Here is a 144179-nt window from a genome sequence, read left to right on the forward strand (position 1 = left end):
CCCAATAATTGTTTATTCAGCAAGTCAAATTAATGCTGAATAGGCCCACAAGATGAAAAAATCTGTCTTGAAGAAAAATGTATTCCCTTTCTGCATCACCAATCGGAAAATACTCTTACAAAGTATTATTTCTTACGAGGAGATGAAGAGAAATTCCCCCCTTTGAGGTTCCTATTTTGATGTCTCCCCGTACCTTTAATGTGCTATTCAACACCAGGCTGCTCTCTTCCTTCCTAGAGTCTCTTGTCATAACGTGTGAAGTAAAGTGAATGTACTGTACATCCCAGGAGCTCAGGTGCGGCACAGAATAACAAATACAAAATAATCACCTGAGGAATATGCCATTGAGAATTGAAAAACGCTGTCCTGTCTGTACGTCTTTTAAATCTCAGTGGGAGCATATCTCACTGAGAGATATCAGACTTGGGGACATACAGTATATTCACTTATAATATATATCATAAAACATGAGAGTTGAATATCAATGTTTGCAGTACAGTGGGCCAGTGTTTAATACGAGCACACCGATATCGCAGCGGGGTATACGACATCGCAGCGGGGTATACAACAATGCAGCTGCTGCAGCAGACACACAGCGTGAAGTGCTGCAGAAAGTCGAAGGATGTTTGAAAAGAGAATGGTTTGCCTTGTCAGCTTGCCTTATAAAATAGATTGGCAAGTTTATTATAGCAGCTCATGAATTAAAGAGATGAAGAGGGGAAATGGTTTAAATATCAGGTTATTTTAACGAGGACCAGGCAATGGGATCAACTCCTATCTGGTTTCATACCGTCATCACGCATTCTCTCACAGCGCAGAGAAACGGGAAATGTTTTAGCGGTCTGACATGAATAAGCGCGAGTCGGCTTTAATAATACAACGTATTGATTACAGAATGAAGTTAGGAACTTTCATGCGAGACAGGAGTAAGGATGTTGGGTTTCAGTCGGATTGAGACTGGATAGAAAAGTAGCAGACAGTTATCATTAAAACTGTCATAATAGGGTGCGAACATCCACATTTTCAGCATGGGCAGGCTTCTCTCGTTCACACAATGTCATCATAATGAACAGTGAAAAATGTTGTAACGAAAATCTACAAAATCTACTATGACAACTGTAACAAACAGACCTGTGTCATTACATCAGAGATCTGAGTGAAACAAATCTCAAAATTGAGTTTATTATTATATATTATTTTTGAGTTTATCCCAAGCAAGGACCATCAACTAATTGTTTGCAAATATCCTTATCTACTCTCTTACCATCATTCTAATTCCTCCCTCGCTCACCTTCCCCCACTACAATGACCTATTCTGATAATGGTGCATAGAAACTCCTATTGTCCCACTTAATCATTGACATATGTAAATTACAGTTAAGTCAGGACACTGAAGTTTAATGAAAATGGTAATACATTAGGTTTGGCATAAATGGATGGCTCCACTCTGATATAGCTCCCCGCTTGAAGTAAAAACAACATTATACTGTATACAAATAATATACATTACATTTATGGTATTTAGCAGACGCCTTTATGTTATCAGTGTCACGGATTCTATTGATTTACAGTATAGAGAGGAGTTAAGGAGACGTTTGAAATAGAGGCAGGGATTTCAACCAGAAATGTATTTCAAATAGGGAATTGAATGCACACTGCTCGTCTGCAAACTGATATCAAAGAAAACATCTTCAACTAACTCCATGTTTTTAAACTCCATGTTTTAAATTGCAACGTGTGCAGGTCGAGTTGTAAACTGGAGGGGGCATTGCAAATGGCTCAGGTGGAGCTACATTATGGGGGGTGGAGACTTGCTGACAACTTCTTATAGCTTTTAACGGCAAGCCACTGTTGGAAACTTCTGGATGAACATTCAATACTGTTAAAGGCAAGTGCCAGTGGATCAGTTCATTATGATCAACATCGCTGCATAGTGGCAATATTCAAACAGAATATATTTAGTGGCAGTTAAGACTGGAGACAGAAAGTTTGGCATGTACTACATTTTCAAACTGTGAGCTCACTCTAGCAAATGTTTACAGAGAACACAAAGCTAAAGCATTGGCTAACAATCAGCATGTCTGGTTTTTACCTAGAAACAAAACTATGTGTTATTACATTATTACTCCCTGGTTGCTTATGGATTCACTTGAACAAATATCAGAAATGACCCAAGTTACCATAAGGTTAATTTTGTTTCATTTCAACTGAATACAAGAGAGTTCCAATTGTTACAGTATTATATTTGGTGAGGGAGTTCTTGCAGGTCACCTTGCTTTGGTAAGGAGGTAGCCAATCTTTGGAGAGAGAACTTAGTCGCTGCATAAGAAGGAGTTGGAACAGGGTGTGTAGTAATATTAAGTGAGATACTGTATAGTATGCTGGAGTACACGTACCGCTTTCAGTGTGTCAATATTAACATTGATCAGGTAGACAAAGACCCTGAACCTTGAAAGCAAAGATTCATGTTTTTTTTGTTTTTTTTCAGAGGATGAACCACGTCCAATAATTGCATCTCTTACAACTTCCACATGCAGCAAGCTCTTCAGCCCTGAAGAAAAGATTGTGTTTCACATCTTGCATGCACTCTCAGTGAGAATTCACTCCTATTTTCAAGTTCCTCTTTCATGCAGCACTGTTATTTTGTCTGCCCAGCTATTTTCAGTGACAAATAGGTCTTTCACGATCCTGAAAGCATTCCCTTTCAGTGGAGTAGCGGGAGGGAGGTATACAGAAGGCACATGGCATGGAGGCTAGTGGTTAATAAAACATACCAGCTTCACTGATAATTACATTAGGCCTCAATACTGAAATATTAAAATTACAGTTCCCCATGTTTCCTCAGTTGCATTGTACTTATCACCACTATACAGAAAGTGCCACAACAAACCTAAAATGACAAACAAAAAGTGCTCTTTGGAATTATGTGTTTTTCTTTGTGCTTGCAGCTCAGAATAACATAATTTTAAATGGCATTGCAGTGGTCTCAATCTCACATTAAATTCCTAGTGGACTAGTGTGTATGCATGTTTTGGCTTCAACCAAGCAGTGACACCTGAATCGGCTATGCTTTGATTGAAGATTATTACAAGTTGATCAGTTTAACAACCCCGGGGACAGTTCTGGCTCCATTCCTCTTCACCCTCTATACCTCAGACTTCAGGCACAAAACAGATACTTGCCATCTGCTATTGTGGGATGTATCAGTGGAGGCCAGGAGACCGAGGACTGGTGGACAGTTTTGTTGAGTGGTGTGAGCAGAACCACCTGCTACTCAACATCAGAAAGACAAAGGAGAAGCAGGTGGACTAGGATCCCCCTGTCTCCTGTTTCCATCCAGGGAGAGGACGTGGAGGAGGTCTAGAGCTATAAGTACCTGGGGGTGCACCTGGACAATAAACTGGACTGGACTGGTAACATAGATGTCCTGTACAAGAGGGGCCAAAGCCAGCTTTGTTTCCTGAGGAGGCTCAGGTCCTTTGGCATGTGCAGGACTCTGCTGAACATGTTCTCACTTCAGTCAGTGGTGGCCAGTGCAGTGCTGTACACGGTGGTATGCTGGGGGGGGGGGGGGGGGGCAGCATCAAGGAAGGTGACACCAAGAGGCTGAACAAGCTCATTAGGAAAGCTGGTTCTGTCTTCGGTGTCACCCAGGATACTGTGGAGGAGGTGGCCAATAGGAGGATGAGAACCAAACTCCTGGCCATCATGGACAATCCCTCCCTACATGACACTGTGGCAGAGCAGAGAACCTCCTTTAGCAACAGACTATAACAACCACGTTGCACTAAGGAGCACTATAGGAGATCTTTTCTGCCTGCCGCAATAAGACTGTACAACTCCTCCTCCGGCTGGCTCGATCGGGGTGATCAGAGTCAGGCTGGGGAATGTTAAATCATACTGGACTGTTCTTACTGTATATAATTTTCAGATGTCTATTTTATGTTATTCTATTATTCTATTGTCACTTTATTTTGTTGTTGTTTGTGATGTGAGCTGCTGTAACATCTTAATTTCCCCTCTGGGATCAATAAAGTACCTATCTATCTATCTATCTATCTATCTATCTATCTAATGAGGTGTGTAACTGTTTGACAGGAATTCAGAAATAGATCTTTCAATAATTGACCATTATGGAGAACCAGTGGATGTTCTGCCAAACGTCTGCTCTTGGTTTTTATTTTATTATCAACTTTGATCTAACCAGGAGGTTCCATTGAGGTGGAGACCTTTTTAAAAATGGACACCTGGCAAACGGGTGTCTCCACAGCTCATGTGAGAACTCCTTTTCTTCACTGTCAGGGGGGTTTAACCACCCTCTCAAGACTCATGGACCATGACAGAATGAGATACTCCAAGACCCGGATCTCATGAGAACACTACTCTTTGGCAAGGCTACTCTTTGATTTACTGTGCACCTTTAATTTATCCTGTATTTAAGTCTTGATAACATTATGAAATGGAAATGACATTCTAATTAGTCTTTTTTTGTTGTCTCTGAGAGATTAATTGAAGAAAGCCCCTTTTATTATACATATTATTTTGTGCCAGCAACTAATTGTGCTGTATTCTTTGAAAAAAGTATCTTTAATTGTCACACAATTTCTTCAAACGTTTTAAAAAGACAGAAAAAATAGTGTTTCCTGGAAAGAGAGCTAGTGCTATTGCTGTCATTACCAGCCAATTTCCCATATCTGCTACAATGGACAGGCACTCACTGAACTCCTGTTCAATCTCTCTCACAACACAGACACACACACACACACACACACACACACACACACACACACACACACACACACACACACACACACACACACACACACACACACACACACACACCAGTGGAGGCTGGTGGAGATAGAAATCAGAGGACAGGCTCATTGTAATGCATGGAATGGAATGAGGAATGGTATCAAACACAAAAGATGACTACTAGCTGATCAGTAAGGAATGGTATCAAACACACGTTTGATACTATTCCTCATTCCATTGCATGCATTACAATGAGCCCGTCCTCTGATTTCTACCTCCACCAGCTTCCCCTGACACACAGACACACAGACACACAGACACACACACACACACACACACACACACACACACACACAAACACACACACACACACACACACACACACACACACACACACACACACACACACACACCATGTACGGAGAGATTAAACTATCCCTTTATTGCCATGGGCTCTTCCAACACGTTCACATCCAACACAGGCTTTTCTGCTGAAAGTGACGTAAAGTGGCCTCAACTTAAGAGTGAATCCATATTTACATCATACAGTTTCCCCTATAGGTCATTAAATCAGAGCAGTGTGATGTACTGTAATTGATCTTCAATACTCTTGTCCACGCTTGACCCAGCAATGACCTTGACCATCAACTGTTTGTCCCCCTTTGAGGAACGAGAGAGAAAGTGATTTCCACTCGGGTCACCTGTAGCAGGAAGCTATAGCAGGGTGGCAAAACAGTGTAGAAGAGATGGTTAGAAATGAGATAGAATACCTGCCGGCTGCCTGTAACATGTTTTTGATTAACCCTGTATGTTTGTCCTTGATTGGAATGCTTACTTGCTTCTATACATACAATTTTAACACGGCTTGATGTGAATGAGAGGAAATTGATGGGAGTGTATGGCAGTTCCCTCTCCATTGAATTATTTGCCCTCTCAGTGCATTAAACTGTGCCTAAAGAGCTGTGGATGAATACTGGATGAAGTACCCAATCTCGACACACTCTCTCGCACACTCTGTCTAAAGATTTTACGATCGCTCATGTGTGCCTCCTTTGAGTATCGTCATGGCAGCTGAAGTAAAGAAAAAAATGAGCTAGGAGCTGTGTAATTAGCTCGAGTGTTTAATTAGGTTCGTGTGCTTAGTGTAGCAAGGGCTATTCACATGGATAATGCCTCTGACCTTCACTATCTGGAAACTTAGCTCTCACCCTCCAATTTCTATTCTGTGAGGAAGCACTGGAGGACACTGAGGGGCAGTATCAAGCAGTCCCTGATTTCTCAAGTTGAAGTGCCCATGTAAAAGCATCGGAAGCTGTAGAAACATGAAGTAAACTTGTGGCACAAGTCATTGAAGTGTCTTAAAAGCTCAGAATGCACAATATGGTTGAAACAGTTATTACTGAGCACTCAAAAAAATCCCCTTTGATTGGCGGTGTAGTGGAGTTACAGGATAGATAGTTACTTGCTACTGCTACTCATATACTGCTATACTGCACTGCTATATTATACTGCTTATATTATACTATATTATACTGCACTACCACTGATCATATATTGCACTACCTGTAATACTGTTCATTGCACTTTCTGCTATTTTGCACTTCTGGTTAGACGCTAACTGCATTTCGTTGTTTCTGTACTTGTACTCTGCACAATGACAATAAAGTTGAATCTAATCTAATCTAATCTAATCTACTTACGTTTATGTTTGTGTACCAATATCAGCAGGCTCATATAAACTGACTACTGCATCAGCAAACACCTCAAGAAGTTTCCTCTGTAACTGTCAGCATATGATTGTGCATGTAGAGCTGATGAAATGCATGCACAGTGACCGTGTAGAGTTCACAAGTCTATACCAGGAGGACAAGATACAAAGGATTACAGATTCAGTGTTAACACTAAAATAGAAGAGTAGCAGCCATGCATCTGGTTGGCAGAGAGGCATTCAGAGATGCTGTTATTTATTTCACAATACACCACTGCCTCTCAGTCACCATTGTTTAATAGTCAATGTACCTGTTTCATATGTCCATTTTAGCCTCTACTTTCACGGCGAGTGCCCCCATCTCTGACCAATCCCAGCTTCCTTAGAGGCCTTGATTCCACCAGCTACAGAATCCAGCCTTGGGTTGCCAAATCATAGGTGGAGGGAGTATTGTTGGTTTCTTGGCAATACATCCGCCAGACCTGCAGGAGCTTCTCCAACTTGCCATAAAGACGGATTATGGAGCCGAAATAGAGCTGTACACCTGCCTGCCCAAATCTTCCAGCTTGCTCACTCTTGGATCCTGCCCATGACGCCAAATGTTGTATGGAAGGGATAAACATGTCCAACCTCAATGTTCCACAGGTTTTTTTTTTTGAAAATCTAGTTTAAAGATATATTACAGAACTTTTGTCACTTATTCTTTGCATCAAATGTTTACTTGAATGTTGACTGTATGGTTTATAATATAATGTTAATCAATTTCTTATATCATTAAACCACACAATCCTTAGTTTAGGCTAACAAACATTTGCAAAATAAGCTTTTTTCTCAGTGGTGTGCTTCTGTCTGTCCAATCAGGTCATTTCTTTTCAGTATGTAGGGGATTCACCTAGCTCAAGAGCTCACCCATAGGTTGAAAGTTCTATATAGTAACTTTAAATTATTTTTGTATACACGGGCAGGATAAGGAGCAGGTTCTAGAGAAGAGGTACTTATGGCATTGGCATCTTGCTTTCAACTCAAATCAAATTGTATTTGTCACTTATATCGCATGCAGTTGTAATTGACAAAGTGAAATGTTTTGGGATCTTGCTCCTCGCTCAACAACAGCAGCAACAACAATACAATAATAAGTCATAAAAAGTGACAATAAAGTGACAATAGCACTAGTGCAATAATATGTGCAATAATGTCAGATGTCTTCTGATCGAAGGGGTTATTACAGAGTTCACAGAGATGTATAGATGTTTTACACCTCCACCTCATGCATTGTTTTACTATCTGCACACCCCATTGTTGAGTATCCATTACGCGTCATAAACATGTCATAAACACGTCATAGCAAGTCATATTGCAGAATGATTTTGGGGTACTGTGAAAATAGCAAATACAATGGCATCAAAATAAACCTGTTTTTCTTTTCTTTGTTTGACGTTGTATGTGTACTGTATAGAGACAATAGTTAGAGAAAGAAGAAAATATTGCCTGTTGAAGGTTACAACATTTTAGATTATGTCCTTCTTCAAGAGATCAGGTGACCAACAGGATATACCCTATAATCTGCCCGCCATGTTTTCAAGTGAGCTAAATAACATAGTTTCATGAAATAGTGATTAATAGCCCCGTCTTCCTTACTGTCATGTTTGCATTACCATAATGACATGGAACGTGTGAAACTGGGGCATGATGAAGCTAATATCATTGGTCATGGATACATGACAAAAGCTAGGATTATGAACTAGAACAACCTGTGACTATAGATGGTGCCAGCGCCAATCATGGAAGATGTACTGACAGTTATTTTTATGAACCAGTACATTTAGTTGTTTGGTCTTGGATTCCTTTGCCAATCGACTGAGCCAAAAATGACTACTTCAAAGATTCCCCCCCCATTTGCTATTATTAAGTTTTATTTTATGATTCATTGTAAGTATTCCACTTTTAATGTGTAATTAATAGATTTCAAACACATTATTTTGCACTTCATGAACAGTAGGCTTTATATCTCTGGTTTGAACTGCTGCATGATAAAACAGCAGCAGCAGGAATAACAAAAGTGATTACTTAATTTAAGAATCTTCCCTCATATTGGTAATACAGTTAGTAATGTGTAGGTACATATTTGTTACAGAGTGCCAACAAATGACACCAGTTTTTAGCAATTTGGCAAATTAACTCCTATTTTCTTTATCTTTGAAATAGTTTAGCAGCTATGTAAGAAGCACTAATAGTGTATAATTAAAGTGTAAGACCATTGTATTAATCATCTTTATTAGTATGGCATAAGGGCTACCATATGCAAAAAAAAAAAAAGACAAGAAAAGATAACCTTTTTTCTTATGGATTGCAAACAGACCAGTCATTTCTTTTTCCACAAATATCCATTTATTCGTCACACATTTACTGAAAATCACAGTTTATTGAAAGAACACAGAAAGGTCAATAACACAGATATATGTAGCTAAGAGTAACTACTCAGTGCATGGCACATTCTCAGGGAGACGACTCATTGTGAGTCTTTGGCTCTTCACCTCTGGCATGTTAAAGGCAGAAAACGCTCTGACATTAAATGTTGAAAAGTTGGCCAGCCAACTTGAGCCTATATACTTCAAAATATGGAGGAGAGTAAATTAACCTTGCTACAATGAGTGACAAACCATATCTTAAGTTTGGTGTTATTGCAGTTATTTTTGTCAATTGGAGTACTTATCACAGAATATCTGACCTCACCAGTGCAAAGGGATTTATTTAGAAAGACCACACATTTAGAAAGTAGTGTTCTCACTCTGAAAATCAAGGAAGTAAACAACAAAATAAACAACCATAAAACAAGTTACCAGTGCCATTGCTACCTTTAAAAGAAGCCTAGAAGTCTAGAATGCATGCCATTTTACTATGCAGATTTCAATTGAGGATAGAAATTTCATGTTGAGAAGTTTGTTCTTGTCCAACAATTCCAGTGTCTCTGTTTAGCTTTTGCAAACAATGAATGTGTGTGTGTGTGTGTGTGTGTGTGTGTGTGTGTGTGTGTGTGTGTGTGTGTGTGTGTGTGTGTGTGTGTGTGCGTGTGTGTGTGTGTGCCTGTGTGCACGCAAGTGTGTGCTCTGAGAAAGACCCTCAAGTCTATGCAGGGGTTCTGCATCTCTGTTGATATCCCATTTATTCAGTTGTGTTTGTGTAGTTTTGTCTTTTTGCTGCCTTCCTCCACCTTGCTGTCATCTGTGGACTTTGCGTTGTATTCCCCAATTTGCGCTTGGCTCTTTTGCTGTTGGATTCAAAAGACAAGAATTGATTATGAACAACAGAGGCAGAATAATTATAGAAAAATGGACTTGTGATTCACTGTGAACAGAAAATATACTGTACTTAAACCTGCCTTGGATTGTCACCAATATTACTTTAACAATTAAGGTTTTCTCAACATAGTCTCTCACATAATTACACTAAACATCCCAGTCAGAAGACAATTGGCCAGATCTGGTCTTGTGGTGGCACATACGGCTCAGTGCTGGAAACGTCAATTTGTCTTAAATGTCCTTCAGTTTTTGATCTGTCCATAAGTTAAATATACCCAGCACAGCCTGGGTTTGACCTGAGTCTCTATTTTGTGTGGTGAGTGTGTTCTGTCTCTGTATTGTGTTGCTACTGCCCTCCTAAGTGCTCAAACTGTTTTCCTTACCTTAAATGATAAGTTTGTGTTATTTAATGTTATAATCAGACGGATCCTTATTTGGAATGTAGTCTTTGGGCCAGGAGAAACTTTCATTCATGACATGTCGGAACTAGGAATCCGATCTCCCACATGGAGTGTGTCAGAACCAACCAATAGGATGCTCTATACAAATAACTTGGATTCATTTTAACTCTGAGGTTCCGACTTGTCATGAATGCAGCATTATCCATGGTTTGGATTTGTTTAAACAAATCAACAAACCAACTACTGACAGCTAATTGTAGCCCTGGCTAACAAAAAATGTGCTAGGGGCATTCAACCAAGTTTTAAATTGCACAACCAAATCTACTCAAATTGCTTAAAATAACATGCTTGGTTACATGTGAATTTGGCCACACATTCAAAACTAGGTCAGTATTTCCATAGCAACTTTGTTGTTAGCAGTGGCTACAATTAGCTGAAGTTGGCATTGGCTATTTCAACAAATCTTAATCGGAATGTTTCTCCTGGCCCATAGATTACTTTCAGGGTAAGGAATCATCTGACTATCATGAAAAAAGTCCTCTTTAATTGGGGTAGCTTGTCAAAAATGAGCACATGGTGAACCCAATTAAAATGTTGATGCATCCCACTTGAAAAAAAGGAATAGAACTATAGTTTCCATACACACGTGAAATCTCTCTGTGCCTCCCAATAATACTGCATTACCGCTTTCTATCACTATCACTTTTCACTCAAATAGAAATGGAATAAGTAGAATAAACATGGTCCCTTAAACAATAGCAATTAGGATGACCGCAAACATAATTACAGAGCTTTCAATCGAGCATGCGGGAAAATGGCAGAATTTAGAAACAAATTGTTATTCATATGAATAAAATATAAATTCTCAATGTTTATCAGCATTCAAAAACTAAGTGAAATGCGGAATTTGTGCTTACTGGAATAAACATTATCTGCTACTGTGAAGAATGAGCCTAGCAAAAAAGAGATGCACTTGTTGCATTTTTCTCATTGATAATTTCTTCATATGGGGGGCTTTAAACCGACTCCAGACAAGAGAACACCAAGAGAATACAGACCAAAGACTGGCATTTCCATGGCAAAGCTCAGGCTCACTTATGGCAGCCAGACCTGGCCTACTTCTGGCCCGGGGAACAAAGTTGGGCCACATCTGGATGCCGGTAGAAAACAGATGTGAGCCAGAACTGGGCCGTCATTTCTCTGCTGACTGGGATATGGTTCCACATTCAATAACATTGAAGTGCCTTGGTACAATAATTGCAGTGCTGCATCTGTTTTTTCGGCAGCTCTTGAGTGCTTCAAAACTCAGCATGTGATCCTGTTTCAGAAAATAATGGTACTCAATGGAAAGTACACTGCATCTCTGTTCTCTTCACTGTTATTTCCCCTAAGTGCTTTCCACATTATTAGGCAGGGCTACAAACAAAAAAAAGGCAAAGCCCCAGTACAATTTTAAAACTGCTTTTTTAGGTGCTTTAAGGTATTTCAGTTACCTTTGGCAATAACACATTTGAACAATGTGCACAGGCACCATGAACCAATTTTCTTTGCCAGAAGCAAAATCAGCTAGCATCTGTTTAGTATTTACCAATGTCACATTGGTGCATGCCTGGAGGCTTGCTGCCCGATTGCAAATAATGGAGTTCACACTTACTGGCAGTGGGCTACAGTTTTATTGTCTGCAGTTAAACAAATACAAAAACACAACGTGTACCTGCATCTATCCTTCTGTCTCACATAAAAAATGTGAATCAATGTAACCAAAACATTCATTAAAAATGAATATACTATATAAAATACTGATCAGGTCTAACCTGATCAAAATCATTATCATAGGATTCAGGGTTTAGAAAGCAACTTTCTACACAGTAGAATTTACAGTATAATGTTGGTGGTTCAGCTCCCTCTGCTCATTTCTTGACAGGCTGTTGATCACTATGTCACACTGAAGCTGGAATTCAACTAAAGTGCATTGCTCCTTGTCTGAAATGTGCTTACACATGGTAGAGGAGAAGGGGGAGTTAGAAATCCAAACCGGTGGCAGATCTGCTCATTATCTCTGCCAAGTTTAACGTCAGTGCACAGTAGGTTGCCCATGAGACACAAAAGGACTGCCAATCTTATATCAAGTGTCAACTTCTTTGATCTAGGCAACTCCTAGTTGCTGCTGTGTGTGCAGGCTTCTGTTCAAACCCAGCACAAGCACACCCGATTCAATAAACTGTGGTCCCCAGATCAAAGATCACAGAGTTGATTCTTTTTTTGAAAGAAAACCAAAAAAGAAATCAGATAGTGCTGGGCAGGGGCAAAAACCTGCACACCCAGTTGCTAACCCAAGACTGGAGTTGAGGACCCTTGCTCTGGATCTTTGCGTGATTAGACTCTAGATCTCCTCAGCTGTTCAGTATGACACATACTTTGAGTGGCTGCCTGCTACATGGGCCGATCAGCCAACGATCAGCTGGCTAACCCTCTGTGATCACCTCTCTCACACAATCAGTCAACCTGACAGTGATCACAGGAGGGGGATAGCACTGGTTTTGAAAAGCTTGCCTTTCAACTTCACCTATTTTCGGCCCATTCTTCCATGCTAATTTTATTGCAACATAATGTCTTTTACAAGACCACTGAATTTATTTGAGGAGAGCGAGCTGGTCACTGAAAGCAGTGGGCAGTCTTCAGTGTTACAAATGAAACAGTCTGTGTTACAAATAAATGCACATAATACTACAGCTATTACAGACATACAGTACCTTGCGTAAGTATTGGGCAATTTTTCTTCTTTTGGCTCTATAATCCAAAAGTTTGGATTTGAAATCAAACAATTACTGAGGTTAAGGTAGACATTCTCGACCAAGTCAAACAATATTAAAGATGAGTGCTTAATTTGGACATTATATCAATCTGTCCTATTACTTTTGGTGTTGTGAATGTGTAAAAAGTGTCATTTCTAAATGGTGAAACCAATATGTATACAAATAAAAGCAGATAATCTGTACTTTAACCTCATTGTAATTGTTTTGATTTAAAATCCAAACTTTTGAAGCATAGAGCCAAAAGAAGAAAAATGCTTCACTGTCCCATTACTTACACAGGCCACTATAGATGGCTATATATATATACCACTGAAAACTGTACAGTATGTTACTGTTATTATATAGTAGCTGGTGGTCCTCCAGAAAACAGAACTGCCACTTAGAATGCATGGCAGCTGCTCAGTTACACAGTGATACTCTGCACAGCGATGGGACGCAGTGCCACCGTACCATCTGCCTCCTCCAAACAGGTGTGACACTGTTTCCTTATGATTCAGGGAGGCAGATATGCATCAGTTTGTCAAGAGGGTAAAACAACAAATATCACAATTCAGTAGATTGTGTCATTTGCTTGAACATTATGCAATGTTCCAATCCCACACACAGCCCACGTTGTAATGTGAGATTTGAAAAAAAAAAATATATATATACATGGAAATGTAAGACGTTTTACCTAACAAAGCCCATGCTAGTCCTTTACTTGGACCTGAATCAATTTGAGAGCAGCAGCAGTACACACTACTTCATTGTCCCCCACTGATGAAATCAGAGAGGGGACTATGATTTGGTCTCTGTCCGTTTGCATGTCACAAGCTTTTTCTCTGACACCACTGGGACAATTTTGATGAAACTTGGGTAAATGATGGGTCTTGCCATACAGATGGGACATGTACAATTACACTGATTGGCCCAGTTTTTACGAAACTATGGTGAAAGATGCGTCTTGCCATAGACATTGTTTAGGAGTTTTAAGGTGACGTCATAACAGGGTGCAAAGTGGAAAGCTATGTCCGGAGTGTCCACCAGGTGCATTTTTCATTCCACCAGCGCCTTTTTCCGAAACGTGGCCTATATCAATATGGAAACCAGAGTTGTGTAACCTAGGATTATAGCCAGTTACATTAGTAACCAAATAATTTGCCTGTGTTAATGTTTTGCCTATTGGTGAAATTTGTGTTTGAAGTAAAGGCATCTTACTGTATATCAATAGAGTTAGTATGATAGTAGCCTAATGGCGCCCAAATAATGTTTCACTTTGGTCAAAGAAGGTGATCGCACCAAGAGAAAAGACCTCCATGTATGTAACGGGGACACAGCACTGTAAGGCAGAGACAACCAGATTATCATAGTAAAACGTTTATGAACAAACGTTTATGCTTCATTAACAGGCTTCTCCATCACTACGCTTTTATAGAGGGGCGCTACATCATTTGTGGGGGTCAACGTTGGGGTACTGTACAACTGTTTATTTAGTTGCTCTTAAAAAAAGGAAGTCCAGTACCTGTGCTGAGATTCAATGTGCCCAAGAACAGTTTTCCTAAAAAACTTTTTGCTCACCTGTTGGTGTTCTAGAAGCTTTTTACTTTCGGGAGATGACTCCCCCGTCTTGGTCTGGTTCTGGTAGCAATCTCCACCAATCTGGTGGAAGACAAACAAACATGCCCCTCAATGTACAGTAAAATCCCATACTCTGTAGGGGGCGATTCTGTGCAATTCTACATAGTTTTCAACATATCTTCAGCAACAGTGTGCTCTTCAGGCCTACTGTACCTCTTTTTAACTTCATGCCTGCACTTCCATCTCTCGCTCTCTTGCTCTCTCTCCTCTTGTGTGTGAATCTGCCTATCCACCTTTCCCATTATGATGAAGCATCATTCTTTTTGTTTTTTATCAACAGTTATTATATCCGAAATAAAGATAAGATATGATGTGGAAATGAAAATAAGACACCACATTGAATTTAGGATTTGCTTCAGTAATGGCAGTATTTGCCTCTGCTACTTATAGTATGTATAGTCATCACACCTTGACTAAATCACGAAAGATATTTGAAGTATGCACTTCTAAACCACTTTACCGGTCCCCTGTGAGCCCCTAACATTTGTGAAATGTCATTATCTAGCTTGTTGGTTAGTGATGATAGGATTTATTTTTGATACAGAATGTGATAGGCCACAGACATAGCTAAAACCGATCTTTACAAATACGTGTACTAACTGACACAGTTTCTGCCACTGTCTCCGTTTTTGGGGTGCTCTATTGTGCCTATTGTTACAGTGAGCAGCAAAACAAACCACAATGTTTTACATCTGTATATTTATCTCCAAGCATGGAATAACACTCCATTTGACCAGTGTGCAGTATAGCCTGTAAAGTAACTGGTTAGTCTTCTGTCTAATGCTGCAAATTCATTTTAATGAAAAAAACATTAGTACCAGAAAGAGGACTTATCTCCAGCTCTGTGTTTGGGCTGCTTCATGAAAAATTAAACATGGTGCAGTGAACGTGATAATAGAGAAGCAGTTTTATACATCTAGGGACATTAGCTACCTGTATGCAGTCTGTTCTTTGTAGACACACTGGAAACACTCAGACTGTACTGCACCGAACCACTGACTATGCTTCGATAATTGTATCTCTTTGCATAGAAATGATAGGCAAATTAATATGGCTCAAGGCAACATGGAATGCTAAACAATGTTTGGATGTACAGGCTTGAGGGGGTCGTCAAATGAGATGAATTAAATCATGGTGTATTAGATAAAACCATTTCCAATCCCCAAGCTCACGAATTGCAAATGAAACAGTACTATTTCCAAGTGTGAAGCATGGTGAGGAGAAGGAGATCACTCTCTGGACTGCACACAAACATTTCCTGAACAACAGATTTGGAAAGAACTCATGAATAATCTCTCTCCATCTCATCTCAAACCCATAGTGAAAGGCATGCTAAATGCGCCAGTGTTCTTGAGCAACGTAACACGTGAGTCTGTATCACTTAGATACTGTGCATCTCGTCCCACCTGTACCCGAAAGCATGTCTCTTCCTGCAGGATCCCCCCTTTATGGCCCTGCCAAAATGATATCATCAATAACATGACAAGAGCGAACATTGTTTTTGGCACGATTTCATTAAGGGACAATCTCTTTGACACGTTTCCCATAGAGAGTAATTTTCTCTCTAGATGCCATCCCTCTGGTCCATGCACTCTCTCTCTCCAGTGACCTACCGCCTCATTTCTGTTGCAGTTATTGATAACCACATGTCAAGAAGACCTATCCCCCCTGGAACTGTGCCCCCCCCCCCCCCCCCCCCCCCATGGTTTGACACGTCATTAAAGCTGGGAAGTCAACCTCGGCTTTCTCGTCAAGGGATCACATATACACACAATGTAAGACTGCCTGTTGCCTGTGTTTTTTAGTTTTTTTATTATCCTTTGTGTGCAAGTGAGCAGCTGTGTATTTCTTGACAAACACATACAATTAAATTTTTGCTAGTGAATTCCGAAGCCCAATTATTTGCAAGCATTGCAAACAAATTAGTCTCATACCTCACAGTTGTGATGTCTTGAAGATGAACTGAAATCTAAATTGAGCTGCAGTAGTGTGAAAATGGCCACTATAACGCTGTCAAATAGAATACATTTGGGGTAAAAGTTGCCCGTGATCTCTGATGACTGAGGGTTTAACCGGGATTCAATGAACAGATGAACCTGCTGGATTTGGGCCCAGGGTCAGAAATAAGCTATTACAGTTTAATTATGCCAATGGCTCACCTTTTCCATTTGGCAGTCTTTGACTCCACTCTCTCTCCTCATCACCCCGATGTTCACAGGTGATTTACTGGCTGTGATGATTCTCTGAACTTTCGGAATATCCTGTGAAAAAAAAGTGGGAGAATTTCCAGTTTTCCAGAAACAATCAAACTTATGAATATAGTGTTGGAGCAAGTTATTCAGAAATCCTGGGTAGAAGAATATCTTACTAATGGCCTATGAAGACAACTAAGATAAGATGGAAGATGATATTTCACCTAAACATGAAAATAGGGTGAACCATCCCTTTAACTGATATGCGAAAAGACTAAACTAGGATGGACAGTGCAGATCTATTAAAGTAAGCTATGACAAGGTGGTGCGAAATAGTCCTGACTTGGATCCTGATATGGTTTGTTTTCAGTAACTGCATGGCTTAGAGTTGCGATTTTGCTTCTACCACAACTGTCAAATGCCTTCCTTAGTTGGGTTCTCTTTCAGTCAACTCGGTTCAACCCCTCTCTATGGGACATTCTTTCGCTGAAGACGCCTATTCAGTAACACCTGGCCAGTGACACTTGTGAGAGAGAGCCCTGCCAAACACCCGTCTCAATAAAGGGACGCAGCAAGTCCGCCATTTCATCCTTTCCACTCTTCGCTCGCTGGCTGCCCTAAGTGCACTATAGCTGTATTATTGTAGCTAGCCACAACTTCACTTAACTATTCTACTGAGAATCATGTAATAGAATGGGAGTGTCTAACGAATACCTGATGCTGCCTTTCGGTCTGTCCCTGGCCCCAACGACATTCACAAAGTGTGTCGAAGCCACCATCGCCCCCCCCTTCTGGGAAGAGGCATTCAGATTCTCATGCATATCGACCGCTGGCTCATATGCATGGACTCTGAGGTGCAGGCAGCAGATCATACAGCAGTACTGCTGTCACATCTGCTCGACCTTGGCTTCCAGATTAATCATGCCAAAGTTTTTGCTCATTCTCTCCCTTTTAGGTCTGACCACGGACTCTGTCTCGTTCAGAACTATCCGCACCACAGACAGACACACGGTTTTGGGGTTCATGGCTTCATCGATTATGGTCGTTCAGCTTGGCCTCCTCCACACCACCAACGACGAGTGCTCGTCTCCACCCAGTGTGTTTCTTGGAGACGCTACAGTGTGGCAACTCTAGATCTGTTCACAGGGAAACGGGCAATGCCCGTTATTGTTCGCGATGACCACCAGTGGCCACAGCTCCTGATGCCTTCCCTCCAGTGGGCCTAATGCCTCCCACATTCAACAGAGTAAGAGCGAACAGTTTGTCTCTGCTACTAATAGCCCCGAACTGGCGTAGAGACCTTGGAGGTTGCAGATAGTTCAGCTTTTTAGGCAACTTCCATTACGCAGGGATTTATTGTTCCAGCTCAGGGCCAGTAGGTCCAGTTGTTATCTACCCTCATCGCAAGGCCAAACTTAGTCTTGTAAGGCCTGCCGCTGAACGTGATTGGCAGAGAGCTAGGGTGCCGTCCACCAGAGGCCTTTATGACCTTAAGTGGAGGCTATTTAGGTGTGGTGTGAGAGCTGCGAGAGTTGCACAACCTTGATGAACCTACGCAGTCCCCTGGTCGCGTTGTTGTCGATGAAGCATGAGTCAGCCTTTAGTCCATCCTACATGCACTCAGTTTGCCCCTGGTGACATTTGGTTATCTTATGTCCTAACGCAGCGTTTTCGCTCCAGGGGTCTTCTTCATCTCCTTCAGAGAACCTACATTTGTAACCTTTAGTTTTCCCCCCTCTAGGCCACAATTTAAGTGATTTTTCACAGCACCTCTCCCATATCTCCTGCAAGCTTCACCGGCATGTACCAGGAGTTATTGAATAGGGGTCTTCAGCGAAAGGTACACAAGAGTGCGTGTCCCATAGTGAGGGCTCTCCCATATCTCCTTCAGAGAACTCGGTGTTTGTGATTTCTGAGCTCACTAGTGCTTTCTTTCCTTTTAATGATGTTCAAAACTATTGATTTTGGTAGGTTTAAGGTTTTGGCTACGTTTCAGATTTTCCCTGACATTCATTGACGTCCCTTTGGTCCTCATGTTGACAGACACCAATAGCATACTCAAAAAGCCTGAATCAAACCTAGAATCAATAATAGACATTGAGAGCTCTCTTATGACTGCACAAATGATGTGACGGAACACACCTGACAAACCAGAAACACCTGTAAAGCCAATTGTCCCATCATTTTTGGGTACCCTGAAATAGGGGGACTATGCATGTCTGTCTGTCTGCCCGCCATCCTATTCTATGTAGCGTCTCAGTCCAGCTGTTCAGAACTGTAAGGTTCATGGCAGCCTTGGCCTTCCCTTTCCCCTAACCCTAGCCCTAACCCTAACCTTAGCCCTAACCTTAGCCTTAGACCTAACCCTAATCCTAGCCCTACTCCTAACCATAACTCTAATCCTAGCCCTAACCCTAACCCTAACCCTAGCCTTTGGCCTTCCCTTTACCATACAGACATCCAATACTCTCCAAACTGTCCTAGCCCTAACCCTAACCTTAGGCCTAACCCTAACCCTAACCTCAGGCCTAACACAAACCTTAGGCCTAACCCTAATCCTAGCCCTAACACTAGCCCTAAACCTAACCCTAAACTTAAGCCTAACCCCAACCCTAACCCTCGCCCTAACCTTAGGCCTAGCCCTAATCCTAACTCTAGCCCTAAACCTAACCATAACCCTAGCCCTAAATCTAACCCTAACCCTAAGTGAAAATAAACTCAGTGTTTACCCCCTTGACTTATTTCAACAGGAAAACTATCAAAAAGTAAATAGGAAGTGGTGAGAAGGAGCCAATTAAATGTCTGATTTCTCCTCAGGCGTAGTGCCCGAAGCATTCAAGACATCATCTCCCATTATTTGGATGGCAATTGCATGCTATTGGACCCCAAGACATGGCTTCCTCCCTCAGCCTGTTAAATATGAAGGAACTTCCACTCCGATCTTGCTAATCCCTGCAACCTTGCACTAATGAATCTTTCACCAGCCGAGGACGGTGCGTGCGTGCGTGCGTGCGTGAGTGTGTGCGTGAGTGCGTGGGTGCGTGTGTGTGTGCAAGGCAAAGACTGGATGTCTTATCTGTGGTGTCTACTGGATCTTAAGGCCCATTATGTTTTCATATTGTGAATATGAGAGTGAGTGGGGTTGCTGCATGTACTTGCACAAACATCCCAGCACTTATCCACTTTGGAATCCAAAGACACAAAACAGATTTCAGCATAGGAGTACTAACCTGAATGTATTTTATCACCAAGAAAAGGACGAGGAGCCTTGTAAGCTATATTTTGTATAGCCATTGAGGACAACTGTAGTAGGCTTTTCTTTTTTCATTTTAATGATGCTTTATTATGATTTATCAGAGTAAACACAGAGGAATGTATCCCTCTGATTAGCCATGCTCACTGACACATCTGAGCATGTCCAACTGGCTTTTAGCAGCTATTCATACCTATTCAATACCTAATTAATACCAAAGAATTCACACCACAGAAACCAGGCAGAGGATAGGCTGATGGCAGACTTTTCGAGAGCCCCAGCTTGCACTAGCATATTGAGTCCGTTCGAGATGTCTGTGACCAAAAGGAGGTGCGCCACATGGCCATCAACAAGCAGTGACTTGCGCTCCTCTCAAGAAGAAATGAGGTCCAACAACACGATTTCAGTTTCCCATACTCAGTCAGTGGTGTTTTGTATATTTTTTTCTGTCCTCCATTCTGACCATCTTTGGCAGTGATTTAGATGAGATGTGGGCCCACTCCGCGAGAACATGCAGCAACGACAGATGGAGCGGCACAGTAATCTGTACAGTGAGGACCCTCTCTGAATCGCCTAGCAGACAGTAGCCGTGGATACAGGAGAGGAAGGATAGCAGCTAGCAAGTGCTCAGGATTGAGTGGAGCTATTTGTATGCTAATCAAGGGAGAAGTAAAAACTTGATTTGCATAAGTAGATCCCTCTCTGCCTTCACCTACTTGCTGTAGGGTTTCCTTTGGTTGTCTTTTCTTTGTCAAACACTTTTTATCCACCTTGTTCGTTTGGCTCACAGTAATGAAAAGGGGGCTGGCAAATTTACATCTGCCATAATAGAGTCATCCTCTGCTGCTATGAACATTGACTCGTTTATATCTTGGATTTAAAGTGGCTATTACATTTCTTTTTGCCATATATTATAATGTCACAATGGGGGAGGGTACTGAAGTGTGATGAAAAATAGCTATAAAGCGTCCTCTGGGTGGCATATATAACGTCAAAGCTCTACTAGACATCCAACACACACAGGCTGAATTAGTTGTGACAGCATGAGAGAGAAAAGCCTCTTAGAAAGAGAGTTGCTCACCAGGATCACGACAGTTAAGATGCCACAGTGTAGTGTGGCTGACTTGATGATTTCAATGTGACTTCAGTGGTTGTTCAGAAAATCTGAACCAAGGCAATCTGTGATTAAGTCCAACTCAACTCTGCAGGGCGTTAGATGAAGCGAGTGAGTGTACAGTATTCTAAAAAGAACACATGCGTTTTCATTTAAAGAAAGGTCCATAGAGTCACCGAGAGAGAGCTGCTGCAAAGCTTATTTAAATCGATGCCCTCAAAGGCTTGATTCTCTACACTTTCAACTAACTTTACCACATATCCTAGAGCGTACTTCACGATAGAGTGAAGAAGACACAGTACCCTCTATCAGTGAGAGGTTTACTGTTTCCTGAGGAAAGTAACAATGACCTCAAGACCTGCTCCACAACAAATAAATCTTTCCTCTTTTTTCTTCCATCCTGCACTATTTAATGGTGCAGCAATGATAGATTATAAGAAAATGTGAGAAAATCATCTGATATTCACATCATTAGTAACGTCGACAGTACATGGTATACTTGATTATGATTATGAAGTGAAGGTCTAATGGAATGTACTACTACTGTACTACACTCAACTTAAAAAAGGGTATTTCAGAATCAGCTTTAAGATACACTGTCCTCAAGTACAGCACAGTATAATTCTGTTTTTATAACCCCTGTACGCTTCCCTGTCATCCATGATTTGCTCCCAAGGGATTAAGTCCTGGGGCTTTTGTTAAGTGCTCTATGACAATGACTTTGAAAGACACTAAACAAAGCATATGCCACATTGAATTTTAAATATAAAGCTGCTGGATTTGGACACGTTATTACTTCAAAGAACTTCTAGAATCCCATTTGTGTGACAATTGGCTTTGGTAGTGATTATGTTCAGGGCTACTCCTCTCTGGGGAGTGACAATAATAGCATCCACTAGATACATCAGCCCTTGGAGGTGAGGTTGTAGCCAACTTCTGGCCAATTTCTAAATCGAACATCTACATCAATGCTGTGTGCACCCATTGATCTGTGGTGAGCTTTCTGGCTTCAATGCTACACATTAGTACAATAGTGATGAGATGAGATACATACTGTACATAATGTAAAGCACTTTGGGCACCAGGAGAAGTGCTATATATTGTACATCCAATTAATCCATTATTAAGTATTGCGACATGGTCTGGTTGATTGTCTCATTGGGGAGACTCGTGTTCTACAGAGGGTCACATAATGTCTTACCTTGGCATGTGGCTGCTGAAAGGTGACCCTGGAGCTGTTGACCAGTGAAGAGTATCTAAACAAGTGGGTGGTGGCGCCGGGGAACCTGTGGCTGCTGGTGGGCTGGTTGTGCAGGACAGCCGAGAAGCAGATATGAACCGTGTCCTTCAGAGCCTTCAGCTGAGACTCCTGTCCCACAGCAACAAACAAACAGATACAGTATGAGCTTTGACAGTGATTTCTGTAGCTTTACTCCATTTATTCACCCATTCATCCCTCCATCCAGCTGTTCGTCCGTCCGTCTGTCTGTCCATCCATCCGTCCATCGGCCCATCCATCCATGCATGCATCTGTTTATCATCCATGAATCCATGAACCATCCATGAATCCAACAGATAATTCAAAAAGATACTGTAGGTAAAAACTGTGACATTATAGTATGGTACCTATATTTAGCTTGATCTACACAATCTATTGTACAATATGTGGAACATGGACTCATCTCCACATTAGACTGCTTTCCTAGGTCTAAGAACAATTTGACAAACTTTTATTCAAAACCACCACTTCAATATGTGCTCCACTTCCTCAATTTATCAGCCCATGCTTGAGTCTAATCCACCCACTGATACTATATTCAACAATCCTATATTATCTTCCATCACACTGGCTCTCCAAATGCATCCAAGCATTCATCACTGCACCTATAATAAGTATAATTGAATGATTCCGTGCCGCACTAAATTAAATAGACGCAAGAAAACTCCAGGGGTTTGATGCATAATCTCACACCACCTACTCTTTCCTTTAATAATTCAGAGTAGAGAGCACCTCTTTTTACGTACTTTGACTTCACAAAGCATTAAAAAAGATCACAGCCAGAGACAAACTATCCCAGAGAAGGAATAAAAGGAAAACTACAAAACAAAACATGAAACAAAATATCAAAGTTGAAAGTTTAAAAACATATGGATTATTTCGTGATGAAAGGTTTCTGCTATTCACCTTGTCTAGTGCAGCCTTCTCCAGCTCTTCTTTGGCAACAGTTAACTTGTGCTCCAAATCCATTAGCTGCTGCCCCTATTGAAAGACACAATTGTTAAAACAATTGAACTGTTGGGACTCTGCAAACACAGCATTTTTCCCCAACCCATGTTGTCTTGCCTTGACTACTAAATAAAGATTTAGTCACTTCTGAACAGAGGCTAAATCTTCAGTGTTAACTTTGCAAAGCTCATCACTTTTGGTTGATTATCTTCCCCTCAAAACTATACCCGAAAATACCACACACTTTGCAATATGTTGACTATAATAAACTGACATTGTAAAAAGCTGTGACAGAGCTAGCGATTCACACATAGAAATACATTTACATTTATTTACATTTACGGTATTTAAATATGACAAACTAATTGCACATGGTTTAATTGCAGATTATACAGTATCTACAAAAGGATGCATCAGTCAAATAAGACAATCAGTAATAATGTGAAATGTGTGTGACAAATACTGTAGGGGTTTTGATTTGATCGAAACATACACTACTTTACACTCAATCTGTTAAGGAAAGGCAGTTCGGCATGTCCATTTTACTCAATAAGGTTCTCATTTAAGCAGTTGTTAGAAAACCCACTATATTAATACATTTTGAGTGTAAAAAACAACAACTACCCTGCTACATTCAATGGAGTGAAAAGACTTGCAAGTAGGATGCCTAATTGGATGGCCGACTGTGCAAATGTTGTGACAAATGTAAGGCTTTTAGGATTTCCTGTATCCATTGGCTTATGAAAGAAGAAATAGGCAAACTGTACAACATCCAATTCATAGCTTCCCTGTAAGACATGGTAACTGTAAGCCAGGCAATAGACTGTTAGTCACGTTATCTTGTAAAGCAGCTCAATGTGTGGACCAGTGCATTTCATGGAGTATGGGGTTATACTATACTTTGAGGATAAGGGGAATAAGAGACATGTATCACGATTTATTCAGGACCAGCTTGAAAATGATATGCCTTTTTACAAAAGCTTTCATTTTGTCAATTCAAAACAATATTCAAATGCCCTGAAGACCAGGGTTGGGGTAAACCTAATCTAAAGTCTGTTAAAATTAATAACGGCTTCTGTTTAACTGGCCTGGGTGATGGACATCACACTGTGAAAGTTTATGGTGCGCCTTTAACAGGGCTCCCCCAATGATATACTGTCACAGTAAGAAATACCAAGGTCGACTTATCTGGCATGAACAATTTCGAGAACCCATGGAACAGCTCAGTTCTAATGCTGAAACGTGATTTCTGTTTGGGAAACTCTATGTGACGGACCAGTGTAAGTTTCAGTTAAGAGCTATGACTTGGGGTTGTAGTGCTGCCGGACTGATGGTGGTCTGTGTCGTGTCTCTCCTCCATCTATGTCCTATTTGCGGAGCTGTCTGGTCTCTGTACGTCTCTTGTCTCCGCATATGTCTAGAGCATACAGTCAAGTGTACCTTCAGATTTCGTATGTAATTGTCATAAGCTTTTTAAATAGTGCTTTTAACTGACTTTGTCATGACTGCTGGTTTACATTTGAAAATTAATGCACTTGTGTTGATTACTGTTGATAACAAGTTGTCATTTCTTTACACCCTTTGTAGTGCATATATACATGTTGTGAGTTCTGTGTTTTGAAAAGTCCAAATACTCTAATTTGCTCCAAACACGGACAGAATAAGTAATCTAGTATCTACATCTACTGTCTACAGCAAAATCATGCATGGATGATTTCATCAGATTGAAATCACTCAAAAGATTATTCAAATTATATCATGTTCAGCAACAATATATCTTTTTTCAATCAAAGAGTAGTCTCTAGTCTCTTAAGAATAGCCTTGGCTCCTCACTTATAGATTCAGAGGGAGGTTGCTCATTCAACTGTGTTTATAGATCCAGGTCTCAGTGAGTGAGCAATGGTATAAATGATGCTATAGATGGGCCTAAGATGTAGCAATGCACTATTTAACCTTTTCAATGAAGCATAGAGTAGGGTTTGCCATGCTGTTACAGAGGTAGACTACAATACAAAAGCCACTGAGCTAGATTCAAGAGTAACAGTATGTAAAGAAACCAAAGAATCAATTTCCCCCTTTGAAACTATCACACAATAGTTGTCCAATTGTGTATGTGAGAAAAATCCAAAGTAATGAACTTTCAAAATACTTCCTTAATCATAAGCATAAAGGGTAGTATATAATCTCTCCGTAGCAAATGGCGATTGAAAGGCAGAGGTAGTCATTGCTCCATTGCTAAATTACTCAGGAGAAGAAAAAGGAAAGTGAGGCCTTGACCAAAGGCTTTCTCAAAGCCAGCTCTTTCAAAAAAAGATCATCATCAGCATACCTTCACTGGAAATGGTTGCAGTTGCTTCAGCCCTGTGAAACACCTTTTCTTAACAGTGTGTGGGTCTTGGTGTTCATGGCCTCAAACTGCATTTGAAATGTAAACTGTCCCCTTCATTTATAGCATGTGGGAGTGAATTCAATTTCATATTTTCATTTATTTTTTATTTTTTATAAATGACAAATCTTTAATATACCTTACTTACTTAATATACTGTAGAATGTGCATTATAAACAACTTAAAATGCCTCTAAAGATGGGCCTCAAAAGCCTTTCAGTTTGTGGGGAATGTTTAGCCAGTGGGCAGGGTGGGGAATGTTTAGCCAGTGGGCAGGGTGGGGAATGTTTAGCCAGTGGGCAGGGTGGGGAATGTTTAGCAAGTGGGCAGGGTATGGTAGAGTGTTGACCCATTAAAGAGGCTGTCATCATTGGAGAGCTCCCTGACGACTAGGGGCAAATGTTCAATGACCCACACATGTTGAATCATGGTTATAAAAGAAGTCACAAAAAGCTAAATCTTCTCTGTTCCATTGTTGAGTCCATTATTATGGAGTATAAGGTCACTAGGGCAGTCACTTCTCCTGTCAGCCGTTGCAAGTCTATTTTGAAACTGTAGACATCACATTCGTTGAGATAAGTGACTCCTGAGGAATAGCAAAAGCAGCATTAGTTAGAGGTGCAGTACACAGGAAAAACCTGGCATCTTCAGGACACACAATGTCCATTTGAAGAGATACTCAATATTGACAGAGCAGCAAGGAGACAGCTTCAAAGCAAACCATGAAAATGAGCATCTTTAGCCATTGTACTCTAGTCTTCTGATCAGTTCAAAATTGAGCTGTGCTTGAAGAATGATTTACATTATTAAGTATATATATTATAAAGTATATACATTATAAAGTATATCAATCGCATCATTTCTAATATTTTTTATATTTTTTTTATATTTATTTAATACAATTCATAAAAAGGAGGGTGTTGCCTGACTGTTTACTAGTTGTTTCCTTTGTTAGTTGCATGACTGCCACATCCAGGACAGCAGTATCTATGTCAGGCTTCTGTAGCTGACCTCTGAATCACCACCGCAAGGCTGATGCAACAATGGCTCAGCGGCTCTGGGCAAAGGTAGTGCTTTAGATAGGGTAATAGGGCGTCATTTGATATACAGCAAATTAATCTGCTGAAGCGTCTTCCTCTCTGACCTTCTGCTGAAGCAAGTATGTTTGTTGGTCACGTCTTACAAATCACTGCCATTTCTGATTGCTCATTGTGCCCCATTTGACAAGACAAGACCTGAGAGGAGAATATATCAAATAATGATATTTTGCACACTGTAACACCTGCATTTAATTTTCCAAAGTCATAACAGTTTTAGAGCCTGCGTTATAAATTATGACAAAAAAGTCTACCAATCATTCATCCTCGGGACTGTAATAGAAAAGGGAGCGGGCCAACTGGACAATATATTCCAGTGGTGGACTGGATGAATACAACTCTGTGCTGAGGGATGAGGCTCTTTCAATCCACTTCCGTCATTATTCCTTCTGGCAGTGCTTAGAAGTGATGGATCTGGGGGATCAAATCTTACATTTATCAAATGATATTACGGGGCACTCTGGTAGAAATGTCAACTGACATTTCTCGACCTAGCACTGCAAACAAGATCCAGAAAGGTCAGTCTAAGTGCCAGTAAATGCCAATGATTATTACATGAATCCTCAGATACAAAAACACTTAAAAAAGATCAATTCGTGCAATTAGAATGGGCTTATATGTGTTGGTGTGTAAGCATATGTGATGGGTAGTACCTCCGTCAATAAGGATTCTACCTCTAGGGCAACCCCGCAGCCACAGGTAACCCCGCAGCCACAGGTAACCCCGCAGCCACAGGCAACCCCGCAGCCATCAGCTACAGGTAAGACGGGACATCTGTTGCCCATAGGTACTCATGCCGATAACGTAAAAATCCTGGAAATCTGAAGCCATGCCCGGCTACTGGGGTACAAAAATCAAGTTTCCTCATTGACCCTCACTACAAATAGCTTACCATTGGCCACTGTTGTTATTTTTATGTTTCAATAAACTTTTTCATGGGTTTGGGGTGTCATTATTAAAATAGCCATCAATCACCATCAATCACCACTACCCCACTGGAAAATGCGTTGGAAACCCCATTGGAAACCGCACTTCCGTACCCCAATAGAGAGGTATGGCCTCTGTGAAAACGTCTCTCCGTGAGCATCTATGATAATGGAACTTCATATTTAAGCAAAGTGTTTCATCGATGCACCATTGTGGTCGCTTTCCGTAGGACTTTAAACCAAGCCGAAAGGTAAGACACGGAGAAAGAGAAACATTATTTGTTATTTGTGTTCTGTGAAGATGAAACCAGACGGACACTGCGATTTTCACAAACGCAGACGATTCCAGCTAACGAGAGGGTCTCATACTAAAAGACAAATTCTCCATGTCATGGTACTTCGATGCAATGTACTGTACACAGTATGTTCCATGCTGAGGTACAAGCTTTCTAAACACTTCCTAATGGTTGTAGTGACTATGTTTAATAGGTAGTGATCAGGGAATGGATCCCTTGAAATAAATATTTCATTTTGTTGTTTTGGTCCTACCCGGTTTGTATATAAACATGTTGTTACTGCCAGCGGTGTCCTTGGGGAGTGGACTCAGCAATTTTCACCTTTCTGCCTCTGGTGGTTGCCTCTTCGAATCATGCACGCAGAAACAACAGCTCATGTACAACACTGCAAGTCCATTTGGGGGGGTTATATTATTATTAGGGAGGGATTTTGTTGGGAATTTCCCCGTGGTGGCAGATTTCCAACAAACGTACGCCCTACTCCTTTAAGGGCTTTTGACTTGTTTGTCATGGACTGAGTGATTATTTTGTATTTTCATATTTTCATACCCTGAGCTTGACAGTACAAATCTTATGTCTTCAATAAATAATGGTACCATAGCGTACTGAACTGTATGTCCCATAAATAATGGTACCATAGCATATTGTACTGTATGTCCCATGCTGTACAAATCATAGAACTAATGTTTATCATCACATATCATTGTTCCTGATTAGAGGAACAGGCCCTATGGGGTGGCACTACATTAAACCAAGGCAAACCTTCAGGGGACGTTTGCAGTATATGAGAAACAGCACTGGGGCAAAAGCTGAGTGCTCTCGGTGTACTGGCCTTCTCTTCAAGGTGGGAGTTACTAATCACAGATTCAATTAAGTCAAGAGCCCCCCGATGAGATCATCCTGGACTGAAGCACTTGTTTACCTCTGGTCTGGAAACTGCAATAAAGCGGCCCCCTCTTCATTTTGCGCTTACCTTGAAAATTAAATCCTTTTTCCCGTACCGCAGCTCTTTCAGTTGTGCCTGGATTTTTTTGGACTGCAAGAAGAAGATAAGGAAATAAGTGTTAGCTTATTCAAATAGCGAAATTGGTTTTAGATCACGTAGCAGGATTTTGCCGGCTGCAGCGGAACACTCCTTTGTGAGCGTTCCCTGGGCAAAGCTCCGACTCAAAGGAGAAACCTACAGAGAGCAGGAAAATATCAAATCTCCCCTTCACTGAACTGCAAAGCCCACACAATGATGCAGTCACGCACTGGCTTCTTGCCCACTGTCTAAAGCCCTATTCTCACTCCCACTCCACAACTCACACAACCACTACCACCACCACACATGCAGTTCCCTGGTTCCAACCCCTCCCCTCTCAACTTATTGACCACACACACAGTCACATACTGTACACTCGCATGCAGGCAGGCAGGCAGACAGGCAGACAGGCTGGCAGGCAGACACACACACACACACACACACACACACACACACACACACACACACACACACACACACGCGAGTGTGCAAAAAAACATTGGTTTCTCTGTCTTCCAACCTTGATTGTAACACATGCATGAACAAACACACATGGTGGATGAGGGGGAAAACGGCACAATTGGAAAAAAACAACACAAAAACAAAATGTGCATAACATCAAAGGTATAATCATGTTTAAAATATTAAATAAAAAAGGTGAGAATGAAATGAGGAAGGTTTCATGTTTTGGCTTTTCGCTTAAAAGTTTATTGTATAGAATAGAATGAGTGTTGCAAGGGTTTTTTCTAGGAGGAGAAACATTTCAGAGGGTACTGCATGCTTTGTTTTCTTGATCTCCTTCATCACAGTGTCGTGATTCAGCAATCTATATCTGACCTATAAGCACTTCATTTTTCACTGTGTTTGAAATTAGATCAATTATATGATCGGTATTTTAACAATGCTGTAACATGTTAAAGGACAAGCCCGCCCCGTGGCAACAAAACACCTTTACCTAGTTTTACAAGAGCAGTTACAATACAGTTATCCTGCCTCCATGTACAGTAAGTGAATTTAATGCTTATACTGTATGCCAAGGCACCCCATAAAATAAGAGGTTAAATAAATATCACAGTAACTTTAAAACTCCAATCTGCGGAGGCAAGCCATATATTTGTTCAGGGGTCATTAAGTCAAGTTTTGGTGGGAGCAGATCATAAAATTAAATGGGCCTGAAATTAATTCATTTGCATCAACAAAGTGGAGGTTTGCGGTATGTGTACAAGCTCACAACAGCAGAACAAATTAACCGAATCATAGCCTATCATGGAATAAAGTAATCCTAACATATGTATAAGATTCACAGGCAACATCAACTTGTGGGTTATCTTCTAGATTATCTAATCAAAATGCTAAAACCTTAATTCTGATCTAGAGTCACCTGCTTGAACGGTACTAGCAAGGCTCCTACGACTGCAGTAGAATAAATATGTGGCAGGAACTGCCTTTCATTGGAAACAGTTTTGGAGAGGAAAGTTGAAAAATGCCCTTTTGAGTGGGTCATGTTAATAGTGAAGTGAGCAAAACACTATCATTATGGGTCAACAATGAGTGCAGTCTGAAGCTGGCTATTGACAAGCTGGATTAAAGTGAGTGGAAGTGCACCGGTCTGGCTCTGAGGGTTTTCTCTCTTGAGCAAACATGTCATTGTGAGAGAGAAGGAGGACCATCCCCCCTCAGATGACTGGGAGACCAGACAGTTATAGAACTGCTGTAGCTCTGAAAAGCATTATCTTACAGAATAAAATACATATTTACTTACACAGAGTATGAAACAACATAAAACCTGCAGGTTGCTCATGCAGAATACTAAAAGGACGTTTATACTGTATGTGATCTCTGGGTGTACTCCAAAAGGGGCTAGTGGAATGCAATTCCGTGCAATGAAAGACTTGGCCATCATCGGTGTAACTGGAAATGACTTGAAATAGCAACTGTGTTAAAGTCTTAAACAAGATGTAATCTTGAAAACTGCTGTTGCCGAGCAAGTTTAGAACCACTAAAAACTAAAAAACTAAAATGGCAATGGCCCACCTTAATAGACATTTAACATAACAGGCATCCAATTGATAGCCTATGCATTAATTAGCCCCAATCCTCTCATTCAAGCAACCACACGGTTTCAATTTATCACAAACAAGGAACATTTTGAACAATTAACATTTAAGTGCACTTCTAGCACCTTTAATCAAGACTGAATAGATTAACATGAGCCTGATTAGTCTCAGTAGCAGTCTAATTTCAAAACCATTCTTACTTTGAAACCCAACATTCAGAGCAATTACTGTCTACTTAAATGTGTAATTTCTGGTAAAGTAATTGAATCTGCAGGATTGAGGAAGAGGGTATGTATAAATGAACTGTACACTCATTACTTTTCATTACCTATGCCCACTGTTGAATGATTCAAAGCGCTTACCTCTTCTGCATGGACATCACAAAGTTTGTTGCCAGAGAGAAGTTTGTTTTTCAAACTCTTGTTCTGTAAATAAAGAAAGGAAATGAAATAGGTGATCAATATCAATGGATATATTGATGAGAGGGAATTGTTGCAATTGTGCTGTTATGAAGCTTGAGTTGCTTTTGTTTTTTTATCTGTTGTGATAATTTCATGATAAAAGCCGATTTTCATTCATTAGGCATGAATAATGACTCGACGACACAATAACAATTGTAAATTAGTTCATCAATGATCTAATTAGCTTTAATCCTGGGCCTATTTTTCAACCACTGGCTGTTTAACCCAACAAGCATGAGAGGCTAGGGAACTGCATAATTAGTCATCAACACAAATCAATGGATTGTCTGATATCATGAGAAAAACAAGAACAACTCATTCAGATGCACTATTATTGTACATCAATCACTTTGTCTTTACAGATGAGCGAAAAAGTATAGGTTCACAAGCTTCTAATTTCAATACAGTAGAGCAGGGGTCGGCAACTGGGGGCGCACAGGCCGTATCTGGGGTATACACTTATTTAATGTGGCCCCCCAAGGTTCTTCCTATAGAAAAACTGATCAGTTAGCATTTTTAGCAATGTATTGCTAAAAATGCTAATGAGGACATTGTTGTTGAGGGTGGTTTATAACTACCACAATGCCTAATGGATTCAAAAACAGTCAGGGTGAACTGGGTAAACCCTAGGTAAGTCAAATAGAGTAAACTATTATTTAAGCAGTTTAACTGCTGTTGTGTGGATATGACAACAGAGGAAGTACAAGTTGGTTCAAATAGTGGATTCAATTCACGCACACACGCATGCACACACGCACACACACATGCATGCGCACGCACGCACACACACACACACACACACACACAAGTTAATGAGCTGGAATGGCAGTGCTATGTGATTCAATGAGGCAGAATTGGCCTGGCATCAAGTCCAGACGCTTGCGCCTCCTCTCCTCTCTAAAGAAGGGCCACCCTCTGTGGCTCAGAGAAATGGCAGCTGTCATAAAATGTGACAAGTGGCTGCCCCAGAACAGACCCAGAGTGAAAATGAGATCCAGTGAAGCCCATATGTCATGGTGTGTTACGCAAAATTAGATCCACTAAGCCACATATGTCATAACATGTTATGTGCGCCAAGCGTAACCTATTGTGGGTCATGCCAGAGCTTCAAAACAGAGATAACATTATTTATGATTGCCATTATTTGTGTGCATTCCTCGTTTGCGCTTAGCAACAACAACATCATGTCGCATGTACATGTGCAGTGGCTTTCTCACCCACCTCTCTTTTCAGTGCCTTCCATTACAGGATCACCATTACAGGATCACCATTACAGGATCACCATTACAAACAATTCTTGTTGGTTGGACTAAACTTCACACAAAAGTACCGAAGTTCCACAGGAAGTGTCTGGCTTACAAGGTTTGTTGCAAAATACACAGGCCAGTCACTTACAGAATATGTGTGCCTACACACGATAGTAGTTACAGACCAAGTTACAGTAGTTACAGTAGTAGTTACAGTAGTTACAGTAGTTACAGTAGTAGTTACAGTAGTTACAGACCAAGGCATGTGTGTATGCACGGATCAGGCGATAGCAACCGGCAGAGGGCTACAGTAGAAATATTGGTTTGTAAGGCAAAAAAAAGGTTTAACGTTTGTGCCCAAATCACGTTAAAGTAACTTCAAACCAAATCAGACAGTTCATTTGAGGTGATTGGCCAAAAATATTAGTTTTGTTCCCCAATCACTGACACCATCTTGATCCACGGATGTTAACTGATGCCTTAAGGTTTGATGCCTTAAGGAATGACACCTGAGGACTGATGCCTTACTCGAGGTGGAATGATGCCGTTTCAACAAAGGTATGAGAATGAGAATATTTGGGATGAGAAGTGAGGCAGTTTTGTGTGAGACTGACGCCGTTTTGTGTGAGAACTGACAACTTCTTAATATGGAATCGTAGTAATGGCTATTTAAATAACTCTGAACCATTGATTACAGTTGATTACATTGATTTCTCCTGGCCCATAGACTTCTTTCAAGGTCAGGAATCATCTGACTATAAGTTTAAAAAGTGAACTATCCTTTTAAAGCCACTCCCAACTGCCAGGAAACGCTTTAAAAATCTTGGTTTCCCTCAGTGGTGTAGTCACACTATGCAAAGCGATGCACAAGTATATGCTGTATACCCAACTAATTTGGGAAGAATTTAGCATATATCCATCTATTATTTATCAATGATATGTCACAAATGATCTTATTGCGTGATATTACAAGCCATGTAATGACGATAGATGTGTGCACAAGTGCTTTTTCTTTTCAGCAAGTGAATCGTATAGCTTACTCAAGTAAATGAGTGCAGATTTCTTGAGTTGTATAACATTACAAACTGAGAGTTTTTCCAACATGGACGAGATTATGCCACTTAAATTTCACTACTGTGTTTTATTGTATATAGTTGATTTATGTGTTGTTGTTTTTTGATGGTCATCCAGAATTGTCTACAGTTGGGTGGATTGATTGGTTTTATTGATTTTAAAATGTTCTTTGCACATTTCTAGGGTTCTAAAAGAAAGTGAAGCATTTGGACACTTTGGAGAGATTTCGGGACACCTGGAGAGGTTTCAAGGGAACCACTCACAAAAAGCCTTTTAACTTCTGTTCTGTAGCAGTAGCAACACAATTCTTTTGCACACATTTTATTGATAAGTCGCTGAGGCACTGTGAAGTGTTTTCAGCTCTTGTGACCTATAGTAGACTTGTCAATGTTCTGTGGAAGATTACTTTGAAAATGAAAAAATACATTTTGGATATTTTATTTGCACTTTGTCTCCTTGTCATGTGTAGTATGTTATTCTGAACTATGATTTGAGCATATCCACACAAACTTCAAGGTGTTGCCCATCAAATAGCATTCAGCTTTTGCATCTATCACATTTCTAATGTTATAAGCAGTTTAGTTTGGGTATGGTTTTTAGGCGGAAATTAGTCAAATAGGGCCTAAGTAAAATTTAATTAATTTAATGAATTTAATAGTTTTACTATTTCTTACACCAAGAAGAAAGTAAAACAGAATTAATTCTACCAATTGTGCCATAACCACTCATGCAAGTGAATTGATCAAGTGACAACCCAGTGGAATGAAATCATCACTATGTACTGTAGGGTATACAGTACGATCAGGTATTTTAATTATCTTGTATTAACACAATGTTTTCACGTAAATAATAAAACACGTGATCACTCTATGCGCCCTTAATGTTGTACTGTAAAATGAATTAATAAATATAGGAGCTGCATCTATGTGCAACCAATTTAGCTGTACAGACTACAAAGTTAATTTGCAGATGCTTTTCTCTTCATTTATTCCATACCTCAGGCTGTCCTTTTGGACTGGATAATATAGGCTACTCCCTCTGCATAAATGTTTGCGGTCAGTGTCCTTATCAGTTCTTTTGGACTTTTTCTTTATAAAAAAGAAGCAATTACTGAACTCAGTTACATATGCCTTCTATTTCATACCTTTAGCTAAATCAATCTGGAAATAAAATGTGTCAAATGTATCAAATTGATGAAATTGTGGTGTAAACCTAAATATATCCATTTATATCTTATTAAGTCCTTCAGAATTCAAAGGTTGGTATCCTAATGATTCTTAAGCCCTGACTTAATACAACCAATGCATTATTTGTGTGATGGTATTTATCAAATTTAATGATTACACTTTTCAAAAGCTTGACGTGCAAAAACTGTTCTCTGGCAGTTATTAATAGTGCTGAGAGCCCAGCGCTTCTAGTGTTAAGTGATGCTAAACCATGTAATTACAATTGGTATTTCATACATACGTCATACATGTAGACAGTTGCAGTGCACAGCAATTACAGCACATTCTGTGGTAGGTACACATTATTACATAGTACTTAAAAACTGTAACACCTGTGTATCCTCCGTGTACCCTTACTTCACTAGAACTGTCTACCAGCTGAAACACATTGTCTAGTCTTTCAACAATTTGTTAATCTTGAAGTTTCTCATGACAGATAGTTAACAGTAGAGGATTATTGTATGAGACATGTGTTACCGTCATCTTATTGGTCACTCATGACATATTTGGCAGAGCATACTAACCTTCCATTGACCTTCAAGACTCTTCATACCTTGCCTCCACCTAGCTCAGAGGCATCCCCTCCGACACAAGCAGTTGAGCTTGTGGCAGGCTTTCTACCACAATACTCCATTATCATAGTTTGACAAATTGCAGCAGGAACTGTGTCATCTGTAAATCATGTTGTAGCTGTGCCTGAAAATGCACATATTCATCCCCAAGAGCCAGTCATAGATGATGAGTTTACAGTGAATTGCAGTCATAAAACTGTAGTGAAATGATTGGCACTATCTTCAGGCAGATGCATCCTACTGTAGAGGACGATTTTCAAGCAGATACGAGGTTGGTGGAAACAACAGTACGGTTGTTTCGAGTTGTCTTATATCTGCACTGCTGTAATAACTGAGGTAACATTGTATTAACAAGTCCTAGTTTGAATTGCTTTGTAATAGCTTTGTAGAAATTGATGGATTATATATTTCAATAGAGGTAAATGGTCTCACAGTCTAAAGGTGAGCGTGTTGATCTATAGCAGGAAGCATAAGACAAAAGCACTGCTTTGACCTTACATGTATTCCAGCTATGATCTGACAGCAATTGGAGGGGAGAGCTTTTAACCTTGAATCGGGAGTTGAGGGGTCAAGATCTCTGATTGCAATAGGATCATCACCAGATCAGGTTGGAACCTAAGAGGCTGTATGTGTTGTCTATACAGTATGACAGACAACGCCATACTAGTCACAGTATTTAAGATTATAATGCATGATTGATTATCGATTAGATAAATAAATAAATCTTAAACAACACATTTGGTTTTACCACATATCATTGGAAAGTGGGTTAGAAATTCAGAAAGGTCCCATGATTATGACACATAAAGCTGCTCTTAATTTGATTTTAAACTTAATATGACCCAAACAAATGTATGACGTAATAAATCCCTGATGGCTGTTGGCACTATAAATTTAGCAGCAGTATTTTGAGATATTCTACTCAACCGGGACCTCCTTCCTCCAAAGTTAAATAAAGAAGTGTCTCTGATATTGGAGAAAAAAAAAAAAACTCAAGATGAATAAGCATCTTTAAGCCCCATATTACTTTTTAATGTAGTCTCTAAGATACTGTCCAGAAGATTTGGTAAAGAGAGCAGGTTCTCCATCCTCATTCAGATGAGTGTCATTTGGAAGAAGTATTCCTTTTTTAGACTGATAACATCTCCTTCGTGTAAGTTAATATTATATCCAGACTATCCTAGAGGGCCTTTATTATATCACCAGATGACACTGAATGGAAGTATTTATTTATTGCTCAGCGCCGCTCTGGGCTTTGTGATAACTTGACTGTCAAATGGACTTTATATCAATCACTTCAGGCCTGGAGGTGTTTATAAATTAGTTGTGCTCCCCCATCCTGTAGTTTGGACAGAGGAGCAAGTCAGGGTGGCCCTCTATCTGGCTCTCATTTGCATACTGATCTTGAACCCCTTGCTGAGTCAATTAGGAAGTGTGCTGATAATAAGGAATTAAAAATAGGAGCCACCACCCTGTTATCTATGCAGATGACATTTCATTAATTATACGATGACTGGAAGGATATATCCCTGCTGTAATTGATTTAATAACTGATTTCACCATGTTTCCCGGTGTTATGGTACATTTTAATAACAGTGAGGTTATTCTGTTGGATCATTTTCGAAATCCAACTATTTTTTAACTCGAGAGCAAGTGCCAATGGTCTCAATGCCAATGTCACTCAGTGCCAATGTCACCATTATGGTTATTTTGTCCAAAATCTTAGCTAATCACATCCATGTAACCTTTGTGGCATTGAAAGAACAGAAAGAAAATGATGAGGTCGGCCTGCACCACAGTCAAAGTCAGGACGGTGAGATAGAATATGACACAGCTATAATTCTTCTCTGACCTCTGTATCTGCAACAGATGAACCCTCTGCATCTAGCTATAAAAAAGGACAACCGCAGAATTGGAGTGGTATTTTTTATGATAAATCTGGTACAGGAAACAGCTATGACTGAAAATGTCAAACCTACACAGAGTGGTTCCCAGATTCCATCACAGATGACCCCTCTGTATTATACTACAAAGACACTCAAATCTGGTGGAGAGAGCCTTTTTCAAGATATATCTGGCACAGAAAAAAGCCAAGACTTAAAATGTCAACGCTACAGCGACCAACTGATAGTGGAGCACTGGCCCTACATAATGTGTTTTCAGTGTGTTCTGAGCCCCTTTCTAGTGCTCCTGCCAGCGGAAATCTCAGAGGCTCTGCCCAAACACAGCTTCAGTGGACTGTGTAAAGCATATTCAATGTTAACTCTCACTAAGACCAATGTTTATTTGTGCTAGAATAAAACACATTTCAGCTAACTCCCACATAGGTCAAATTTCTAGCGGCGCCGCTAAATAAGATTTTTTGTTGGCATAATGATTGCTGTCATACTCTGCTAGTTGTTTTTTTTATGTGATTGTGAATATGTGTACAGTAGCAAGTCTATTTTCTTAATTATCTGCCTATGACCATAGAATACAAAGGATCAGGGGAGGCTGGTGGAGGTAGAAATCGAAGAGATGGTCTCATTGTCCGTTCCATGCATTACAATGATCCCATCTTCTGATTTCTACCTCCACCAACCTCCCCTGCAAAGGATGCATAGGATGCCGAAGACTATAGATACAAGGGTTGCATCCTGTGGTCACTATGGTAATATCAGACACTCCCATCTGTTTTTCCGTGTCATCTCACAGCTTGTGTTCTGACCAGTTGGTGTTTGAGAGTGCCCTCTAATTGACCCTCTAATTTTCCATTAAGAAGTCAAATCACTGCCTCATTATAAGACATTTCGTAAACCAAGCTGCTATAGAACACTGCCATGTGCAACGGGGTTCCCCCCCACTGTGAGAGCAGTGACTTGAGAACACAGTTTCAGTAGTGTTGCCACTGAATTTGTCCTATGAGAGTTTGGTGCGTCAGAACAAGACCCACTGGCGATATTCTCACAGCCAGACAGCGAACCAGATGATGTTGGTGAGCAGAGCTAATAATGTCACGATATGTTCTCTGACCTCCCACGGGCAATGTAAAATGTCTACCTTCTCACCTGGCTTTTTATTGAATATTGCTGTAGTTTTTATCCCTCTGCTTGGAGTCTTTCATGTCTCACTCATGAAGAGGTCCAGAGCAACAGTATGTCTGCATCTACAACCAATGCAGTTCTATTCCTGACTGATTACTTTCTCCCCTGCCCTGGGGCATTTGGACTTAAAGGTGCAACCTGTAATTCAAACAACAACAAAAATGGGCTCCCAGCCACTTTTTTGGTAAACAGCTAAGGGATGGAGCTGGAGAAATGTAACCACTCTCAATTTCATAGACAAAGCTATGGATGCAAGGACTGACCATCCATCCAAATGATAGTTTTAACGATGTTTTGAAGCTATATAGTGTTTGTTTACAATTGCATTGTATTGTATTTACAGACAATACACGTATAGTTTGGGTTCTGATGGGGTATAATGGTTGAACTAAGCTCATAATGCATTTCTAAGTTATATTCTTCAATAATCAATTGCAAAATATCATTAATTTAAAACATGTTCCAATTACAGATTGCCCCTTTACAGATTACGCTCTGATGACAGCCAGTAACTACCTTGCCCCTGGGTTAGCCAATTAGAACATCCCACAACTCCAGACCCTTTCAAAGCCCTGAGGGCCTAAATAATTCTGTGGATCCAACTGGTAGTAATGCTCAACTATTTACCAACCCAATCACTCAACACTGCCAATATAGGACCCTCAGTGGCCCATGACAATGACCTTTACAAACCATAAGATCTGCTTATGTGTTGTTTTGAATAAGATCGAAACCAATTAACTCTTCATATGAATAACATATTGATGATCAAATCATGTCAAATGAAAGGTATTGCTTACCCCCATATTGTAAATGTGGTATAAACAAGGAGTATATGTCAACAGTGAGGCTGGGTTAGCACAACATTTAGACATTTAAGTCAACCCCTGAAATCTTACCTCCTGCTGCAGGTCCTTAATGATTTTTGTCTTCTTTTCCATCTCCATCTTTAGAAACTTGATCTATTGACATAAGAAAACAATGTTATTGCCATTGCACAGGCACACATTTCTTTCAGACTGTGTTTCAATTTGATCGTAAAACTGTGACATTTAGAATTAAGTTATGAATTGCATTCATTTACCACCAGCAAGTGAGCAGATGTCGGCACTTGTTCCTTGGGCTGGATTTTCCACAATCCTAATATAGGCCTAATTAGTTATGAACAATTTGGCTGATGTGGTTCTTGTTCAAACTGCATAGAAGATAATACACAACCTAAGGTCACACAATTTAAACCAATCCAATGCCTTGTGGGGTGACTAAGGCTCCAAGTACCACCATATGGTTCTATTACTCTCTTTATATTGCTATTTTAGTGAGCCCTTAAAGATTTACTATATATAGTAAATAAAACAATGTCAAATATTATGATTCTCTGCTGTGTTACAAAACATTTTTGACTTTGACTTATTGGAACAATGTGTAACTTGAATCAGTGGACTGACACTTAGATTCTGTATCACATATCTGAGGCATTTATGCCCAGCTTGCGCGGCGGGTGACGGACTATTTTCCACCATGTGCTTGATTTAATAGCCCATATGCTCATTGTGTCAGAGTGATATCTTTGTTTATCGCAATACCTTTATCGCAAGCTTGGCATGTCTCAGTAGTGCAGCCCTCCCTCGTGTCCTGTATTTAACAGACAGTCAGGCCTCAAATACCCACTGCAGATGGCAATGTGCTGCGAGGAACTACTTCTAAAAGACTGGATAGTGGGTAGAGAAAAGAGAGCTGTGCCATTTTCGCTTTCTGTTTCACCTCTGTGGAGATGGATCCAAGCGAAGGATTGTCCTTGAGTGAGGTCATCGTGATTGTCCTGGGGACGAAGGGGAAAGAATTCATAGTCCAGGTGACCTCATCTCTGAAGGTACCCGGGGGACTGTAAACCAGGGCTCAGCGGTTGACACACAGCCCCGGAGCAGGGCCCTGATAACATCACAGTTCACGTTTTAGCCTTTGAGTTTGTGCCTCTGCCCATGGGGATGTCGAGAAAACATCCCAGTGTAACATTTATTTTCGGTTGAGGCAAAGGAGAGGAACAAGGATGGAAAATATAAATATCTACATCGTTAATTTTGACATTGCGATGCAAACTTGACAGCTATAGTTATAGTTAGATTTGTGTGACTTGCTAATTAAATCGGCACAATATTATATGCCCAAGCAATATTGTGTCCACATCAATGTCACCATGGCTATTATGCAGTCGTATACACTATATTGCTGTGCAATGAATTAGAGTGTTACACTTAAATATAATGGTGTATTTAATGGAACACATATACTGTTATGAAATATAATTGGGTATTTGGGAGAACAGCTACTTATTATTCTCATTATTCTAATGTGTTGTTATTTGATGTATTGTCATAGCAAGGCCAACCTTTGAATTAAGTTGCATACCTTTTTTGCATACCTTTTTTGCAGAGGAGTGCCTTCTACTGGAACACTAATCTATTCGTTTATTGAGTTATATTGTTCACCTTGTGAAGTTGGCTTCCATTCCTTGTCCTACCTACTGTTTAGTTTATCTTTTGAAGTGTGTTTACAAATAGCATCATTCTGCATCTCTGCTGATTCCAGTTTGTACACTACTCATCCAGCAAAAATACAATTGGATTTGTGTTTTAGTGAAAGTTTAGTGAAAGCACACCAAAAGCTTATTTTGCTGAGACAATTAAGAGTCCTGTGCTTATCCATTCACTCATTCACCCATTCATGATTGGTCAACCAATGTGCTTCCACTATCTCCATTCACTCATGACTGGTTAACCAAAGTGCCTTCCAAATAAGGACCATATCCCATGATATGCACATTTGGAGTTAAACCTTTACAAAACAGTGTGAATAACCTGATCATACAGCATACTATGTTTTGAACACTTACAAAAGTTTAGTTTATTTAAATGTACATGGATGCTGAATGCAACCTGTTTTTTTTGTAACACGGTGCTTCAGTACAGTATTCTTTTCAGTTGAAACCAGATCTATAGCTTGAGGCAAAGAAGTGAAGTGAGAGTTGAGCTTGTTAGACATCTCAGTAGCTCTGTGGATTTGATGTGAGAGGCAATGGTAGAAAACATTGTTTGATTGGAGTTGCAAACCCCCCCCCCCAAGAAAGAGACAAAGTTTGTTTTCTTAAACCCATTGAACACCTAAAGTGGAAGCTACTGTTTAGAACACACCGTGTCAAATTCTTTATGTTCCAAAACGAAAAACAATATTGCAATAAACAAGCGTTATTATTGAAGATGCTAATATTCTTATAAGATGTTCTTATTCTAAACATTTCATTACCTTGGGATAAAGCCATGTCGAATTTTTAATTTATTAATTGTATGTAATTGGTAATCTACTATCAACAAGGTGTAAAAGGGAATACAGTACATTATGGGAATCAGTGCAAGCAGCATCTGAGATAGATAGCAACTAGCTATATTTGGCAATTACATAACACTCATAGCATGCTACAAACTGTTCCAAAAGCTCAGGTGGTTGGTGGAGTCATAGGGGACCGATTTAGTCCTTTTAACTGCAGTAAATTGAACATACTATATACTGTCACAAAGCAAGAAAAAACTTGTTTTAAAATCCCAGAAACCTTTACCATCATTTCCATCATTATACTAACACTGGTAACAATTATTCTAAACAATGCTAGGTCATCCCATGTGAAGGGGCTAAAATGTGACATTTTGAAAATGTTTTCTATGTTATTCCATGTGTGTAGTTACAGGAAAAGTACTTGTGCGCACACACACACACACACACACACACACACACACACACACACACACACACACACACACACACACACACACACACACACACACACACACACACACACACACACACACATTCCCGTGCAAGGTGAGCCTCTTCAAATCAGAAGGTCATGTATTGTATCTATCCAATGTTGCAGTATTCATGTTGTGGAACCCTTAACTTTAAACCTGCTTCTCAAAAATAGGAACTAACATTATATTCCTGTGTCCCCACACCAGGGATTTGTCACTCTCAATAGCATGCAAATGACAATAATATTAATTGTAATTATTTTAGGTTGCTACTGTACTGTCTGTGCAACATGCAATATGAATGCCAATTTTAATATCACTGTCAGTGTTAAGCCTTGAGGCAGTGAATAAGAGGTCAACACTATTGCTGGACATGTTTTTCTTGCTAGCATATATTGAACATCTCAAAAGTATTCCACGGCTGTCTGTTGCGCTAATTAGGCACACTGTTGATTTCCTGATAATTAGTTTTGAGGAAGAGCAGGGGGATATCTCCGAGACATGGAGGCAGTTGTCTCTCTGGGGAGAGAAATATGGTGCAGCATAGCCAGAGTCCATACAGTGCATTTGAAAAACATGACACCACAGGGACACACTGTGGTTCTGTCACATTTCATAAAGATCCCACCAGTCAAAATTGTAAGTAATGTCTGCCATTATAAAGGTAACTATTAAGGTAGTTTATGTTGGGGCGAAGATGCATTTTTCTAAACCGTATCAATTCTGAGTAAACTCAGTGTAAAACGCAACACCAAAGCCAGCAAAGTGTAAGCACATACCCAATTTGTGATTGGTAGCTCTTACAGGGCACTGGGCACTCTACAGTGTCCTGATCATTTTCTAACATGTTGAATAAATTCAGCCTCAGTTGAATAAATTCGGCCTTCGCCAAGTGTGAGTAGTGCTCTGACTTATGTCCTGATTAGCTGCCGCAGCCAATCGGCCAGTGATCACACCCAACTGCCGTGGCATTGTCGCTGCTGTATGTACCATACTGTTTACCAGTTCAGTCGAATTTGACTTGAGTGAATCATTCTCCAATGGTTCTCCGATGCTGACAGCCGTAAACCAGGCAAAACCATGTATTGTATCCGAGGCATAAGTCTGCTTTCATTTGTGGCCTGCCTTTCTTTGTTGTTGGAGTAGCCAGGTACTGCAGTGAATTAAGACGTGAATGCATGGAATTTAATTAGTACTAGACTGACAGGTCGTTGGATGGGGAAGGACACAAAATGCCTGGGGGATGAGTGACAATGAGTTGCATAGAGAGTTGGGTGGTGGGTAGAGGTACTCAGTACTCTTTCCACCTCTAGTAAGTTGTCAGTGAAAGGCATTAGCAGGCATTAGCAAGCATTAGCAACAACAATTTGCAAACAAAGCCACTAAAAGCTCTTTTGTCAAAATTGTCCCAAGGCTGATTTGAGCCAGCAATGTTGGGTCTTGGTTATACGCCGTCTGCCACCCCTAACTTACCTCTTCATGTCATACTGACTGCTCACGCGTAAACATCTTTGCGTCTTCTCTGACATTACTTTATATATGATATCATACAGAATGATTCATGAGATCAGGCTGCCTTTCCTCCTCCCTATTTTTGGGGGTAAACAAAGCTCTCTCTCTCTCTCTCTCTCTCTCTCTCTCTGGGTCTGGTTACTAAATTATGAGGGGGAGGGGAGCCAGGAGAGTTGGTGGCTGGGTAATGAGCGTAGAGGCCCCACAGGCCTGGGTGACAAGTGACAGGGCAGGTTAGAGAAGGAAGGTGTAGATGGGTCAGCTCCCTCACCGTGGCCTGCTGCTTCTCCGCTTTCTCTGTCGCCTCGTCCAGCTGCTTCTGCAGGGCCACCTGGAGGGACTTCATCTCTTCCCTGGCAGGAAGAGAAGGTGGGAAATACTCTGTTAGTACATACTGCTCCTCTTAGACTCCTGCAGTGGCCGGGCGACAGAATATAACGCACCAACTGTGCACCGAATGAGATCATCCAATCAATCCATACCTCCATGATAGGCATTTTTGGAAACAGTGTGAGCTACCTATTCTTTATGCATTATGAATGCCCATGTAGAACTTATAGATCCCATTACCACACCAGAGTGCATTTAAGATTTGTTACACACATTTATAACAGCTGTAAAGAATTGGAATTATTCCCTTTGATTCAGCGAGTTGAACAGAATATGACATGGTCATGGTCTATCAATTGTGCAATCAGGGAGCAACATCATGCAGTCAATATGTGACAAAGCGAAAACAGGTATAGAAATTTCAGTAAATGTATTAAAATTTAAATACAGAAATATCTAATGTACATAAGTATTCAGACCCTTTGCTATGACACTCTTAAAATTAGTTAAAATGCAAAAATGTCATCAACAAATCACTCAATAAGTTGAATTGAGTCCACCTTAATGCAATGATAATAGTTTATGTAATTTTGGAATTAATATCTTTGTTTTTATAGGTTCTCTGATTTGCATAGGAATCAATTACACACTGTGTGGATCAGGTTGTCATTACAAACTGAGAAAATGGAGAGGAACAAAACTTCTCAGGAATGCGACCCTGAGGCCTGGGGAGACTTACAAAAATCTACAAAGTTGAATGGTGGAGAGGACAAGTACAAGCACAGTTGATGGGACAACATCATCTCAGTCACTCTACAAATATGTCTGTAACCAAGTGGCCAAAAAGAATCCCTTAATGGAAAATATTTTAGTTAATTTTAAGAGTGTCATAGCAAAGGGTCTGAATACTTATGTGATTGAGGTATTTCTGTATTTCATTTTTAATAAATTTACTAAAATTTCTTAAAACCTGTTTTTGCTTTGTCATTCTGGGGTATTGTGTGTGGATTGATGGCAAAACCTTTTAATTTAATCAATTTAAATTGAGTCTATAACACAATGTTATGTTATATGTTATATGTTATGTTAATGTTATATAACACAACAAAATGTTGAAAAAGTGAAGGGGTCTGAATACTTTCCGAAGGCACTGTAACTTCCTCAAAGCAATCAAAACTTGGTTGAAAGTTGCCAATAACGAATGATTTGCAATAAATCACCTGTCTGAATGTCCTGTGATGAAGTAATTTGGTAATTATACCTGACAATAGGGACACAAAAGATGGATTAATTTGATTAAAAAGTGGCAGCTGGCTTTTGTGGACTGGCAGCAACTGCTATAATAAAAGGTTGTTTGATGGTTTGTGAGGATTGTCCTTGGTGAGTTTGTCGATTGTCTATCAAGATATGCAGTGAGCTGGAATCTAATCTAACTGAACGAAGCCTAGATACCAACAAATCCCTCTACCAGCAACAGGCATGAATTGTGAATTTAACTGGTGAAACTGAACAAAAGACATTTTGAACAATAGTAACAACACTTTAGTTGAAGCTATCTCATGTGCAGTACTATGTAGCCGTATGAACATATAAGCGGCACCTGATTAAATTGGAAAGCATCATAAAACTGTACGATAAAAGAATGCAAAGGCACAAGAGGCACGTCTATGTAAATGACGGAAAACTTGTGCATTATAATGCATTACAACTGTGTGCTTTAAGTTACCAAGACCCCTTATACTGTAAACATAGTATACCCTGTATCAATAAGTCTATTATTGCATTAATAGACTGTACTATTAATGTTCATTCAAGATGGCACCTCATACGGCTGCCACGGTGTGTTGGTGCACACTTCTTTGTTTGTTTTTAGTCTTTATTTTGTACATTTCTTGTCGATATTTGCTATTTGTTTTTTATGTCCATGCACCAACCTCACCAAGTCAATTTCCTGTATGTGCAAATATACTTGGCCAAATAAAAGAATTCTAATTCTGAATTCTGATACTATAATGCTACTGTATATGACTGCATTATTAAGGTGCTGTGAATGTTTATAAGGACTATTTAACACTTCATAAGACAAGTAACCCAATTTTGCTTTTGAATAAGGAATGCAGATTTACAGAAACTCAGTGCAATTTTTCTGTAGTTTAACTTCTTTGGTTCATTGACTACCCATAGGGTAGCTATGATTCATGTGTAAGTTATTCAGTTGCTGTAGTCATTAAGTATGAAAGAGGAGGGAGAGGAGTTTAAGAAGCTTTGATTTACCTCTGCTTATGGCTGAGCTCCAGGATTCTCTGGACATCCTTCTTGGGCACCGAGTCATCATTTTTCAGTGACTAAAAGAAAGGAGGAAAGCCTTTTATTCTGGGGAAGAGGAATTGGTTTACTACATGTCCACTCACAGCCTTACTCCAATGTGAATGAGTTATTTCAAAGCACTCATGGAGAGAGAGAAAGCCAGACAGTGTACAAATACAGCCCCATGAAGTGCTTTCTCCAAGTTGAGGTAGCAAACATGTACAGCTTGTTTCAGTTTGACTTTTTTTATGTACAGGTACTGTATGCATACTGCGTATTCCTTCAGAAACTGTACAGCAAGTCTCCAATTCAATAATTCACAGAAAAAAGGCAACTTGCACTACAGGTGATACAAAAAAGTTTGTGTTGTTATTCAATGACAATGTCCATTAGAGGAACTTTATCTGCATTTGACTGAACAGAGGTCCTTCAATGATTGTGGATGGTGGATAACTCTTCTCCTTGAACAAAAAGACTGCTTGATGGGATGATCATATAAAATATGAACCCATCTAGTTTACATTCAGGTTGGAATATTGTTCAATCATGAATATGGTGCTTTTGGGGAAGGAAAGTTCAAGCAGACAACATTTTGAGTAAAATGATAACAAAATTCAAGTGATAGTGTCACTTTAATAATACATTAGATTTTTGATTTCCAGAAATATACTAATTGGAGTTCAATAATCCCTTTAAACTTTTCAGTCACACATAAATGTCACCAATTCACACAAGGAGGGGCGCTACATCATTTGTGGGGGACAACATGTTTACTGTACACTTGTTTCATCTGCCTCTCTCTAAATACAGTGCCTTCATTCATTGTGTTACAACCAGACTTTAAAATAGATTTAATTGAGTTTTTTTGTCACTGATCTACACAAAATACCCTGTGTGAAAGTGAAAATATTTTTTTATAAATGCAAATTGAGTCCATCTAAGTGCAACGATAATAGTTCATATCTTTATGAATATCTGTTTTTATAGGGTCTCTGATTTGCATAGGAATCAATTACAGTACACACTGTGTGGATTAGACTGGGTATTATGACCGGCATTATGTTTGCTAACTTAATGGTAGTGGTACTTTCCTGTACCTGGCGGGGCTCTGGTTCCTCTTGAATTGCTAGTCTAGTAGCACTTGCTGCTGTTTTACCACCAATAAAGATCATTTTCGACTGAGTGAGCTACGGCATCTTTTTAACTGGCACCATAATTTCATGCAATCTATAAAAACTTGTTAAAAACATGTCTCAAACAAAGCAATCAGTGGCTAGCTGCCATATCAAAATCCTAAGCATGTGTCAAAATCAACACACAGCCCACAAACAGTATTTTTAGCGGGGGAGGGATAGGCCTATGGGTTGAGCGTTCTTCCATCTCCACTCTTACATACTGTAGGCCTACTGGGACATTCACTTTCCAATGCCCTTAAAATAGGTCTTAATCCCAAAAGCTACATTATTCACAATATGTGTAATGTGTGATGTGACAATACAAATATATCAATTAACAATTATGAGGTGAGGCCCTTCGACAGTAGAATACAAAATGCATGTTCATTATAATCAAAGAGGTATGGCCTGCTAAAATCACATAAAAACATCGGGCAAAGAAATTGTTATTGAACACATAGTTTCAAGGTCCAGCAACTTTTGCTTTGACTTTTACCCACAAGTGTATTGCACCTCGGGTTAATTTTCTGTATGAGCTTACTGTATGTAAAGGAGCTTTTTAGTTATATGATAATGACATAATAATGGCAAGCTATTTAAATTATTTTGGAAGATCGTATCTGTTGCCAATGCGAGTCATGTAAAACGCAGTGGGTTTTACTCATTTTACGTAATGTACATCTGATCTACATTCTAGAAGTGTTGCCAAGTACACTGGTACCAGTCCAAATAAGGTCCTTTGAGTTGTGTACTTTTGGCTTCAGCCCTATTGACGTCATGATCCCTTGGCATAAGGTTTATGAATTGATGTATAAAGTAATAATGGACTGGTCACTGTTCTTTTAAAATGTAAACTACTACATAAAATTCTTGCCACAAAAAATGCTTACTATAAGGGGCATTGAACAATTGCTCCGATGCATGCTGTGCGGAGAAGAAGCAGCATCAATAGATCATCTATTCTGGTACTGCCCCAAGGTGGCACCCTTTTGGTGTCAGGTGTAAAAATACCTCTCAAAGCATTATATCCAAGTTAAATTAACCCTACAAATAGCACTGTTAGGAGACATGGAAAAACACAGCCAATCAATACAAAATATAATTATCCTTTTATTCCCCAAAATATTTTCAGCTTAAAATCTTTGGAGGCTTTACAGATACAAACACCATAGGGTTATGTGCTGTTTCACTGCTTAGACCCCTAATAAAAAGAAAACAATCAACAGTACCTTTTTAAAAGTGATCAATTATGTTCTGTATGTATAACCATACAGCGATCAGGGGTAACCATACCATATATTAACATTTAAAAGGTGCAATCTGTAACTCAAACAACAACACTTTTTTGGTAAACAGCTGAGGGATGGGGCTGGAGAAATGTAACCACTTTCAATTTCATAGCTATGGATGCAAGGACTGACCTTTCATGATATCAAAGTTATAGTTTTAACAATGTTCAAAGCTATACGTTGTTAGTTTACAATTGCATTGTTTACAAACATACAAGGCTATATTTTGTGTTCTGATGGGGTAAGACAGTAGAACTAATTTATTAGTTATCGAACACATTTATAAATTACATTAGAATCAATGGCTATATATCACTGATTTAAAAGTAAAAAAATATACAGTGGGGGAAATAATTATTTGATCCCCTGCTTATTTTGTTAGTTTGCCTGATTACAAAGAAATGAGCGGTCTATAATTTTTATGGTACTTTTATTTTAACAAATAGACAGAATATCAACAGAAAAAGTCCAGAAAAACATATTATATAAAGTTATAAATTAATTTGCATTTGATCGAAGGAAATAAGTATTTGATCCCCAAGCAAAACATGACTTAGTACTTGGTGGAGAAACCCTTGTTGGCAAGCACAGAAGTCAGACGTTTCTTGTAGTTGGTCACCAGGTTTGCACACATCTCAGGAGGGATTTTCGTCCACTCCTCTTTACAGATCCTCTCCAAATCCTGAAGGTTTCAAGGCTTTTGCTTGGCAACTCGAAGCTTCAGCTCCCTCCACAAATTTTCTATAGGATTAAGGTCTGGAGACTAGCTAGGCCACTCCATGACCTTAGTGTGCTTATTCTTGAGCCACTCCTTTGTTGCCTTGGCCGTATGTTTTGGGTCATTGTCATGCTGGAAGACCCATCCACGACCCATCCTCAGTGCTCTGGCTGAGGGAAGGAGGTTCTCGTCCAAGATCTTATGGTACATGGCCCCGTCCATTGGCCCCTCAATGCAGTGAAGTCGTCCTGTACCCTTAGCAACCCCAAAGCATAATGTTTCCACCTCCGTGTTTGACGGTGGGGATGGTGTTCTTGGGATTGTAGCATTCAGCATTTCTCTCCCTCCAAACACGAAGAGTCGAATTTATGCCAAAGAGTTCAATTTTGGTCTCATCTGACCACATCACCTTCTCCTAAGCCTTCTCTGAATCATTTAAATGTTCATTGGCAAACTTCAGATGGGCCTGTACATGTGCCTTCTTGAGCAGGGGGACCTTGCGGGCACTGCAGGATTTCAATCCGTTACGGTGTAGTGTGTTACCAATGGTTTTCTTGGTGACTGTGGTCCCAGCTGCCTTGAGATCATTACCAAGCTCCTCCCATGTAGTTCTGGGCTGATCCCTCACCCTTCTCATGATCATCCTTACCCCACGAGGCGAGATCTTGCATGGAGCTCCAGGCCGAGGGCGATTGATAGTTATTTTGTATTTCTTCCATTTTCTAATAATTGCACCAACAGTTGTCTCCTTCTCACCAAGCTTCTTGCTGATGGTCTTGTAGCCCATTCCAGCCTTGTGCAGGTCTACAACTCTTACCCTGATGTCCTTTGAATGTTCTTTGGTCTTGCCCATGGTGGTGGAGAGGTTGGAATGGAAGAGATTGATTCTATTGCCAGGTGTCTTTTATACCCAAGCAGAGATTAGGAGTACTTTCTTAAAGTGACAGGAGTAATCTGTGTGCCTCATGGGCATATAACCGGTCTGTATGAGCCAGAATTCTTGCTGGTTTGTAGGGGATCAAATACTTATTTCCTTCGATCAAATGCAAATGAATTTATAACTTTATATAATGTGTTTTTTCTGGACTTCTTTGTTGATATTCTGTCTCTATTTGTTCAAATAAAAGTACCATAAAAATTATAGACCGCTCATTTCTTTGTAACAAAATCAGCAGGGGATCAAATAATTATTTCCCCCACTGTATGTACTGTACCAATTACAGATTGCACCTTTAAAAAAATGTTTACTGTCCTAAGTGTTATTTTCTTAATGATTCATCCCCTGGGTATGGGTCAGCCCCCTCATAATTACATTTTACCTGATGGTTCTTGGCACTGCCTCCTGAGTGAGCTTTTATACAGCTTAATAGGATAGAAGCCATTGCTCCGCTTGGCACCTCAACTCCCAGTAGGGTTCAACAACAGATTTAAGCCCATACAGCTTTGATACCATCACTGATATTCAAGATGTTGAAAGAGAGGAAGAACCATTTAGCCACAGTTTAAAGGTCAGGTAACTTGCTTACTGTTATAGACCAACATCTCCTCCAGTCTGACAACAGACACATGCTACCACAGCATACAAACTCAACCTCAGGCAGGGAAACACACCACTTATACAAATTTAGGCCTGTCAGAACAAGAACTGAACATTGCATATCTGCTATCCCCATACATAACATTTGGCACAGATGTTCATGGGTATGGGTTCAACTAACCCCTAGAGTATGGTTGTGTTTGACCACAGGGTGGCACTATTACATATTTTTAGCTTATAGCGTCCATGTTGTTGTAGCTAATCTAATGAAACATTTTACATGTAAATATCTTTGCCAATAGATCATGTATACCAAATTCCCGCAAAGCGACATTGGAGGAGGAGATGTTTAGAATCTGCTACAATATTAAAAACACAAGAGAATGCATCATGAGCATTTCTCAGACTTTTCAAAATGACAGGAAACTATATCGGTCACTTGAAACACATCGTGATCATTGTGGTCAAGTATTATTTTTGTGCCCTGTGAAATATTGTTATAGTGCAATATAGTGCAATATTGTTACATAACTTAGACCCTGGGCATGGCTGTGCCTGAATGCGTTATGCTTGTCTCTGTGACCCCTGCTCTGCCCAGTACATTGGCATGATGCCAAGGGGGTTGACACCCAAGTCTGCCCACAGCGATCAGACTTTAAAGCCTGCCCTGGGGACTGTGGTAGCCAGACTACACAGAGGTACAGTAGCTGTGCCATCCAGACCTGCCCGAGGGACAATGCAACTGGAGTCAGTCAGGACGACACCCCACCCCAACCCAGGTTAGAGACCATAAACCTGATCAGACATACAAGCCATAGGGTGTAATTGAGGAGGTCATTGACTGGCATTAAAACCATATCGAGCCCCCAACTCTGTTTCTGCCTCCTAAATTGGTCACAAGCCACAGCCATCCAGACTAGCCACCAAAATGGGCAGAGAGAGCAATTCCATCCAAGACTGCCTCTGGGACTGTGGCATCCTGGCTAACTCTTGAGAGAGCTTTATACAGTATGTGTCTCATGGTTTACTTTAGGACATGAGGAGGAAGTTGTTTGCGAAGGTAGAAAATGAAATCTTATTAAAAATGCTCACAGAACATAGAATGTTTCATTACATTTTTTTTTTAGCAATCTAGTCACTGAATCTCTGTTAGTTCTCTTGTTTGACAAGTACTGAAATGGAATTTACCTCAACCCTGATCAGTGGGGTCATGGGGTATCAGAAAGAAAGCTATTGCCTTGTAAGACAATTGTCTTTTTGCAAAAATATATTGGAATTAATAGATCTGAGATAAGTGTTATTATATGGTTTCCCAAGGTTAGCATCTTCCTAACATAGATAGTCCCCTGTATAGAAATGCTGATCTTTATCAATCAATGTGTGTCTTCCAGCTCAAATCACCCTATTATGTTAGCTCCTTTCGGCACTGCGTCTGCACACAGGAAATTATAACATACTAAAATAAATTGGAGACATCCATTTGACAAAGGAGATTATATTGATATATCATGACATTTAACTGTCTTAGTTGTCACGATTAACACACAATTAACAATTAAAAAACAATACTCTATCTAGAAAAAACTGTATATCGCTATTGCTATTTACATTAAACCTTCTCTAAACTATGGTGTCACTAGAGCCAGATTTCAGGGTTCCTTCACTGTGGAGTGATTCACGTTTTAATTTATCTGCATCTCTTCTGCAGTAAGTCCACTTCCACTTCCAAAACGGCCCTGCATTTGTATCAAGGGGAGGGATCGTCAAATCACAGAACATTTTGCTCATCCTGGGTTTGATTAATGAAGCCTGGGGTACGTAGTGGATCATTATACGTCTAGACGACAGATGAGAATGGACTGAATCACAGGATGAGCAGAATTTCAGAGACATTTTCAAGACCTGTCGGAGAGCCTGGGAAAGTACCTCAGGGTTCCAATCGCCCAGCACTCAAAGCCAACCACCCCCTTTTAACATCCCCATAATCTGTCAGAAAGTAACAGTGGGACTCTAACCTTAAGGTTGCCTTTTATGCTGTCCAGTTCCTTTGAAGTCTTGGAGAGTTGACGCAGGATGCCAGTCCTTTCAGTGAAGACCTCCTTCAGCTTCTGTTCCAGCCCTTCATAGCTTTGTCTATCATGGAGAGAGAAAGAGAGAGAGAGAGAGAGAAAAAAAGAGAGAAAAAAAGAGAGAAAGAAAGAGAGAGAGAGAGAGAGAGAGAGAGAGACAGGATATCACTATTTTATGTCTGCCACTGCCTGAAAGAATCACACTTTATTGGCACCCTTGGGAAGAAGAGATGCTGTTAAAGCGGATTAAAAGCGTTACCATTAGAGCTAAAGGGTAAAGCAATAGGGGAGAAAACTAACATCTACTCAACACAGTCCTTGGTTTCCAGATAACATTTCCTTCAATCACCCAATCAATTTTGGAAAGCGTCTTTAAGGAGATGTGTCACTTGACCAGAGGTCTGCCTCTGCATTTCTATCAAGTGCACTATTCACACTGTCACCCAATCACTGAAAAACTACTGAGAAATCCACAGGGCCAATTTGTCAAATGTGGTGTCTTTCTTAATAAATCTTTCCTCGATTTAAATGTCAATGCAAAACCATTTTTCTTGTTTCATGGTGACCTTGCCGGGAGGCAAACATTACTTTAATACACATTTGCATGTAGATATGGTCTTTATAGAGTCTTTTTGAAAAATGGTCCGTGAAATCATCCTCAACGCATGTACAGTATGCCATATATACGTAGGTTAATAAGTGTTAAGTTAGTAGACTTGTCAGTCGATAAAAGAAATGAGTTGATTTATCTTTTCCTATTAGTTAATTAATCTACCGATTAATCTTATCTGGAAATTGACCCAAAGTGGTGCTTAAACAATAAGTGGGGAGTAAAAGTTTAACAATGAAATGATGACCGCCAAATCAAAAGTGCGAATTGCCATTCCCATTCCCATAGATAAAGACAAAAGGGTGCTAATTGCTTGAACTGAGCTTCATTGGTACTGTTGTACAGGGATTTGAAGACATGCTGATCATTAAACTGGTTTGAAAATATGATTAGTGTGTGAAACTCAACTGTTGACCAAACTGATGACCACTTCTATGTGTTAACGACCTTTTGCTCGTAAACACAGGTATAATTTTGCTCGTAAACACAGGTAAACACATCTAAATAGAATACAGTTGTCATGAGTTTGGTCAACAGTTGAGTTTCCCACACTAATCATATTTCCAAACCAGTTTAATAATCAGCATGTCTTCAAATCCCTCTACACGGTACAACACTCTGGCTACATGTCACTCACTCTAGCTTTAACATATTGTCCTTGGTCTGATATATAGAAATCTGATCAATTGTTTTTAAAAATTAGTTGTCAACTAAACCATTAGCTGATTCATCTGTTTGATTCATCTGTACTGCTCTAGTGTATAGGAATAATACGAATGAATAATACTAGGCTGTGGCGGAGAGTTCAGGGACCCAGTGGTTGGAGTGGGAAATAGAGAGATTGAAAGCTCAGGAGTAGCAAATTGAGAGCTGAAGGAGAAACTGACAGCAGTGGCCTTTTGGGATTTCAAGATGGCTGACCACATGAGCTCTTCCTCTCTCCCTCCCTTTCAACTGTGGTCAGATATAAATACATAGCAGCTAGCTTACATCCTCCCTATTGTCAACCACCAATGTTTATTGAAAATGTATTTGTATTGAATGCAACACCCTCATTTAGAAAAGGAACAGAGAAGAATTCATATTTTTGAGAGCTACTTCAAATCATCATCTGATGATCAATCATCATCTGATGATTTGAAGAACTGGTTGTCAATATTACCCCCAACATGCATGCTGTGTATTATGAATTGTTTGCAATGGCCCCACACATGCATGGCTGTGCAATGTGAATGATTTGCAGGGAAAGAAAGAATTGCACTTATTCTCATTCTTGACAAAGTCTCCAAATTTGGCATTCAGCTGAGGCCCTCATAAAACAGTAAAAGCTCTGCTTCTACAAGTCACTAGGAGATCAAGGGCCTCTTCAATCAAAACCAGCACCCAGGAAGCAGGAGAAAACAACATCCTTCCCACACTGCAGGGAAGCCTGTTAGAGTGAATACCCGGTTGAATTAGTTTGTTTCACACAGAGAACACTATTGTATTAATTAAAGGAATTCAAATGCACATTCTTGCAGTTGGAGGAATAATAGTTATTGTTTTGTTATGCCAGTTATTATTTTGTCTTATGCCTCTTGAGGATAGGGTAGAGACCCAGGTAGCCACAATCCAAAAAGGTTACATTGACACTTTGCAGAAAGAAGACAGGTTAAATCATTATGATTTATGATGTATTACTATTACGTTATAATCATGTATGAGTCCTTATGATGTTATATTATCAGCTTGTGAAGTGATACCAACGTTGCCTATCATCAAAAACACCTTTCTGTGACGCTTAATATGTATCCGTGTAGATTAACAGTCATCTCTGTAAAGAGGATTTTTGTCACTAGGACTTGCTCAGAGTGTGAAAGAATCATCAATGCATTCATGAATGTAACATGGTCCCGCCATGTTCGGCTGAATTCCAAGCTTCAACCTGGGCTCTTTTCCAAATGCACCACCCCCTGTCACAGATCCCATCAGCAGATCAAGCACAATATCCCATTAATCAGTCATAGAAAAGCAGCACCTGGAAAATAAATAAATGACAACTGTAATGCGTCCCGTGCATGACTTGCCACCGTATGGCATGCCTGAAATATATTGCAGGCTCATGCTACAGAGAGAGTAAAGGAAATCACTCCCAGTCTGCCAGCCTATTCATTACCCAATGGAATTGGCCCATCCGCGTCTGTGAAATGAATACAACTTGTAATATGAGGCCCACTGACACAGAAACAGCTATATCACAAGACTCAAGAGATAACAGTGAAAGCCTAGACTTTTTTGGCACGTGGTCCGAAATAAATTGGTCATTACAGCCAAATATGGCACCAGATGTGCACTAATGTGATGACCTCCTCTGACTCCAGCGTTCTGGCAACCTCTCCCTCACATAGATCCGTTTTGGATGGCAGAAGAGTGTACTAATGAGAAACTGGTTGTCTGACAAACAGGCTTATGATCAGATGCTGCAGCAGGCTGATGGCCATAAACCTCCATTGCCAGTGATCACATAATGAAATCTTTTTATTTGGGGCCTCTGCAATTTCCACACTCCTTTAAATCTACCTCGGGCTGGCCTCATAAGTCAAGCAAGCCAAATACGACTGAGTCGAAATAATGAAAAAGGAAGGGAAAAAAAGAAAAGAAAAGGAAAGCGAAAGATGAGCTTCCTCCCATATGGGAAGGCATCATTTATTGCAGTGCGGATGCATACACGTACACTTCTTGAGGACAAACATCTCTCTAGCCTTGGAGTCACAGCAAGTTTCTGAGTTATATGAGCTTGACCCTGCCATGTAATAGAGAAGTGCTGAACCGCCGGCTCCTAAAGGTAAAAGTGCTGAGGTCCACATGCAGTCAACAGCAAACCAACAGCTCAATAAAAGGAAGCGAGGCTGTGGTACTTCACCTCTCACAGAGAGCAGCGGGAGCGCCTGGACTTTAGTTGACAGCGCTGGTCAGTAAACACTCGATCGAAGCACCAGTTTAACATGTATTGACCCGGGACTTCGTTAATAATGGCTAATAGTTTGAGATCACTCCACCTCTCTATTCAATGGTCAAAGTGTTGAAATGGCCTATATGAGGTGAAAGTCTATTGTGTGTCAATGTACTGTGGACCTATATTTTGCATAACAAGCATTTACTGTACAGTATAAGCATGAAAATATGTGTTTATAGATATGACACACATTGGGCACAGTTTTTAAATGTAATGCACCTCTTTCATCATATATTTGACAATATATGGCAGGGATTAATCAGAAACAGAAAATAAGCATCCTTGGATGTGTGTGTGTCTTTGCCATAAAAATATGGTATCACTGGTAATACGGTAATACAGTCTAATGTCATGTTAGAAATAAAGCCTTTTTTGAGGATCTTACAACTTACCAATCATTTATTTCATCAAGAAGTAACACTTGAGGTTGTTAGGTGTTTATGAATATGAATTTACACATGAACGATGTTGAATACAATGTTATTTTACTGATAATTTCTTAAGCCCCGAGAGATCATGAATTTGCCATGTTCTTATGGTTAATTAGCAATAGTCAGAATTGCCTTCCTTGATGATAAATAAAGCATTGCCCATTGGCTGTATCCCCAAAAGGTCACCGTACTTTACAAATTCTCTTTGAAAACAGCATCATGGGGGAACTAAACTGAGGGGGATATATTTTATAGGACGCAAGCTACAAAATCCAACAGCAGAAGTTATTTGTAAGTGCTGAATCTTACCCACTATGTATAAAAGGAGTTTATTTGCTGTCATGCAGATTATGAGCAGACAGCGGTTTACGTGGTACTTCCAATTTCAGGCTGGATTAATTATGTCATTAAGAGGGTGCAAATAAATAGTTTTAATAAGGAGGACTGCCCAAGGCTTGTCAGGAAATTAATATATTCCTCCACCCGAGCATGACCACCACCCAGCACCTGCAACAAAATCAATCAGTCATGTTTACTGACTCTTGTCTTGTATAAACATCGCAGACAGCAGGGAATATTAATTGCATGGCTGTCAGGATATCTGACACTAAATCTTCTGTAATTGTTTAGTAGAGAGACATGGTAAAACAATAGGTATAGAAGAAGCCAATTTAGTGTTGGCACTATTCAAAATCAAGATATCTAAGAAAGACTTCAAAGTAGGCTATTGTTTTTCTTCTATCTTGATATTTTTTCCATGACCAATGAGAGCACTGAAATGAGAGAACTATCTTGCATTAGATTGATTATGTGACATATTCAGTATTCAAAGCCAGCTAAACAATGACTTTCATCAAAAGTAACACAAAAAAAAAGACAAAGTAAACTTCCAAGGTCTTGGATCAGATTGATGCTCTCTCTTTTCATATCGATCAGTTTATCTTTGTGATTTATTTCCAAAATTAGAGCGTGGGAGATACAAGATTGGATAGGATTCTAAAATGTCATTCTTCTAGCATATGAAAAAACAATCAGTATATTTAATTGATAACCTAGAAAAACACAATTGAATCTTTTCAAAGTGTGTGTGTGTGTGTGTGCGCGTGTGCCATCTAATTTGCAAACAATATTTGATTATGTGTCAGTGACCTACAATAAAATTGCCTGAAAACATTTATCATAAAATAATTGCATATGATGACATTGCTTGATTACAAAGTAATGAATCATTCAAACAGATGAAATTAGAATGTAAATCTATCTTCTATGTGTGCAAAGGAGCGTTATGAACATGACAACATTTTACACTAATGCGTCTCATTTTTAGATGAGACTCACTCACTCACTCACTCACTCACTCACTCACTCACTCACTCACTCACTCACTCACACACACACACACACACACACACACACAGATTCAATAGCTGCAAAACATATTCTCTTGAAAGCTGAAAGAGTCCCTTTCAGATGTGAGCACTCAGAGACTGTAAGCATTTCATTGGAGCTTGTATACCAGCATTTTGTCTCTGACATAAATTCATGTTTATGGTACAAAGAATGCATGTTTTCTTGTTATCATTCGTGCAATTTTAATTAACACTTTGTAGGAATCTTATCCTTATCACACATTTAACGACTTGGTAACACTTTCTATGAGGTACACACATAATGCCTTATACAGTACAGTATGTGCATTTATATTGCCTTATGATGCAATTTTAGTGCATTGTAACACCTGTTATAGGCTCTACTAAGTCTCCATGATGCCTTGTAAGCTGTCCAAGGTGCACAATGCATCATAGTTTAAAAAGGAATTATGTCATGGGTGACAAAGTGCATAATAACACACATCTTATGAGTCTCTGCCACAGCAGGGCATGAAGGCGTTGATAGGGCAGATGATTTTGTGCATCATAGCAGCTGTGCTCTACCTTTGTTGAAATTCAATGCGCACACGTCATCTGACAGGAATACTTATTCCATTAGTTTGGGAAATCTTGCCAGTGATGGCAGTGGGCGTGAGTGCCACTGAGACGACCTGAATGCACTGCTAAATGTCAGCCATGTCCTCTGCCTGGGCTCAGCTCAACTACTTACACTGAGGTGACAGCAGTTATTATAAGAGAGTAGTTGTTAAAGTACAATTATCACTAAGATCAAAAAAGGTGATAATAGGGGATGATACATTCAACATTCTTCTAATTAAATCGTGTACCAATACACAATCACGTGTCCCGGAGATACACACTATGTGACGGTAAGTGAATTCACTTTGAATTGCGTCGCAATCAGGCAGTATTCGGCATTAACGTCAAGTGGTTAAGGTAAGGGGAAGTTGTCAGGGGAAGGCATTAGCCAACATTAACATTAGCAACAGTAATTAGCAAACGTTGTTGTCCATAGCGCGATTCTAACCAGTGACGTGCGGGTTACTAGGCAAGCTGCTAATGGGGTAGATCTGTGAGCACTAGTATGACTGATAGGACCTCTGCATATCCATGTGAAGGTACAGACAGTACTTTAAGATGCAGTATATCAGTTTCATCCAACGCAAGATGTGCTGCACACAGCAACTGATGGGTGGAGTAGAGTGGCAAAAACAGAGACATGAAATAGCTTGCAAGGTCTCTTTTCTTACAGAGCAACTGATACAATGACTTCACTAAGGAGGAGTTTTACAAAACTGAGCATGAAGACTGAAGCACAGAATTATCTGCAGTGCACAGGAATCTCCCTCAATATGCTTAGCAAGCCCAGCTAATTTGTTCATCACTTGAATTGCATAATATTCTACGGTGTTGGAATTTCAAGACTCTGAAATAGAAATACTTTGCATAATAAATGAATAATTCAAAACTTTCTTGCAGGCATTTCCATGCATAAATAGATGCCAATTACTTCCCTCGATGTTTAACACTCTGTCATTCTGTTATATCCAGTGTGTGACTAGGGACGGTTTTCTCTTTCTGTCACCAATTTACATACTGTATGATGCAAGAGCTATAATGTAAAGCATTGTATTAGTTAAACATATGACTATGAAGTATGACCCCTTGTGAAGCCCCTAAGCCTATACTGTACTGTACCTTATATGAGTAAAGGCTGAAATATACAGTACATCCAAACATCACAAAAAGCCAGTTGGAGTAGATAAACAAACGCAACATTGCCCATGCAGGCACATGTGTTCCCACGCATAACCCAAAGAAAGTATGCACAAGTATGAAAGGAAGCACACTGACAGATTATTACTCATTGAAATCAGAAATTTCTCTCACAACGCACATATGTATCAGATTTCAAAGTATGTTCTGCCCTTAAGAATCCTGCCTGTGTGTCTGCTGGAGGTCCGCTTGTCAACGAATTCAGTTTGGTCTCTCCTCTGTCATGTGCTTTTAGCAGCGTTTTGACAGTAAACACAGTAGTCACGTCTTCCCTAGTTGTGGTGGCACCAGGGAGAAGCACACTGTATTTAATAACATCGGGGCCCAGGCCGTCTAGACGAGCCTGCATTAAACATGTCTGGCAGGGAGGACAAAAATAAAGAATCGAGAAAAGAAAATGAAAAAGCAGAATCGCTTTTTCAGGCTAATTTAATATCCTGACTGAGTTTGTCCTCACCATATCACTTGTGCTCCTTAATAAATATGGCCCATACACAAGGAGACAGGGAAATTCTCAGCTCCTTCCTGCCTGATTTACGCTCATGTTGTGACTCACTCTCTTTTCCTGTGGCAGCAGCTGCCGCAGCGGTGGAGGCAGATCTCAACTGGGGCCTCCATCACAAAGAGAGCTTTAAAAAGAGATCCCTGGATTCTCATAGGGTTGCCAACTCCAATTAAAATCTTTGATATGGCGTATCTAATCAAATGCAGTTCCACAATCCGACTTTCAGAGATGTGTTTTGACGCAGTGACCTGAGCGGTTGTTGTGTTGCAATCAAGCAGGATTGCATTTGCTGGTTTCTCTTTGAAAAGCACACATGCCAAACATCAATAGCTGCCTCTCTATTGCGACGATAGATAAAGCAATCCCCACTGTGTGGGAGAACACCTTTTCACTCAGCGAGATTTTATGACGACCACAAATCCATTTTTGTTGCTGCCGCTGCTCTAAACACTGCCAAAACCCTGGCAGAAATGGTGAGGATAAACAAACTCATTTTCTAAGTAACATCCCAGCACTTTCAAAACAACAATTTAGCACTGCATTTGGTGTGAATATGAGATCCCCCATTAGTGGATACTCAGCGGTATTGACTAAGAATGCTGAACTGGCCGTTTGAGACATTACGTGGTGCTCTGAGGTGGAATGCACCGTACAAAATAGGCTGTGATTCGATTCTTATTGTGTATGTCCTTTTATATGGCTGTTTGAGATACATACATCTCTGTAAAATGTGTGCCCATGCAATGAGGAAGCAATCAAACACATATCTAAGTGACTTGTCAAAACCTCTGGTAAATATTTGATTCTCTCCACGTCTTTGAAGTTAGAGATCTCATCCTTCACTCATACAAATAAAGCCTATGGTACCCTTCAGTCTGAATACAGGACCAGGTGTTGTGACACTTATAGGATACATAGTTACTGACTAAGCATGTGTGCATGCATATATTCAAGATTCAAGATTCAAGATTCAAGATTCAAGATATTTATTAGTCATATGCACAGTAAACAGACAGTTACACCACACAATGAAAATCTTACTTTGCTAGTCCCCCCTAACACAACAGTATAGACTAAACTAAAGAAGCAGATTAAAAAACTAGTTCCATATATACATATACAAATTCTATATTGCACCTGGTGGATCACAGTTCACTAATGCGTGCAAGAACTTTGCATTTAGGGTGCAAACTAAGAATATAATAGATAAAAAACAACGTTGGTTTCGGGAGGACGAAATATATCAGGCAATAGCAAGCCGCAGAGGGCTACAAAAGGAAGATTGCTTTGCTAGTTGGTACAGTAGGTTGGGGGAGGGTGTATGTCACGAATATCACGGGTTCAAGTCAGCAAATTTGACAAAAGTACTTTTAGTGTTTTTGTTTGCAATTTTTTGTTTGCTAATACCTTCCCCTGACAATTTACCATAACATCTGGAAGTTAATGCCTACCCCTAACTCTAACCTTTACCTTAACCACTCAAAGTTAATGCCTAATGTGACAGACGTGAAGTTGCTGCAAACAGTCCTCTGCACAAGTCTCAAACCTGCGACCTCTGAATTGCTACCACACATGAATACTAAATCCCCAATGTCAACCAGGGGTATTTGAGCATGAGGAGTGAGTTTTACCATCTCATCTCAGCTACACTCACCCCTCACCAACTCACGACAACACAGCAACCTCAGCCGTGAATCTGAGCACAACTGGGTCATGGCACCACTGTGACGGACGTTAAGTTGCTGCAAACAGCCCTCGCATTTCGAATTGTTCCACACGAGTATCAAACCTGCAACCTCTGAATTGCCAACACACGTGGCCATCGTCTCCTAGATAGCTGATGTAAACCAGCTATGCCACCGAAAAGCCATGTAAGTCACAATACTACATGCTAACATACTATCGATATGTTTTTTTTTTTACCCTTTAGTAGTGCGTTGTGAAAACGGGTTAACGTGCAGATGAGCATGTTATGGTGGCCTTGTACTATCATTTCTGCATGCCTGTTTTGCTCGGAGACTGTGTTGGTTAAAACATACCCTGAAATTGTTATTTGCCATACTTGTAAAAACAAAACGTAGCCTATCTTGTGGAATTTTCCAAAGCGCACCAGGGAGCGGCACCATGGTACCAAAGTCTTGCGTGAAAACACCATATCCCTTTGTCAAACACCGATAACCACTGGGTCCATAGCTCAAGCACACAATGATGACTACATTATGAAATGCAGTACGGTTGAATGAGCCGAGCCATAATGGGATTCACTTGTGGAGCTTGGAGAGAGCAGTATAATGGAGCATCAGTGTAATTCTCTGTGGTAGTAAGAGGGGATAAACAGGGGATGAAGCAAGCACCAAAAGCTCCTTGGTCCCACCACAAGAGAATGTCTGAGTATGTAAATAAGTAAATGCTGAATAATCGTCTTAGACACACACTACGATGAGCCGTTCTGTTTGGGAGCAGCAGTGTTAGGAAAAACCTCCCCATAATTCTGTTCCAGAGTAGCTAGAGAGTGAAATGATGCTACTTCTTCCTCCCTAAAATCACACGTCAATAAAGAACAGTGATTGAACAATAAGGGTGCAGCTGAACAGTAGCTGTCCGTGGGAGCTATGTGACTGTGCTCTGATTTTCTCCCATCCAACTGATAACAAAAGAGTTTGCCTTGGCAATAGGCAAGCAGATGCGCCTGATTCACATCAAGGGCAATCAGCGGAGCCACTGCCCCACTTCCAAGAGTCGGGGGAGAGCAAGGAGAGAGAGTTGGAGAAGGGAGGGGGAGGTGGAGAGCAAGGAGAGAAAGTTAAGGAAGGGAGGGGACAGGGGAAGAGGAGGAGGAGGAGAGGGAGTCAGGGGGAGAGTTTGGAATTGGATGACGGATGTGACTTGATTACCGGTTAACTAGCCTGCTGGTGCACCACTCTGATTTAGATGAAGAATCCTCTGGCGGCGGTATTATCAATTTAGACTAGGCAAGACCCTATTTGATTCTATTGTTTCGGCACAGCCAAGCTGTCAGCAAGGACTCGTCTCATTCTGCCTGTTATTTGCTACGGTGATTTGCCACTTCACCAACTCCTCAATAAAATCCCCAATCAGGCTTTTCATTAAATTTGTTTGTGTTCCACTGGCATATATATCGCAGCACACCCAATGCCAAGGTTAGATGTCTCACAATCTTTGTCAGCGTCGCAGATCGACATGACGAAACGCAATGCGAAGTCAAGCATGCGATATGGGTATTTTTTCCACAAATCGCAGCTTAACTAAGATGAGGGCTTAGAAAAACTGCAATGATTGACAACCCGAAATGGGACTCTGACAGGTTTGAAATTGACAAATTTACACATCAACAAAAGGACGAGACATCAACATGAGGAGGGAGTGGGCTAAGATGAGACCCAAAATATGACCATTATTGAGAAAATATTTGGTCATACTACACATCTTTGATTTAAATTTGATTTAAAAAGCTGTTCTGCGGTGCCCAAACCACAAATATACAATCTCTTGAATAACTTCTCAATTTTATACGATTATGTTCATGCTCAATACAACCCCATATTGTCCAAAACAGATTGCATGCCTGGGTCACTGTACCAGTGCCACAATACCAAGTATTACTATTTATTATCTAAACATGTGTAAGACAATACAAAAAAATTAACTGAACACTAAGATACCACCTTGTTGTGTCAGTAGTATTAAGTTCTTACTCAAAAGTCATTCTATCAAGACCTAAAAAAGAGAAAATAAATTATCATCACATTGTAGGACACACAGAAGAATGATATACTGTTTCAGTTGCCCCCATGCTGAACCCCCCTGCAGCATGCAAAGAAGAAACTGATATCCTATCTTCGACCCCACAGTCATAGCTTCCTGTACACATTTTTTTTTATCTAGAAATAACATGGCAGGAGATACAGATGCTGTCGGTGCATTGCATTTCTACTGTTGTTATGGTGATATTGTTACATTAGCAATGAGACACAGTGAAGACATTTCTCAGATCGTTGACTATTGAAACGGAAAACTACCAAGACTATGGGCTCAGTTCAGTCAATGGGCAGTTGACTTGGTTTCCAGAGTTTACAAAAGCAACATTATTTGTTGTAGGAGCTATCATTTTTTCAATTGTGTCACGCACGCACGCACGCACGCACGCACGCACGCACACGCTCCCAACACCTTGACTATAGAGGCAACTCAAACACTAATAATGCAAGTTTATTGCAAAAAGACATAAAACAATTATGTCTGCGCTGCAAAACCAAATCAATTATCGAGACCCAAGAGCTTTCTGTTTTGCATCATCCTATAAATATTGCTTAATTGATTGCATTGCATTCACAAAATGAGTTAACTAACCTTATTTTCACCTATTGTATAAGTGGAGTTGCAAACTAAATTAAAGGTAGGCCTGTGCAGTAGTGTAACCCAGCATCTGAATTACAGTTCCACATATCCCTTGCATAACCACTGTGTTTATGAACTAGGACACTTCAAGCATAGAATTGCAGTAGCTGTCTACTGTGCTGGATACCCGTTAGATGTCTCTCAGTTGTTGGCCTCTATTATCACAATAAAAAGAAGCCATTCAGCTGGGAAGTTTACATTAGGAGGAGATGTTTGCACTCGAGTGACTCACATTGTGCTTTTTATTTTATTTTCTGTATGGGAACCGTCTTCCCCTGGTGGTGTGCCTCATGGTACGGCGCACACATTTTAATCACGCCGCATAGATTACCAATACCGAACGAGGAGTCTTTGTTTCATTTCAAAGCGCAGAGAAACATTCCAAATCAATCTGATTTCATTACACATGGCCACCTCCATTGGCAGCTTGCATGGATTCCTGACTGAGAGAGCGATGACAACGGACAGCAATCTGACAGAAGCATCCAAGTCAAAAGAACGGCCTTCTCGATTTAGCTGCGCCAAGGCAGTGGACAGGGGGTGGAGGGATGGTGCCATGGGTTGTCTCAAGGCTCTCCAAACCCCCCAAAGCAATTTTCTGAGGACCAGATCAACTTGGGCCCAGTCAAGCGTGCATGAAAATGGCCTAATGCGATGTTACCCCACACCAACCTGGGCAAGTCCGTTGGATTTCTACATGGGGTGAAAGGAAAGGGATTACCTTTGGATTGCATTAGGCATTAATGTTGATTTACTGTGGAGGGTGAATTCCAAGTCTTGCATTAACTAAATTGCCTAAGCTAATGGGTACCTTATCAAATTATGATTATATACTGTACATTATTAACACCTTGAACATTAGATTAAACTATTCACTTAGATTAGGCTCTCTCTTTGCACTGAGTTATGCAATTACTTTACGTTCTGGGATTTTAAAGCAAAAGCACCCATGGCCACAAATGTTTCCATTCTTACATTATAAGTATGAATATATGACTCTCCACTTATTTGGAGCAGTGGTCTCCAACCTCAGTCCTGGTGGGAGACTGGTTTGGCAAGCATTTGTTCCAGCCCAGCACACAGAAGACCATGATCCATTGATGATTTAAAACTAGTGGGTTAATCCTTGGCTGTAACCAAAGCCTGCACATCCAGTAGCTCTCCACGGCCGGAGCTGGAGGACGTATGCAGGGTCGCAACATCACACTTCATTAGTTGTACTTCCTGTCATGTCAGTTTACAGGAAGTATGATTGCTGTAGACCAAATGCTAAGACCACAAGCTATCTGGCAAGTATCCTAAGTATGATGCTGACTCGATTCAGTGTACAAAAAGTGTACAAGAGACCACAATTGCTGAATTTGAGTTAATCTGAGGGTGGACAAGTTTGTGATTTGTACAATTGTATGCACGAAGAATTTTGGAACAATTCCATAGGGTTTCAAAAAGGTTGAAAATATTATGCCTGAAAAACTACGACATGTCATGAGATGAATGGCCCAAAGAGAATGACTAAATGACTGTGGTCGTTAGCCAAACCCCAAAAATAATTTGGCAGAATGTTGTCTCAAGAGACCTTCATTCAGCGAGTAAATAGAAAATTCAATCTCACCTGTGTGTACACTGCATAGTTAACAGTCTGTGGTAATCTGATGGAGTGCTCTGTCTTTTTCCTCAGGGATCACTCATTTGTTTACTCTCCAGAGGATAGATTTTCCACCGGATTCTCTGCTCCTCCAAAAACATTGTGGGCTCACCTAAGTGTGTTTTTCATAAAGCATAATAAAGTGAAGTTTGAAAGACAGACTCGATGCTGGCTTTCACACAGCGGTACCCAAACATTTTCTTTGCAAAGTGCTTATAGCACACTGTGCACCTTTTCCTCTCTAGTTGAGTTGGAACAGTTCTATTCCTATACTGTACAGTTGGAATGGAAAAAAAGGTGATATCTTAAGTCTCTTCTTGTGTTTGCCAGATTGTCTTAGCATCAGCCATTCTCCATCACGGCATTTGGGAGACCAAAGGGGAAGCTGAAAACTCACTCTGACAGTCCTCAAGTCCATGCTTAATAATCCACTGTTTCAAAGGAAATTGCCATAGCTCTAACATTATTCCCTCAGCGACATTATAATGCACAAACAGTGTTTGTTCTGTTTATGCCCTCTGGCATTTGGCTGCTGCTCAAGCTGTGCCATCCGTCAACATGGGTAGTAGTAGCTGGTATCTCTCCAGCAGTCTGACCCTGTTTTTCAAATGGGTCTCTGGTAATGTCACTGTGAGGAGGCGGCTCACATTTCGCACCCTGCTTGCTTCAGCATCTTGTTTGCCTCTGCAGTTGCCATAAAGTTCTCCTTAAATTGCTTGTCTGATGAATAAACCACCACTTGATTATGTTTGTTGGGGGGGAAGGTTGTGCTATTGCTACTCGCTTTGCCCCGAGGCTCAGAAAGGGTTGTGAATGGGTTCATCATTCATTTCACAGTCTCTTGCAAATACTTTGTCAATGAATATTAATGCTATAGGAAAATAAGTCTCGATGCCAAATAAGGGTGAATAGGCTTTGGAAGCTTGCATTTGCATAGGGGTGTGAGGTGAGGTATGTGTTGTCATGAGCAATCCTTAATTGAGTAAAAAGGGGGATCATGTAGACTTATTTCTAAACGGATGTATTGTGGTCATGGTCAATTATGGGATTATAGTGCCAGCATAAATCCATATTTATGACTATTGAAGGTGTACCAAGTGTTTACTTGCTACTTATTCCCTCTAAGGAAAATTATTTCAGCAGTGAGGTCAGGACAAAGATGACATTGAGAAAGCATTGAGGAGGCACTTATCTTGAAAGTGTCTGCTTTCACAATTCAATTTTCAGCTCATGAGAGGAGAGAGGATCATTGACCACTACGAGCATTTTACACGTGTTTGATCAAAGAAACAAGACCACAAGAGAAGATAGGACCACTGCAGCAAAGCAATGGTGCTTGGTTTGCATACACAAATGGAGTGCAGAAAACCAAAAAGGTCAAATGAATTCTATTGGTATCTAAAAAGGTAAAGTATTATTATCATCATTCTTAAGAAATGAGTCATAGCAGGGTTTGTTCGAATGGTACCCATGGGGAGTCTTGCAGTTAATATTGGGCACCAGATGTTTCATCACAATTAAATTATGCTGCAGTATGTAACCAACCGAGTATGAATTTACTATCTACACTATAATAATATCACTCACCTATCTATAATCATTGGAAATAAAAGATAACCTGTGATCAAAGGTTTAACAGTGATTCCTGGGGATAATGGAATGCATTGTTATTAATAATTGCCATTAATTAATGGTGATTAAGTCGGATTCAGGGATAAAACATCACTTGTTAAGAGGGAAAGATTCTCCATCTCATAAAACAAAAGCTTTAATAATTTTCTTAAAAAGATCTTGTGCTACTATAAAATTCCTTCTTAATATACTATTAAAGTCAATCAATGGACACGTCATTTTTGGAGACAGGCGTCATCGTTATGATTGCTAGCAAAAGACAGTCAGTGCGATAGACAATTCAGTGTGGTGAATTCCAGTGTATTACTCAATTTACTTTACCTGCAAGATTAGTAAACCTTGGGCAAAATGGTAACAGTACATGGCACGCTCATTCCACTGTGACACGCTGATTAAGCACAATTTTTATCACTTCAGAACAATTCCAAATCTGAGAACTCCAATATGGTAAGGCTGCTGGCCACTGGTAATTCTGCTGTTGTAGTATTATCAGAGACCATTGAGTATACAAATGGAGCATATCAAAGACCCAAATCCTCTGTGTAAGCATTAGCCTCTTCACATCCCATCCAGGCACATCCAGGTTAGACTTGTGAATCTATCAGCCTGTGGGATTCATTCCAACACTAAAGGAACTGGACCAGGGAGTCTTTTTAAAGGGACATGGATAAGTTTCTTTTATACTGTACCATGTAGAAACTTGACAACTACTTTGGTAACTTAACTGCTATTACACAGTAATAACACAAACTGAATGTGATGGACATGTAACAATACATGTGCATGTCTTATCCAACATAAAGTAGAAATTAGTGGATGTCTAAAGCTGATAGCAATTATTTACCTTTATTCCACCAGGTTGCTAGATTAATTAGACACTTTATTTTTAGTTCAACTAATACAGAGATAAATTGGCAGAGCTATTGTCATGGAGACAGATTACTGCCAGTACAACTCACAAATGTGTACCGTGATTCATAGATCTGTGGATTATTTCTCTGTATATATGTTGGTGCCAACATTCTGTCAACAAATTAAAACATAATTTGATCCGCAAATGCAGATTTGACAGTTGACAGATTTGAAAGGATTGGAAATGACTGGATACCTACACAAAGCAATGCTTTTGTTCTTAACTTTGGAAAGAAGTTTGTTACTGCTTTCATTTTTATTCACACATCATGATATATGTTTGCAAATGTTCAAGCATTTATTCACAAATCTTTAGCCATATTTACAAATAATGTTGCATGTATTAAAATAATGGTTTACAAATACAAATCAAGAGATGTTTGTGTGTGGAAAGTAAATTACATTTGTACTTAGTGTTTTTTGTTTACGGATCATGTTACACATTTGTGTTTACTATTTACCCTAACCCTAACCCTTACAATAATATTGGCAGTAATCTATTTCCATATATTGTATTCAATGATATTTTGTGTAGTTGCTATGATAGCAGCAATTTCATGGAATATAGTTACAGTTGTATTGGTACAGTTGTGATTCCCAAATAAGCATCCTCCATATTGCTTCCACCTATCTTGTGTTGTACATTACGATCAGAGTATGAAGGAGGAAGACTTTCAACTATGGATGTCACTTTAGACTATTGAGATGCAACCTAGGTGTCCTGGCTATGTTTTCAACCTGGCCCCTCCATGGGCAACAGTTTCTACTGGGCTTATTTAACCTCTCCTCTCTGCACTGCAACTCTCTCCCCCAATCATTGTTATGAATGGGAATTGCAGTAACATCTTTATCTTTATCCACCTTCATAATGATACTCAAATATCGATACTGCAAATGAAGTACTGGTATGTGTTCCCAACATACTCAAATATCGATACTGCAAATGAAGTACTGGTATGTGTTCCCAACATACTCAAATATCGATACTGCAAATGAAGTACTGGTATGTGTTTCCAACATACTCAAATATCGATACTGCAAATGAAGTACTGGTATGTGTTCCCAACATACTCAAATATCGATACTGCAAATGAAGTACTGGCATGTGTTTCCAACATACTCAAATATCGATACTGCAAATGAAGTACTGGTATGTGTTTCCAACATACCAGTACTTAATTTCCAGTATCGATATTTGAGTATCATTATAGAGGTGGACAAAGATAAAGATGTTACTGCAGTATGACCTACATGCCTACTATTGATTCCAAATGCATGCAATATGGTAACAGCCAGTCATGTAAATGTGTTTTCTCAAGGTTTGGGGCAATGCCAAGGAATTACCTGATCCAAGTCAGAGCAGTATCAGAATGTATTAGCAGTGCATAGAATCAGCATGTGCATCTGATCCATCTTGATGCAGGCTCACATGTTAATGTGAAAACACATGCATAGAACATGAGGGATGCGTAGTAGAGGAATTGGAGACAAAATCTGAATTTACAAACCGTATCATACTTTCATATCATACTGGAGTTGGATGCAGGACCCACTTTGTGTATCATGTCTATGGTTTAGACTACGTTGAATATAGATGAGCTTTAACAGCCGGTAGTACTGTGCTACCAGGGCATCAGCACCTTAAGGGAAAAAATAGTAATAGCGATAAATAGCACAGGTTTTTGTCAAGTCTCTATTTACTACTGTGAGCAAGAGCAGTGTGCGTACGGTTCAGTGTTTTTTTTTTTGTTTTTTTTTTACTGTACCAATGTACGGCATGTGTACATTTCATGTCTGAGGCCTTGTGGGGGGGGTTCCTCTCGGATCAAAACACTGTCATTTCCTGTTTGTCACATTGCAAAGACACATTTGCATTATCACACTGTCCTCACTTTTCTCCACAGAGAGCTGTTACACCCTGCCTTGCACCTAAATAGATGTGGTGTGTGCTTGACCAGGAACATTCCTTGTCCTAAATTGAACAAATGAAGGAGAGATTGTAAGCTTCCCATGAGAGACAATTTCATCAAAGACCATTCTTTAAATTATGTTCCATCTGCATATTTCAATTTGAGCCATGCCTAAAGTAGATCATTGGCCGTCTCAGAATATGGCTCATGTTAAATGAATAGGAGAGTGATGAGAACTCATTTGGATCTCGCTCCTTTTAATATAAGCTGTCATTTTACCTATCAAGTTTTTGTTGGACAGCAGTATTATAATAATCACAAATTCTTGTCTAACCAAATATGTAACAAGTAGGCTCTGTAACCTGGGGTTTTGATTTCTCTGTGGACTGGAGATAAAAGTGTTTAGTTTAGTAGGGGGGGAGAGACTTTGTTGTGTCTGGAAGGCAAGAGGAGGCAAAGATGTCACTGCTTTTTTGAAGAATCTGTTAACCGTAGGTTTTCTTTTTTTCTATGACAATAATTGGAAGGTTTTGGAAGCACCCTTAAGCAAGGCACACTACAATTCCTTTTTAAATCCTGCTTTTCAGCTGTACACATTTTACTGAAAAGAAGACAGCTGGATTGCTTTATGGAAAAGCAAGCTTTCGCAAAGTATATTGAGTAGGGAAAAGCGTGCTCAATAAGACATCTAAAGAACATATTTTCTCTTGGTTCAACCCTTACCACAAAAAACATGAATTTGGGCTCAGACCATCCTCCAGTGGGCTTTCCCAATCATACTGTTCAAATATCATCAAGGAGATGACCCCATTCTTGGCCCTCATCAAGTCAGGAAAGGAAATTTGTGGCTGAGGATAAAGGAGATATCCAGAATTCTATGTTCTGTTTGCTCACCCGTTTATGCATGACTTTCTTGGCATAGTTGTGTAAGAAAAGTTAGTTCGCACAATGTACTTTCTAAAGAAATTTGAATATTGCATATAAGTAATTCTAATTATTCTACCACTGTCAAAAACTGGCTACTGTGACAAATACTAGTTTTCAAATTAATCCAAACTAAATAACCAGGTTATAGAAAATCAGGCCTCTTCTTGCTGACAACAACTTCACATCATTCGTGCATAATAATGTCCCTTCATAGTTTACAAATGTAGCCTAAAATGAACAACTAATTAGAAAATATGATACACCCCAAATTAGGTAATTGTAATAACACAAACTATCAGATTGCAAAACATCACACAATAAATCATAGTCCGTCAGCTTGATGTGAGCTAATTTAAGCAGACCACAAGGATCGGCCCAGCCAATGACAACACAAGGCGCATCCCTGTCACTGCCCATCCCTGTTGATAAGGCTTGGATAAACTCTGCTTTTAGACTAGAGATTTCAGTGGCATGAAATGAGGCCTCTGATTACATGAGACAGAAACTGGTTTAACATCACGCCAGCTTAGGTGCAAGAGTGTTACATTTGTCTCTCTACATTATGTGCACTTGGTCTCTTCAGCAGCGCCATGCTGAAGGCTCCGGTTCCCAGTAGCCTCGCTGGTTCCTGTGATGACAATGTAGAGAAGCCGGGCCTTTTCCTCACCTCCCTCCCTCCCAGTCCTCCTGTCTCTTTGTATGGATGTCAAAGCTCGAAGGATTTCTCATTCCTGCTGCTTTGGGCCTCAGTTCATTTATGACCTTTTAGATTAAAGATGAGCCACAAACTGTTATATTCAGTTTACTGTTTTTTACTTGTGGTTTTGATTAATTATGTAGTGTGGCATTTGAAGGTACTTCAAAGTGGGACAGTATGCAAATTAACCATTATATGCTGATTAATAAGCACTGAGCATAGGCCATGAAGAAGGGTAGAGCTGCTACAAAATGCTGTGGCAGTTCAGATGTTGGGAAAGGGAATGGCTTATTCACAACATTCACAAGAAAAGGCAAAACATTCTCTCTCGTTAAGCTCAAAGTTGTGTTTCAGGATATGCTGCTTAACTGTAATATCAGAGGAAGAGTGAGTTAAAGTAGTAGTTCCCCCCAATATCAAAGTTTATCAAATATTTTCAGACCCCAATAGTCCTCTAATGTCAAGATAAGTCCACATTCCATTCCAGTTATGTAGATCAGTGGAGGCTGGTGGAGGGAGACGGTGGAAGAGGGGCTCATTGTAATGCATTGTAATGGTTGTACACACGTGTTTGATACCATTCCATGTATTACAATGAGCCCGTCCTCCGATTTCTACCTCCACCGGCCTCCACTGAGGTAGATCCAACTACTGTATATGCCTCAATCCCAGATGATTGGGAAGCTTCATTTCAAATTGTGACGTGATGGTGCCCAACTTTCCAATTCATCTAGGATTGAGTAATATAGCTGGAACTATACCAGAGTGCTTATATTTAGTATATTTAGCCTCTGTTGTACCTTTATTTCCTCCATCTGTCTTAAACGTGTTTTATTATGCACAGTTGTATTGTTGTAAATGTCCAATGTGGTTGTGTTTTGTGGTTCTGCTTCTTGTCTGTCTACAGTATAGCACAGTAGGTGGTGGAAATAAAAGAACAGCACACATTCATTACTGTACTAATGCATTCTTGGAAAAATTAATGGATTCTTGGAGATTTATTTGTTGAGTCTCTTTTGTCTGAGTGAGGTAAGTGCATTTCTTTTGTATAGGCTTATAGTGCAACCAGCCAAGCATGATCATGACAGTGGGCTAAGATCATGAATACTGTATTATTGTGAGTAAGCTAGCAAGTGAGGAAGCTTGCAAGTTCAATTGGTTAATGACCATTACTCAGATGTGTTTAAAACACATTTCTGCACAGTATGTTTCGAATATTTGGCCACATCCAGTCTACTTTTCTTCTTCGCAGAGTATGTGTGAGCAGCATGGGAAGCTGATTGAAACAGCAGCAACTAGTACAGTACATTAGCGGACATTTACTGATCTATTAAGCTGTGGAATACTTTGCATGATGATAATGGTTTATCTATAGGTAGAGTATTCATATGATATTCATGCAACTTTCTACAATGTATCCTAACTTTATCTTTCTCATAATCGATGTATTGGATTGTTCAAACACTTAATCGCTGTACCCCATGTAAGCTATGGGTATAGGCAGAGCTTCCATGCTATTTATGCTACTTACAATGTAACTATTACCTTTCACGATTGACATAGGATCAACCTAATGCACACTTATAGGCCTATAGCTGTTGTTTATCAAATAAATATCAAATCAGTAGGCTACAGGAATCTATTCATAACTAGGTGTTCTGTAGAAAAATATTAGCCTACTTTGCTTGTAAACTTATGTTAATTAACCTTTAGACATCACAGCTTCTGAACAGAAAAATAATAAATCTTATACTGTATCGTATTTATACCAAGGCTTGATAGAACTGAGGGACGCGTGAATGAAGAGATCAGTTGAGATCAACAAGTCAATCATGTCACGTTATGGAAGATATTAAGAAGGCTTATTTGGCTATTAAAAATGTGTCATATTTGGACCATGTTTTCTGTGGGATGCTAATTATTTCGGACAATGATACCAAGTGGATTAACACTGTACAAACCGTTCTCTCGTGATCGATATATGCTTTGGATCAAACAGTAGGCTATTAAATAATTTATAAAATCATTACAATTTGAGTAAATTTCAAACGCAGTAGGTTCCTCACATTAGAATTAAGAAGAATTAAGAGAATTAAATGAGATGTAGGCTAGATGGGATTGACAATAAAGTTGCTGTATGATGATGAAATAACATGAAATATTGTGGCCATATTGAAATATGTGCACTCACAGAGCATATGTGCACTCACATAACACTTTATTAGGAACACCTCTACACCTTCTCAAGGTGGAGGTGGTGTAATGGTGTGGGGAATGTTTTCTTGGCACACTTTGGGCCCGTTAATACCAATTAATCATTGCTTGAATGCCACAGCCTATTTGAGTATTATTACTGACCATGTGCATCTCTTCATGGTTCAGTGTTCTTCAGTGGCCTTCCCAGTCACCGAATTTGAATCCCATAGAACACCATTGGGATGTGGTAGAAGAGGAAGAGATTCACAGCTTGAAAGTGCACCTGAAGAATCTGCAGGAATTGCATGATGCAATCATGTCATCATGGACCAGAATCTCAAAGGAATGTTTCCAACATCTTGTGGAATCAATGCCACTGTTTTGAGAGCAAAGGGAGGCCTACCCAGTATTAGTATAGTGTTCCTAATAAAGTGTTTGGCGAGTGTATACTGCAACAGCTAGGCAGATTAAGAGCTTCTCATAAAATGTTTTGTTTTTTTATTTGCACAGAATCGGAATAAAGTATACGGTGGGTAGCCTAATAGGGCAATGATTGAACTTCACAACAAAATAAATAGGATCAATACGATGTTGGCTTCCCATTAAGGTTACATTAAATCATTGGCTCATAACCATTACCCTAATGCCATACCGACATTACAGTAATTTTGCAGCCAGATCATGGAACATTTCCTCAGCAGTTTGAATGTACAATACCAAATTATGTGCATTGCCTGCTTATTCAAGTCCAAACTCATGCATTTGTTACAAAAATATTTGGTCATCTGCTGTTTAATGCTCAGTTCAGAGACTTTAACCATCAAATCTGTGCACAGTGGTTGGTAAATGTTTTGATTGATATTCCCACACACAACCTCTTTGACCTTGACTGTGACTTCCAGCTGCTTGATCATGTCAATCTCTCTTCAAACCATCTCTTCAATCTGCCTAATAGAGCATTTCATTTTCACTTTCATTAATTTCTAAGAGGCCATTTGCTGAAATATGCACCACCTCTTATCATATGAAAGCAAAAGGATTATGTTTTTTTTTTTTTGCATGAGTAGCAAGTAGCATATGAAATAGATCCTAATGAGAGACAAATGGCATTGGAAAAATTCAGCTGCTAATCTAGAGTTGGGGATTTTGAATGCAATCATGTTAAAATGGGTTAGAATTTCAGAGCCCAAGGAATGCTGAAATGCCTGTAAACTATCTTCATCATATGGCATGAGAGGGGGAGCCATGTAAGGAGAGCCTGCTCAAGGGAATTATTATCTTTTATTAAAAAGAATAAATGTGCCTTTATGAGGATTTCCTCTAGAATTAAAGGACAGAGCCGGAAACTCTGTGGATGTATGTGCTGTAGCTCAACCACAGCTGCTGTGTTCACAGGTATGTGCAGTGCACTACGGTACGATAAACAACATGTAAGGTGCAGAGTGCCTTTGTTACATTAATGGGCAGCAGAAATATCATATTACAGGTCTGCCACATGTGTTCTAGCTCATTTGTAACCTTGATGGGGCTGACATAGAGGTTGATACATAAATATAGCTAGCGTTGCTAGCTGTGTACAGTACAAAAACCTTTGTGTCTTTTCAGTGATGTTTTAAATCACACAAAAAATGAAGAATGGGGGGGGATGTTCATCCAGATCCTAGCTGTGTTGATTACATGTTGTGGATGATAAGGCATTGTTTCCGAGATGATGGGTTTGGGGAGTTTTAGAGAAAATAATGATATGGCAGGAGTAATTATACATGCACTGCCTGCCAATCCAACCCCTGCTGCATTTATTGTCCTGGCATTGCAGCATATCAGACCATACCACAGCGCAAGGGTGAACAGCCTCACGGGAGAGAGACTAGGGGCACACTCATTAACGCCGCTCCTCCGGGCTCTTTCCCTTGACATTGGAGATTTAGTGTGTCGACTGTGGAAGTAAAAATGTATTATAGGGAGCCTTCTCCCTGAGACTCAAAACAATGAGCAGGCCCCTAATGTGAAGTGATGCACAGGGGGGAGGAGGGGAGAGGGGGGGTAGGTGATCGAGAGCAGAGTGACACAAGGATCACTCCCTGATGTGTGAGACCGTCTGCATTGTGCATTCAGACCCCCTCCTTTCATCCTTTATCCACTAGCCCTAAGTGTAAGCATATTATGTAAAACACTACACAGCATGAGAGCCTATACGCGTTGCCCAAAACTCAAATTGAGGGTGCTCTTCATGCTTACGAAAACCCTATTTTGAGCTCCATGTCTGGACTTTCTCCTTTGAGGACAAGCTCCAAGAAAACAATCCTCCTGACATTGAGTCTCTCCCTCAAACTGCCATGTCTCGTAACACAGCACAGGTAGCATCGCATCTCTAACAGGCTCCTCTGGGGGATGAGACACAGAATGAGAGAGAGAGAGAGAGAGAGAGAGAAGGAAGAATAAATTGCACATTGCAAACATTGAATACATTACACTTGTGGCTAAAATTAAAACTGAAATAATGATGACTGCAAAGCCCCAAGCGTAGTTGGCTAAACTGTGGGTTGGAGCATTGGGAGTGAACAGACTTGATTCAACTTTTCTAGAGCAAGTAGAAAGCATACAGTATTTACATTTATTTTGATTGACACTGTCTACTAACTAGTTATATTTCAATGCCTAATTTGTGACTCACTGTTACTCACTCCACAGTAGAGTCATATCTGTACAAATCTCCCATATACTGTAGATGGCATCTCATCTTTTTTTTCATTGCAGTGTTAACTGGATCAGAAGCTCTGATCATACAGGAGATTGTAATACATACAGTACACAGAGAAATGGTACAAACACTGGTGTAATATACTGTACAGTTCTGAAGTACTTAACATTGGTGCCAGTTGCTTTTATCTCGTACATGCCCAAAGCAATACGTTTCTATCTCATTCTTAGCGTACATTGATGATGCAATCGCACTAATGAAAACATGTGGCATACAGACTTAATGTGAATACACCCAAGTGTAGAGGGCTAGGAGAGGTCTAGTGCTGGTTTAAATGTCTCTGTCAATGACGAGGACTGACCAGGACCTTTTGCAAAATGAAGCCTGAGGACAGTGATCTTTCAAAAGCTCTCAGGATTTGACACTGACGCCCCCATGGATCAAGCCCTCATGAGCAGAGTGTTTGCTGAAACCTTAGCCGTTAATGTCTGTTGTCTCTAGACAGTAATCCTCCATCACAGCTGATGTGACACTGCATGAATCCCTTGCCCCTCACGAAAATCCCTCAAAGTGATCTGCCATTAACCTTGCAATGGTGACGGACCTTCCGTAGCTTGCAGTGTAAAGCTGAGGCAGTTTCTCCTGTTCACTGTTTGATAGGAAAGTAATGGTTGGGATTTCTCGTGTCATCTGCCACTGTACAAGAACAATTCCAAGGATCTAGGGTTAAAACTAACACCTCAAGCAGAGAAGGGGTGAATCAGGATGTTGTGATGATACCATCAGGGTTGTACAATATGAAGGTTTGGGCAACAATGACTTATGGTGAACTTGAAGATCACAGTATTTGTACCTTTGAGTATGACGCATTTGGGACACAAAAATTGTGCTGTTGCAAAAAATTAAGAAAAAGAATATTGAATGTAAGGACACCAGGAAATCAAACAAACAAACAAACAATAAAACATTTTTTAAATCAATGCTTGGCTGGCTGTAAGAGAGTTCCTCTGAAGGTCAACCTCACTAACAGAAGTGATATGAATAGGCTGACCTTCGCAGCACCCACAGAATCAATACAAAATCCAATCAGCTGGTGTCTGCCTGGGCGCGAAACCAAATTATGTCAAAATGTAGCTTGAGATTCCTGGTAAACCTGCTGGATGGACAAAGAGTTCTAAGTATGATGTCATTCATTTGACTCAGCTTCACTGTTTCTCCGCTCCTTTTTCTCATCTTTTTATATCTTACATTTGTTGACCCCTCTGAGCATTCCGACTGACTAACTAATCAACACATATCAATGCTCATTAATATTTTTAGTTTCTGAGCATCCAAATCACTTCCAAAACACTCCTACTCAACATTCTCTGAACAGTCAGAGTTAGCTACATATTTGTGTCAACGATGTGTATTCCTTTCATCAATGGCAGTCTCTTGCATAAAGCAAGTTTGCATTGCTTTGTAAAACTGAAAGGTGTAATCCGTAAATTGAGTGAAAAAATGTTATGGTCAACCGATAATAGGTAAAGGTGGCACTCAAAATTTGAGTAAAAAAAGCTTTTTGTTGTCCTTTTATTCTACTAAAGTAGTTTGTAGTACCGCCTATTGATATCCTTGGTTGACCTAATCTAATTTAATCTAATCTAAATCTTATGTAACCTCACTGATTATTTCTATGCCAGACCACCACACAGCCAATGAGCACAATGGAAAAGTGCACCTGTTACCTCCCAGCAATCTACATAGGTCTACATACATACCTTGTGGCAAAGGGATGAAATGCAACAGACACATGTTCAAAATCAAACATCCACTTAAGCCAATAATAGTGCAGTACATCTTCCCCTCCATTGACTGGTCAAAACTTTCTTCCAGGAATGGGAGTGCAGATTGCATCCCAATGGTTGGGTAGCCAGTAGATAATCAAAAAGGTCAAAAGGCACTTGAGGCTATGGTAAGTGATTGTGATTGTTACTGAAACTGTCCAATCATCAGACTGCTTTCAGGGGTTTACTTTGAGTGAAAGTGAGAGGGAGAGAGAGCAATTACGACCGTGAAATTGCTCATTGGATATAAGACGAACACCACTCTCTGTCAATTACTATGCCAATTAAAGTATCACCTGTTGAGGGGGATGCGACGCTGAATCATATGGTCTGGCAGATGTTTAAGATAAAATCATAACTTCCTGTCTAAAAAGACTGAAGTAGAAAATGCAGCCTGCTGAGACTGAGCAGCAACACATTGGTTGTTATATTGCTCCTATACAACTACAATGACTAGAAGAAAAGCCAATGGGCTGAGATACTGAATACTACTGAAATATGCCTTGATTACAGGGGTTGTGAAAAGCAGCAGGGTTTATCAAGCTTTTAAAGATAACAAAAGAGTAGTGTTATGGAAAATACATTCATAGAACTATTTTCAGGTTATACACTTACATGACTCATACAACTTGTGTAACTACTGTGATTACATTTTCTCTTGCCACACCTCTAAAGTTCTATAGCCATTGTTCTGTGAAGCACTGCATGGTTTACCATATGAACAGCGGTGATCTCGGAGGGAGTGGTGAGAGAGAGCAATAATGGGGGGACAGGCGCATCTTGCCGATAGGTGTGAAATGTTGAACAGCGATTAATCAGTAAGAAAGCGCTGACTGATGAGTGAGAGAGTCTCCCCATTGTTCATTCTCTCCCGCCCTTTCTCACATAAGCACAAGCCCATCAGCCGATAGATTTGGCGGCGACTCCCATTATGTTCAAACTGTATAAAAGACAAACCTGATCATTGTCTCTTTAGACTTGCGCTGAACGGACCCCCGGATCTACGCTGGGCTGCTGTTAAGCTCTTGTCTCTTGTTTGCAAGCAATAAATACCGGACTCATATATGCTCTACCAACTGAGCCACAGATGACCACACAATTACATTTTGAGATCCTAATAAGGTCATGAAACTCATAGGTGATCGACATGAGGATTACAGTCATACAAAGTTGATCCAAGAAAGGATTTCGACCAAATTAAATATATATAGGTTAAATGTCAAAACTCTCTCAGCTGAGCTCAACCCACTAAGTATCCCCTTTGGTGTATCTCTCAAGGGTTCTTTATCTTCCCTACTCTTCCTTTCTCAAGGGACTTCCTTCAAGAGATCATCACACCTTGTCCTCTCAGCTGCATCATATCATTTTGGAAGAGAGAGCAGAAAGAGGGGATAGCAGAGACACTTGTGACAATTCAACACCTGGGCTGCATTTCAATAGTCTAAAGTGGCGTCCTCTTTTTGTCTCCCTTTCTTTATCTGGACTGATATGAAAGTACTGGAAGGGTGAAAGCAAATTCCCGAAGGGCATCCACCATATCGGCTTAACCTACCCTAGGTCTTGAAATCAGTGCAGATGAAAGGGAGGGGTGATGAGGAGACAAAAATACTTAGAAAACTAGACATTATCACTGGTACATTTAAAAGCAGGGGTTAGAGCTTCCCAAGAGTACAACCTCAATGACTTAAATGTATATTGCATATGTACATTATACTGATACAGTACGTTCATCATGACAAAGCCCCCTCATTTCGTCACAATGTATCCAACTAGAAAAGATCGACACCTGATTCACAGATCTACAGTACCAAGTTCCTTTCTGCCACATATGTGATCATTTATATGGTAATGAACAGACTATAAATATCTTTGAAACCTAAATTCGAATTTGCATGTTTCCAATTGGTTTCCAGGGAAGAAATCTTTGTCTCTGTTAAGAATGTTCTACAGTATGTATTGCAACTGAGATAAGGTTTGCTACTGATCATGACATGTAGATAATTATGCCGATGATAATCTAACATTAACACACACTGACAAAATGTTATCATAAGTAAATCCCTCATCGCTCGAAAACCATCACACTGCAATGTTGGGGAGTCTGTTATTACAGATTTATGAGCACCTATAACAAAAGACATCAACCAATCATAAATGACGAATAGAACAGAATCTCTCAGCACTCTATTAAATCATGGTAACAGATATCATTAATTTTTCAATAATAAATGTCCATTCATTATTACCGTACAAAGATTCAGGAGAGAAGGAATGGGAGTGTAATATAATCTTTGAGATGTGTTTTATATGGTCTTGTCTGCACACGTAATCCTTGTGGAGGACGTTTCTGTTTTTATCATCTATAATGTCAGATGTAAAATGTCAGTACTTGTTATTTTTTATTGTTAAATTGAACATGAGTCCCCCTGAGAGAAAATGTGCCACTATCAGTCCTATGATTCTTCCCTCTCACTGATCTTTTCCTCTTCCTCAAGATGTGAAGTTATTTTGTCGTATAAATAGGCCGCTCAGTAAAAGCCCAAGAGGTTAGAGAGTGTTGCAGCGCTCTTACAATCATTTTGGTGCTGCTCAGGAAATGAATGGCCAACCAAAATGAAAGTCACCCCAGAGTCCCTGATTCAACATTTATGTGATGAATCATGCTTTTTAACATCATCCACCTCTCCCATTTTGATGTGTTTGGTAACATTGGTGCCTAACATTGCAAAAAAAGTGACTCAGGCTACCAATATTGTAGGCAACATTGGTGCCTAACACTGCAAAAAAGTGACTCAGGCTAACAACATTGTAGGGCAAATTTGCTTTTAATCATGCTAAATCCCAGATTGTCGGGTAACTGATATAACATTGAAGAGGGCTTTCATCATTTGTTTTCATTTGGGCTGGTACTGGTTCACCATTGGAAATGGTAGTTTGCTCTTGCTGAATATAGTCAGTGTATTACCCTGCTTTTTGGTCATTTCTACAATAAAAGGTAGATATCACTTCTTCGGGCTCTGCTGTCCACATGCATGGGTGCACGAAGCAATGTGATAATCAGCACTTCAGTCTTTGAAGTTCTAAGCGGTCAAAGCTATTCATTTTCTGGTGTCCAAAACTGTGTAATATTAATTTGGGATGTTGTAGCTCATTTAGATATAGGCCGACTGCAATATACTGTATTACTGTCTGATAACAAAAAATATAAAATTAGTTAGAAGGCGATGATGGTTATCTGATAAAAAATAGTGGGGGGGGGGCAAAAACATACTTCTGCCCCCCGTGATTTTAGAGTATGGGGCAGTTGCCTCATTTGCACTATGGGCCAGAAAACTGTGGTTGGTAATCATTGCTACGTCAAGTCCAGTACCCGAGTCACTGTTTGTCTCTCAGCTCTCCTGCTCCTGTTGATTGACCTTGTGTTATACAGTATGTGATATATTCTGCCACACCAATGAAGAAATTCTTTCAAAAGCTCTCAAAACACCACAGCCCTTCAAGATTTCCCACTGGAATTCATCGATGTACTTACAGTAGGATTACTATAAGACCTTTTTGCAAGGTTACCCAAACTTGTTCCACTTTCCCAGACACCGCAACATGCCGTGGCTCTGCAAGCTAAATTGAGAACGGCAAGAACAAACAACAAGCTTCTTTTTTTGGGGGGGGAGGCTGAGGGCTGGGGGAGTCAGAGAGACAAAAAATTTAATAACCGAAGATTTGTCGGAAGTCAGAGAGAACAACGAAAGCTGGACGACAACCGCAAAATAAGCAGGCCTGTTTCAATTAAGGCGATGGAGTCCCAACAAATGTTGACAGCCCAAAAGTGGTGATTGAGTCAGCTTGATATTTTGAAAGCAATCCATATCACTTGATTGTGTGCCCTATTCTGTGCAGACCCTTTACATCACATTACTTCACCCCTGGATGAGTTTTTCCGGATTATGAGCCAGACCTAACAGTCTCTCTTGGGAGGCCCAGATGATGTGCCAAGTACAGGCTAGGGGATAATTGACTCTGCTTCCCAATTAGGATGGAGCAATCCACTAGAATTACAGCACAGGACAGGATAAATACGCAGCCATCAGTGAGGGAGAGAAAGAAGGGAAGAAGGGCAGAAGAATTGCTGAATATTAATGGGGGGTAAATGTCAAGGTAGGAGGTTTATGATATTTTGCAAGTGTTGCATCATAATGGTCAACATAAATAAATACAGCAGGTAGGGGTTTAATCCCTGGACACCGCCGCTGCGCGCCGCCACACCATATATGTGGTGTAAAGTGCTGCCGAAAGACACCACAAGGTGGTGAGAAGAGCTGTGAAGTATGTTTGAAAAGAGAATGGTTTGCCTTATCAGCTTGCCTTGTCAGACAGATTGGCAAAGTCAAGTTTATTATAGCAGTTCATGAATTACAGAGATGAAGAGTGGAAATTATATACATATCAGATTATTTTAAGGAGGACCAACTCCTATCTACTCTCATACCGTCATCACACATTCTCTCACAGCACAGAGAAGCGTGGGAAATGTTTTAGCAATTATATTTTGTGAGGGGGTGCTGCCTATAATGCTGTGAGGGGGTTGATAATGTCTTTGGATGAACCATCATTTTGAAATAATGAATGTCTTCATGAACACTTCATAAATTATGTGAGACATGGAATATACACTCATCAAGCACACTAGGAACACTATACTAATTCTGGGTAGGGCCTCCCTTTGCTCTCAAAACAGCCTCAATTCTTCGTGGCATTGATTCCACAAGATGTTGGAAACATTCCTTTGAGATTCTGGTCCATGATGACATGATTGCATCACGCAGTTCCTGCAGATTTTTCAGGTGCACTTTCAAGCTGTGAATCTCCCGTTCAAGCTGTGAATCTCCCATTCTACCACATCCCAAAGGTGTTCTATTGGATTCAGATCCAGTGGGAAGGCCACTGAAGAACACTGAACTCATTGTCATGTTCATGAAACCAGTTTGAGACGACTTTCGCTTTGTGACATGGTGCATTATCATGCTGGAAGTAGCCATTAGAAGATGGGTAAATTGTGGCCATGAAGGGATGCACATGGGCGGCAATAATACTCAAATAGGCTGTGACATTCAAGCAATGATTGAAATGTGCCAAGAAAACATTCCCCACACCATTACACCACCTCCACCATGAGAAGGAGTACAGGTGTTCCTAATAAAGTGTTCAGTGGGTGTATGTGGCAGTGTGTCTGCGAAATTGCATATTAATTAACTCATAGGATATAATGTAATGAATTCTCAGTTGATTCTAAGCATTTCAGCTATATGGACATACATATAACAGGCCATGTCACAAAGCTCAAATCATCTCAAACTGGTTTCTTGAACATGACAATGAGTTCACTGTACTCCAATGGCTTCCACAGTCACCAGATCTCAATCCAATAGAGCACCTTTGGGATGTGGTGGAACGGGAAATTCGCATCATGTATGTGCAGCCGACAAATCTGCAGCAACTGCGTGATGCTATCATGTCAATATGGACCAAAATCTCTGAGGAATGTTTCCAGCACCTTGTTGAATCTATGCCACAAAGAATTACGGCAGTTCTGGAGGCAAAAGGGGGTCCAACCCGGTACTAGCAAGGTGTACCTAATAAAGTGGCCGGTGAGTGTATATGACATCACAAGCCCTTGTGACATGGTCACAGCGGTGGCTCGGCTCTAAACTTTGACCTACTGTAACAACCTAGGTGCCTCATGTCTGCTCTAGAGATGTTCATCAATAGGTGACAGGTTCATAATCATACATTTAAAGTTGCTCTCCGTAGGTGGGAACTGACTGGGCCACTGATTTGTTTAGAACGCAGAAAGTGTGGCATTTGCGGCTTGTAAAGGTAACCAAGACAGTTTTGCTGACTGACTGCCCTTAAGCAATTAGTTCAGAGGTAAAACCATAGTAAGGTTTGAGGTTACAGTATCTCAAAGACAATCTTCAACGTTTGTTGTTTACACACACCTTCTCTCGGACTGCAGAGCAACAAGGAAGATGCATACTGCACTCAGGTAACCTTAAACACTACAAAATCTCCCAACAATTTAGCTATAAAGCGAAACTTTTCAGGGTTGTCATGTTGATAAACTGTCTACCCGGTTACTTGTACTACGCAATGCCATGTTCTACTTTGTTTGCCCGGAATAGTGGGCCAGCCAATTCCCACTTCTATGGAGAGCATCTTTAATGTTAAAAATAAATATTATGAGAAAACTGTTTAATTTGCATTTTCTCTCCATGCTGTAGCTGTTTGAAATGAGCAACCTGTCATTCTCATTCTTTAAGAAAGTACTGACAAATGGCCTCCACTCTCACAAACACAAATACTACTCAAATTTTGTATCCTGTTACTAAAAGCTAATTTTGTATCCTATTACATGGCAGACTTGCAATATAAAGCAAGTGGCGAGCTATCAGTTCATTGACAAATTTTGACTAATATACAGTACTATCACAGGTGTCTAATTCAAAGGAAGGCTCATACTGACCCAAGCAGATGTGCCTGATTAAATGAGTTGGACCCATACTAAAAAAATGTATACTCCCCAACAGACCTCCCAAAGATAGCAAACCTACTGTGTCTAGACCTTCTTCCAGACTTTCTCCTTTCTGTTGTCTTATCTCCCATCAATTGTATTTTGGGAGCCCACTGAACCTGATTAGTCTTAAACCCACTGGGGTTTAGGGGATTCATTGAGGCAGTAAGGTCATTGAGGATTATAGTACTCATACTGTGTGTGTCTATCTCACAGAGGACAGTGTACTGTACAGATCTAACTGAAAAGCATACATACTTTCTTGATACCAATGTGTCTGGGCCAACTAACTGCAATAACTTCATGAATCCCTTCATTTCCCCTCACTGTTTAATTTAAATTAATCATGCACTGTGAACTGTGAATGGGCCGGTGTGAATTCTATTACCTGCTAAACCTACATATTCAACATTGATCAGAGAATCTCTCATAAGCCTGTTACTGAGTAGGCATCAAGCTGCCCTCACAGTAGATCTATTCTGGTAGATTCCACCACGAGGCAGGAAGTCAATACTTGAGTAGTGGCTCTTAGAGGAAGGTGGGGAGGGGAGGTCAGAGATAGCAGGGAATGACATGACAGGGAAACAGAGAGAAAATGGAGGTTCAAACTACAGCCCGAGGGTTTTGTGTCAAATGGCTAGTCTTGAGCCATTGGTACCAGCTAATGCAGTATGTCTGGAGATAATGGATCTAGCTTTTGAGAACTTTGAGAAGTGAGAAAAAAAATGTTGTACAGAGTGTACAGTGTACAGACAGACACCTCTACCAACAAGTAGCGAGTTATGGTTGGTGGGTGGCTCAAAAAGAAGGTGGAAATTGCAAAAAAACTCTCCATAAATCTAAATAAATCTCGATAGCTACTAGCAGACGGTTAACATCGGGGAGATGTTGTGTTGGGGAGATGTTGTGTTGGGGAGACGTTGTGTTGGGGAGACGTTGTGTTGGGGAGACGTCGTGTCGGGGAGACGTCGTGTCGGGGAGACGTCGTGTCAGGGAGACGTCGTGTCGGGGAGATGTTGTGTTGGGGAGATGTTGACGATAGATTTGGAAGATGAATAATGACAGGTGGATTTCCTGCACATGCATGTCCCTCCCCATCTATCTATAGGAGCTGGAAGCAAATAAGCCTACAAACGGTATGCCGGGAGCATATGCAATTTGTGGGAGGAAACACATCTGGCCCTGCGACACTATCAGATGACAGGCTGTCAGCGTCTCGTGTTCCACCTATTAGTTGACAGCGCAAAGCAGCCTTCCCCATTCATGGTGTGTCATCCCTTGCCTTTGGAAATTGAAACTGTCTAATTCTTAAGTGCTAGGAACACGACCGGCATACCACAAAGGTATAACACATTGCATGTCACTGGCTGGTGTGGTGACTGGTGAGGCATTTTAATTTTCAGCATTTTCACACCTATAGATTAAGTGCTATTCAGTCACTTGAAATCCAGTCACTCTTCAAGGTGTTACCCTATTTTGAGAAGCAATAAACAGCATAGAGCAAGGAACCCATAATTGGCTTACACTTATATTTAGGGGTGAAAAAAGAAAACGTTTTTTAATAGGTCTGACTATGTGATGTGACTTCACAAAGAGCAGCATATTTCATCTACTCATCTAGCTTGTTACCTAATTTATGAAAATCATGGTGTGTCTCCTGTTACCTTCTCCAGGATTTCATCATAGCTTTACACCATTTGAAGGCAATGTACTGTTCTGTATCCACTGGCATTACTGTAAACAGAAAGTAGAATGCAATATACTGGCAAAACAGCTTGGCGTGACTGGCCTCTCTGACACAGCACAAAGATAAGCTTACACATGTTGTTCACTTCAAGCAGCCATTCATGAAAAGTGGTATGTTAGTATCTGCACTTCATCAGATGACCATGGCTTTTCATTCTCCCTTTGATGGCTATTTATCATCATGTCCTTTGTGAGCTAGCCACCGTTTACGGCTGCAATTTTTCTTCTACAATACCCAGGTCACGATGTCAATAACAATATTGCATCCACCCCTCAGCCTAAATGGAATCAAGGGCGGGTCAATACAGCAGGCCAGAGGATACACTGTTCACTTCAACCTATCTCCAATTCAAACTCAATCTGAAAACATACAGCGTCTTCGGGTACTGGAAAGCAAGCTCATTAAGTCTAGCACCGTGGTGAATGGGTGTGGCTGTCTATATAGGTCAGTGACAGACTATGGGGAGTTCCCATAGTGATGAAGCTGTGTAAATCTGGTCACTAGCCCTGTAGGTGCCTGTCACACAACCAAACAACACAGAATAGTCCCTATGGACAGAAGCCCTGAGAGAAAACCAGAATCAACATCAATACCAATACCCATGGCTTGGAGATAGATTTCTTAAAATTAGTGAGTAACACTTGGTTATATTGCTCATAGATAAACAGTAGTAAACTTTAAAAGTAGTATATCAATTGAGTATTCCAGCATTTGCACACAGTTGAATGATTAATCATTTATAAAGCATATATAATCACTATAGCATTTACAGGTAATGGCTTATGCTAATATCATTGTCTTGGTGTTGCTGCTCTTGTTTACTATCCACTAGGGTGAAATCCTAATCTACACCGTGTTGCACATCCCCTGCGTGGAGGGCAAGTCTGTGTGAGACTATGTTGTAACTCCAGGATATCTGCATTGACAGGGCGTAGCTACAATAGGTGTTCATTGCTTTCAGCCAAAACAACTCAGCAGGGTGTTGACATATCCCAGCAGTCCTGTTGTGGAACTCAATATTAAAAGTCTGGCCCCCACACACACACACGCAACACAAGTTTGCCTGTGTGTGTGGACATGTCAGTCAAAGGTTAAATGACTTGTGAAATGAAGGCTTACAGTAACATACAGTACATGTAATACAACATGTTCGGTAGCACTTTACATTACAGCTTAGAATAAGTGGGGAATAGCATGGTAATAACCATGGTAATTACCAGTAATTACTGACAGTTACCAGTTACAAGAAAGACAATTACCACTTTATTATCTTCCATGAAAGATGCTTGTTTCCGCATTAGTGTTACACCATTTCCATATTATTCTTGAATCATTGAAACTGATGACCACACATATAACTTGATGTATAACCAAGAAACAAAGAAGGTAGTTACTATTGAAGTAACTAGTACCAGAACTGGAAAATGTATCCCGTCCCGTCTTAACGTCACAACTTTGAGTAGTGGTATATTACCCAAAAAGAGATGAGGTAGTTACTACGTGGTATCAGAGCTGGAAAATGCTATATTAACCGTTTCCATTTTGTTCCACCTTTTGTTCCCATATTAACCTGACAATTAAGACCATGTTAACCATGGTTAGACCATCAGTCATACCAATCAGTATGTATGATTAATACCGCATAAGCTACCCAATGGGTCTGATACATATGCCTACTGTAGATGAAGGGTTTATGGATGACTCAACACAGTTCATGTAAATGTACATTTTCTCTTATCAACACATTGAGACGTTAACATTAGTAATAATAAGCTGTCCAGTAGGTAATGTTGCTCTGTTATGTAATTGTTTGTGGGTGGAGAATGAATGGAGGCAACACTTTCAAAACCTTTGTATCACACATGTTGTTGGAGTTGGATCAGTAATGCAGCAGTATTGTAACTGTTAACTTTGAAAATAGTCTTTGGTGACCATCACACAAAAGCTAAACAATACTTTAGTGGGTGTTGTGTATCATAGTTGTTCACAGCTGAAAGAAACAATTGAAAGAAACAATTGCACATGAGTCACTGACAGGAAGCATCCTCCTAGTGAAGGGCAGAGTACCTTTGTATTAACTGCATGGAAATCATCTATAAAACCGTGATGCATCAGACCAGTGGAGTACAATCAGTGGATTCATGCATACCGATACTACTGTACCCTATGTATTACCACTGACTGAGTAACCATGGTTTTAGTTGTGAGGTTAAGATGAGGTACAAGACGAGAACAAAATGGAAACAGGTAATATAGCATTTTCCAGCTCTGATACCATCTTATTTCAACAACCTTCTCTGTTCAAGCATCTTTCATGCAAAATACATGGAAACTACATTCAAACTTACCTTGTAATAACAATCATTCTTGTTACTGGTAACTACAGTAATTACTGGTTAAGTACAATGGTTATTAACATGTTATTACCCACTTATTCAGAGCTCTAATGTAAAGTGCTACCACATGTTCTATATGAAGTGTGAGGTCTCAGACAGTAGAATGTGATAAAATTATTATTATTATCAATATTCAAGAGGGTAATACTTTGAATATCAGTCACATTAGTTCATACATTGTCTATGTTTTCCAAATAGCACAAATTTTATTTTATGTCAGAGTAACCAATAATGAGATGACTCTCTCTCTCCCTCCCTCTCTCTGTCTCTCTATGTGCTTACTGGACATGTAGCACAGTCAATGTGTGACATTATCCCTAAGGCCCGTAGCATTATGATGAGGTGAAGGAAAGGTGATTTAAATGCCAGACCAATACGGAAAAATTATTCATGTACACGGCAGGGTTTAGGCAGGGTTAATCATGGGACAAAATATCACTGTTATAATTTGTGAGTAATCAATTTGTTATGGATATCAGGACTTGGCATGTTTGTTTTCAAAGCCTTGGTTTTCAGGCCACCATAGATTGGTGGCCATCATAGACTCTTTTGCAGCATAATGCATTTCCCCCTCCCACCACGGTCCTCTGATGAAGATTATTTTGGGAAACCGATGTCTTTGACAAGTGTTTGACATTGTAAATCTCATTATGCAAATACAATTGATTGGGGGGACATTTAAATCACCAGGGGGTCTCAGAGGTCAAGCTTATAAACTAATTCAAAGTGAATGTAAATGTTGAATACATGAAGGTGATGATGCGGGCAGTTTAGTGTGTCCTGAGGGTCCACCATTCACTGTCACTCCGTCTCACTAACCCTTCATGACGATATTCTTAAGGACAGCTGTCCACTGCAGAATAAATATGTACCCCAGCTCCCATAGGGGTCAATGTAATCAATGTCTCCCTGCGAATAGGCTGTCGCATTAAATATAGGGGTGAAATGCTTATTCAAATGAATAGAGTGGAGTGGCTCAGATGGCTCAACAGGATTTCTTTTCCCTGAGGGACTAGAGGAATGTCAGCCAGTCCATGGTTGATTTGGAAATGTCAATCACAGCTTGCATGGCCACGTCACGTTCTCTCAAACACCGCCCTCGGAGATAACATAGAATAACTCACCCTAGCCAGTGTAGCAAACCAGATCTGCTTCATTTAAATATTTTGTCCTTCACCGCCTCTGGTAGATAACTAAATAACAACGCAGCTTGGCATCAATTGCATTAACTCTGTGTACACTCCAGAGATAGAGACACATAGGAGAGAGAGGCTGGGAGCAAGGAGCCATATGTGCGTGCTGAGATGAAACGGAAGGGGCGAACGCACCCCAGTAGGTAGACTACATGAGCATTGGAGCTGAGTATTGGCCGCTGTGTTTCCAGATTCTTCCTTCGCTGGTTGGCGGTGTTGGACACTCTCCTGCAGTGCCTGGTCCCTATGAAGAGTTCGAGCCCCGGTGGGGAGGAAACTGGCTCAAAGTAGACTTTCCGCATCCCTGGAAGGCACACATATGTCTACCTGTTTGGCTTATGGCCACAACACCTGCGGTCTTGGTTCTAGTTTTGGGTCCTGCTAGTTCAAATGGGCAATGTGCCTGTGAGCGAAGCGCTCGAGCGCTGAGAAAGTCTGTTTGCATGATACGTAAACATTGCTCAAAGCTCATGCGACCCACGAAATCCAATTAGATGCAATGACACAGTCACATTCATATCCAATTTCATGCACTCTCACTGTCCAATGAACAAAAATGGGCACGGGCAATGGGCATTTCATACTCCAGTGAAGCCACTGTAACATTAAGCTTGCTTACCATCGTTTGGCGCCAAATAAGCTCAACATAAGGATAATTAGTCATAGAGGGAAGAAGAATCTCTGGTCAGTCATACAAGTTTTACAATCGCTTGCTTGGTCGTTTCATGTCAGTAAGGCAGGGGACTACTGTAGCCCTAATATCAGTATTGTGAAGAGGTAGGGGGCTCCAATAATGACATTGTCCGTAACACATTTTTCACATAGCTAGCAATTGATCAGTGCCTCTGAATCCCATTGATGTATTTTTTCTTTGTCTCAAAGGCAGCATATGGTGGTGGTGTATGAAACATGGTGCCTTTTCCTGTATGATATGTATGCTCTTGTAGCTGCATCTCAAGAAGCGGTGTGGTTGTTAAATCAGTTGGCCTGATAAATTATGTGTCAAAAAATAGAGGCAACTGTCAATCAATACATTGTCAACTTGTTATGTCTTGACTTATACATTCCACTGAGCTCAGTAATACAATTGTAATACAATACTGACATAAGTCAGCATCTATTTTTTAAATGGAGGAGAGTGGAATTCATTTTCTACCAATTCTCAAAGGGGATTCAACTTACATGTTGAGACTAGGAGAGGGGAGAGAGAGAGAGAGAGAGTGAATGGATGAATATTTTGATTGGGAAAACCTTTACAAGAGTTAAAGGTGCTAAGAGATGCTACAAGATATTTTTTTGCTAATTCTTTCAAATGTATGCTGTACGGTTCATGATATATGAATCAATTTCCTCTCGAGAGCTTTGCTCATGGGAGTGGGGAGGTGTGCCCCTCTCTGTCCAATCGGGTCATTTCTTGACAATATTTCAAGTACAATATGTATATTTCAGGGGCCCGTTTTTGGCTTGTGAGCACTCATTTTAGAACTAGTGGCTGAAATTATACAAACATCCTGTAGCATCTCTTTATATGTCCAGACTGCTCTATGATGGCAAGTAGTGCAGCATTACAGCCATGTTACAGCCATGTTTCAGCCATGTTACAGCCATGTTACAGCCATGTTACAGCCATGTTTCCAATGTTAGTTACACTACCTTTACAGCCATGTTACAGCCATGTTACAGCCATGTTACAGACACGTTTCCAATGTTAGTTACACTACCTTTACAGCCATGTTACAGCCATGTTACAGCCATGTTTCCAATGTTAGTTACAGTACCTTTACAGCCATGTTTCCAATGTTAGTTACAGTACCTTTACAGTCATGTTTCCAATGTTAGTTATAGTACCTTTACAGCCATGTTTCCAATGTTAGTTACAGTACTTCTATTCCAAAAGGTCCCTACATTCTAAAAGACAAATTGACATGGCTTACTTTGATTCTTTGTTGAGCTAGTCCACTGCCTTTAAGCACAATTAGGTGGAAATTATCAACGATACAGTATATAAGCTCCTATGCCTCTAAGCACTCTATGATGTATTCATATTGATCTTGTTCAATATGCATGCTAAGATGCATGTTTAATATATACAGGCACTTCAAAGGTAACCAGTAGATGATTTACAAAAAGTAAATGTTACATGTACTGAGTTACAAACAGCAGCATCAGATTATCAGTTTGTAGTCTTCCTTTCTTAGGTTCCTCTCAGTACATTTCACCGCCATTGTCTTTTCATTGATAAATATTACACATGGATCAGGGATACATCATCAAAAGTAATTTGCTCTGTGTCTCAAAGCACCAGATGAGTTCATCTAGAGTGCAATATTTGTTATTCAACTTGACGCATTGGAAGAGTTTGTATCCTAAGGGTACCATCCTCCCAAGAGCACAAGCTATGTTAGTATTTTCTGTGAGAAAAAAAACAGTCATTAAAAGGAGCAAACTCATATCTATTTTCAGTGTCGTGTTGAATTATAGTCTTTAAAAGAAGGACCCAGAGACATGAGTATGTTTTCTTTCTTGTTCTTATACAATAAAGTATGCATCTTGCTGAGTGCTGTTTTGTATCCAAACTATTAGCTTGATGGAAAACTGTGGCTGGGAGGTTGGCCCCCTGTGTTATTGCTATAAGAACCATAGTTATGGGTCAATTACACCTTTGAGGGCCTCGATTTCACACTAAACATGCCCCTTGCTGTCACAAAGTTCTCTGTGGTGTCACAATGCATTAGGTCTCCTTATGTTCCCTATCTAGTAAGGTGCTGCGGTAAGCACTTATACAGCACCGTAAATGGCCTCTTAAAGTAGTCTACCATCTTCTTTCACCTTATATGTCCGGCATGCAAAATCTTCTCTCCTCCCATTCCCCGTAGACGATGCAGCAAAAGTGAAGCAAAGTTGCTCAAAGGCTTTGTACATAAAAGGCAGTTATGTAGAAAGGCAGCTCAACAGATTCCCAAGAGCGTGCAACCATTGTTAATCCAGTTAGGTTGGAGGTAATGTTTTATTAGTCCTATCCATTTAGGTAATGGGATTCACTTCGCTAATGTATGCTACCCAGCTCCATATTCAGAATCTGTTGTCAGCCTAGGTTGGGTTGTTGGATTAATGGAAGTTGTATAACACATTACACAAGCTTCCAGTCACTTAACAGAATGAACTGTCAAGGGAAATGGGACACCCTGTTATGAAGCTCAAGTTTTCATAATAAACAAGCCATAATGAAAACAAATGTTGAAATGTCGTTGAAAGGAGTGCTCAAATGAACTGGTGATATTGAAATAATACATTAAGCAGTTTAGTGCCATGAACATAATGTTTTCTATTGTTAAATTGAATTATGCATTACTGAATGTTTGAAACATTGACCCAAAGAATTTCTCCCATGATGGAAAATGTATATAGCCTATTTATTAAAAACAAAGTGAAATTATCAAAGTTAGTCATTAAACAATATACTGTATCGTCGATTTTCGGTTGCAGACTCTGTCATTAACCATTTCAATAGTGTTTTAATTAATTTGGAAATGTAGCTGCTAATTGTTTACCTCAAGTTTTGGTTTAAATTACATGAGCATAAACAGAATAACATTATCATATTAATTTATTTCGGACCCCATCAAACATGGAATCCTCAGTATTAGGGTTAACTTTGGAAATTAAGCTTATGCTCCTTATTCTGTCCAATGAGATACAATATCGTGGGCCATAATGGACATTAGACTGTGCCTTTAAAGGTCTGCTCAACTTCAAAGACAGGCAGGAGGGAAGGAGTTGTGGTCATAGCCTACGACAGGTGACATAGAGGACTCTGAATGGTGGCTGACAAAGTGTGATTGAAAAGGTCATACTCCCCGGAGACATTCTATAACTCACACAAGTTACCGGACACAAGACAGTCTCTGGGCAACTGCAAGACTACACTAAAGTGGTAGGTAATTATGGTTATGACTGGGGGTTGTCAGAGATAAAGGAGAATTGCCTATTTATTTAGCTGATGCAACTGTTAAAACAGCATTTGGAGACGCACAGCAGGTTGAATTTGGTGGACCACTGTAGGCTTGTTGAGGGCTTAGATTATGATATCATAGACACTTCAACTCGAGGTTACATTCATTTCCTACAACTGATAAAATAATTATCCATTCTAACATTCGCTGAGAATAACACAAACTGAGACTTTGCTCGGCCATGCCCGCTAACACTTTTGCTTTAGTGGAAGCAAATTGGAGACCTCTGTCTTTATGCTGCCAAGTTCCAAGTTACCACAGTCCCACTCTTGAGTAGATTAGTTCACATTGGCTGTTTCATACTGTACAATTTTCAGTTTTTCAGTCTATCAGTGTTCATTTTTGTAATCTCGCATCATTTCATCATTAAGTGCAAAGGAACAAGATCCATGATGTTGGCGAAAACAACACTGTCCCTGTTGTGCATTTGGAGATGGACACAATAAGCATACATAATGCCCTCCAAAATTAAATTCAGTCATGCTCACATTCTGTGATCAAAATAATTATTACGTTTTTGATCATCCTGTCAGTGAGTGCGTGGCTGCCAACAGACTTCTTCAATTCCGCCAGGGCTCTCGCATTGCCATAGAGTTTTGCACTCTCGCTGCAGAGTCTGTGGAACCTGGAGTCCCTCATCACCGTGATTCGCCACAGACTTTCAGAAGAGATCAAAGATCACCTGGCATCCTGAGAGACAGTTAATGACTTAAATTCCTTTGATATTTCCATTCGAGTGGATAATCACATCCGAGAGAGGCGGCGAGAACACCAGTCTGCAACTTCCTCACTACCTGATCTCCGAACGGTCGTCGTGACGTCATCACCTGAGTGCCGACGAGTCTTCCTGTGTCCACCTCGGTCTGCAGCCGAGGAGCCTATGCAGTTTGGGAGAACACGACTCACTCAGGCTGAATGAGAACACAGAATGAGAGAGAGATGTTGGCTCTACCGTGGAGGACCAGGTCACTTTCGCTTTCCTGTCCTGAGCTGTCGGGAAAAGCTGCAGCATTTTCTGGGTTTTGCCAATTTCTATCGAAGATTCATCCAGAACTTCAGCTCCATCGCCACACCCCTCATGGCACTCACCAAAGGTACGTCCACTCAGTTCGGTTGGTCCTCTGAGGCTGAAAAGGCTTCCAACGGCGTCAAGTAGCGGTTCACCCAACCCTGCAGCCTGGAGCAGTCATCTCATCTGGGCTGATTATGCGCACCCTAACCTGCTCCTCCACAGGAATGTCCTCGAGCCTGCTCGGATACCAGCCTCCGCTGTTCCCAGAGCATGAGCCCAAGGTGGGGGTGCCTGCCGTGGAGAGGTTTGTTGAGCGCTGCTGTAGGACCTGGAGGAGAGCCAGGTCAGCCCTGCAGAAGGCTTCTCGGTGGTAGCAGACCCAGGCCAGCAGACTACGCAGGCCCGCACCATCACTCCGTCCAGGGCAGAGGGTCTGGCGATCAACCCAGGACTTTCCTCTGCGGGTGGAATCCCGCAAGCTGTCTCTCCGGTTCGGACCTTTCAAGGTGCAAGGTGTCAGGAATGCTCCTGAGCCTGCTGCTCCCTCCACTGGTCACCAGAGGCCGTCATAGACTCTTTTGTTATTTTTGATTGCTTTCATTAAATTTATTGGCCACACCTGTGTCTCCTTAGTTACCTGCTATTTAAGCCATGCCTATCCACAGCTATGTGCTCTGTCTTGTGTTGTCACTCAATGTATGTGCCTGTATCCCCTGTGAGTATCACCAGTAAAGATTTACGTTCAATTTTTGCTACACTGAGTCCTGCCTGCTTTCTGCGCTTGGGTCTGCCCAATACCACGTTACACGACATAAAGGTGTCTAATAACAAGACACATTAAGCTGGTTTACACTCTGTTTATCAAGTCCATGCACTTAGGCTGGCTCTCAAATCATCTCTGCAACGCTCTTGTCCACTCAACCTCAGTAACTTCACCACCGATTATTCGTTTGTCAGGTACAATTGTTGTCCATGGGGTCATGATGCATTGGTGGTTTTCTTTAAAGGGGCAATCTGGGATTGGTACATCAATTTTGGGACTTTAAAATTCATGCTATTTAGAGAGTGATTCTTGAAGAATATAACTTATAAATTCCTTGTGTAAATTCCTTTGTTCACCTATCTTACCCCAACAGAACCCAAAATGTAAACTTGTTTTACTCCATTGTTTGTAAACAATGTAATTGTAAATAGCTTATGTATAGCTATGGTTGTTGATCTATAATTGTTGATCCTATGGATGCGCAGTCCTTGCATCCATAGCTCAATTTTTGAGAGTGGTTACATTTCTCCAGCCCCATCTGTCAGCTGTTTACCAAACAATGTGGTGGGTTGACCGTTTTGTTGTTTGAATCCCAGATTGTCCCTTAATGACAGCCGATTTAGACCCTGAAACCAAGTGAAGTGATATGTTAGCATACTAATGACAAAACCAGCAGGCTCTGAGGCCCTGTTTGACATGAGTCATGTCCCTATGTTGTATGGTGGGAGATTTGAGAGAGTGAGTGGACAAAAGCATAATTTAGGTGGATTGAAGCTGAGCCCCATTCAAGCCTTCCTGTAATGTCACAGCATGTGCCTACACAGTACACACAATGTTGTACTTATAAAACTCAGTAAACTGCTTCTTTGCCAACCAGTACAACACAGTATGTGCCTGACTGTGTTAGCCCGCTGAGCTTCAGCCTGTGCATTAAGGGAGTTAACACAAGTCTTCAGGTCTTAGGCTAGGCAAAGTTACTTATCCTGTGAGTGTGGTTCATTGAGCCACCTCCTTCGTGAGATGAATATAGCCAAACATTTGGCACAAGCATTGTGAAAGCATCTCTTTCCACTTAATGTAATTGCATACAGGATTATGGTCTGGGTGTTCTGATCCAGTGCTTTGTTGATCTAGTTCCGCTCGTTATCGTCCCGGCTAACCTCAATGGTCTCAGATTCAAATTCCTTTTATGCATAAAAGGCCTCCTATTTGTAATTGTGCCCCTATTACAAAGATTATAAGATTATAAACACATTAGAATTGCATCTCTAATCCTGCAAGTCGAGTCAGGACATTAGACTACCCAATAAGATCCATGGAGGGCTAAGAGGGTACAGAGTGTTAGAGCATTTTCGACGTATTAAATTCTGTGCTGAGACACTGACACAGCGTTGTCACACAGTGGTAAAAAGTTTCATTATGTGTCCATAAACAGTAAGTGTGACATCTGTATGCATACCCTTACTATTGGAATGTAATTTTGCATGTGTGCATCACAGTTTCACACAGACAGCCTGCTGCAGCCTGCATTGCTCTGTACACTGCCTGCTCTCCCTGGGTGTCCGGGGAGCCTCTGCGCTCCCGAGGAAACAGCGCTCGCCTGCCAAATTGACATTCACTGGAGTATGCCCCCTCCTGTCATTTTGTCAACACCGTCACTGTGTGGAGCCCAGCCAAGCAAGCATTCTGACAGACAGGCAAATGGGAGAGGTGGACTTCAACACCATAACACCCTCTCACCACCCTCTCACTGCCCAATGGCGGGGTTCAATGCACACACACACACACACACACACACACACACACACACACACACACACACACACACACACACACACACACACACACACACACACACACACACAATATACATTCCACACAGAGAAGCTCATGTTTTAAATATGTAGGTCTCTTATGCCCTCCAACATTAGCACTGGTCTTGGACACATACCCACAACACATATTATCAATGTGATGCTAACACCAAGGCGGGATTCACATCCATGGCTTTCCATCATAGACCAGCTGTGTAAATGGTGCTGCAAATGCACACTCAGGATTCAAGGATGATGAAAATGGAAATACAATCATCCTTGGTTATTGTCCTCTTATTTGTGAAGCATTCTCTGCAGCTGATTGCATTGGGTCTTATGAACCTAACTAATCAAAGTGCAGTGATTAGTTTATTGGTAGGGTCACCATGGCGATGTTGTCAGGTAGGTCGTAGTACCACTCTTGATGCTGAACCTGGCATAATAACCAAGGCCTACGGCTGCCTCCTCAGCATGGGGATCTCCTCCCTTAATCCAATACTCCAAGTGAATATAATAAGCATGGTCTCGGAAGCATCAGTCCATGCTGAAGTCTCCGGGCATAAAGTGCAATCAAATAGAGAACATGGACTTTTATGAGATAAACTCCCTCTGCGGCATCATTGAATGGCTTATCCATTTCATTTTTTACCGAGGTATTGCTGGCGAAAAAACACCCCCCTCTCCAAACACACAGGAGGATGCACTTATCAGAGTCAGGTGTCATGGCAAAACACTGGAAAAACAGAGAGATAGGGGACTCACATGGAACCAGCACTTGTCAGCCAAGATGGATCCAGACAGCAAAATATGCTTGGGGAGAGATTAGATAAAAAATAACAGTCTGTCCAGGCGTCGTCAGAGGTGTGCAGGTGGCTGATAAAGGATTCAGATTTATGTAGCCTTCCCAGAGAAAGGAGCAGATATTATTTTTATGAAAGGGAAACGAGGGAGCTTGGCAGGGGGTGTATGCTTCATTGGAGGGAGGGAGAGACAGAGTAAATATGGATGGGGTTAATAAAAATAAGGAAATGAAAGACGAGGCGTCTGTTTGGTAAGACGAAATGTGCCTGTTGAAATCAATTTTGTTATTGTGTTTGCAATTCTGCATGGAGAGGCCTTTGTTTGCTTAGTTTTTTCAAGATTCACAGTATATCTCCCACCCACAGTCTCCTAATTAAACGGTGTACCTATACAATTGCATGTTCTGGTTGACGCATTAGAGAGATTTTCTTTAGAAGATTTGCTACAAGAGGGTAAGTGAATTATGTAAGAAATTAATCTTTATTAACTTGGAATTGTAGGCAGTATTGGGCATTCACTTTGAGTGGTTAAGGTAAGGGTAAGTTGTCAGGGTAAGGCATTAGCAATAATAATTAGCAAATATTGTTGTCTATAGCGCTATTCAAACCAGTGACGTGTGGGCTGAAAGGCAAGCTGTTAATGTTTCCACCAACCCACCAGCCTCCGTATATGGTGTTCTGCCTTCGTATTCCAGTATAGCTAAAAGCTTCAACCAGGATATGCAATGGGGAACACATGCTATCGTGTATAGGTACACAATTTGAGCAGGAGACCCACCATAGACCATCCTCTCTACTAAATATAGATCTCATGACACCTCTCACTTAATGGTTCTGGCCTCCACCTGGGTGTGGCCTGGGGAAATGGTTCTTTTGGGGGGAAAAGATTTAGAAATAAATAAATCGATAGGATGAATAAATGATGAAAGGAGAAAAACACACTTGCAGGGTTTGATTGGCTTTGTTTTCTCTTCTTGTGGGGCTGTATTATTTATGATCTTCTCTCTTTTGCTCAAGCCCACACCAATTTCTCCACGCTCTCTGATCTATCTAATCATTCGTGAGTGATGCCTCTGAGCACTTGGTTTGTTCCATAGGGCTCCAATTATGAGCCATTAGTCAGCTAAAAGCAAAAGAGGGGGAAGAAATAGATGCAGAATTCAGGAGTGGGGAGTGGGGAGACAAGATCATAATTGAGATACAGTAGGTCTGTGTTTAAAAGTTTCATACTGCCTTCGCAACAGTGAGCTACCTCAATGTCACTGCTGCGGCAGACATGAGTTATGAAGACATGTAAAGTGCTGCCGAAAACCAGTGGTGACAAGAGCTGGGATGGATGTTTGAAAAGATCCATCCTTCTGATGGTATACATTACTGACAGCACTGCAGTGTTAATTTCGTCAACGAAAATAATGACTAAAATATTCGTCAAACACAATTTTTTTCGTGGCCAAAGATGACGATAACTGACTTAATAGTCAAAGAAAAAATTATAACTTAATGAAAATAATTTTGACAAAAACAAGTAGTAGAATTGTAAGACTTTATCATTGTAACGTTTCAATGCAATGTTATTGGTGGAAAATAAATATCATGCACTGGTCATTTGCAAGTCACGACCACCCCATCTCTGCCTAGCAAACTTTCTCCAATCAGGCCAAAACTAATTTTGAACTATTTGGCACATGCTGCTGATAATGAATTGTATTTGACTGTACATTACTGTCCGTCATTTATAACTATCAATGGAAAATGTTTGTAGAAATATTTCGACAAGTTCTGTTCATCACCCATAAAACCAGGGGCTGCTGCAGCACCTCCAGCATCCCTACTACTGACACTGAAAAGGTCCTGCACATATACGTATTCCATGTCTGACATCATTTTATCAAGTGTCCATGAAGACATGATTAGTTCTAAATGAAGGTTTATCCAAGGACATCATTTCGATGTCTCCGATCAGACAATCATTTGTCCTTTTCCAAATTGAAACAACTCATAGTAATTTATCTAGGCTGCCATGCTAAAAACATGAATTACAATAATACAAATTAAATAAAAAATACAATTAATATAATCTCACAAATGAGACAAGTGGAAACACAGATATGAGCTACTGTATAACAACAAGCCTATCCACTAGAATTGCTCAACGATGCCCCTTGGTGGTTGTTTTGCTGAGGTGAAATAACTCAAATAAAATGTGTGGAAAAGGCCAGTTGACTTGCTACTGCCGCCGTGGTTCCCCCTGCTCTACCATTACCTTTTCAGCTCTGGGTCTGATACCATAAGAAGGGTCTGATACCAGAAAAACTGCCATGACTATGTGCAAGATAACACTGGAGTAGCTCTTACTAGAATAACATATCTCTCTTTGTTTTGCATGTTCTAAGATACAGTATGTTATCCTTGTGTCACTTCCACAATGGAAATTCTCTGTACAATTGCTTAACATCATGATGATACAATATAAAAAGATAAGTGTGCGAAGCTCAGAGTCTATCGCGGCTTTGCCCTTCAAGAGTTAGATTAATTTGAATGGCATTTGGTGTCACCCTGGGTGTCAGGCAGTGCTTTGGCACCCGGGGGGGCCGCAGATTGACACTGATAGGTTGATTGATGTGAGAATAAAAACAACTAACGACCTGCCTATGTAGCGGTGCGCCCCCGTGTTCTTAACACACTGCCGGAAGACCTGAGCAATGTGCTCTGACTGACAGAGCCATGTAATGCACTCCCCCGAGAGTCAAGGTTATTTGCAGTCTTCCACCAAGCACAGAGGTAGTCCGCTCATCATCAGACAACACACCAACATCATGAGGAATCAATGACATTGTAATACTGATAGAAATAGGCCACCATTTTCTTACATCTTGACAGGTAAAATAATTCACTACTAGCTTTGTCTTAAAATTGGCAGGTTTGTTCTTTGAAGCTAATGTCTGGATTTCTTAATCCATTTCTTAGGGTAGGCTATACCATTGTTCATTGTACAACAATTATAATGCAATAACTCTCAAATCAGTTATGTCACCTTTCCAATTTCGGATAACTCTGATGAATTGACATTCAACTGAACTGGGTAGAAATGCATTCATCATACCTGCTGTATAGTGTGTATACTGAATGCCATGGTTTGCTTGTTTAAAATATGCAATCACACACAGTTTACCAGTGTTTTGTCAGAGTGACAGCCCTGCAGTGATGGATACAGTCTTTAGGGCAATTCTGCCACTTTAACATAACTTGTTGGGCCAATCTGGGATTCAAGCAACAACAAAGCGATCACCCCATCATGCCTGGGGGTATACAGCAATGTTACCTGAATGGGGCTAAAGCAATGTTACCACTCTCAAATTCATAGACGGAGCTATAGATGCAAGGACTGACCATCCATGAGATCAAAATGATAGGTCTAACCATGTTTTGAAGCTATATGTTTTGAAGCAGTGTTTATTTACAATTACATTGTTTACTGACAATTGAGTAAAACAATCTTATATTGTGGGTTCTGATGGAGTAAGACAGTTGTAATGGGGTCATAATGGTCATACATTCAGTCATATCAGTGTAAAACAATAAAGGTTGGTTTCTCTGACACTGTCATTGACGTAATATTTACACAGATAATTCAGAATTATACTTCTCTTAATCCAGTTTGATCTCATCAATCATTTAATCCGATATCATACATCAAGTAATGACAGAGAGACGTATATGTGTGGGTTTATGTGTGGGTAGTCAGTATACATAAATATTTTACAGAAATAGAAAGATACAAAAGGAAGAAGATTATACGCCCACTCGCCAACCCCACCTACCAAAGCAAAGACTTGCAAAATGAACATCTTGGGCTTTGGGACAATTTTGACAAAAGTGCTTTTAGTGGTTTTGTTTGCTAATTCTTGTTGCTAATACCTTCCCCTGTCAATTTACTGCTACCTTAAGCACTCTGAAACTATTCCAAACCCTAACCACTCAAAGTTAATGCCTAATGCCTAATGCTGCCTAACCGCCACTCAAGTCATTGCGAACATGTTCCTGGAAACAGTGAAGATTACCATCTGATTTGTAAAATATCTGCCCACATGTAAACACCTTTACGTTTTCTATGATCATGTTCTATGATCAATGATCATTTTGCACAATCACAGCAGTTTTATTATTATTATTATTATTATTATTATTATGATTATGATTATTGTTAATAATAATAATAATAATAGATTTATTTCGTATAGCGCTTTTCTCAGTACTCAAAGACACTACATTTACTTTTTTTACTTGAAATAAGATAAATATAACTTGACAAGTGAGTAGCAATTACCACAAACATGAGGCAAGAGAATGGGTGGTAAACTACACACACATACCCTGAGAAGGAATAAGGAATAAGGAATAAGGAATAAGGAAGCACACACATCAAAAGTAATTGATGTTTTCTATGCAATAACTTAAACTTCCTCAGACAATGGTTTGAGGAAAATGCCAGTATACCAGCGATGGTGTTAATGATGATATCTAATAAAGCAGAATGATAGTGGTATGCTGTAAACAACCTTCTTTTAAAATGTGCCTTCACACACTTAAGCATCTATTACAAGAAATGCAATTCCTCATGTCTGACATTTATTGGCTTCTAGAGGCACAGATATTCATATTCTGAAAAGTGCCGTAATATTTAGACAGGTCAATTTTCTGTAAATTGGGTCATACTAGTTCAGACAAGTAGGCATCGGTAAAAACATGTAATATTAATGACACCAATACCTCACACTGTGGATTCCATGCACCCTCTACATAGCTTAGTTTTTGTAAGGCTTTAATTTTAAGATACGTTTGACATCTGCACTATTCTCTTTGAGAGGAGCCTTTCAACATCCCATTTCATATGCACCATTCACTGACTTCTAGGAAATGCTTTCTGCATTTATTTTTTCTCTCAGTTTTCGCCTGCTTGCTTCCTTCTCTCCCAATAGAAATCCTCTGACTTATTTATTTATTTGACCCTTAAAATCCCATTACTATGTTATTACACTCTGCGGCATGGTGAGAGGACAATTCGGCTCCATAATGTGTATTGATCTAGGTTTATACCTTCAGCCGTTATATCTGCTTGGCACTTCTGCATAGCTCTCATCCATATTTCAATGTCAAGCCTAGCAAGAAAACATCATCAACTGTACCCAAATGTGAAGACAATGCATGTTGAACTGAAAACTTCTCATTTCGAAGGACGTGGATGACGAGCAAATGTGTGATTCAGACTTCCTGTGTTTGAGAAACCACAACATATCAAAAGTCTGGTAACTGATGCAAACACAGGTGTCAAATAACATGGCCTTGAATACAAAATGACCGGGGCTATTATTCCCCCTGTACAGATGATGGTGTTCCTTTAATTACTTTCTCATTTGTGGGAGCTACCCAAGGTTCTGTTTATTGTAACCTACTTCATTACTGTCATACAGCCAATGTGGTTGCCATGGCGCGCCGATTACGGTGTGTCCTTCGAATTTCAATTATCATTCACACTCTGTTTGCACACAAATGTCATTTTCTCGCATCTCAGGTCCCAAGCCCCACCCTTGAAAGTCATATTCATAATCATGTCTCTGCACTTATGAAATGCTAAATGACAGGAAGAAAAATCGGGCTGTCTGGAATGTGGCAATCAGTGAAAGCTTTATTTGGCTTGGCGCTCAAAGGTGATGTGATATGAATTGAACTAAGTAAAAAATTATTGTGGTGGATAAAATATCTTGAACGCTTTAAAAGAAATCGAATTAAAAAGATCACCACCCAACAAAGTAAACATTGCGACAGGTGAATACCAACACAAATAAGTTCCAAAGCAGGTTGTTATTCAACAGCAGTCAATGCTTAATTTGTCACTATGACCAACCATCTGCATTTTTGGGGATTTTCCTGCTAATTGCTACTATGCAAAATACATGAATGTTGGAGCAAAGTTGTCAATCCAACATACTAGACTCGCACAATGCATCACATTGTACATCAACTGGCATTTAATTAAGATGATGATGGACCCTTCACTCCATAATCACAAAGAGCTGACTGAACTACCTGGCAGTGGAGCCAAGCTGCCTCCTCAGAGAATCAGAGCACAAACAAGCACCACACTCAACATATACTTAGGTAAATTATTGTTACGACTTAGGCATTATTGTTAAAATGGCTGCATTTCATCAGCCAGGTGCTAAACAAGGGGTGGGGGATTAAACAAGTTGGTCTGCTCAGTCATTACCCCCACAAGCCATGCGCACTCCATCAATGTATATAGATTAAGGACATTACATCTCCTTTCTGTCAATAGTTTGGTCTAATTCCCCATATGCACTTGACCCACTAGTCAATTTCTGCTGTCCCTCTCTGTCAAAAATAGCTTGAACAACACAAAAGGCTTGACTGTGGAGGCAATTCAATCAACACCTACATTCAAGAGTTTCATGGGTAAAGTAAAACAACACTATTTTCCATGGTGCAAGAGAAAAGGTTTGATACAAAATCCAGTGGAAGTTTTTTTTTGGGTCGTTTTGTGTGCTATAATATAGATTACCTTAATTAATACCTTAATTAATAGGACCCTATGCGAAACAATTAATCTTATGTAAATTATTATCTTTAGCGTGTTTTCAAGCAAGTAAGCACTCTTTGAAACAACAGATTACTGTCTTTAATTTTTTATTGGAGGAAATTGAAGGAGTCAATGATTAGAAAGATAGGGTTAGGGTTAGGGTTAGGGTTAGGGTTAGGGTTAGTTTCCTCGAATGAAACAACTGTCAGTTTTGAAGGGGAAACAAAGCTATTTGCTGTCTTTTTCTAGCTTAGTTTGGGTCATTACAAAACGTTAAGGGTGGTTTCCCAGACAGATCCTGGATTCAAACAGACTGTTTAATGTATTAATAAAGACACTCCCAGAGTCGAGGAGTCCAGGAAACTAGACATAGATGTAATAAGCGTGTTCACAGTATGGAAACACAGTCTCCTAGCATAGGTAAAAATGTGTGTACATCTTCACGCTAGCCTACTATAGTGTGAAATCTACATAAGCCCTACATTAGGAAAACACAACTACGTAGTACTTTGACTTACGTGGAGGTTAGGCAGTATCAGGCATTAACTTTGAGTGGCTACGGTAAGGGGAAGTTGTAAGAGGAAGGCATAAGCAAACTAACATAATTTTTGACAAAGCCATTTTGAACCAGCAATGTTCTGGTTGCGAGTCCTGTTGTTACGTCCTCCTCTGCCCCCAACCTACCTCCTAACAAAGCATTCCTCCTTGTGTAGCTTCCTGCTGGTTGCCAAGGAGTACAGGGCTAATGAGATACAAATTGAGGGCATTCTGGAAACAATTTGAATTTCCACAGATATACAAAGGTCAAATTCAACAGTATATCTCTTAGCAAAACAGATAGTTGGTCATTTTGATGGGAAGGTTTTGATTCTGTTAAATGCCCATTGTCATGCATAGCTACAAGGTCATTATGCTCTAATTACAAAAGCCTATTGAATTCCCCATCACATTTTAGTAAGACGACCTACTGGGTATTGCCATGTATTATCAGGCTATTACAGTTATTGCTCGGCTGAGTTGTTAATCACAGGAGTCATAAACCGTTCCTTTTAATGTATGACCCCATCCAACTTCAAAGGCAGAATTTATTTCATATTCAATATGTTAGTATTTACAACCAGATGTGAAGATATTTAAGCAATGCAGCTCTCTGTCAATGTGATGCATCATCTGAGGATCTCTGCAGTTTTTAATTGCAGTCCAATGCCTAAATATTTTATGTCATGGAACTCCCGCTGGACATAACCATTTACTAGAGATGGCTGCCAAGGTAAGAAAACATCAAAGATTGTGTCATTAAAGAAAATTTGACAAATCTCTTAAAAGAGAATTTGCAAACACATGAATTGGCGTAGAACTGACTAGACTGCAAAGCAGTGAGAATGCACAGTACATGCACAGTATCAGCCACAGTACCCTAACCCAGAGGCAATCTTACCCTGATTGTCGGCAATTGTACCCGTTTGTTCCAGACAAGAACCAACACACAGAGTGATTTTACTAATCAAGATTTTGATTGATAGAATCAGGTGTGTCTGCATTGGGCTAGAAGAACGATCCTCATCATGCCCAACCCCTGCCATTGGAATGGAAGGAGGCAGCGAAAGAGGCTTGAATTTCCCAATTGATTTTATACCGCTACGTCGGCCAGAGGCTCTTCATGGCTAGATATGTGTCAGTTTAGATATCATCTAACCCCTCAGCTCCTTACAGCTTTTCAGATTTTAAAGAGATGCTACAGGATGTGTCCCTAATTCAATCAAATATTGGCTAAAGTGTTCACTGTATGGTTTATAATATAATGTTAATAGATTTCTTATCTCATTAGAAGATGCAGTCCTTAGTTTAAGGCCGTCAAACTTGCTAAGTAAGTTTTTGCTCGTGGTACTGGGGAGGTGTGCCCCTCTCTGTCCGTTCAGGTCATTTTTTGGCAATTTTCTTTTCTTTTTCGGGGACCCATTTTTTTGTCAGTGCTCATTTTAGAGCTAGTGGCTGAAAATATAAAACAAATCCTGTAGCATCACTTTAACACTTCTGATTTCTAACCCTAACCCATTTATGTAGGGGAATTGACATGGGCATTCCTAAACGTAATAAAACATAATCTAAGTAAACTATTTTCCAGTCAGTCGTGGGGTAATTGTAGTGTGTAATGAAGTCAGGTGGGAAATCCAACACACATTGTGGGTCAATAGAAGGTTTGTTAGAATCATAACCTATTAGGCTGAAGATACATATCGTTGACATACATACAAATTCAAATCCTTGCCAGGATACAGACACTGTTATCCTGGGGCCGATACTGAAAGCCTGAAGGATTTAGTATGAAATTTAGTGTAAACTGCATTCTCTCGTCGTTGGTGAGCCATAACCAATCATGGCTCATAAATCTGCATACACAACTTTGGTTCAATGTTTTAGATTGTCAGATAAGACATCTCTTGATTTTGTTTGATTTAGGCCCTTTATGAATACCGTATCAAGAATTTAGGGTTGCTTTTGCTCTAAAGATTCGATTTTTGAGTAGACCACTTTGACTAAATCAAGGGCTTTCAGAGTTATGACAGCTATGTTTTAATAGAGATAAGAGTCGGTACAGACTTGACAAATTGTCACCATGACACTTCTCAGCCCAATTAGAAACCAGAAGGTTGTTTCTCAGTTAGAGTTAACTACAGACTTCAGACTCCTGAGATCACTTCATACCTGCTCAGGGACCACTGAATTAGCCTAGCTAATTGTGGATCTATGTATCAGTTCAGGCCCCTGTAACAAGAATACAGTAGCATTAATGTGTTTTATACATATTTTTTCATTATCAAAATCAATAAATCAATAATCAATCATACTCAAAATCATTGTAGAGGTTATATTGTAACTTTGGAAAAGAGCCACGAAAGTCCTAACAAATCAAAAACGTGCCATCTTTAGCATCACAAACTGAATCACACATTTTGGTTTATCACCAGCATGTTGAAACATGCTTATTCATATCCACCAAGGGTCTACAATAGTTGAATCGAAGAATTGATTCTTTGTGAATGTGCATACATTTTCTGCCACTGAATTCATCACTCAAGAGTTCACACTTGTTGAGGGGTTCACCAGGCCTAACCATCTAGAACTACTGTCTGCATTTAGCAAGTTTCATAATGTTTGTCTGTCTGTGTGTGGCATCGTTCATTTACAGTACAGTCACAGCTCTGTGTGTCACAAAGAATCCTTTAATGGGAGTGGTGTCAGGAACTAGTTGGAGAGAGGCATGATTTTATCAATGGTTTAATTAATCATTAAAAACTCCCTCCCGCTGCACATCCTCTACTCTCCCCATTCCTCCTCCGCTCATTCCCTCCAATGCATTATTCTGCACACACACACTCTCTCTCAAGACACTGCAACACAGACAGTCCAATGCCTTAGTCAGTTCCTCTGACTTCAACTTGCTAGCTTCCAGCGGGAAGGCCAGACCCACAAGCAATGCCTCCACAATTCAGCCGTTTCGGACAGTGAATTTCAGCACAAATGACAAGTCTCTTTTAGTCCACACACTGCAAGGGAGGAGAGTAGTTCAACAGATAAGCATGTCTTCCCCCTCAGTCTCCAGTCTTTTAACAGCATGGTTAGCGCACAGATGTCACCAGCCAGAAAGGAGACTCAACCTATTTGGCATGACTGACCAGAGCTAAAGATTAGTATCATCTAAGATTAGCCATTGTATGCATTCATTTCCCCCTTTCTCTTTCAGAACCACTGAAGGTTAAATGGAGTGAAAAAAGCCCCTCTCTTTATTTAAGACTTACCTAGTGTTGAGGCTCAAAGCTGGACAGAGAAGCAGGAGGCAAATAGCTCGGATGAATTTCATAGCTTTGTCTTGCACTCGCACTCCGTCTCGCTCTCCCCTCTCGATAGCTTTCTTTCCCCCTTTCTCTTTCTCTTTCTCGTCCTCCCTCTCTCTCTCTCTCTCTCTCTCTCTCTCTCTCTCTCTCTCTCTCTCTCTCTCTCTCTTGTGCGCGCGCACACTCGCTGGCTGGCTCAATCGCTAGCACACTGGCACGCACGCACACACACACACACAGACACGCAGACAGATGCAACACAGTGGCTCTGTGAGAGGGAGGATCTCTGGCTTTAAATAACACGCAGGGACACAGACAGACTTATTAATGGGAAGAAGCAGGAGGGGCAGAATCAGAAGGAGTTGGGAGAAGGCAGTGTGATGTCAGAGCCCAATTCAGCCACTGGTGAGAGGCTCCCTTCACCAGTGTGCTGTGACCAATCCCCCGACGATGCTACTCCCCCATTATATCAATCAGTACCTATTATTATCTGCACTCTGTGGGACGAGGACGGCAGCTATCAGACCATGTGGACATGTGGGGTCACAAGCACAAACAAACAGACACAGAGTCCATCACCAGCCTCTGTGTGACCGGTATGTGCATTTTGATAGCTTTAACTTTACTTAGAGCCAACAGGTATAATGCATTATTACATATATGACATTATTACATTAAATGTCTTATATTGTGTTGTTTTTTTATGTGTCAATTGTGCAAAATGTTTGTAAAAATCATACATTCAGAGTTATACATTCTTATGACAATGTCTTATGACTACATCATAATGCATTATACTTATTGGCTGTAAGTAATACGAAAAATGTCTTTTGAATGCTGAATACAGTGCCGGCTTTCCCAATACACAGACTACGCGCTGCATGTAGGGCCCCGGACCACTAGGGGCCCCCGAGGTTTTACTTGGGAAGTATAGCAAGTATGTTGATTCTTACTCAGACATTTCCAATTGCCCTTTTGAATATAATATAACATATATAGCCCTATCTGGGCTATTAAAAAAAGCAATTGAAGACTGAAAATTATAGATTGATTTCAATTAGCCAGCCCTTTCTAAAAAAAATCTTTATTCTATTTTTTAAATTTTATTTAATACATTTTCTATAATGTAGGCTTAAATAGTTATTTCTATTATTCCTATTTTGTCTTGTTTTTATTATTGCCTTTTGATAAACTATAACAAATACATCACACATAAATACATTTTTCACATTCTCACATTTTCCCTCCATTTCATTTTGGAATTCCTGTTTGACCTCATAAAATATTTACAGAGACTGGTGCTCTTCAACATAAGGTAGAGGATTTTGAGTATGTTCTAAGCGAGGCTCTGAGCTGTGAAATACAGGCAGAATATTAAGCATTCCATACAAAGGTGTAGGTCATACACCATACAGTAGGTATGATTAATGATTTCCATTATGGGTTTAATAGAGTTTGGAGACTATTGTCCCCAGGTAGTAGCCTACTGCCTACTCTGAATGACTTCCACTCATGTATCTGGTCTAATTAGAAGTGCATGCATGGAAACCCACGGTGACCAGCTGTAATGAATGCATTGGTTATCGGGGAGAGTGTCCTCAATGGGCCGCCGTAATTTGTCTTAATCATGTAGCACATCAGCTAGAAACTGCTACTGTAGTCCCACTTGTGAAAGCAAACCTGTTGCATGTCAAACAACAATTAACAACTCGTATGCAAAATTGCATTGTTGATGCAATGCGAAATAGGATTTCATTGCATAGTAGTTTATGATTCTAGATCTCTAATATTGCAAACTTCATGATTTCATTTTATGTGGGAAGCTGATTTTATATTGGGTTTGAGATATCATTTCTGATATCCAAACACGCCAACTGGGCATTACCCCTGTCATGTAGGTAAAATCAATACATGACAATTATGTCAAGAGCAATAATACACCCCTGGCTCCAAACACAGTTGTCACATTTTCCTCACACTGAACGTCACATTCCCATCAACTTCTAGCCGAGTTGCAATATTCCATTTTTTAGATATATCTTGAAGTGAAGAAGGGTGTTGAAAGGTGACGCTGAACAAAGGCCCAAGACGGGAGTGATGTATGTGCAGTATTCTATGCACCTTTTCATCTCTTGGATGCAGTATCTCCTCACATCCTCTCACATTACTGTGTCAGCAAGTCAATGTCATAAACTCAGAGGGCCTGCCTGATGAAACAGCTGTCCTACCCAGCATTTTTTATTAAAGTCAAAAAAACATCAAGACCTTTCCCATTTGTCCTCATGTCTTCATTCCTGCTTAGTATGTGCAAAATGTTGTCTTTCCATAAGGGACTATAGGCTATATATACATGGCTCAGAAGGATCTGGTTGAACTTTGTGCTTATTGTTTTTATTGAGGGATTGAGGAAAAAAGAGTGGCAGACAGTTTAATCAATTCAATACAGTATGTCTGCAGCCATGTCTCTTTTGACAGAAAGGTTAGTAAACACTACTGTAATCAATGCACTGGATTCAGATTGGTCCCGTTGGATACACTACCCATCGGACATAATCATTGGTGATAATCAACAGAATAATAATCAACAGAAAACTACATTGAGAGAATTTCAAACAGATTTCTCGTCTTCCATGGGGTTCTTCAGTGACTAAAAGTTTGCCATGATGTTTTTGTCATCACTTGTGCCTGCGCACAATAGTACTATAGTTGACAGCTAAAAGTGTGTGCATGCCGCCACGGAAGTCGAAGTACTACACAACGCTAATGTAGTGCTTATTTTTATTGGTTTATGTAGTGCTTTATAGCGTGAAGATGTCACGCTATAGTAACATGACAATGTGCACGGTACGGTTCCCTCGTACTATAGTTCTCTGCCTACATGTTTTGCTAGGAGACTGTGTTGGCTTGTTCCCTGGAAGACAAGCATGTATCTGCATCACAGCTTGAGCCCTGTTTTGCTTCATTGTTGCTTACAGTCTCTGTAGGAACAAGTCATTCAAAGAGGCTCTTCACAGTGCTCAGCTACTTTCTCTATTGTGTGGTTCAAGATTAATTAAAGTACTTGGGAGCAGCAGTTGCAATGTGAGGGCTTTTCTTGCTGTATCAGATTCACACTAACATTAACCTTTACCACTCACCATAATTGTTGATGTTTCCCTGTCTGAAAAGGATGCTGCTACATAAAAAGATCCCAAACCGACCCAACCATTTAAAAAAAAAAAAAAAAAATGTTTTACATATTTTATTGCCATTTTCAACATAATATAAACAACAAACACCCCCAGTTGTTTGAATATTCCATCTCTTCCTCAGGTCCATTAGCATTTTTATAGCATCTGACCTTTTTGTGAAGAGTTGACATAATTACCAGACTGCACTGTGAAAGCCTACAACAAACTGGGACAAGAAGCCCAAGGCAGTTTTCCATTCTGGCTATATGAAACCATATAGTAGAGCAAGACACTGAAAATATTGCTAGTCCTCCCACCAGACCCCTCTCATTATGTGGCTGATAGGATATAGTATGAGAAGATGATGAGGGAACATGAACGTCCCTCGCGATGGAGTAGGTTACAGACAGAGGGCTTGATTTTGCTTGAGCAAAACAGTGAATGATGTTGCCAAAAATAACTGTAATATTTTTTAAATAGACTGTAAAACATAATCCAACAGAGAATACCGCAGCTAGCCATTTTATGGTGCGGCAAGACAATGCACCATACGAAACATTCGGTAGTGTATTATGAGTTTTAAAGGGGCACTTCACCGATTTCAAACCTCATATTCATAATCCCCAGCACCATACCAGTGTCTACATATGTGAAAACAGCATTCTCTACATTTGGGAGCGTGAAAAAACTGATTTTCTATGTTCTGTAATCAAAAAGATACAAACGATAAGAAGACACCTCCATAGCAAATAACACCCTGTGATGTAATCCACTACAGAACATAGAAAACCACAGTGTGTCAAGCTCCCAAGTGCCTCTTCATTGAAGTCAGCCCAGTTAGCGACATTTTGACTCCTGATTGGTCCTTGTGCACATCTATCACTTTCATTGTTCAGATCCAAATGTACCTTCTTCAATCAAAATAACATTGTTTATATATATGTATTATAAAAACATGTAAAATGAAATGTAAAAAATGTAATTGGACCCAGCTGATGTCTTACAAAATCAAAGCAAGATACTATTATACACATGCATTGACAGTAAAGAGGCTTCTGTATGCGGGTGTCATGAAATAGGCTATGAATATTAGAATCATATTAAAGTCGTGTTAATTCTTCAGATATGGATGTTCATCAAAAAGTGCCGGTTCAAAGATCTGGCTTGTTTGCGAACGACCCATCACCAGTAGACACTGGTATGGTGCTGGAGATAATGAATATGTGGTTAGAAATAGGTGAAGTGCCTCTTTAGCTGAGCTCAGCTCAGTGCTGTTTTTTTCAAGCAAAATGAGGCTCAGAGCCACGGAGAATAGCACAAACCCTAACACTGCCAATAAAAACTCAAGGGAAGACACCAATGCCATCTAAATGGATGAGGGTATTGACTATACACTTTGTTTGTAGAGTGAATAGATGGCAAGCATCAATCAACAACAATCAACCAGTAAAGTACAAAGTGGCTTTCATCAGTCTCTCAATCAAGCTAGAAGGTTCCTGTCCTCCAGTGAATAGACAAAGAAGGAAATAAAAAACCGCAAAATTGCAGGGCCAACGAACCCATGTAAAAGATATACAGGTCTAATTTGAGGGTTATTCCACTAAAAACCAACATCAGAATAAATCTTTCAATCAGTACACATTGAACAGATAAATGCAATCAAGAATATCTGCTCATACCCATACCCTTGAATAACTCATATCCTTATCATAGATATACATATAGATTTGTGTAAGTCTCCCCAAGCCTCAGGGTTGCATTCTTGAGCAGTTTTGTTCCTCTCCATTTGCTCAGTTTGTAACGACAACCTGATCCACACAGTGTGTAATTGATTCCTATGCAAATTACAACACTTTTTAGACATAGTCCCTATTTTTTAGACCACCAAAAGTGATGGGACAGATTTATCAAATGTCTAAATTAAGCATTCAGGTTTAGTATTTGGTCGTCAATCTTTTACATGCAATAACCGCCTGAAGTCTGCGAGCCATTGGCCCCACCAGATGCTTGGTATCTTCTCTGGTGATGCTCTGCCAGGCCTGTACTGTAACCATCTTCAAGTCATGTTCAATTTGGATTTAAATCTGGAGATTGACTTGGCCAGTAAATAACTTTCCACTTTTTGGGCCTGAAAAACTCCGTAGTTGCTATGGCAGTATGTTTTGGGTCATTGTCCTGCTGTATGATGAAGCGCCGTCCAATGAGTTGTATGCTTCATAATTCATCTTGCTGCTTCCATCAGCAGCTACATCATCAATGAAGACAAGTGAGCCAGTTCCAGTGAAAGCCATACATGCCAAAGCTATAACACCCCCTCCACCATATTTCACAGATGAGGTGGTATGTTGTGGATATTGGGCAGTTCCTTTTTTTCTCCACACTTTACTTGCCTATTTACTTGCCTATGAAGTCTATTTGGTCCTCATGTTGACAGACACCAATAGCAGACTCCAAAGGCAAACAAAAGCCTAGAATCCTAGACATTGAGAGCTCACTTATGTCTGCACAAATTATGTGATAGAACACAACTGACAAACTAGAAACACCTGTCAAGCCGATTGTCCCATCACTTTTGGGTACCCTAAAGTAGGGGGACTATGCATAACAAGTGTTTTAATTTCTGAATAGTGAAACCAATATTTATACAATGTGTAGCGCCAAAAGAAAAAAAATGCTTCACTGTCCCATTACTTATGCAGGGGACTGCAGATACAATGAATAAACAGCATAATGCACACAAAAACCCATGAAAAGAGGTAATGTCAAATCAAATGTAACCTAAGATAGGGAAATACAACTCCTGCAAAAAGGGCTCTGTAGAGACCATACATGAAATATGGACCCTAAGGACTCCTTTTGTTCCTCAGTAGCTGAGAATTCTGCTGAGAAGGGAGAATCAATTCCCTCTACCAGACTAGCAATGATGGCTAGCTCTTTGAAGCGTTGTTGGTGACCATTAACATGATCCAAGGGTATCATGCTTGTATTCCTGTATTGTAACTCCTGTGCTCATGTTTTGTTTTATTGTATTGATGTGTTTTGGCATGCATTTACATTACATTTACATTTATGGCATTTAGCAGATGCATTTATCCAAAGCAACAACAAATACATTTCACTAGAAGTGAATAATCTATCCATCAGTCATCATAAGAAAAACATATTTATGGTAGGACCAGGGGCTATTGGTAGTCACAATGCTAGAAGAAAGGAAGATTTTTTCTTTTTTATTATTTATTTACAGGAGAGAAACTGCACAGGGGAGTAGTGGGGATGAAGAGGTCTTCAGGAGGGACAGTTAAGATGTAGCCTGAAGAGATGGATCTTCAATCTACGGCGGAAGATAGGTAGTGAGAGGGTGTGGCGTGAAATTGTATATTTCATATTTGATGAAGAGGAACTCTTGATGAAGAGGAGCTTACACATGACATACTGTAATGCTAATGATGGCTAGAGATTAGTGTCATACTCTTAGTACACTTGATAACAAAACAAGGTGTGCTTTGATGCACCATCCAAAGGCCAACCTTCAAATTTATCAGGGAAAGGAGAGGCATGAACATGAAAATACTGGGTTTATGTCCAAAGTATGTCCAATGCCTACTGCTGATGCCACATAGACTGTTTTCAACAGGAACATTTGGTTTTCTGCTTCAGTTCCTCTGTAAAGTCAGACTGAGTAGTGAGATAATGTGGATATCCATCAGCAGCACCCCTGTTGGTACCAACAGCCCAGTTTGTGAATGCAACTTGTGGTGCAACCAGTAGGAAAATCTTTAATCAGAATCCCTAGTACCAGTTAGACACAAATAATCTGAGTGTGTGACGTACGGCAAATTCCACCATATATGAATAATAGATTATGTAAATTTGACTCCTAGCTGTCTATACATACAATATCATGGATTCGGACGCAGTGGTATAGATCACCCCCCGGTACAACTGGATCTAGATTGTTTGAATTATTTGAAGTAAGTGGAGGTACTGTAGAGGTGTCCCTGAGCTATTTCATTCACCCTCTCCCCTTGTAATTACATTGCTCTTCAAAATTGTGGTGCTTATGTTGCTCACCACAGCCCTCTCCTAATGGATGGCAGCGTCTTTAACATGACAACTAGAGTTGGTGAGCTTGGGACCACAGCACAGGTTTTGATACAGCCCCAATGCTTTGTCCAAGCTTTCCAACACGACTGTTGTCAAATAACGTCTCATGAGCGGATCATTGCTGCCATCTTCAGGTACTTTATTATTGTTGCACACAGGGTCCTCAGCTACTGTATGTGACTAACAGAAATCAAAGTCATAGTCAAAAGTATAAGGTTACAGATATTGTGACATATGGCTACTGTATCTCTGTAGGCTCAGGCTCAGGCTCAGGCTCAGGTGATATAATAAGTGTGCAGGTAGTGAATCAGAAAATACCCTCAGAAAGCTTAGTTACTACCATTGATATGTATATATCCACTGGTATAGCCAGAAAATACCATCCCACAGACTGTATTTCCTTGGTCTGCAGAAACTATCCCCCAGAACGCATTCTGTTGGAGACTATGTTGGACTTCTGGCAATTTCTGTCTCTGACAGTGAGACATTGGAACCAGAAGACTAAGGAAAATGCCCTACACTCCTCAGCTGTTGGTTTGAAAAGGTGTGCCCTCCTCTGGCCAATGAGATTAAGTTTTAGGGACCTCTTTTTGCTCACAAGCAGCCCTAGTGGTGCATCTTTACATGTGAATGCTGTTACTGGACCCATATATTTTCTAGTCATCTAGAGACATCTAGTGGATATCTTCTCCCGGTGCTTCATCAATGTCAAATGCATGTCCTGGGGATACATTGTTTTGTGTGGGCACAGTAATACACCATGTCAAGAAATGTACTCTTATCATATATATATACTGTTAACAGCACATGGCTTATATGAGGTGCAAAGCAAGTTGTGTGAGTTTGGAAATTGTATGATGTACTACTTCATTAAGATTAAGAGGAGATTATCCGGCAAGTACATTCTAGACCCTGCCAAGACATGCACCTTTTCTAATGAATCTACACTGCTAACATTAACTCCAAGTAACGATGCCAAGTATAGCTTATAGTTAAGGTGTAAATGAACAACCTAATATGGAGAGGACATAATGTTTTTGGTAAGTACATTATAGTTCCTGCCAAGGAATGCTATATCATCTACACTGTTATTTGGGCATAAGGTTTTCAACAGGGGAACAAATAAAAGTATATATATTTGAATTTTAACAGTGATGGGTATGTTCACACAAGTGTTGTCTATAAACGAATGGGTTTTTTTGTTGTTGATTGAAATTCTGTTTTTATCCATGTTTTAAACAGGATTCCTCTGTTAAGTCCCATGAAAATGATCATACAGGGTAACCACTATATTTTCCAATTAATAATTTTCAGGAAAAGTCTCCCAAAATATATTTGTATTTGGTAATTCTTAAACTTTTTCAGATGCATATGCTGATAAGTCTAAATTAATTAAATAATGTACAGATCCATGCTGTGTTCTTTACTTGATAACTCGGTCAATTGCAACCAACATTCTGAACCATAAGCTGGTCTCTTGTTAAATCAGATACAGGTGTGAAACAGATTATCCTAATTGCAACCCAAATTCCCCCTGAGACTAGAGCATCAATTAGTATACACCTGGGACTCATCTTCTTATTAGATAATCCAATTGCTAGCAACATGCTCCCTCCAGAGGACGCCTAAACTTAAACCTGCTTTTTGACCAGACTTGCCTTTCATCACAGTTGGAGAAAACCCTCTGTTCATTTTCTAAACAGCTTTTTAATTCAATACAAATTACAATTCAAGATAATTATAATAATGATTTACATTTTCCCTCTTTATTTGTGTGCCGGTCTGGAACCCCTTGCCAAAATTCATTGTATTTTTTTTATAGGGCATGAGAGTAGAGTTGGTCTCATTGCTTGGTCCTTAAAATAACCTGATTTAAACCACTTCCACTCTTCACCTTGGCAAATCTGCCAAGAGCTGCTATAATAAACTTCAAAATCCTTCACTCCTCATCACCATCTTGTGGTGGCTTTTCGGCAGCACTTCACACCGTGTATCCACTGCAGCAGCGGCATTGAGGTATACCCCGCTGCGATGTTGGTGTGCTCGTGTTAAACCCCTGCCAACTGTACGTGTCCCTCTCCATGGTTTCAAGATCCTGTTTTGCAAGGTTGCTTTTTATCAAAATGAATAGTAGTAGGATAATTTGCATTTTTCCAGGATATAACCACCAAGCACATCAACCGCACCATCCACCCATTTGATCCGAAGACCACATGGCAATCTAAAGCTTGTATCTTTCAGAGACTCAACCTGAAATATAGTGCATCATAGTTAGGCATTAATCCAGAGAAACTGGAGACATTTTCCAGGTCCTCAATAAGACTGTTCAGCGATAAAGATTGTGGAAGTCAGGAGAATATTTTAGTCATCAGCATACATTGATCATGATGTTGCTAACCCTTTAATTTCCAACCCCTTTATGTTATCATTTGATCTTATTTTAATTGCTAACATTTCAATGGCAATAATAAATAAATATGGTGATAGAGGGCAACCTTGTTTAACTTTTATTAGGAGAAACATAGACCTCGCGTTTCGATATCTATGATGCAGCTGCACACGAAATGATGATAGGTGGAGACTAGAAATACACATAAAAATGGATTTCGGGTAAACTATCCCTTTAAGAATTTGGTCTGATCATGATGAACGATGTCTGGTAAGCACTTTTGGATTGCAAGAGCAATACATTTTGCCAAGATGTTTGCATCACAACATTGGAGGGTGTAGAATAGAAAGTCTTTGTAGACTTGTTCAAGGTGACATTTCATGTGATGTGTTTTGTTATAGGCATGTTCTGCCTCTTCAGTTATCGTGTGTGGTTAAGCACTGTGAAGCTTGGATGCTGCACAATTTAGTTAATTCAATTGTTAAAGTGATATAACAGGCCATAATTCATGGCATTATTTGCCAGGGAGAATTAAGTAAAGGGATATATATATATATATATATATATATATATATATATATATATATATATATATGAACTGAAAGCAAAAGCAATAGTCCAAGTTATGTTAGCAAAACAAACTGATCAAAGATGTATTATTTTAACAATGAAATGCAGTCTAAGTGAGATGATGTAGATCAGCTTTAAATATCAAGTTATATCCAATAGTGCTGTTTGCATCATATCTAATACTTTTTTTTCTTATGCAATACAAATAATTAGAATACATTGATTTCACTGTGATGTATTTTCAAGAGACATTTTAAATAGTTTGGTTTTCACTGCTCTGTTGAAATATACTTATTTTCAAGAATTGTATTAAATGATTCTTAATTGTATTGTGAGATTATGTGAAGGTCTCCACTCTCCACAACAAGAAAGTGAGTCTGTTGATTGTTACTGGCATAATACAATTTGTTATGAGAGATAAGTAGTATAAATTCATAAATGGGTTAACTGTGTGTGCATGCGCATGCATTGCGGCCCCATTATAGAGAGTACATACTTCATTCTTCCCCAACCAGCATGTAAAAATAAATATGAATGATTCAGCTAACACGTTGTGTACACCTGCACACCGTCAGCTCTAAAACTACCACAGATTCATCGTCTAGGGAACAACATGGACACTGCATAAAGGCAATATTAACATGGACATATACACTCACCGAACACTTTATAAGGAACACCTGTACACCTTCTCATGGTGGAGGTGGTGTAATGGTGTGGGGAATGTTTTCTTGGCCCGTTAATACCAATCAATCATCGCTTGAATGCCACAACCTATTTGAGTATTGTTGCTGACCATGTGCATCCCTTCATGGCCACAATTTACCCATCTTCTAATGGCTACTTCCAGCATGATAATGCACCATTCACAGCTTGAAAGTGCACCTGAAAAATCTGCAGGAATTGCGTGATGCAATCATGTCATAATGGACCAGAATCTCAAAGGAATGTTTCCAACATCTTGTGGAATCAATGCCACGAAGAATTGAGGCTGTTTTGAGAGCAAAGTTTGTTAGAAGTAGTCCTTGTGCATAGAGTTGAATAGTTTGTTAAACTTTGCTATCAAGGATTTTTGTTTGGCATACGTTTGAAAGTGAAAAATCAAGTCCCAGAGTCATTCTGTTACTGTGGAATTGCCCTGTGTATAAAATGCCAGGATGTCATACTAGATTTGGCTTTCCATGTAGTATGAATTAACTGCACACTATTCAGGAAGTCCTTTCCAATTTTAGCCCCACAATTCAATGGAGCAGGTAAGGGAGGCAGGCAGTAGCGAAATTGAACTAATTACCATGAACTACATAGTTGAGTTACAGATGACGACTTCTCAGTATGAATGAGATGTATGTTGAAATGTGTCACTTATGCATACATTTTCACTAAACAGTATGACCTATATAGTATGTAAGTATGGTTAGTATGCAGCACATACCTTAAGTAATCAGTAGGCAGTATGAGCCTTCAGACACGACCCCTTTCTTTTATAACCTTCAGGCCGGATGTTCCTCTAACAGGATGGCACTTCTCAGCAATACTGCTCTCTGGGGCAATGGGGTATATAGTCAGTTATGTGGTGTCTGGTGTCTGTGAGCTAGCTAGCTAATGGAATTCAGGTGCTTTCCGTGTAATAAACTAGTTTGGCAAAAATTATCTCAGTTCAAGGAAACATTAGTGTGGGCAGCAGTGTCTGTTACTTTAGTAATAAGTCGCCACAGTGTTTATGTAATGCTATCTGGCTGAGTCTATACCTTTAGCTTAGAAAAAACATTGCAAGTTCTTAGTACATCTTCAGTAAACCAATCTGGTTGGCCGCCTACTGTAACTGTCATAACTATCTTTATCCAGAAGATGGAGCTCTTTGATAATAATAGTTTTCCATAACAGGTAAATGAGAATGGGATAGAGGAAGAGGGATCATGGAAAGTGCCAATTGGTGGGTTCAAACCTACCAATAATAATAATAATAATAATGCATTTTATTTGGAGGCGCCTTTCAGGTCACCCAAGGTCACCTTACAGAAGAGAAGTAAAAGCAAAAGCATGACATCAATCATTAAAAACAAAACAAACAACACATTTAGATAAAAACAAGTGCAGAGTGTCCAATTTATAGAAAGTATGCCAGTTTGAACAGGTGGGTTTTGAGTTGGGACTTGAATGTTGTGATGGAGTCGGACTGTCTTATGTGTGGGGGGAGAGAATTCCAGAGCTTGGGTGCTGAGCAGCTGAAGGCTCGGGCACCCATGGTGCTGAAGCATGACGTGGGGATGGTTAGCAGTCCAGCAGAGGTTGAGCGAAGGGAGCGGGAGGGAGTGTATTCATGGAGGAGGTCACGGAGGTAAGTGGGGGCTAGATTGTGGAGGGATTTGTAGGTGAGGAGAAGGTTAAAGGGGCAATCTGGGATTCAAACAATAACAAAACGGTCACCACACCACTTCTTGTGGTGAACAGCTGAGGGATGGGGCTGGAGATACGTAACCACTCTCAAATATAGACGGAGCTATGGATGCGACCATCCATGAGATAAAAATGATAGTTTTAACCATGGTTTATAGTTAACTATACAGTGTTTATGTACAATTACATATTTGCAAACAATGAAGTAAAACTTTATATGGGTTCTGATGGGGTTAAACTGAGCTCATGAGGCATACTATAGTGGATTGTATGCTCTATTATTATTATTATTATTATTATTATTATTATTATTATTATTACTATTATGATTAATAAACCTTTATTTATTCAGGGGTGTCCCACTGAGAACAAGGTCTCTTTTTATAATATAAGTTATATTCTTCAAGAATCAATGGTTATATATAATTAATTTAAAAGTCCAAAGATGGATGTACCAATCCAAGATTGCCCCTTTAAAGCTGAGGTTTTGCTTCAAATGTAAAAAAAATAAAAAATAAAAAATAAATAAAAAAAGGTTCCAGCAGAGAGATGATACATATCCATGGGCTGATCTTACATTTTCCCAGCAGCAAAATTCCTATCACATTTTTAATACATTTGGGGGGTTTTCAGTTTACAGCTTTCTTACACGCTTCCAAGTCATTAAGGACACTTTTCGCTGTTAGAAATGAACATGAATATGCATTTGAGTATTAAGGGAATTTAAATATGAATTAATGTATTCTCATCGAAGGTGACATGTTTATGACCAACGCTTTACTTTAGTTTGCTACGTAGAGTAAACCTTCTCCCATGCTTTCACATACAGGTCATATGTGGTGTGTAGAATGGTTATTATAAAGTGTCATTAAGATCCCAATTGATACTGGCACTCAAAAGAAACGGCCACTCAATTCAAAAGAGCGCGGTCTGTCTCTGCCTGGTGCCCTAATTCTCCTCTCTTTTGCGAGTTGCTGCGCTGTCTGACCTGATTGCTAATCAACACGATACAATTAACAGGCCTTAGGTTATGCAGATGAGTCACCATCCCAAAATGTCAAAAAGTAATTGGCCACTTGACACTGCCTTGATAGAGCAACGGTGTAACCCTTTCCAATAGGAAACACAACCTTTGCGTATTGTCGGTGTAATTTACAAAGACAAGCAAGTGGTGGGCCCTGCACAAATCTGTGCTGGCTGTACCTCATTGTCTCATGAATGCTTTCTGTGCATCAACAGTCTCGCCTCGACAGTTACAAAATGGCTGTTCACAAAAAGCGTGGTTGTGCACCTTACAAAAGTAATGGAGACACGTTTGCTAAGCAACTGCCCTTAAACAATTAGTTCAGAGGTAAAATCATAGTAAGATTTACAGCACATGAATACTTTCATTTACACACCTCCTCTCAGACAGCAGCGTTTGTTGTTTACACACATACACTCATACTTTACTTTACTTTATTAAATGTAGTTTTACAGGGACAATGCAAATGATTCAAGACTGCAGAGCTCAGGTAAGCGTATACGCTGCTATCTCCCAACAATTTATACAACTTTTCAGGGTTAGATGAGTCTACTAATGTATGCCCTAGTCGCTGATGCTTACAACAGATATATATGTTGTATAGCTGCCACACTCACTCTTGTTTGACATTTAATGACATTTATAGCCGCTGTGATCACTCAAATTGTAATTTCAAAAAATTGGCGTGCAAGGCAGTTCATTGTTGAATGTCAAATGACAGTCAGTGTGGTTGTGCTCTCTCTATTGATGCAATGGTTTGCCAACCACTAAAATAGGCTGAAATGAGCTATAATATAAACTATGTCCAAACCATCTGTGGGATTTGGGCGATTACATACCCTATAAACAGGGATTGTAATGTGTTGTGGAGTGTAAAATGTTATGGTGAATCGTATTTACCAGTGGACACTGGTAGGGGTTGAAATCTCTGATTTTGACCTCTACCAGCCTCCACTGGCATTTACTTACCTACTTCTGTTCTGACAGAAAAATAAAGACTATCTAATCTAATTTACAATATTACGCTACACTAGTGTTATTAGCTTCACAATGTCTTGACTATACCTTTGTTTACTATACTGTCCCCGATTACAGGGTAAGCTGTGTAAGCCTTAGAACAAAACAGAAACCGCATTCCTTTGGGAAGAAACAATAGTGAACCAGGTTTGTCTACTCTGTCTCTCTGGAAAACATGCGCTTTCTTTAAACAATCAATTCAAATCACATGGCTGGTCATTTGTCAGTGTACCCAGTGTTATTATTGCTCTTCAATCATTACAGTAGGTTTGTCCTGTCCCTCTGCTTCATATTTCCTTGGTCAAAGCCATCTTTCACAGGGGAATGGGTATGTATCTCTGTATCTATCAAATATTCCTTCATAGGGGAATGGTACTGTGTCCATCCTTCACAGCAGAATGGGTCTGTGCAATATTAATCATTCACAGGCGAATCAGTCACAGCTATCCTTCACAGGGGAATGGGTCTGTATCTATCAAAGCCATTGTTCACAGGGCAATGGGTCTCTATCTATCAAAGCCATCATTCACAGGGGAATGGGTCTGTATCTATCAAAGCCACACTTCACAGGGGAATGGGTCTGTATCTATCAAAGCCATCATTCACAGAGGAATGGGTCTGTATCTTTGAGAAATCTAATAGCTAGCAGTGAGTCCCAGTGTTGTTTAATCTTTGCTGTACGTGAGCACTGACAATGGCCGGTGCAGGCTGTTCCGTGTGATCCAATTTGCAGCTTCACCATGGCGATGGTAAAGAGATTGCATCCATCCTATAATGAGGTCATACATTTTCCTTTGATGCAGTGAGAGGCTGACCAGTTTTGGAACTAAAGGTGGCTGCCGGCAAATACTGAGTCACACAACAACGCAACACAACAAGACACAACACAACACAACAAGACAACAAACAGCACAGGCTAATGATCCATTTTCAAACCTCCAATGATTTCTGCACTTCTGTCTCCCTCTGTTTGTCCTTGAGCACATTTTGGTGAAGAGATAATTGAATTGTTGATGGACATCATTTCATTTCATTTTGCTCTGAGAAGTATGAGAAATGGAGCCGATACCTGCAAAAGCAAGAGTTATGTCAATGAACAGAAAAATCAAAATGGTGAACATAAACAGACAAACTACCCAATGACGACACAAAGGACAATCGCCAATCATGAGGGTTTTATGCTCTGTCTCCTGAAGCAACTAGATGATCTCTAAACTGCTATGCAACACTGTGCAGCTTATTATCCGCGATTAGCATACAAAACAAGATCACATTTGTATCTGCAAGCAGATTGGAACCTTTTTTAGGGTTTTAGGGATCATCATTTAAGTCTCTAACAAACTGGTAGACATATGTTACCAGGGAACTCATGTGGGAGCAACTGTCATATTATTCCAATGGGATGAGATGCCTTTGGAGAACACAGCTTTATTATGGTTGAAAGGATGAGGGAAGGATGCTAAATAAAGCAAGAGAACGCCTGAATTCCACAGTCTCCTGGGCAGTTGGACAAAAGATGAGGATTTGCTGCAGGTGGCGTTCAATAATTCATGGCTTTGTAAGAATCACTTATTGTTCTGAGAGCTCTATTGGGCTGCCAAGCGCATCTGTTTCCACATCCATGCTGCTGAAAAGAGGATTGTTGCTACCTGGGGAGGCTGGTGGAAGTAGACATTGATTATTACCTGGTTGCTCCTTATACTCAGCAGGTCCTCTACCGTACTCTGATTGTGACAAAGCAGAACTACTGTACATTAGTTTGTGTGACTATTCTAAGACCTTTCGGAAGTTAAATAGAATCACTCTGTGGGAAACAATGACTATTCCACCAGGCAGTGCAACAACCCCAAAAACCATCTATACTACAGAACGTATTGTATGGTCACATACATAAATGGTTAACCGCAACCATGATTGGAGTGTCCATGGTCATGATTTTGTATGCTCTATCAAATATTCTTATTGTAAACCATCTCTTTTAGAAAGTGATGTCTCAATAAAGCTCCATCAATACCCTAAACTAATGTGAACAGAGGGATCAAACAGCTTACTTTGATTACAGACCTTCTCTGATTTGCTACCTGCTGATGCGTTCAGGTTCAGGACACAATTTCAGGCATCACTTATTTTGATTGTATTCCTCACTGTTTGTACTACCCTTCCATGTTCACACAACCACTTTGGAAAATGTAAACTATAATTGATTTCCAAAAACATTTTGATTGCATGCGTGTACGAACAAAGACTTGACACAGAAAAAGCCTGTTAAATGTTTGATATCTTGCACATCGTCAACAGGACAACAACAGGACACTATTCAGGTGGCAAATCAGAGAAGGTCTGTAATCAAAGTAAGCTGTTTGATCCCTCTGTTCACATTAGTTTAGGGTATTGATGGAGCTTTATATGGAAAGAACACCAAGACTCATCCCCCAGGGTTAAGTTAAGAGGAGTTCTCTGTGTCCCTGGATGTATACTAACTGAAACCCTATTTCTCTTTTCTATTACCCCATTTTCCACATCACACCAAACCCATGCTAGACGATTATCTCAGGTCAAACTCGTCTACCTCATGAAAAGAAGGGCACATTTAAACCATGTCCAAAATTATATTGTCCAAAATAAACCTCAGTGACTCTAAATAGTCTCAACATGCCAACTCCCACCAACTCAACTGACAGTTACAAGCCCCCATCCCCTTATACAGTGCCCTGCGTAAGTAATGGGACAGTGAAGCATTTTTTCTTCTTTTGGCTCTATAGACCAAAAGTTTTGATTTCATTAAACTATTACTATGAGATTAAAGTAGAGGTTTTATTTGATGGTATTTGTGTACATATTGGTTTCACCATTTAGAAATGACAACACTTTGTATACATAGTCGCCAGACTATGTATAAAAAGTGTTGTAATTTCTGTAATTATGTACAAAAATACCTATACATAAAAACAATCTGTACAATCTGTACTTTACCTTATAGTATTTGTTTGATTTCAAATCCAAACTTTTGGAGTATAGAGCCAAAAGAAGAAAAAATGCTTCACTGTCCCATTCCCTCCACTGGGCACTGTAGCATACACACACACAACACCCTTAACCACAAACTCCCCTCATGTAGAAATCATGTCCTGGAACCACCCTCCTTCCCAACCTCCTACAGCAGCACCAGCCTCTGCAACCCTGGGCGTTAATCTCAAACAAACACACACCCAGCTGGAATCTCTCCTGCCAAGCCCTACCAGGCTGTGTAGCCTACCTTTCCAACCCATCCAGAACCCCGTGCCTCTCATTGCCTCCCAGCACCTCTGTCATCTGTTTGTCACACAGCAGAGGTGCGTGGTGCCTGATGATTACCGCACGCTGTATAATAGGCAGCATTAATCATCCAATAGTGACAGGCAATGTTGGGGGAGTCTTGGCAAAAAAATAAATACTGAGAGCACTAATCTCCTCTCCTCCTTTCTCCTGTGCTAATATAATGACATGCTCATATTCTTCCCATTAAGCGACTCTTCTGACCCCCCCCCCCTTCAGTTCTGCAGTAAGCCAGATGAAATAGGGGAATAGAGTTTCATTAGTTTACATTGCCCCCCCCCCCCCCATCCCCCACTCCCCTCGCTTCCGCTCTCTCTCTCACTCTGCCCCTTCCCACCCCCTCTCTCCATCTCTCCCTCTTCTTTTCTTCCATCGTTTACTCTGTTTTTCTATTTCTATGCCTCCCCCTCAACCCCTCTCCTCTCTCTCCAGTTATTTTCTATCAAGCTAGAAATGGGGACATGCAAGTAAACAGCATTCATAAGATGCTGCCAATACAATTAGAGCATATTTCTCTCTCTCTCTCTCTTCTCTCCCCTCTCATCGCTCCCTCCCTCCCTCCCTCCCTCCTTCTCTGTCTACCGATGCACTGCAGCTCCTCCCTCCACCTTGCTCAGCAGCAGCCCCTCCCTCTCCCTCTCCCTCTCTCCCTCCTTCCCTCTCCCACTCTCTGTCTCGCACGGCTAGGTGCAGCATGTATGTGAGGGTGTGCAGGCTACCGGAGCCTGTGTTTACTTGCGAGCCAATCAGTGGGGCCGGATTTAGCGCATCTGGAGGACCAAGGCATCTCCCATGCTCCTCGCCAGAGACCCTCATCTGTTTATCCTTCCTCTGGAATCCCGTTATTTCATTTGAATCTCATCAATGGCCTCTTCAATCCCCCCTTCTCCGCTCTCTGAGGCATTTTGGATTTGCTTGGCAACATGGAGCAGCTTAAATTAGAATTCTCTGCATGACGGTCCTGGTAAGTATTGTGGACGGTCTGTTCCATGGGCTTTGAGCACTGAGGCATTGAATCAGGTTTATTATGGTGCAGTGGTGGGGCAGAATCACCAGGGAGAAATATGCATTTGAAAAAAGGTATGTTCAGAGAGAGGGTGACAGTGGGAAGAGCCGTTTGATAATTCAATTGAACAGGATTCCAAATCAGATTTGTGCTGTGTCATCCAAATGCAGCTATGTGCAAGTGGGTTGCATTTGAGTTGATCTTTGTGTGTGTGTGTGTGTGTGTGTGCGCGCGCGTTTGTGCATGCGTGTGTGTTTGTATGTGTGTGCATAACTGTGTGTGTGTGTGTGTGTGTGTGTGTGTGTGTGTGTGAGTGTGAGTCCGTGGCACACCTGTGTCTCTGCTTTTATATTGACCATAAAAAAGGTGTGTAACTCTACAGTATGTCCAGGTGTGCAATGGAGCGTGCATGTTTGATGTTTCTGATTGAGTGCTTTATTGTTCTTCTAATCTGCCCCTCTTAGTATTCATCTTTTGAAACACCATATATTTGTCTATCCCAACACCTATTTGCTTTGGGACTGTAAACACTCTTATTGAAACCCAATGCATTGGCTGTAATCCTTCTGGGGTTGAATAATGTCATCTAGGTGTTTCAATTACCACAGGTTGCAAGGGGGGATATTGGTTGCATTATGTATGTAGGTCAAACAAGCCAGTCCCATCCTTTCATCTTGCAGCCTGTACTATTTGCATTCCTCATAATGGTGTCTGCAGTGCTCTGGCAGACAGAGGAGCTACATACTCGTTCTCCCATTTTAGCAGAACACCACAGCAGCTGCGAGCCACAAGCTGACACCTCTCCCAGGTGTCTTTTCGGATACATGCTTCACATTGTGTGTTGTATAAGCCTACGTAGCTGCCTAGAATAGATGATCATGTTGACGTAAATGTGAGATGAGGTTTTGTTCCACAGAGCCAACTTGTTTCATTTCCTTTGATTTGATGGAGACAAGGCTGATTACATTTCCTTGTAAATGTACAAATGTGTGTGTGTGTGTGTGTGTGTGTGTGTCTGTGTGTGTCTGTGTGTGTGTCTGTGTGTGTGTGTATGTTGCAGTTTCAAAGTACAGTTCAAATTAATTTTAATATCATGCCACAAGATATTGATCTGGAAATTCTCTGAAAATGTTTTCTTATATGAGGGAGTGATTAAAACCACTATGGTTACCTAGCAACACTTAACCCTAGGTGGTCTTGCAGAGATCATAAAACCTTTATAATCATAACAGATTCTCCTATTGCCTGAGCGCCATAGCCAACCAGAATGTAAGCACAATACCATTTATTCTTACAATATTATAGGTAGAGTATTGATTATTTTTGATTTATAGAAATTGTGGGTTATAGCATTTATAAATGTATTTTCAAGACCGTGTGTGTGTGTGTGTGTGTGTGTGTGTGTGTGTGAGATAACAACCATTCTCCTGGTTATTTCAGTACATGAACTGTTCATATGCTGATGTATGAGTCTGTTGGAGCCTACTGCTGATGTATGAGTCTATTGGAGCCTACTGCTGATGTATGAGTCTATTGGAGCCTACTGCTGATGTATGAGTCTATTGGAGCCTACTGCTTTTGCTCAATCGTGACATATCAGAGGAAGTCATCAATCAAAACTGTTTGGACTTTGTAAGCAGATGTGTCATACATGATTCAGTCATACTCTCAAATGCAAATACAAGCATATAGATGCAGCTGTTGCACAATCATTCTTTTTCATTATGTATTCATTCATGTGGTTGTTACATGCTCTACTAGTCTTCATGTGGTGTTCGACTAAACTTGTCCCCAGGCTATATTACACAAAGTCTGGAATATAAGACTGGACTCAAACCAGGCCTTGAATTTACTGAGTTAATTATTTGTCATTATTTGATTTCACACAACAGCAAGGAATGGCTCCAAATCAGAAACGTGTGCTGTGCAAGCAATGGGGGGAAGTGCTGTGGGTCAATGGCTATGCACCCCACAGTTTCTACTGGTCTTTCTATTGGGTAAACGAAAGCCAAGTTTGACCTGTTATTCCACCAGGCCTTCCGATCTTTTGGGCCGGAAGTGTCTGGGAATGAGAGTAGTGAGTAGTCTGCTGGCGCAAATTCATGTCTGAGGTTTGGGTATCAAGCTTAGATTTCTTCCTTTCACCTTTTAGTTGCTTGTATCAGATGTTGGGTAGCATGAAATAATTTGCAATGCCAACATAATTTAAAGCTTTTGTGATGATGACTAAGAATATTAGGCCTGATAAACCTGACGGCTAATTCCTTTACAGCCCTGTATTTGGCTCCCAAAAGATGCAAGCAATTACTTCTTATGGTTGAGGATAATGACAATGTTGGGTTTACCCTGGAGATACCATCTCTGGTACTCAAATTGGTCATTACATTAATGATGTGGGCTGTGGGCTCCACACTTTGTTTCCCACAATGCCAAGCCATCACACCGGCTTTATTGTTGCATCTTTCGACTTGCTAGCTACATACTCTGCATGAATCCGAAAACAACCTACTGTATCTTTCCCATTATATGGTCCATCTCTTGCACTGCAAGACCTAGTCTTCGAGTTTTTAATGCAATTCAAATACAAGCCTGCAGTATTCTGTCAGCCTGCACTGTACAGTAGCCCTCTGTATGAGAATGAGCCTGCAGAATGCTTTTTTTATTGGCTGCACTGTGAAGAGATGACAGATTGTAATGATTTCCTTTGGAATCAGAACATTGCAGTATACTGTAATGTTCCAAGTCTGTCGCCTCTATAAAGGACGACCTGTTAAGACAGCAGGACTACATGTATATTGTAATTACAGCTGGTCCTATTGAGAGGGAAGCCGCTGGAATCAGGACATTGCAGTATAACATGGTTAATTTCAGTCACCCTAAAGAGGGGGGACCGTTAAGACCGTTGCTCCACATGTGGAGAGGCTGCTGCTGGGGGGTGGGGGAGAGACAGACACAGGCAGATCAGTCATAGGGTACTCAATTTTGCTTTCCACAAATGTATTCAGAAGGTCACAGTGCCGCTCCTCTGCAGCAGCCTCCCCCATTTAAATGTAATCATAACAGCTTCATGTAAAATATGAGACAGGCACAGAGGAAGACGGGGGTTGAGTCTCCCTCTGACTCCCACACTTGACTGGATTTATACTGTTCACATATTCAAAAGCAGGTCTACTGATCAGAGAATCCACTCCTGTTCTAATGAGATTGTGAATATTCAGCGGAAACTGGTCTGGAAATTGAGACGATAACCTAGCTATCTCGCCCAATTAATATGTGAAGCTAGCTGGTAATTATTATATGGGCGATTTGGTATGAAAAATCTCACAAAATCACCCATTGTACTGTCGATTAAGGGCCTTAAGAAGCTTGGCCGGTGTAAAATTGCCTTCGGGATTGCTACTGAGCCACTTCTTTTCAATTCAGCTCCAAACTAGGATCCCTGTGTGTGGAGAAGGGGAAAGGTTTGTGTAATTACCAGCTTAGGCTGCTGTAACGCTGAATTTTCAAGAGGAATGGTTGTTAATGAGGAAAATAGCACCCTTTACGGAATTATTATTAGACATTGTCAAAGAGCTGAGAGACGGATCCGTGTGGAAATATTACCAATTAGACTCAGTGCAGGCTTCACACCGCAAGTCATTTGATACAGAACAAAGCACCCAAATGAAGTGAAACCAACTGAACTGCAACGTACAAAACATGTTGAATTTCCTTTCCACTCATTCTCATAAGGATGTGTTATCAAGCACATAATTATTATTATAAGAAAAAAGGTATATATCTGAGTAATCTTCCATCCAATGTGTGCTGTGATTAAGTTTACGTGTAGGGCATTTTGTAGTATAGCTATATATTATGACCCGGGGTTGGTGCCACGAGAGGCACCTTCTTTAGGGAAGAGTCACAGTTGGTGAGCGTAAAGGAGTCAAAGATTACGGGTAACCCAATCTGATTTTATTATGAATTTAGTAGTTTCAGCACAAAAGGCACAAAACTGAGAGCATGCAGTTTCCCTTGATTCCCTTATGTCATTCTTCTCACACAGGGCACATGTAGGATATCATTCTATCCTTGCCATAGGGCATGCTATTCATGATGTTCACTTCTTCCCATCGTGTGTCAAGAATGTCTGTCCTACAGGGAGTCATAGAAAAAGTGGGCTTCAGAGAGAGTGAAGGTAAAAATCCATATGAATCAAGCAAATATATAATTCAGTTCAATTCAAATCTCTGGCTGGAAGTGTACTGTAGCAATTCCTTGATCCAGCCTTCAAATTTCCACTTCAGTGTGCTGAGGCTTATGCAGTAGGATTCAACATTCCAGATTGTCTTGCAAAGCTGACACAATCCCCTATCCTACGAGACAGAGAACAATGTCTGTTTTTCCAACATTGAAATTGCAATTTGGATGCTCTGTAATATTGTGGCTTCCCCCTGGGTGTATCCCAATACTCTAAAATGGCTTCCTCTCCTATACTCCTTCCCTTCTTCTGCTCTGATGGAATAGAGCTGGACCTCTCATGTGTTGTCACATGATGAGAGGAAAGCAACCCTCAGGTGCAACCACTGGTGTAGCTCCTGGTATAAACCAGTCCGATTGACCGACAATTGCTTCCAGCAGGTCTCGATGAGCTACAACTCCTTCCATGTGTATTGAGGCTAAGATCTAAGATCATATTTGCTCTAATAACTGCTCCCGTGATCCACATTTACATAATGAAGGGAATGGGCAGCCATTTGCTACAATATGCTGCAAAAATGTGACAGTATCATATACCACGTAGGCATTTTCAGGAATCGGCAATGGTCTCACACAATAAAGGGGAAATCATAGTTTTCATTCACCTATAATCAGTTTCTCAATATTTTGAAAGCAGTCCTGAAGTTGCAATCACTGTCAATCAATGACTAGTTACAGTGTGGTTTGAGCACTGTAATTCAAACAGGGTTTTCTTCTGTGCCTTGTCTCTGCTCTGGTCAGAGTGTGGCCCAATTTAATTTCAGTCCCTAGCCTCAACACCTTCAGTGATGACAGATGTGTAAGAACTGGATTAAGAAAGCAATATGAAAGATGCTCCACATATCCTGTTGGAGGTCATCACCATATTTCTTGGATCTATCTTGTCCTTTCAGACTTTTCAACATCAAAGTTGAAGGTGCAAGGAAAAGGGGCTGGAGACAGAAATGGAACAAGGTCTAGGAGCCCCCTCACAGAGAGGAAGCCACAGGCGTGCTGCAAACAAATTGTTAACAACACAAGAGAGAAGACACAGCTTCAATAGTCAATAAGCTGTAACTCGATTTACTTAAATATGTTCATATGAATATGTTGTAACATCATTTAACATAAAAAAATACAATAATAATAATACAGTATGAGTTAAGAGGTTGATATCCCTGATCTATATTCAAGTTGTTATGAAGTTGCTATACTTTTAATTTTGCGAGCAGTTTGAAAATGTTGAATCACTTCTAAATAATTTTCTTCAAATGGATAGTGAGATGAGAAAAATATTATTTGTTCTGTCACATTCTGTCTCAAAGGTGGCTCTGCATGTCAACATCAAGGTGTCCAGCATTTCCACTCTAAGTCAACTTAACAGATTCTCAGCTCTCCAAAACTCAAGCTTTGATCTAAATCTTAGTGTAGTCAGACACAAGATCAAAGGATGGTTGCTTTAGAGTCAAAATGAAGCTCAGAGCAACAGAAAAAAAACCTGTAATCCATTTCCATCTGGGATCTGAACTTATTTACCATTACAGTCTTCCTGGATGTATATATCAAGTCAGACTAGACCAACCTGACTTCTTCACTTTATAGTATGTTATTTACAAGGTATTTACTTATATAATACACATAGTATTAGTAATATTACTATTACCTAATGTTTGCCTTTCATATATTTCAAACAAGTAGTGCTAAACTCCATTTACCCAGTTATAGCAGACCATTGAAAAATGATTATATTCTAATCAAATTCAAGTAGACGATTTGATATTGAATTACTGTTAGTTTAAATTCAAATGCACTGTACCAAAAGTAAAAGGTTATTAGGATAGTTACAGGTAGTACAGTGCATACTGTATAGCACTATAGACTTTCAGAGGGTAAGTGGACCACTCCCTGTGGTTTGCTTCGCTACTCAGCTGCATCTCACAGGAGGGAGAGGAGACCGAGGGAGAGGTTTGGAGAGAAAAGATGGATGTTTTGGAGGAGAGAAAAATCTGTCAGAATGTGATGAGAATGAGAGGTCCAGCGAGGGAAGGCTAGCCGTCATGGAACTGCAGGAGAGAGGAGACATGTCCACTGTGATTCCTCCCAAGGTCATTGCAAAGAGGAAAGAGGATGGAGAGAGGGGGTGGAGAGGAGAGAGAGAAAGAGAGAGAGAAAGAGAGAGAGAGAGAGAGAGAGAGAGAGAGAGAGGAAGGGAGGGAGACAGACAGAGAGACAGACAGACAGTTCAGATCTACAGTTCAAATTTCAGGGTTTTTTTCTCGAAAGTGGAAAGAAATTAGATCATGCAAACATGCAAAACGATTTGAAACAGAGATCAATATAGCCAATATATTCATTCTAACCCTTAAATGCCCGGTGTTGCATACTGTATCGGCAATAATGTATTTTAAGTAAGGCCATATCCGACCAAGAAATTGCTGGTTGAGTCGAAATCGCCAGTCCAAACCCAGTTGAGTAATCGTCACAAATTTATGATAGGCTGTTAATTATTTAAATGTGTTTTTTTATTTAAATATAGTTTTTGTCCGTCAAAAATACACTGGTTTGACTTTCAGCGCTGATCGAGAATAAGTTAACGTTCTACTGAAGGCGACTCCGGAGACGTTGTGGTAAAAGGGTGAGTTTCTAAAACTGGATGCATATTTTTCAGTTGACATTCGCTGCAGCAAACACATGACAGGTATTCTTTGAAATACAAAAAACACCATTCCCCTTTAACTAACATGCAAAAACTGTATCTGAACAATGACATCCTCCATTAGTCCAAAATTACCTTTGCAAGCATTTATCTTGGCATAATCTCGGATTCTGGGGACACAGGATGGAAGTCAGAAGTTGTCACCAAGACAACACCTCTCAAAAGGTTGCCCTCTAGTTTACATCCCAATTTGCATGCATTACACAAAATGAAAACATGGAGTTACCTAAATAAGTTTTCCATAATTCATGGATCCCACCTCCTATCCACATAAACCAGTGGTTGCGCCATCAGACTCTACTTTTATATGAAGAGTCTGACTTAGTGAGACTAACCTTGGCATACTGTAACAAGGTGTGTGTTTTGTTTCAAAGTAGTCAGTATGCAACACCCTGTACAGTATGAACATGTTGCCTATATTCTACATTGACAATTTTTATGAAAGATTTGTAGGTGCTGCTCTCCAGTATATTCTCAGTTTATATACTGTTGTTTTGGGGAGCTGTAACTATGATGCTACTTTTCACTGTTTTACTTCGCTAGCATCTGTATTAGCAAGACACCTGTGTGCAAAAACATATTTTGTTTCATCAACGAATATGTTCTATCCATTCACATAATGGTAGGCCTGATGCATGTCCGAAAGGGGAATGGCTCATGATGAGGCTAGTTTGCTTTCGGCAACAGTAATGATACAATACAACTGAATCATAAATAGCTGAAGGGTGTTTGCACATATACAGCCAAAGAAAGAAACAATTCAGGGCTAGAGGATAAATGGGAGAGAAACACTAAGTGGGCCACTGGATCTGTTTCAATCACAGTTCTAGCTGTTTTAATGCTACGACTTTCATTCCATATGATATGTGTAAGGTGTTATTTGTGATCAAGCACATCAGCAGCAGAATCACTTTCACCCTATTTCAAGTCCAGTGCATATTTTATTCATCACAAAATACGACACAAGTCACAGAACAAGAAGCCCCCATTGAACACCACTGCTGAACATTTGCAGCACTCTTGAATAACTACCTTACTTCAGATTTCCATTTTTGTTCAAGCCGCCTGCTGGCTCAGCTCACACTTCACAGCTGTACCAACATGCTGAATATTTGACCATAGTGTCGTTACCACTTTATACTCCATTGATACTCATATACTTGGAGTGCTCTGTAAAACCATCACACTCTCCTCTTGTGGATAATGCCTACTACTACTACTACTCATAGTAGAAGTCCAGATCTAGTCCTACTAGCATGGAGTGTTCCCAATGCTTTAATTATAACACATTTCCCCACCACAGATGTGTTGGTAACACTTTACATCATATGTATATATTGAACTTGAAGGAGAGTTTGTGTACGTACATTTGTTAAATTGTTTGGTAGAGAATATGTAGAGAATAGTTTATGTATGGTAGTTAAGTATGTCTATCTATTTGCCATGGCCAAATGCCATTGAAACAATTAGATTATCTGAGGCCAGCACTTTTTCTGCCCTCATTTAGGACATCAGGGCACATTTGGCGAAATTGTCATTGACTGATGTCACAGTTTTTGTCACGTAGAACCCTCTCAATAAAGAGAAAGCCAAGAGACCTATTACTCTGACTTAGCATAAGGCTCTTCAGAGAGGCCATAGCCATAGCTGAGACTCAAATTGTATGATCGATGAGGGAAGTAGAGCTTGAAGGCTTTTGCAAGTTAAAGCGCCCCTGAGTCGAAAGCAAATAGGGTTTTAAAGTGCTCCAACAATCTCTCTCTCTCTCCATTTATCGCTGCTCTGCAGCAATCTCAGTTGTATATCATGCCAAGGACGACATCTTGGCAGTTACATTGGATGTGTTGTGTTTAGTCTCCATTCTGTGTATCCATGCTATTTAATTCCTCAAAGCAAAGCATTTCAAGGTATTTTTTTCAAACTTTATTTACCACAGAGAACCTCACACATGTCCCAAGATCCAAACACTCACAACTAACATGTGAAGCAGAAGTGAAAATAAAAGTACAAAAAGTACAAAAGAAAGAGAAACAAAGAACTGAGACTCGAAGGCCAGCCCATCCATCTTAAAATAAAGTTTTACCCATATTTAATGTATATATAGTTTTGAGCAATGTTCTATCCATTCCTGGGTTTATTTTGATTAAGTGTGTCTAGAGTTCTGACCAGTCACGCAGGTAGAAATCCAACCAGTATGGCGCATTGTGATAAAGTCGCTCTCACTACACTTGAAGTTAATATGACTTTTAAATCGCAAAAACGTCCAATGTCCAATTTCAAAACTGCCCAGTGTCCTGACGCACAAGGTTGTCTTCTCTTGAATGAGCCATTGATAACATTTGTGCAATATTCCTCTCTTGAGATATTTGTATTTTAACCCTTTGCCGCATACAATCACACTGGTGTGATTAGAGCACTTGATTGGAACGTCTATTTATTTAGCCGATTGACACAACAATCAGCGTTTGGGCTAATCACACAGTTTTTTCCCAGAAACATTTTTCACATATCATAAGTCTTAACAACTGTATGTCTTCAATGTGAGCAGTTTATTTGTTTTATATCGACGTTCACAGAAGTAGTAACAGCATAACACAGTATTTGTGAACTAGTCATAATTTCAACTGACAAGGTAGCCTCTTTCCTAGTAATCTGCAGTTAGCAATGGGAACTGTTATAATTTTGAATTAAAAAAGCATCTTTGTTAAAATGCCAGCTAGATTAAATACATTTTTATACACTATTTTAATTAGATAAACAGGTCCATTTATGTTGGAAGAGAGCAGGTAAAAAAAGCTCATCAGTTAAATCCATGCCTAGAATATTGAGCAATACACCATGTTGCAGAGCCATCATTTAGTGTTTACACTAAGACAGTCACACAAATGAGTATAAACCAGCCTTTTAGTGTCATACTAGCCTGCATGATTCATATGATTTCTATCAGTGTTTTGCAATGCTACCTAGCCATACAGATAATCGCTAAAAGGAGTCTTTGTTGATGGTATCCTGTAAAAATGAAGGTCCTTATTTTGGCTTTCTCTGTTTTCTGTTATAAGCCATGGCTATGAGGCATGTTTCCTCCGGTCCAGTCCATCCCGTCTCTCCTTTAGGCAATAGGCTGTTGCATGTAGGCTTACAAAAAATAGTAGTGCTTATTTTACAGTGTCGCCTTTTATTCATTTAAAACATTGTTTTATTTAACAGTATTATTTGAAAACAGTCCAAGCATTTGAGGGTTATTTTGGGATTTAAGGGACAGTGAGATTTGTATCAAATATATTTGAATTGAGGCACAATTGTGGACAATGCCTTTGTAAAACACTTATTAAATACATTTGAATTGAAACAGTGGGGACAGCCATTTGCTACAGTCGCTGGGCCTTATATCAGAGGATTTTCTTGGTCAAACTCTTCCAAGGTTTTACAGTGACCCTCATATTGTTTGATAGATTTTCGTCCATGTGCATCGTTAAATTAAATTGTGAATCTCAAATATCATGAATTGTTCTCATAATAAAAAAACATCAATGACTTCTTATAACTAATGCAGACAATGATCCGAAGCATCCGGCTGGCACCGCAAATGAGGGAACAAACTGGGTCAAGACACCAGGAAAGTAAGTTAATGACACAATCATTGATATTGTTGTGTGCTGTATTAAAAAAAACTATGTTTTGAATGCAACTGACATGAAATTTTCTATCATACACAGGTCTCCTGATTTCAACCCCATCAAGCGTGTCTGGCATGCATTGAAAGAGTAGTGAGTAGAGCATCAGATGGGAGGTGAAACCAACAAACAGAGATGAGCTTATTGCGCCCATTAGTACATTTTTGGGAAGAGAAGCTGACAAGAGCGGCCTGCAACAAGTACATCAATCACTTCTGGAAGGTTCTGCCAGAGGTTATCTGGAAGGTGGCGCATTCCGGAATGTGATCGGAAATGCCAGTCTTGAATAAAAACACTTACTGTTCATTTACACTTATTGCCTTAGTGTTATTATTGTATTTTTTTGCTTACTTTGTTGATATTGCAATATTGAGAGGACGCTTGCAAAGTAACCATTTAATTGTACAGTTTACAACCTGTATCCTATGCATATGATCAATAAACTTTGACTTGACTCTTTATACAACTCTTATGTGGGCTGTACCCCTCGTAAGATTGCAATTCTATAGTTGGATTTACATATGCCAATGTTCCATTATTATATGTACCATCAGAACAAGTATTACAAATTAAATAGATCAATATAATTTTTCAAAAGTTTTAAGAATTTACGGAAGACATGATATATCTGTTATGGAACAAATAAAAACATTTAGCAGGCTCAATGTTGTAGGAGGGGATGGGTCAGTAATTTATACAGACAGAACAAACTCTCCTTTTCAAAGGGAGTGATTCATGGGTCTGTAATGGACAGCAAATTACAATATAAGGCCGGAAGTGGGAGAAGGTGAGGGAATTTGTCATCAACTGTGGGCTGATGTCACAGCCACCTTCTGCTGTCCTATATAGGCTACTTTTCTATCCAGTCTTAATCCCAGTGAAACCCAAAATGATGACCATACTCCTGTCTTGCATGAAAATTCCTAATATTATTCTGTAATCCACAGGTTGCATTGTCAATGTGAAATGACGATAAAACATTTTCTCAGCACTGTCACGTGTTGTTTGGTTGCTGCCTGCGCAATGAGAAAATGTGTGATGACGGTATGAGAGTAGATTAGGATAACTGATGAGCTGATCTGATATAATAAACTTGATTTTTCCAAAGCCTAGGACATATTCTGTAATTCGTGGAAGGAGGTAATATATCTAACAAGTGTCGTAGTATCAATCTTGTAAACTCTCACCTACTGTAGCTAGATGGATAAACTGAGACATAGACTGCAATTTGGAGCATGTTGTATCATTTCAGACACAGGCAAGACTGGTGTTTTGATCTCTTGTTGTTGAAGTAAGTTTGTGTGAGAGTCAGCCTCATTGTGGGAGTTGTATTATACAGGGTGATTGGAGCGAGAAGGGGGAAGTGATTGCAAAATCCTGGGTGAGATATGAGAAAGGTGTTTTTTGTAACAACAGGAGCAAAACCGGTAATTTCAATTGTAAATCTCAACTAAACGTGGTATATTAAGCAGCTTATATACACTGTCACGATAACGGTGAATCGTTCCTTTAAGCAAGAAAAGATCCCTCATGGTCAGTTGTCATTCGAAGATGAATTTACATTAGTAAATATTGCAGCAAATATGCTTATGGCCCGAAAGACAGAGCCGGAAACAGAGTACAGAACTGTACCTGGAATCAGAGTAGAGTAGAAAATCCTCCAGGCAATAGCACTTGCATATTCAGTTCCATCCAGAACCGGCGTAAGTCTCTTTCTCTTCTGAATTGGTGCCTCTGCACCATTTGTAAATTAAGCTGACATTTGTTATAAATAGTTTGTCTACTTCATTTATTTGATTGGGGTCAATGAGATGCAAGCTGCAGAGGCATTGCCTAATCGTAACTGAAAAGGACACATTTTAAGCAAAGTTGAGATAATCATTTATCACAAAATGGCTCTGCTGCTATGGCCACATATCCACATCTCTTAGACCATTTGCCTTACAAGCTCTCCTCTCATTGTGTATGAGGGATATAGCATCACAAAATACAAATATCTTTCATGATTTTTATCATGAAATGGACTAATAGTATTTTATTGGAATGTACAAGTAGCATTTTAATCCAAACGCAAACTTAGCTTTATAGGTAAACTCTGGGATATGACGTCATGCCTGTGGAAACAGACCAACTTTCATCAAATATATTGTAGTGAACAAGAGTGTCCTCTTGTTTCACTGCCCTTCATTTTCACTTTCTTTCTTTCCATGTCCCTCTTCTTTTTTTTATTCCATTTCCTGAATAAGAACTAAAGATATTTCAATTCTACTGGAGACGCCGGTGCACAACAAAACTTTTGACACATGGGCTCTGTAGCAACACGCTCTATTCTCTAATCTGTTACATCTCCGTTTTTTTATAGTATCTGGCAGTCTACTTTTAATGTTTGACCAGTATAATCCAGACACCCACACTGTAGATATCACTTATGGGGTACTGTAATGCACTGTTGTAATTGGTGTTGTAACATTGCACATAACATATCACATACACCATTAAACTGGGTTAACTTTCCCTCTTTCTCTGTGTTTTTCCTTAGGTAAGCGGTAGAATGGTGTCCAGGGAGGCAGGAGGGCACAGCTACCTGGTGGCATGCTGGCAGCCCATCTTGGTTTTGATGCTGGGCACTGTACTGTCTGGATCCACCACAGGGTGCCCCTCCCGCTGTGAGTGCAACGCTCAGGAGCGATCTGTGGTGTGCCACCGACGGAGACTGGCAGCACTTCCTGAGGGCATTCCCATTGAGACAAAACTGCTGGACCTCAGCAAGAATCGACTGAAAAGCCTTGGGCCAGAGGAGTTCATCAATTACCCGCAGCTGGAGGAGTTGCAGTTGAACGAAAACAATATCTCTTCCATCGAGCCTGGAGCTTTTAGCAACCTTGTCGGCTTGCGGACTCTGGGGCTGCGCAATAACCAGCTGAAGCTCATACAGTTGGGAGCATTCACGGGTCTCAGCAACCTCACCCAGCTGGATATCAGCGAGAACAAAATTGTTATACTGCTGGACTACATGTTCCAAGAGCTGTACAATCTGAAAGCACTGGAAGTGGGGGACAACGACTTGGTGTTTATCTCTCAACGGGCTTTCCATGGCCTCAGCAGCCTGGAGCAGCTCACCATGGAAAGGTGTAACCTGACCTCAGTGCCCACCGAGGCCCTAAGCCATCTGCATAACCTGCTGTCACTCCGGTTGCGCCACCTCAACGTCAATGTCATCAGGGATTACTCCTTCAAGAGGCTGTACCGGCTGAGAGCATTAGAGATCTCTCACTGGCCCTACCTGGATACCATGACCCCGAAATGCCTGTTTGGTCTAAACGTCACCTCTTTGACCGTAACAAACTGTAATCTTACGGTCATTCCTTACCAAGCAATCCGACACCTTGGGCATCTGCGCTTTCTGAACCTGTCTTTTAATCCCATTCACACTGTGGAAGGGAACAAACTGCACAATCTGCTAAAGCTCCAGGCCTTTCACTTGGTTGGAGGGAGATTAGCCATGATTGAGCCCTACTCTTTCCGAGGGCTCAACCACCTCAAAGTCCTAAACGTATCCAGCAATAGCCTGAGCACACTGGAGGAGTCTGTCTTTCACTCAGTGGGGAACCTGGAGACCCTAGCCCTGTACGATAACCCCCTGGCCTGTGACTGCCGCCTGCTCTGGGTCTTCCGTCGCCGCTGGAGGCTCAACT

At 40.2% G+C, this 144179-nt stretch overlaps 2 protein-coding genes across 2 annotated transcripts in view; one reads left to right on the top strand and one right to left on the bottom strand.

The window, feature by feature from the left end:
• Positions 1-8866: 8866 nt before the first annotated feature.
• On the bottom strand, positions 8867-110974 carry luzp2 (leucine zipper protein 2). The gene is made up of 12 exons (XM_083667341.1): positions 110849-110974; positions 53518-53635; positions 46751-46821; positions 44418-44499; positions 39731-39793; positions 31531-31593; positions 29061-29123; positions 23341-23415; positions 22357-22524; positions 16756-16857; positions 14537-14617; positions 8867-9731 (listed from the first exon to the last, which is right to left on the bottom strand). Exons 1-12 carry the CDS (start codon positions 110908-110910, stop codon positions 9630-9632), a joined length of 1050 nt encoding a protein of 349 aa, XP_083523467.1. The 5' UTR covers positions 110911-110974; the 3' UTR covers positions 8867-9629.
• Positions 110975-143035: 32061 nt separating this feature from the next.
• The window catches only part of lingo1b (leucine rich repeat and Ig domain containing 1b), a gene marked incomplete at both ends in the record, with an annotated part of 1845 nt that continues 701 nt past the window's right edge, over positions 143036-144179 (top strand). The window contains one exon of the mRNA XM_083666178.1: positions 143036-144179. This exon is cut by the window's right edge and continues 701 nt beyond it. Coding sequence (XP_083522304.1) covers positions 143036-144179 — 1144 coding nt within the window.

This window comes from Argentina silus (assembly GCF_951799395.1).
Source record: "Argentina silus genome assembly, chromosome: 3".
Taxonomy (NCBI): domain Eukaryota; kingdom Metazoa; phylum Chordata; class Actinopteri; order Argentiniformes; family Argentinidae; genus Argentina; species Argentina silus.

Excerpts from the sequence above, each read along its gene's own strand:
- luzp2 (XM_083667341.1), bottom strand. The coding sequence starts at position 110,910 with ATGAAATTCATCCGAGCTATTTGCCTCCTGCTTCTCTGTCCAGCTTTG. Across the intron at positions 44,500-46,750 it reads GAGCTCAGCCATAAGCAGAG|GGAAGAGATGAAGTCCCTCC; the intron begins GTAAATCAAAGC and ends TCTTCCTGCCAG. Across the intron at positions 31,594-39,730 it reads TTAAGGACCTGCAGCAGGAG|AACAAGAGTTTGAAAAACAA; the intron begins GTAAGATTTCAG and ends CTTTATTTACAG.